The 143,134-nt window shown below is 40.8% G+C and overlaps 9 protein-coding genes across 11 annotated transcripts; 6 read left to right on the top strand and 3 right to left on the bottom strand.

Annotated features, from left to right (window-relative positions):
• The first annotated feature begins 276 nt into the window (after nt 1–276).
• Nucleotides 277–12,806, top strand: prkacbb (protein kinase, cAMP-dependent, catalytic, beta b). The gene is made up of 10 exons (XM_073491298.1): nt 277–655; nt 4,962–5,023; nt 5,100–5,228; nt 6,087–6,185; nt 6,280–6,362; nt 6,452–6,578; nt 6,677–6,772; nt 8,159–8,281; nt 8,437–8,601; nt 11,296–12,806. The coding sequence occupies exons 1-10, from the start codon at nt 610–612 to the stop codon at nt 11,419–11,421; spliced, it is 1,056 nt and encodes a 351-aa protein (XP_073347399.1). The 5' UTR covers nt 277–609; the 3' UTR covers nt 11,422–12,806.
• An 886-nt stretch (nt 12,807–13,692) lies between these two features.
• Nucleotides 13,693–16,384, top strand: exosc4 (exosome component 4). Its single transcript, XM_073491522.1, has 3 exons — nt 13,693–13,925; nt 15,554–15,760; nt 15,849–16,384. The coding sequence occupies exons 1-3, from the start codon at nt 13,755–13,757 to the stop codon at nt 16,206–16,208; spliced, it is 738 nt and encodes a 245-aa protein (XP_073347623.1). The 5' UTR covers nt 13,693–13,754; the 3' UTR covers nt 16,209–16,384.
• A 428-nt stretch (nt 16,385–16,812) lies between these two features.
• On the top strand, nt 16,813–21,593 carry gpaa1 (glycosylphosphatidylinositol anchor attachment 1). Of its 2 annotated transcripts, XR_012180610.1 has the most exons (14): nt 16,813–16,888; nt 17,263–17,373; nt 17,520–17,699; nt 17,847–17,958; nt 18,100–18,247; nt 18,335–18,436; nt 18,551–18,747; nt 18,869–19,065; nt 19,192–19,345; nt 19,434–19,505; nt 19,607–19,803; nt 20,431–20,601; nt 20,687–20,994; nt 21,391–21,593. XR_012180610.1 is itself a non-coding variant. In XM_073491218.1 (13 exons), exons 2-13 carry the CDS (start codon nt 17,300–17,302, stop codon nt 20,928–20,930), a joined length of 1,848 nt encoding a protein of 615 aa, XP_073347319.1. In that variant the 5' UTR covers nt 16,813–16,888; nt 17,263–17,299; the 3' UTR covers nt 20,931–21,593. The 2 variants fall into 2 exon arrangements, 1 of the variants encoding a protein (XP_073347319.1); XM_073491218.1 differs by having other exon boundaries at nt 20,687–21,593.
• A 370-nt stretch (nt 21,594–21,963) lies between these two features.
• On the bottom strand, nt 21,964–30,534 carry sharpin (SHANK-associated RH domain interacting protein). Of its 2 annotated transcripts, none has more exons than XM_073491204.1 (9): nt 30,066–30,534; nt 26,337–26,511; nt 25,081–25,173; nt 24,849–24,990; nt 24,670–24,760; nt 24,303–24,588; nt 23,445–23,548; nt 22,871–22,969; nt 21,964–22,771 (listed from the first exon to the last, which is right to left on the bottom strand). In XM_073491204.1, exons 1-9 carry the CDS (start codon nt 30,327–30,329, stop codon nt 22,718–22,720), a joined length of 1,308 nt encoding a protein of 435 aa, XP_073347305.1. In that variant the 5' UTR covers nt 30,330–30,534; the 3' UTR covers nt 21,964–22,717. The 2 variants fall into 2 exon arrangements, with proteins under 2 accessions (XP_073347305.1, XP_073347304.1); XM_073491203.1 differs by having other exon boundaries at nt 22,871–22,972.
• A 1,242-nt stretch (nt 30,535–31,776) lies between these two features.
• Nucleotides 31,777–36,575, top strand: LOC141016689 (alanine aminotransferase 1-like). The gene is made up of 11 exons (XM_073491202.1): nt 31,777–31,915; nt 32,025–32,114; nt 32,232–32,340; nt 33,400–33,533; nt 33,621–33,864; nt 33,958–34,037; nt 34,149–34,285; nt 35,365–35,539; nt 35,629–35,784; nt 35,878–35,990; nt 36,416–36,575. The coding sequence occupies exons 1-11, from the start codon at nt 31,811–31,813 to the stop codon at nt 36,504–36,506; spliced, it is 1,434 nt and encodes a 477-aa protein (XP_073347303.1). The 5' UTR covers nt 31,777–31,810; the 3' UTR covers nt 36,507–36,575.
• Nucleotides 36,471–46,345, bottom strand: dhx30 (DEAH (Asp-Glu-Ala-His) box helicase 30). Its single transcript, XM_073491201.1, is given in 20 exon segments — nt 36,471–37,880; nt 39,059–39,198; nt 39,286–39,389; nt 40,548–40,705; nt 40,800–40,959; nt 41,060–41,253; nt 41,355–41,436; nt 41,539–41,745; nt 41,835–42,010; nt 42,106–42,210; nt 42,299–42,377; nt 42,473–42,853; nt 43,968–44,293; nt 44,296–44,434; nt 44,779–44,931; nt 45,015–45,164; nt 45,254–45,517; nt 45,631–45,741; nt 45,840–45,976; nt 46,174–46,345. Coding segments are annotated over 20 exon segments (3,498 nt in total). The 3' UTR covers nt 36,471–37,620.
• A 927-nt stretch (nt 46,346–47,272) lies between these two features.
• LOC141016509 (chymotrypsin-like elastase family member 3B) lies at nt 47,273–49,432 on the top strand. Its single transcript, XM_073490898.1, has 7 exons — nt 47,273–47,337; nt 47,468–47,639; nt 47,866–47,991; nt 48,181–48,317; nt 48,895–49,037; nt 49,121–49,273; nt 49,358–49,432. Exons 1-7 carry the CDS (start codon nt 47,298–47,300, stop codon nt 49,373–49,375), a joined length of 789 nt encoding a protein of 262 aa, XP_073346999.1. The 5' UTR covers nt 47,273–47,297; the 3' UTR covers nt 49,376–49,432.
• wrnip1 (WRN helicase interacting protein 1) lies at nt 49,433–57,684 on the bottom strand. Its single transcript, XM_073490897.1, has 7 exons — nt 57,038–57,684; nt 55,657–55,851; nt 54,436–54,674; nt 52,794–53,014; nt 51,227–51,382; nt 50,302–50,381; nt 49,433–50,187 (listed from the first exon to the last, which is right to left on the bottom strand). Exons 1-7 carry the CDS (start codon nt 57,677–57,679, stop codon nt 49,906–49,908), a joined length of 1,815 nt encoding a protein of 604 aa, XP_073346998.1. The 5' UTR covers nt 57,680–57,684; the 3' UTR covers nt 49,433–49,905.
• Nucleotides 57,685–57,895: 211 nt separating this feature from the next.
• mylk4a (myosin light chain kinase family, member 4a) lies at nt 57,896–79,585 on the top strand. The gene is made up of 16 exons (XM_073490896.1): nt 57,896–58,021; nt 59,324–59,558; nt 72,412–72,549; nt 73,573–73,669; nt 73,926–74,358; nt 74,558–74,919; nt 75,928–76,033; nt 76,494–76,587; nt 76,940–77,049; nt 77,805–77,946; nt 78,039–78,109; nt 78,189–78,317; nt 78,400–78,552; nt 78,663–78,741; nt 78,992–79,046; nt 79,337–79,585. The coding sequence occupies exons 2-15, from the start codon at nt 59,433–59,435 to the stop codon at nt 79,043–79,045; spliced, it is 2,094 nt and encodes a 697-aa protein (XP_073346997.1). The 5' UTR covers nt 57,896–58,021; nt 59,324–59,432; the 3' UTR covers nt 79,046; nt 79,337–79,585.
• The last annotated feature ends 63,549 nt before the right edge of the window (nt 79,586–143,134 follow it).

Consider the following 143,134-nt stretch of genomic DNA (forward strand, 5'->3'; position numbering starts at 1 on the left):
TGTTTGATCATGAAGGCATCACGACTGTCAGTCTCAGAGCCAAATAAACACACCTGAAAGCTCAGTTCTGCCTTTTAACAGCCACAAAGTTCAAGTTGAAACAAAGACGACGTTATAATTAGCCTCTGATTAAAGTCATCAAACGAGCATTCAAATGTCATCCCATTATCTCTGAATGCACTCGTGATGCCTGAAAAAAACGCGGAAGCAGGTCAACTTTGGTATCTTCACTCAGACATCTCTGGCCAATCCGAGTCCTAACCATGCCGTGAATGCAGCTGAGTGTGGAGGGTTGGAGGGGGAAGCAGCAGCAGCAGCAGCAGCAGCCTGGTCCGAAACACAAGTGACCGCTAGCTTCATGTCAGCCGTACAGACATTACTCAACTAGCAGGAGCGGAAAACCTTTCACGGCGAAGACGGAGAGGGAGAGCGAGGGGTCCCGCTGGGAGGGATACTGGACTTTTATTTCTGTACGTTTGAACCCGACTAAACACTCATATTAGTTTGTGGTTCGCCTATTTTAAGGAGCTCGGGAGTATCCGCTGTAGGAAGGTTAGCTAGCCACCGCCATCTCTTCTCAGTCGGAGCAACCGCCGTGTTTTCCACGCCATGGGGAACGCTGCCACCGCCAAGAAGGGCAACGAGCTGGAGAGCGGTGAGTCCGGGCTGCTATTTGCCCTCAATTGTTTTGTTTTTTTAATGTTGTATTTAGGTGTTTCACTCTCACCAAGCCTCTTTAACGTGGATAGCTAGCTTGTTAGAAACTGTCCAGCTACAGTAAAAGCAGAGGAGGGCCGTCCCCCGTCCCCCGTCCCCGTCCGTCATCCCCCCGCACAGTTATCCCCACCAGCTACTGCAAACATTCGCCCTTTAGTTGAAGATACATGACCGTGCTGGTGGTTTTTTTTGTATTATTTTGCACGTACATTTACGGAAAAGGCCTTGCTAAGTTAGCTAGCAGCAACAAGACCCCGTGGATGTTGTGGTTTTCCTGGCTGAAAGGGGGTGGAGAAGGGAGGGGTGGGGGGGCACTGACAGGAGTGTTAACAGCCAATAAAAGCCCATTAGAGCAACATGAAAGCAGTGCTTATCGATAAATCCCCACATATCGATGGTTTCACACGTTTTGGGGCTGTTTGCATGCCAAGTGGAGCACAAGAAGGATCAGGCTTGATGACCAGCTAGCCTGCTAACTTTAGCTATGAGGAGGGGGGATTAGCCCATACAAGGCCCCTGTCATTTCATTGCCTCTTGATGGTGGTAGCTGTTCAGGCCTGCACACACACTCACAGTTAGCCTCGCCGTGCATTGCAGTCGCTTCCCATCTAAAAGCTTGAAAGATAATGGGTTAAAATCTCCATCCTCTCCTCTGTGGTGTCACCCCTAAAACAATCAGGATGCGTTTTTTGTTTTGTTTTGTTTTTTACAGTATGTTCAGCTGCAGGTTCAGTCAAGCACAGCTAGCTGCATCAGACACAAACTTGTGCAATGGTGATCTTGAATATGCAGCAATAAACCACAAACCCGTGAGTAATTGTTATAAATAGGCAATACATTTCAACTTGAAGGCAGTGTGGGACTGTTTCTGCCTTGGGCTTCACTGCCACATTTTTATTCTGGGCTGCATAAACAAAGCTTTCCCTCTGTACAGCACCGTGACCAAATATGGTGAAGAAATGACAAATGCCCTCTTTCCATTCATAAAACTGGGACCTTACTACTGTCTTCCCGGCACACACACACACACTCACACAAACACACTTGAATTGTGTCCCCATCTGTTTTATTTAGAGCCCCTTTTCTAATCTTGCCGTGGTAAAGGTCCATCACGGCTCACTTCTCACACTCAGCTCGTCATTGACTGGAGCAGCTTGTCATCAGACCTTCGTCAGAGGATAAGGGGTATTACAAGCTTTGAAAGGTTTGACGTAACTGGGCCTAGGCCGGTGTTACTTTGCGCTCATATACTTTGATGTGTCCAGCTTGTCATCATCGAGGATCCCTGTGTGATAAATCAGAAATGTTTCCCTATGCCTGGTTGTAAACATATAAAAGCTGTAGGTGGTTATTGATTCATGCAGAATTAATTGCGTTTGACGGCTTAAAATCAGCCCCACCTGCACTGAAATTCTCTCTGCATTCGTGCGTTTTTTTATAATCTTCAAAAACACGCATCTGTGTTCACTTAGTTTGTTTAAAGTAGCGTCACTTTGTGATTCACTGGATACGCTGCTCTGAGATTTATTGACCTGTTGGGAGAGACCAGGCAGGCACAGCGGGCAGCGCCAGCCACAGACACTGAGACAGACAGAGATGATCAGATCAGCAATAGTTCCCATACTGCCAAGTATTTCTTTTGAGTGTAACGATGATCCTTAGATCCTGCGGCATGGCTAACTGTTAAACCTGTCTAAGCTGACACTGTGCCCTGAGCTGCAGATTTGCCAGGTGTGTAGCTGCTCTGACAAGACGACCTGGTTACCTACTGTACAGTGCTGTATATAAACTTGCGTACCTGTGTTGACTGTATATAGCTGCCATTAGCTGGAACCACACCAAGGCGGTCACACTTGCACAGGGAGATTAAACAGCTGCCATCATGACACCTATTTTATTTCACTGTGCCCATGTATTGTGTTTCACTCTGTAGTGTAACAGGACAGGCCGACATAACCAAACCATGTTATGCTTGTCTGGATTTTGGCACTGCTGTCAGGATGGGTTGGCCAACTGTGACGGCTCTGGACCATTTGATTTGTCCCTCTAGGTGAAAAATGTTGTAGAGACGTTTGTGCGAACAAAAATACCTCCTATTATTTAACAGTTTAGAGTTTCTGTAATAGACTGGGGAATATTTAGTCATTGTGGATGTTATGTTGTTCTAGGGCATCCTGCAACTAACAGTTTGTTGGTCTTAAAGGGAAACTCCATCAATTTTACACATTAAAGTGTTTTACAGGTCTTGAGGAGTACCACTGCATAAGTAAAAAAAAGTAGTATAAAGCCTTGTAATCTGATAAATTGCCTTGAGTGAAGCCACTCACTGCTAAGTTGCATTTTGGGTAATGTAGGCGACATTTTTGGAAAAGCAGTCTGTAACACCATCATTAATAAATGGTGAATAGACTGTCAATTACATTTTAGTTAATAGTAAATTAGCTGTTATAAACCATTTATTAAGCAGTTATTTATTGTGAAGCGCAACTGATGTTTATTAACCTTTACAAATGCTTAATAAATGGTATATAAGCAGTTCATTGTCTGTTAACAGTAAAGTAACTATTAACCAAAGTTTAATTAACTATAGATTTACTGACATTTTTAGACCACAAAATGAATTTAGAAAATGTCAGATTAATCAATAACGAAAATTACTGTTAACTGCAGTCCTCCATAAAAGAAAGCAAAGCAGCAAATCTTCAAAACTGAGAAGCTGAAACTGCAATATTTTGCTTTTTTGTTTGAGAAATTACTCTCTTATAGGGATGGGAGATCTGACAATTTTAAATGGTCATCGATCTTGAAGGCATCCACAGTCTTTAGGCATCATCTTACTTCTGTTTCCAAACGTCACATAACTTAATTGACTAACAGATCCACTCCATCAGCGTAGCGAGTGGACACATTACTTCACGTGGCTCTTCTTTGGGCAATATATTCTAGCTAGTGATATGGCGGATGTGGATCTCAAATCTGGCTTAAGGCATTTCAAAATTCAGATTTTTATAGACCAAACAAATAATTGAAAAAATAAATGTAAAGGTTAATCAATAGCCTCATGAAGCTAACTGTTAGTTGCAGTTGTGCAAACTATAAAATGTTTTGCTTAAAAAAATACCTGCTTACAATCAATCGGTTTCAAAATAGTTGAAGATTTTTAATTATTGTTTCAGCTGTATTTTTGTAGCAGTCATCGTAATTTTAACGCTATTATAGGGTGAGAAGTTGTCAGACTAAGATGCAGGAAAAAAAACACTCATTGCAAGTGTCAAAGGAGTCTAAATCTTAATAGCATACAGAATGTTTTGTTCTTCACTGTTATCTTGTCTATCTGACCTAATATGCACGACTGAACTTCTGCTATTTGGTATACCTGTTCTTCGAACACCTCAGTAGACACTCAGTCTGTGTTTAAATTCCTCAGGTGAATGTCAACTCTGTTTTCATTCCTGTTGCTTTTTCACACTACATATGCTTCATGTCTGTTGATGCGTTATATTTGTGGTTGTGTACATGAACTCTATATTTCTCTCTGTCTTCTCTTCCGTATCATCACCATCCATGTGGGTGATTGTTCCTGCAAAACCTTGGTGATCAATAGAGACTTTTGGTATGATCATTTCTCCAAAAGACGACCAGAATGGCATAACGGCATTGGTCTCATTGTGACGACTTGCTAGATGTGCTTGCTTTTCTTTTGTGTGTGCTTTGATAATAAGTCTGTGTTTTTGTTATCCACATTCTCTCAATCTGGATTTCCCATACATTGGTTTGTCTTTGCTTACCATTTTTATGATTTGTTTGATAGCCTTTCCCTAAACTATATTAAGTGATGCACAAGATGCTCAGAGAAACCTCTCCTCTAATAAGTGTTGTGTTCCCCCTCCTGTTTGAGTAATCCTACTAAATAACAGAAATAAATATACTGAGTGTCTTGGCATGCATCACTAGTCCGCCTGTCTTGGATGTTGTTCTCTCGTGTTTGTGTGCTTTGTTCTTTTGAACAAAGTATGTGATATTTTTAGTATCCCATTTAATTTATATCCAGATGAGAGTTGACTTTGCCCGTATTCTTCTCCGTTGATTTACAGTTTAATTTCCCCACATTTCTTCCTTCCCCCTCCTGGTATGATAGCACTTGGTCTTTTTGCCAGTTTAATCTAAAACCATAATGTGTTTTTATGCCAATAATCGAGACAGGAGCTGAATGCTAACTAGGTCTGTCTTTGCTCTTTTTTTAGTGAAAGAGTTTCTAGCCAAAGCCAAAGAAGATTTCTTACGGAAATGGGAATGCCCACCACAGGTAGGAATGAGTAAAAAGTTGATATTTTTGGTCGTTGCGTCCACAGAATAAGGCTAACAGGTTGTTATTTTCACAGAGCACAACGTGCCTAGATGACTTTGAGAGATTAAAGACCCTGGGTACCGGCTCATTTGGAAGAGTCATGCTGGTGAAACACAAAGGAACAGAGCAATACTTTGCCATGAAAATACTGGACAAGCAGAAGGTCAGTGGAAGCATGCATCAAGCCTCATGGAACATTTTCAAATAAAGAATAGTGTTGTACCCAAAAGTCATAGTTGAGTAAAAGTAAAGACATTGTGCCAAAATATTACTAGGTAAGTAAGATTGGTATCTAAAGTAATTTTCTGGTAATACATGGTAAAGTAGTGGAAAGTGTTCTGCCTCCAAAATATAGTGAAGTAAGTATAAAGTAGCAAAAAATGGAATTACCCAATTAAAGTACAAGTACCTCAAAATTGTACTTGAGGAGATCTACTGGATTACATTTTGCAGGTCTGCTGGAGTCTGCAGGTGCTTAAAACTAATTTAATTATCTTAGATTTGAATTTATTTGGTCCTAATTGCCATGAACATTTTATCTAGATTAATTGATCAACCTTTTCATGTCTGTATGTTAAAATGAGCCAAGCTCTTCTGCCTGAAAGTCCACATTTCTGATGTTACAAATCTTTAAACCTGCCCCTGAACCCAAACTTTTTACTGATATCTTTTTACTTTACATACTTGCTCTTACTTGTGGGCAAAATGTAGATTAACCTAACTCACTGTAATAACCATAGTCCTACATAAAATCTACCCCTGGAAGGTACCACATTTATACCTGCCTGCAATGGTAGAATAATATAAATAATAAAAGATGATTTTTCTTAAAAGCACTTTTAAATTTAAGTTTAGTTTTAGGCCTGAATAATACTGTAAGTACCTTTTTGTTTTTGTTACTAGGGGACACAAGTAAAATAAATAAATAACTGAAAGCTGCCTTTCCTGTGCGTGCTATCTCTGTTGCATGAGAAAGTAAGATTTCCCCGACAAGGTCACCTTATCTCTGTTTATCTGTTAGGTGGTGAAACTCAAGCAAATAGAACACACGCTAAACGAGAAGAGGATATTACAGGCTGTGAGCTTCCCCTTCCTCGTCAAACTTGAGTATGCGTTTAAGGTAAAGTGTGCTTTTAAAAAAAAAAAAAAAAATTCACTGTTTGAAATTCCTGTATTTTTTGAGCTTGGTGTAAGTGTTGCTTTACTTTTTATAGGACAATTCCAATTTGTACATGGTGATGGAGTACGTTCCAGGTGGAGAGATGTTCTCACACCTAAGACGAATCGGAAGGTTCAGGTGAGTTTTATACTGTCATCAGGTTATTTCTGCTGTGTGTTTATAATGCTTTAGTTTCACCACATTTCTTTGCTCCTCCTCCTCCACAGTGAACCACATGCACGGTTTTACGCCGCCCAGATAGTGCTGACATTCGAGTACCTCCATTCACTAGATCTCATATACAGAGATCTGAAGCCTGAGAACCTTCTCATTGACCACCACGGCTACATTCAGGTGAGCCACAACCAGCAAATGAATATGTAATGCTGCTCTGTTTCTGTTTGTCAAAGTCACTGCTTTGCTCATGTAAGGTGTATGCTTCTGACCTCTAGGTGACAGACTTTGGATTTGCCAAGCGGGTAAAAGGCAGGACCTGGACGTTGTGTGGGACACCAGAGTATCTGGCGCCAGAAATCATTCTCAGCAAAGTATGGAAGTAGTATGAAATTTTTATTTACATGTTTCGGTGTGTAAATAATTCATACGTAGCATATGTTTTGGAATTGGTTTCAGAAGATTGCCTCAGCTGGCAGCCGCAACATGGCTGCAATGGCATAATGTCGTCAGTATAACAACCTCAGCCTATGAGTGAGAAAACGAGAACTGTAGTGAACATAACTTTGACATTCAGAGTTGCTAAGGATTACGTTGCAGCCATTGCAACCCTGCCAGCTAAGGCGATCTACTGGACAGATCCCAAAACTTCATACTTATAAACATACAGAACAGAATCCACTCTACAGAAGGAAGAGATACAATTTATTTTGACTGTCAGTGTCCTCAGTAGACCCTAAATATAAGGCAGCAAAAAGACACACTGCAATCTCACTTTTTTATCAGCTATAAAACTCACTGTACATTATGGCAACAGCTCTCTGAAAATATATGAAATCATTGGTCAAAATGGATGAATCAGGTTAAGGAACTTACAAATAACATAACAACAGACCAACTTATTATAAATCCTTACAGGTTTGTGTTTTTTCATACTGTACATCGCAGTGAAATTAACTAAGAAAAAAGTGTTTTTGCTGAAACAAAAAATAGATTAATTTCTCAATAACAGCGTCTGGACCAGTTGGTCCAGTGATACATCAGAAGCAGGAGGAAGTCTTTTTAAGGGTCCAGTGTGTAGGATTTAAAGGGATCATAACCGTGCATTCACGTGCTCCTCGGATGGTCCCATTTCCCCTGTTGGGATGTCGTTCTTCCAACTTTGGTGTGTTCGTGAGCTCAGTCGTAATGAGGAAACAACGTGAAGGCTAAAATGATTATGTGTTGTATTTTGATGCTGAATAGTTAAGGTTTGAAGCTTTATGTTACAAAGTTATTTTGTTCCAGACTTAATGCTTCACCAGTACATTCTCTAAAATCATTAAAATATTGCTTTACCTGGCTTGTTATCAGGGTTAATGATAATAAATAACATTTCTAAATAATCTATGTGACTCTACTCTGGACAGCAACTAACAGTAACAACCTAAGACCATTACATGTGAGCAAAAATATACCTACCATCAACCAAACATGTACTTTCGTTCATCATGTTTCTGCATATATGACGTCAAAGTTGGCAGGTTGTGTACCAACATGTTCACTGAGTTTCTGAGTTGAATTTTCTTGGTTGGAACATAATTTTTCAGATTATTGTCACACCACATGAATGCATTATAATATTCTGGGGTGTTCATTTGGTTGTGATCTACAATATCACTGCCAGATGCTACTAAATCCCACACACTTTTTTTTAAATTATAAATAAGGCCTGTCAGAGTCCACCCAATTATAGCAGTGTCTGTCTTGAATCTTTTCAGGGCTATAACAAAGCTGTGGACTGGTGGGCCCTCGGTGTACTCATCTATGAAATGGCAGCTGGCTACCCTCCATTTTTTGCAGATCAACCCATTCAGATCTATGAGAAGATCGTGTCTGGAAAGGTAAGCAGGGGTTTGTTTGTGGATTTTTCTTCATTTAAGTCCTTTAACTCAGGATGTGCTTCCACTCTGTAGATAGAAAATAAGTCAGGTTTATGTGTTTCATGTACTAAAACCCATATTTCAACCAGTAAAAATGTATTTCTTCTTCTCTATAGGTGCGATTCCCCTCCCATTTCAGCTCCGACTTGAAGGATCTGTTGAGAAACCTGCTGCAGGTGGATCTGACAAAACGTTATGGCAACCTGAAGAACGGAGTCAATGACATCAAGGGCCACAAATGGTTTGCCACAACAGACTGGATCGCAATCTACGAGAGAAAGGCAAGACACCATTGCACATTTTGTAGTGACACCACTAACACTGTTACCCCTATAAAAACCAAGTTAATTAGATATTGATTTGTTGATATTGATTTATTTTTTGCTAGTTGTAAAATTCCCAGTTAGGATACTCCAACAGTATTATTTTATACTATTTTGTTTTGGGAAAGTTATCTGAGGACGGCTCATCAATTCTGTTTTATGGTCCTGTGTCATTATTCTTTTTTTCCACTTGGAAATCACCCAGCTCCACTGCTGGCTGTGAGCTAACAGTGCAACATGCCATTTTGCAGGATGACAATGATAATGGAGTTCTTCGATTAATCAAAGTAGATATTTAGCTCAGGCTTGAATCTCATCGATCTGTTGATGCTGTTTAACCTTTTCATTACACAGTCATACTGTGGTCTTTTACAACTCACTCACTTTCTTATCAGATGCTGCTGTGGTTTGTTACAGGATGTAATTTGTTTTATTGCAGCATAATTTTCATTTACAATTTATGTTCTTTCCCCGTTCTTTAGAGAAGTTAAGTGTTGCAAAATAACCTCCACATGACACAATACAGTGGGATTTGTGATGCAGTAACAGTATAAAGTAAAACTATTTGAAAAGATTTGAAGCAGAAAACCAGGTACCCTGTCTTGGTTTTCTTGTCTATTTACAGCTTCTGTTAGCTGAAAAAGGTTGATACTGCTCCTTGAATATAATTTTTAAAAACTACTACATTACAATATAATGACAAAGAACATTGGTGCACCAATCAGCTTGCCCTGCATAAACTTTAACTGGTCTGGGGCCGTTGGTTTTGTCAGTCCCTGGTCAAACTGCAGTAGGCTTTTTTTTAATACCCATTTTCTTGTCTTTACAGTTATAGTCATTATTGATAGTTGATTAGTCTATAAGGTGTTGGATGATAATGTAAAATATAGGACCCACCAGCAGTCCAAAAGTTGAAGGTATTGAATGTACTATTAGAGATATATTTGAGACTTGGCTCTACAGTTTTCTTAATGAAAGAAAGATGAGAAGAGATTAAACCTTCACATCTGCACTGATTAAGTGATCATATTGATTTCATTGTATTTAGTCAACTGCAAATTTGGCAAGAAATAATAATCATAATGGCCCTTTCCACATTAAATTACATGTTCAGGGTTATTGATGGCACATTTTGAGTTACTCCCGGATTTGAAAACAATTTAATTTCCTGAACCTTTCAGAGGGCTTCAGCGGTGTTTAGGTGGCTCAGTCTGCACACAAACACATCCCTGCGTGATTTCGAATCCCAGCTGAAGCCAAATCTTTCTGTATCTTTCCACCTTCACTGTCCTTTCTCAGACAGCCAAACACACTACGTGTTTAGTAAATACGCAGCTGCGGGAAGTGGACTGACAACTTTGAAGAAATAGTGCAGCGAAGACTTGCGTTTCTGTAATGTCAAGCTTCAGCCTCAAAGAATTCTCATTCAGTGAGGCTCATTAGCTGTTTTGTATCAGTCATAGATTTTTAATTAGTTAAACATCGAGCAAGCACATAGAGCTACAACAATTAAGTAGTTAGTTGTCAGCTATTAAATTAATTGGCTACTATTTTGACGATCAATTAATTGGTTTGAGTAATTGTTAAGAAAACAAAGTCAGAATTCTCTTTTTCCAGCTTCTGAAATGTGATTATTTTCTGGTTTCTCTATGACAGTAAATTTAATATCTTTGGGTTGTTGACAAAACAAGATGTTTGAGGACGTCATCTTGGTCTTTGAGACAACTAAACAATAAGAAAATAATCAGCAGATTAATCGACAATGAAAATAAGTGTTAGTTGCAGCTGCACAATCACAACATGTTGACAAGAAATAGGAGTAAGTGAATGAAGAAATATGTAATTTGGAATTATCTGCAAAGAGTGCATCTTTACAGTGTGGTTAATCAATTTGAGATGGTTAACCTCAAACATTACAAGTTTGAAAAAACCACAGTTTTCAGGCATGTGAAAAACAAAATGGGCTGTGCTTGAGATGAACTAGTTTGCACAGAATTTCGTCAGACTATGCCTAAAGGCACAGGTGTTTATAGCCGTTCCAAAATGACAGCGCTTTAAGGTGTGATGAAAGGCCTGCTGTCAAACAAAGGAGGGAGACGCGATAATTGTTAAAATGGCCATTTAAGTCGCACACTTTCGAGCAGGTCCTCCTCAAAGAAATTCATGGTGTTGCTCATGTTCATATACGTGAAAAAAGGAGATGAATGTTGTAAGAGTGAAGAAAGAAGCTTCAGAGAGAGGTTCAAATCCTGCATACTATGTTACCTGGCAAATGGCCGCCTGAAGTGAGCCTTATTGTTGGTTTTTACAAAAATTGTTGGACCCAGCTCCCCATTCCTGCTGTCATAAAGGTGTAGAGGAAGATGGTTTCACTGACCACCTGACAATCACTCACTTTTAAGCATATAGACCCCCTTAAGCTGTCAGAATTCAGTGTATTTTAGCATCAATCGTTCTGTCCAGTTTCTAGACACCTTTTGACAGTTTAAGATACGTTGCTGTCTGAAAGATATTTCAAGTCAAACTCTCTCTGTCCTTCCTCAGAGAAATAATTGCCTTCCCTTTCTCTGTCATGGTTGTTCTTGTGATTGGCAGTGCAGACATAAACCTAAATCCCATCTGTTAAAATATGTATTGCTCCTGTTCTTGCAGGTGGAAGCCCCGTTCATACCAAAGTGCAGAGGCCCGGGGGACACCAGCAACTTTGATGACTACGAGGAGGAGGAGATCCGCGTTTCTTTAACGGAAAAGTGTGCGAAGGAGTTTGCAGAGTTTTAGGATGCGAGAACATGGATATATCAGGGAAATAAGGGGATCTTTGCACTCTTCTAAAGACTTGGGATGGAGCAGAGACCATCGTTTTTCAGATCTACTACATAGTCCCTTCATTCCATCAGGCTGAATGAGGTCGCCATGATCCTTGGGTGCCGATAACCTCTCACTGTCACGTACACCTGCGTATTAAAGCAGACACACCACTTCTTTCTTTTTCTTTTTTTTGTACCTACCCACCATTTTTTTTACTTTGAAGCAGTTAGTCTTGAATGTTGTTATCCCCTTTTTAAAATGTAATATTTTTTCAATTTATGAGGAAAAACTGAGACAATGGCCAATATAAGTCCACACATTGTAACTGACTCGTCTGTGGCAGTTTGACACACAGGTATGTGGGTCGTAGAGTATTCCCTGTAGTTGTCAGCGGTGTATTTTTAATGGCCTGTTACAAGTCCACATCACATTGGCAATTGTAAAATTCTGGCCAGCTTCCAGAGGTAGCGTTCGTCCTATGTGCATATCTGTCAGTTTTATAAGACATTTGAACACGTTGAGTGTTGAAAGCATGACCAAATAGAAGACTTTGGGTGACACAGGAAGAGAGGTCCTTTCCAATCTTTGCTTTTTGCCTAGAGAGCCAAGCCCTCAGAACCCCGCAGAAGCATCCAGTCACTGGTATTCTGACCCTGGCACAGCAAGCCATAGCAGAAGATGACAAACCTTGTTACATTAGTAAAATGCAAATCGAGTCATTTGTGTTGATCCTTTGGGATCTGTTAGTTACATGTAAAATTTGTCATCTGGTATTTTACTATTTTTTTGTCGCTGTGTCTAACATTCTAGTCATATTGTCCCTAGATTTCAGGTCTGCTTATAAAGACCCTTTCGTATGAGTCTGTGGAACAATGTGACTTCAGTAAAAGGAAAAGAATGAGGTTAAATCCTTTTTAGGATTCTTATTGAGTGTGATGTGTTGGAAGTTGAAAAGGTGGTTGTGAATAGTGTTGCGACTTTCTGCCTCAACATTGTTAGAGAAACCTTGCAGAAAAAAGTACAGAATTTGTAATGTATTAAATCAAAGATGTTTTAAAATCTTATGAAACAGGAAAGCAAAACTGCGTATTTACCATATTCTCCCCAGAACTGATTTCTGTATTTCATTCTTATCAGAGAATGTAGATTTGCAACTTATAGGTATGCATATTTGAAAGCTTGATTTCAAGGTACAGTTTTCCTCACAATACACTGGCTAAAATAAAGACTGCTCCTTTGTATCACATGTAACCCTGTTATTGTTAAACTCATTACATCATACGTATATACATTGTTTCATATATGTTTTTATTTATACACATTAGAGATGCTAATAAATTTTATTTTTAAAAGTGTTTAAGTTGTGTAATTCTCTGTGCATTGTGAGACCGACTGTTGTGCAATTCTGTTTACTCAAAAAGACACAAAAATACAGGTTTTTGTGTCTTTGTTGCAGGGTAGTGGAGCCTAATGTGTGCCTCAGGATTTGCATTTTGCAAATGAGAGCAAATGCACACATAGTTTATCACAGTGCATAGTTCTTTAGTTTAGTGCCAACAAATAAAGAGGAACACTCCTGTAGTGTAAAGAGTTATCGTTATTATTATTGGTGTTTTTTGCCCCATTTGGAAATATCCAGGAGATTTTCAACATGAAATGCTCATAAAATAACTTTTTAATTAATATTTTTAACAAAGCAAGCTACAGCAGTTACCAAAAAGTAGTTTAATGCAGTATTTTTTTCACATAGTTGCACATTTTATTTATTGCAGAAAAGGAACAAAACATGTACACGCATACAGGTAGCACGAAACTCGAAATAATAAAATTTAGAGTGCCAAAAAAATCTAAATGTGAAAAGAGTGAAGAATAGGTTAAAAAATTCCAAACTAGAAGACCAAATTATATTTAAATTATATTCAAAGGGTTATATGAGTCCAAAACCATATACATTTTTTGTTGTTGATTTTGAAATATAGTTAGGAATTCATTTGATCTAATAAGAAAGGATAGGTTATACACTTTCTGCCAGTTTTATTTTACTCTTTTAAGAAACAAGTTTTCTCTTCTATAAATATCTTTATTATACTGAATGATAACTATAGCGCAATACAAAACGACCGCTTAATTCAGGTACACTAATTATAAAACGCTCTTCCCATGTGTAGCTATTTATCCCAGCTTGTTAATTCTGGGCCGTGCGGCTTGCCGTAGTCCTTCCAGCTAGTGGGTGTATGGGTAATGTAGTACAGCGACGGACACGTGGGGCGTTGCGTCGCTGTTCATTCGAAGTTTGCGGAAACATGGCGGGTCTGGAGCTGCTGTCTGACCAGGGATACCGTCTAGATGGAAGAAAAGCCACCGAGCTGCGGAAGGTCCAGGCCCGAATGGGAGTGTTCGCTCAGGCCGACGGTTCTGCGTATCTAGAGCAGGGAAACACGAAGGCTCTGGCTGTGGTGTACGGTCCTCATGAAGTAAGGAGCATCATGGACTGAGGGCTGTGGGTTAGCCAACAGCAACAACCTAAAACTGCTGTTAACTGCAGAGGAAATGCCATTAATGTAACTGTAAATGATTGTAAGCGTATTCATGTTGTCTTGGACAGTCCAGTATGTGTTGTACACAGAAACAACGCTTCCATGATGCTGCAGCAGAGAACAACATTGTCCAGCATACTGTTTTTAAGTGTTCTGGTCAGTAATACTTAAATAACTGAATTAAAGCTAAGCCTTTTATAACAACTGTGATCATAAAAAGATCATTTTATGTCACATATATAATGATGATATAATAGCATGCACATACAGCCTTTCAAAGAGCAATTTACTTTTGATTTTTAAGAATATTCAGACATCAGTATGCAGGAAATGATGGAATGTAAACAAAAAAGATTGAATTATCTTAAATAAATAAAACAAAAACAATAGATACATTTGACTCTCAGGCTCTGTTAACAGAAATTGCAGTTAATTATATATTAAACATATGGCACAGAGGTATAGTCCTTCATTTCTCAACAGACAATTCAGTTTTCGCCACTTTTCCTTGGGTCCCATCTCAGGTCATGTCCATATATCTATCATTATTGTAAAAGGTCTCATTAAGGTTTCAAAATTCTTCAGAAATACTAAAATACCAGATCAATCAAGTATTTATTTACAATAAAACTGTCAAACAATGCCCATTACAAGTAGAGGTGCACTGATTACTGGTCTGGCCGATTATCAGGGCTGATGATTTTTATGTCTGATTGACGATTAAATAAGTATATTTAAAAAATGCAGTACGTTTGGCTCTGATGCAGCATCCTTTCTCTGTTAGTGGTCATCACTCTGTGGTCTCCGTGTCCACAACACTGTCTGATGTCACACTTGATAGCTGATCAATTTGCAAAGTAAATAATAATAAATGTGAAACTGAAAGTGTGAAAAGTGAACTGAAAGTAGCAGAAAATGGAAATACTGAAGCAAAGTACCTCAAAATTGTACACAAGTACAGTACTTGAGTAAATTGTAGACCATCACTAGTTAATGTCAACTTGAGCCTGAGATTATTATATTTCTTGTAAATGTATATCCAATTCCTGGATTACTAATAATTGGTATCTCTGTCAGTCCTGAAAGAAAAACATGTGCCTAGTTATAAGTCACCATAGACCAAATTAGTGCCTAAATTAGTTTGAGGGCTTGTTTGTCAACCTAACAGCTAAATACACAATCATTAAATCCAGGCTGGATGGTATGGTTAAAGTTAATATCACAATACAAACAAACAAAATCTTTTTTTAAACGACTTAATTAAACCATATTTTTATTCCTGAGATTGTAGTGGTGTATTGTTCTGGACTGCGTTATCTTAAAATAATAACTTGCTCATATTTGTAAATGGGTTGGGCCTCACCTCTCAATATAATGCAGTTACCTACACTGCATACTACAACCTCAATAATAAAGCTATTTTCAGTCAAAACTGAACATCGTTATTGTTGGATTGCACTGGATTTATAGGCATACTTGATAAAGTGGCCACTGAGTGTAATAAAATCTTAATCGATACATTGAATAGAGAAAGCCTTGAGACATGACATGCTTGTCACTCCTAGATGCGAGGTTCGCGCAGCCGGACTCGTCACGATCGAGCTGTCATCAACTGTCAGTACAGCATGGCCACCTTCAGCACAGCAGAGAGGAAGAGGAGGCCGCATGGTGACCGCAAGTCTACCGAGATGAGCCTCCACCTGAAGCAGACGTTTGAAGCTGCTGTGATGACCCAGCTGTACCCACGCTCTCAAATAGACATCTACGTCAAGGTAAATGTGGGACAATGAGAGGTGGATTTGATGTAACATGAAGATTTTTATTGAGCTGAAACGCATGAAATCTCGTCTTCCCCAACAGATTCTGCAGTCAGACGGAGGGAACTACAGCGTGTGTGTGAACGCTGCCACTCTGGCTGTGATTGACGCCGGCATCCCCATGCGGGACTACGTGTGTGCCTGCACGGTCGGGTTTGTGGACGAGACGCCCCTCGCTGACCTTTGCTACGCAGAGGAAAGCGGAGGAGTGAGCTCTCTGGCCTTAGCGCTGCTGCCCCGGGGTGGACAGATCGCCCTGCTGCAGATGGACGCCAGACTACATCAGGACCACCTGGAGGCTCTGATCGAAGCCGCCATGACAGCTTGTAAAGGTGTGAGCAAGGTGCTGGATGAGGTGGTGCGACAACATCTCCAAGAAGTTTCTGTGCTCACCGGAGAGTGAAGAAGACAGGAGGAGAGGTGAACATCTGGACTGTGGTTTTGGTTCCAACCAGAAAGTGTTATTGGACTTTATGGAGAGGAATGATGGAGTGAATACTTTTTTTATGAATTCATGGCAATTATACTTTTGTACAGTATATGTGTAGAGATTCGAACAATAAATACGTAAACCCTGAATCATTTGTGCTCTGCTTGTTCATTTGCGAGTGGTTGTATTATTTAATGCAAACAAAAGGGTAGTGTCTTCAAAAACAAGCAACAACTACCAAATGCATCACAAGAAAATATATTTTATATGCTGTTAAATGTTTGTGTACATCAGCATTGTCTGTAAACAGCAATAAAAGGAGGATATAGGGGCTATGTAACCTTACAAATACATTTTGAAACAGTTCTTCTCTGTAACAGAAATTGTGTAGGTAAAATAAATAAATAATAAAGTAACCAATTTATTTTTCCGGTTGTGAGAAGGTATTTTCTTCCTCACTTTTGTTTCTGTTAGATCACATTGTTTCTTTTTTATATTGATTTGTTTTATTTTGTTTTATTGCGTGACCGGAAATCGGTCCGCCGCATTAACGTTCCCACAGGAACAAGGAAATTGAGAAACATTTAGCAACGGCTGCTGTGATCAAGCCCCACCTCTGCAGGTGGATGTGACCCGCTGCACCCTGAAAAAAGGTATGTCTTTTTACATATTATGTGAAATATGAAGCATTTAACCACGTCACCGTTAATAATATTCACATTCATTGAGAACAATGGTTTAAAAACATTTTACCGTCCCGCGAAGCTAGCCGGCTAGATAGCTAGCAGCAAGCTAACCGAAGCTGTCAATACCATGACAATGGGTGACAGAGACCGATTTTTCAGCTCGGACTACAAGGAAACCGCTATAATAACCTGCATGTGGATATTGCAACCGTCGTAGAAAGATAGATAAAACTCATGATATCCTGTTTCGCGATTGTCTACCTCAGTAATAATCGATCTATAATAACGTATTTAAAGAATATAGTCGATAGGTACAGTGACAGTGTCTGTGCTGCCTTCAGGGTCCACTGTATCCGGGCTTTACTACATTGCAACAACATGGGACTGCTGTCTGACCCGAACAGAAGACGGGCATTGATCAGCCTGCTAACCCGCCTCAATGCTCCAATCTGGTGAGTTTGAGTCATTTAAGATAAATGAGCGAAGTGAAATCTGAAATGCACAAATTTAAAGCCAGTTTTGTGCTTAATTATTATATCAAATATGCCCTTTTAACTTGTATGATTTCTGTCATCTTTACTCCATCCCTCCATCTTAGTGTGGTGTGCTACATGGCGGGTGTGGCCTGGTTCATGGGGTTAGCATTTGAGCCGTTCACTCTGCGGACGTACATGTCAGAGAATGCCATGGGCTCTACCATGGTGGAGGAGCGCTTTCCATCGGGGGAGAGGGCGCTGGCCACGGGCAGAGAGTTTTCAGCTCATAAGAAGAAAGCTGGGTAAGGGTCAAGACACAACATCAATGACATATCAACTCATAATGCAGATTTGATGTGATGACTGGTTTTCAAGAAATTGGAGTGTCTGATCTGAGTCTTCTCAATTTTCTCCCAGTCCGCCAGTCTAATCTAATTATTTCTCTGCAGTGGGATGCCAGTGGATTGGCTGGTGAAGACCATGCAGGCTCGAGGGTTGGAGGTGTTTACCCAGAGGTTCTCTCGCACGCTGCCCTTCCCTGATGAAAACAAAGAGAGATATGTAAGTGTATGATTGAATACATATAAAATGCTTGTATTAGGTGCCCTTTCTCTCACTTTTCTACTCCAAACTGTTTTTAATAGTGTTTCTATGCATATTCCATGACTCTTTTTCATCCTACTCCATCCTCTCTCCTCTCAGATGGTGAGAGGCACGAATGTATATGGGATCCTTAGGGCCCCCAGAGCTCCACGCACTGAAGCCCTGGTGCTGAGTGCCCCTTGCACCCCGGGCGACAACAACAACCAGGCAGTGGGGCTGCTACTCGGCTTGGCACAGTACTTCAGGAGTGAGTACAGAACCCACGTCTCTCTCTGCTATTTAAGTGACATTGCAGGGGCATTTCTTGTTTAATGACAACTGTGTTCCTCAATAGATCAGATTTACTGGGCCAAAGACATCATCTTTCTCATCAATGAGCATGATCTGATTGGTATGCAGGCCTGGCTGGAGGGCTACCACCACACCAACACTACAGGTAATCACCAGCAGAAATACATTTCTTGGTAGTCGACACCGTTAATGTAGAACTCATTAAAAAGACAAAGACTGTGTTCCTCAGTCGATTTTTCTACTCTAACGGTGCATACAGGTATGGACTGGTCCCCACTTCAAGGTCGCGGTGGTTCAATCCAGGCAGCTCTGTCCCTGGAGCTCAGCAGTGATGTCATCACCAGTATGGACCTGGTCCTGGAAGGTCTAAACGGCCAGCTCCCCAACCTGGATTTAGCAAACCTCTTCTACGCTTTCTGTCAGAAGATCGGAGTCCTCTGCACCATCCAGGGCAAGGTGAGGCTCGTGATGAGACGTAGTAGAAACACATTTTCTCCTCCACTATGTGTTCAGTGAGCAGGCTGTCATGACGTGGGGAAGTTTTTAATCCCGCTGTTCTCTCCGGATGTTCCGACAGCTGCAGAGGAATGACTGGGACAGTGTGTCGGGCTACAGCCACTCAGTTCAGACCATGATGCTGATGGTGATGAAGCAGGCCAGCGGGCGCCCTTGGGGGGATCATGGCCTTTTCCTGCGGTATCACATCGAGGCCGCCACCATCAAGGGCATCAACAGTTTCCGTCAATACAAGACTGACGCCTCCACCGTCGGCAGGTCAGAGCTAGAAGAGTATACTGAATTTAGTTTTTTCATGTGCTGTTGTTTGTAACCATCCTCTTCATAAGGTGACACTCTTCTGATTTTGTGATTTCTTCATTTTTCATCATAAATATCTTCTAGGCTCCTGGAGGGAATGTATCGTAAACTGAATAACCTCTTAGAGCGCCTGCACCAGTCCTACTTCTTCTACCTCATGCCTTCCCTCTCTCACTTCGTGTCCATTGGTTACTACATGCCAGCCTTCGGCCTCCTTGCCATCATCCTGCTGCTCCGTGTATCCTTTCGCAATTATTTCACTTTTAGTTTGATGAAATCTTAAAAATACGATAAATATTACTCAATTGCCCTTGACTATGATACAGGCCTTAGACCTGTGGGTTCAACTTGCGGCTCCTCCGCCAAGAACAGAAGATGGAGTGGTTGACACTGAGCAGGTTAGACGCACGCATATTTTAACAAACAGGACAGAAATCAGACAATTTACTTGTCTAGAGTTTATTAAATCACCACTTTAATCAAATCTGCCTCCTCTCAGATGTCCAGTCCAGGAGTACTGTCAGTGTTGACTCCACTGGTGATCAGCCATCTGACCGGAGTAGCTCTCTACTACTTGCCGATCCACTTTCAGGAGATGGCTGTGGAACACTTCCCGGTGTCTGAGACCGAGGCTGTGGTCCTGACAGCCATTGCTGTTTACACAGCCGGCCTGGCTTTGCCTCATAACACAAACAGGTAGCTACACCACACTGATTTTTGACATTCTGTATCTATTTTTTTTTACCTTTTTAATGTTTGTTAGTCTTAAAGACAGTCAGAATCAAATTAGAGTCAGCTCAGAAAGCCGAATCACTCACCATGTGCTGCTGAGTAGAATCCTCTAATTTGTTTCACATGTCGTCCACATTGCTGATGGATTTTTCTCAGCAATCATATCACCCATATTTATGAAGTGCTTTTGAGGAGATTTCAAAATATGGCGATATATATTGTGTATCATGATATAGCCTTAAAATATTGCAGTATTATTTTTAGGCCATATCGCCCAGCACTAGCAGCAATTACATTAACATTGAGCTTACAAAAAATACCTGCTTTTGTGAACATGTGACAACAGATTAAAAGCAGGAATGCACTCACACATTTAAGTATGATTTTTTTGCCTCGAGTATCACCAGCTTACATAAAGCCTAATATTCTGATTATAATCGATTTAAAAGCCCAAACAGAATAAAAATGACAACCACAGGCCTTAAAATTATTTCTGAATATCATGTCACCAGCTCAGAACCTAAATGACCCTGGGAAACTTGTTCAGCTGTGATGCAGGAGAGTGAGCTGTTTGTCGTGTGCTTGTTAAAGGCTCCTGTCAGGCGAGGGGACGGAGCAGGGCTGGAGGGTGCTGAAGCTGGTCGCTGTGCTGTACCTGGCCGTGCTGCTGGGCTGCACCGCCCTCATTAACTTCTCCCTGGGCTTCATCCTGGCTCTCACCCTGGTGCCTGTGGCTGCCTTCGTCACACCCCACGTACCAAAGTAAAATGCACTCTGTGGCCACTGTTACTCTCTCTGTACCACCATCTGTTAGGTAAACCTCACTCTCCTCTTCTTCTTCCTTTAGGGTTCTATCGGCCTTCATCCTGATCATCCTCAGCCCAGCCTGCACACTCCTCTTTTCAGTCTTTTTCTTCCAAGAGCTGCAGGAAGTGCCCATCAGCTTCCTGGACGGTTGGCTGCTCTACCTGTCAGTGATCTCACAGGGCATTCTGGACCACTTACTGTACGGCTCTCTGGTTTACCCGCTCATAGCCCTGCTGGTGTATCCTTGCTGGCTGCTTTTCTGGAACATCCTCTTCTGGATGTAAAGGCCAGTCGCACAGGACTACTGAAGGCTTTCATGGGGAGAAAATCTCTCTGAGGTGTTCTCAGGTTTGTCTTCACTGTGGGGAATGTGAATGACAGTTAAATCCACTGGAGAGATTGGAAAAGAAGATGATTATCTGTTGTTGAATTGGAAATAATGCAGTGATTGCCTTTTTTTGGACATTTTGCTGGTATTTCAAGATCAACTCCAAGTATTTCATTCTTAAAACGTTCAAGAAAAAAGGGTTTGCTTGATAAACTAAGCAGAATGGAATGTTTTGTACTGTAAATCTCACAAATTATAAGTTGAAAATGGGGAGATCTTTTTTCACGGTTGAGTTGCTTTCTGTAAAATAATTTCATTGAAGGTTTTTTAAGGATTTTGTGTTGCGATTGCCTTTGTTTGTGGTACATAAAGAAAACGACTGCACTGCTTTTTAGCTCTTTTGTTCTGTCTGGCAGGATGGTGATGGGTGAAACGGATGCTGAAATGGAAGAAACATCCCGTTCGATTCGTAGTCCGTCTCCTTATAACATGTCTGTACATCTGCATCTGTTGAAGAAGCCATCACTACGTCCGATATTTTTATACTTGTTTTGATAACATTCTTTGAAACATGTTTATTTCATATTTATAAATGCCAAATTAAAAGACTGAAAAATTTAATTATCATGTTGTGTGTTCAATACCGTGGAACGTACGTAGATGAGAAGGATGAGACGCCCATGTTAATGTCTCACGAGTCTCCGATCTGACACGAACATCTTTCAAACTCCATGTTGAAATGAAAAACAAGCTCTTCTGCTAAAAATTTAAATCCTAAAGCAAACTCAAAGATGCTTTCATTTTCTTAGACTTTGGAAAATTCCCTCCAGAGACACTGTTGAGATTACACTAGTGTATCCCAGGCCGAGAAGTACTCAGATAAACTGAGCTTCATCTGTAAAATCAGTGTCCTTTGAGAAGTACACTTAAAATTGGGTGTATAAATACAATTATTCTATCAAGGACAATAAATCAATAGACAAACTGGATTTGTTTAGTTCCATTATGTTTATTCAGCTAATGCAAGTTTTTACAGTATTATGTACTGAAAACAAATCATTCCATTGCTGTCACAGCTCAGAATTGAGTAAAATTAGATCAACCGCTAAAATGTACATCAATTACTCAATGCAGCTTGTTAAAAATAATACACTCGATACGATGTTATAAAAAATAAAAGCACTTGACAACCCTGTAAACACACCCTCTCTTCACAGCCATGGCTTCCAACATTATTTATGGCACCAGCAGGTGACGCACTAACAAACAGAACAGGGTATTGCACAAGGCTTCACCTCTCCTCTCACTTCACAGTCGGCAGAAACTGAATGCCCCCTCGTCTTCGGCTGCAATCAAATGCAAAAGAACGCGCGTGACGTCTCTCTCACCTAAAATAAATATTAGGCTGTCTGTTGTCTGCACCACACATACCCTGTAAAATAAATAAAGAGATCAGGCCAAGCTCAAATGTATGTCATGGTCATGTCCAATGGTTAAAGCTGGCGCGCTCTGTCTGCAGTTCATCGTCAGAGCCTCGGCCAGTGCCACTCTGCGTCATGCTACAGTGCTTCAAACGTCTTCAGCAGCCGGCCAGCTGTCAGAGGACTCTCAGTGCACTTGACAGTCTTTATGTGAGTATTTTTGTCAACATGTACATGGCACATTTAGCATCCTCGCTCCATGTGTGTGTGTATGTGTGGGTAAGTGGATGAGACATGGCGACCACACAGCGGTGATGTGCAGTCAGCTGCTGCTGCTTAAACCAGACTCTCCTCGATCCTCTCTCCTTCCTCTCTCCTGTGAGAGAGAATAAAAGACAGAAAAGGAGACCGTCACTGAGGGAAAATTTTAGAGCAGTACAAAAGTATTGATTGTCAGATGTTTATGCACCTGTACCTGCTGGATGTGTGTGTCAGGTCTGGCTGTAGCGCAGATTTCGCAGCCCGGGCGGGACGGCTTGTTGATGAAAGTGCATGAGGGGCAAGCCCACTCTGTCTGCTGAGAGGATGTGAGTTCACACAGATTTAAAGAGGAATCATTTCTACCAAACCACGTCTATATGTATTAGCCTTGCCTCTCTACACGATCAAGTAGCAGCTTGTCCAGTGTTAAGGTAGAAAAGTATTTACAAAATCCGAACAAAACCATTGTTGGGAGCTTCTAAAAAATACTCACAGGGTTTTACTCTAGGATCACTTCTCTTTACATTTCTTATAAATGAATAGGGTGAAAAACTTGGAAATAGCACTATTACACTGGACTAGACTGTGTGACTATTGTAACTAGCACTAGATCAAGACTATTTTGTCCTTGAGGATCACCATGTCAATACTGAGATTGGGAAATCTAAAATACTATGCACCATACAAATGCACCGATGAGTACAAGGTGGAGCAAAAGTTAAAAATCAAACTATAACTTACTCTCATCATGTCTACTGCCTCACCGTCAGTATAGACTGCAAACATACCTGTGTTTTATTGGCTTTGTTGGTCTGATCATTCAGCTGCAGATGCTCGATGTCAAGGACATCTTTGATGTCACCTGGTCTGTCGCTTCCTCCACCGGTGCTGCCTGAAGTTGACAAAAGCAAGTTTATAGAGCTGTGTGCTTTCTCTAATTTGAATAAAGCATTCAGAATGAGATTCAAAAAATAGTTGGACATATTTTGTCTGGTGTTTCTGTAGTACTTCAGCACACTGGCTTTGAAATCAAACAATCACTGCAAGGTTGACCACGTTGACCAAGTGACCAGGCTTACATCCAAATCAGATTTACAACATAAGAAGAAAAGACAGAATGAAATTAACTTTTAGAGATTTTCAAACACTACAAGAAGAGCAAAAATACTGACAACTTATGTGATTTTCTAAGATTTTCACATCTTTGTGTGGATGATGAAATTAATGAATAACTGACCAAACCTGTACTGTAGTACACTGTATGGCTAGAGTCTCGAAAGTCCACAGACGCCACTGGATACTTAATATTTACTCTGAAGATGTTCAGCTGGGCTTTAAGGAGTGTTTGCCTTCAGTCTGGTCTTTAGGAAGTCGAACACATGAGCTAAAGGATTGAGGTCAAGTGACTAACTGGGTCAGTGCAGAAAACTGCAGTTTGACTCAAAGATTCCTGCTCCGCCTGCATGTTTTGGTCCACTGCTTCACTGTCATGGAGACTAGGAATAAAAATGTGTCCTGTCCACCCAATGTGAACATGAACACCCTTGAACATTCTTAAGGCTGGATGACAGCACTTTAACCTCATATTTAGAATTTTAAATCCTAAAAATGTTCTGTGACAGGGCGGAAACATTTGTTGAACTCACCCTGGTTGTTGTGGGGTAGCCTCGAGGGCAGGGTGCTGTAACCCCTCCAGTCTTGGGATGTGGGTCCGTTGCCTGGCGGGAGAGGTGGGGCGAGGAGGGCGCTCTCCAGGTCCTGCTGGAACAGCTGGCGGGTGATACGGGCTTGTCGGGCGGAGATCAGGTACAGGTATGCTGTATCGCCGTCCTTCTGCACCCCGTAGGAGGCCAGCGACCTCGGCTCGGTGCACAAGCACTGACCGATCACCCAGCGCTGCACACGAGGATGGAAGCCATACTCGAGAAACACCTGAAGAAGAGGGTAGGAGTGAGCGAATGAAAATCTGTTACACTCATTTAATAATTATTGGTTGATTGGTAGATTTCTGACCTGTTGCTTGAGTGCAGCCACAGTCATGTAAGGAAAGACTTTCACTGTGACACAACAGGATGACGAAACATCCTCCACTACCACGGATAAACTGCAACACAGACATGGAAATATGAGCTGCAACAACCTAGAAGAAGCATCAGTCATAACGACCTTGAACAAATCTACTCATCTCTCACCCGATTTCTCCGTCTGCGTAGTTCTTTTCAGACAGTTGAATCGTCAGCGCTGCTCTCTGCCGAGCCAGAGCGGATGCGTGTTGTGAAGCGGCTTGCGTGTCACCGGCTTCAATCGCCCTGGTGAGCTCCAAACAAAGCTCCTCTATAAAAAAAATCAAAAGTGACAGTTTTAGAGCATGTTATGAGCAGAGAGAAAAGAGGAAAATACATGAAGGTAAGCAGATAAACCCACCGGTGAGTGGCAGGGAGGCTGAGCTCCACTGCTCCACAGCTGCTCCTGTGTGGTTGTGTCTGCCATCTGATTCACATGTGTTAATATTTGCAACTGTCAGAGGAGAAACGAGAGACTTTGTTACAGAAGTGCTGAAAACACGTGGCTGTCAACACAACACTATATCAACTGATATCAGTATTTATTCTAGCTGTACTTGGCTGATAAAGGAAACTTACATATCAGCAAAACCTTTTTCATGTCTCTTTTGTATTAAGGTCACAGAAACACACGTATGTCCTTACGTGTATTTAATTTACACCCACCACACTTTAAATGTCCAGTGTGCAGGATTTAGGGACAGAAATTAATATTATATTCATTATTGTATAATAATCTAAAAGAAAGGACAGCGGTTTTTCCATTACAATATAAATAGCCCTTTATATCTACAGAGGGAGCGGTTCCTCTTCCACGGAGTCCGTCGTGTTTCTACAGTAACCCAGCATGGACAAACCAAACACTGGCTCTAGAGAGGACCTCTCGTGTTTTTCATGTTTTTAGCAGCTAGCGCAGGGAGAGCGAGAAGAGGGTTGTTCAGTTGGCTGCAATCTGCAAACTCATCACTAGATGCCACTAAACCCTACACACTGGACTTTAAAAGTAATTGATTAATTGTTTGAGTTGCATTTGTACCTGAACAAAACAAACCACCACCACTTTTAGGTGGCCAAACAGCCACCAACATCCTTCCTGTTTACTTTGCTTGCAGGCCAAATCTGTTTTTAAACTTTTCACAGATTTCTTTATTTGTCCCTTTTATTCACCCGAGGCCACAGATGACATGCTGTGTTTCTTGACTATAGTTTTTCTTGCTAAATCCAGTTTGTCTATTGATGCCAATCTTTCTTTTGGCATATTCCAATCCTAGGACAGCCACTAATCTATTTAACAAGCACAATACACATAAACACTCTTACATGGGAAGAACATATAATGTAAATAAAGAATGTAGTTAAAGTGTAGTTAAATTTGTCTGTTTTTCTCAAAAATTATATTCAGCATAGTTATAAGTGTTGTGCTGTTTATTAAAAACTGATATAATTTATACATATATATTCTTAAGTTTAAATGAAATGTATGTTTGACTGTGATAAATTGTTATTCATTTAGGTATTATTAAAATATCAACAAATGTCTGATCCATCTGAACAGAAATCACAGTTCATTGTAAACAAAGCATGGTGAGGAATAAAGAGAGCAGTCGTCAAACTGACCTCTGTGTGCCTCTCTAAGCGATGACATCACCACCGTGGCCCACTCCTCCGCTTCACGGTCGCAGCGGAAGTTGAAGCGGATGCAGTCGTGGGGCGGAGCAGCGAGACGCATCTCGTGGCAGCGAGGGGACTTGACCTCATACTGCACTGAGCGCAGGTCAAACTCTGCAATGAACTGAGGGTGAAAAACAAAAAAAACATGGTGTCAATTAGCAAACTATTTATCAATTATCAAAATAGATGCAGAATAGTTTTCTGATGACTATTAGAGCATTTTGCGTTTTCTTTTGGAAAGAAGAAAAATTACGTTGAATTCCTCGACAAATGAAGGCAGCTTTGGGCATTTGTAAATACATATATGGTAGAACATTACTGATGACCTTTTCTTAATTGTTTATATCCACCTTTACATTTGACAAAAAATTCAATACAAAATAAAGTGCAAACTGCACCTCAAGAGTATTATAGTATTAAAAAAAGGAAATAATCCTCTTAAATATGTCAGAAGGCTAGTGGAGTTCTGAGTTTTGCAGCGCACAGACATTTTACACATAATCTGCCCTCTAACATTCACTGTGGGTATAGAGGGAGTCATTAGGGCACTGATGTTTGTTGTGGGTAGACAAAAGCAGCAAGGAGGGATTTGCCTGCTGCCAGAGAGTGTGTGCACACACACTCTGATATGAGTGTGTACGAAAAGTTTGCCAGCTCCAACAGACAAGCTAAAAGAAGCTGGGATCAAAGGAGCGCCATGCAAATCAAGAAGCATCTCAAGTGTCAGGGGGGGAAATGTGTCTGACTCGAGATTCTACAGATGAAAAGCCGACCGCGAGCCCGTCATATTTAAGGAACACGGCACATAGTGAACTTGACAAACAAAGGACGGATTTGTGAGTCAAGTTGGGATGAAGTGAGACAGGATGAGTTCGACGTGAGGTCAACTTCAGGCTTGATCAAGCATGTGCGTCGACAGTCAGGAGTCATTGACAGTAATCACCCATAATACTGAAAGAACTTGAGCTTGTACTGAAATGAGTCCCACAGCGTCTCAGCAGTTCAGCCCTGTAGTTACCTTCATATATCATCTAAAAGATCTAATTATCTAATAATCTGTGAAGAATACTTTCTCTTCAATAGGAAACTAGGTTGCAACTAACAAAAGTTTTCATTATTGAATAATCTGCTGATTATTTTTACGATTGATCAATTAATCGCTTAGTCTGTAAAATGTCAGAAATTGTGAAAAATGCTCATCACAACTTCCCGGAGCCCAAAGTGACGTTTTAAAATGTCTTCTTTTGTCCAACCAACAGTCCAAAACGATATTTTTATTCAACCAACTGCCTAAAACTGCCTAATATTAAGTTTACAATTAGTTATGACAAGGAAAACCAATGAATATTTGCAATTTTAGTATTAAGAAAAGACAGAAGCAGATTATTAAAATATGTGCAGATTGATTTTCTGTCAAACAACTCATCACTTTAGCTCCACACTACAACTGAGCATAAATGCATCCTCTAAAGATGCTGTTCAACAAGCACAGTGTGAGTTCAGAGAGAGACAAATTATAAAGAAACAGCAATAAGGCTGTAAGGCCAAGACCGTGATACAGTGACACCTATTTGCAAAGAGGTCAGACAGAAAAAGGTTTGCTGGTTGGTGAAAAATGATGATGACTGAACTGAATATCTTTGAGATATGGACAAAACAAAACATTTGAGGACAAAACAGATCGATTCTTCACCATTTTACAGACGAAACAACTAATCGATTAGTCGAGAAAATAATCGTACAATGAAAATAATCCCTAATTGTATCTCTGTGTGACCCCTCTATCATGTCATATCAAGGAGGAAAGCCTATACAGGAATGCAGCGCAGTTACGATCTTTTAGGAGCCAATGTTGAATTATTTACTGAAAATTACATGATGACAATTGTGACCGTCAACTGATCATTTAGGTTAAGCTATTTAAAAAGGGACACTCCACATATTTTACAGATGAGGATCAATTTACGTGTTACCAGTTTTGTCACGTTACTGGGATTTCTAACTACGATACAATACCTTAAAAAATATTGATATTTGAAACCATGTTCGGTAAAAAATAAATAAATATAAAGTCTGTGTAAAGTGGGTTCAGAACAACAGCATTTAAGTGAATTTACTTCTGGAGGAGGTCGGGCTATGTGGACACTGCAGTGTGCAGTGATGCCGTGTGAGACAACTGGCTGTCGGAGAAGAGAGCGGAAAAAAGCAGCTGGCACTGGAGTATCGATACTGCAGAATATGACCGTTGAAACCGTTTCAAAAACATTCAGAATCGATACGTAGTGACATTTTTGACAACGCTCCATATTATGACATTGTCTTGAATTGGGCCTGACACTTTAACATTTTGGAGTGTGGAGTTTGAAAGAGGAGAAAGATTAGCTGGCAGGGAGGGTCTAATCATTGACAGACTTCTTTATTAAAAATTTTTTTCCAGGGGGGCCCCCCCCCCGACTTCATGGAAGTGCAATGTTACATCATTGTTGGAGTGTCCCTTTAACAAGTAACACACTGGTTGTCCTGTTGGGCGGTAAAGCAGTTTCTCCTGCTCAGGTTGGATACAGACAATTTACCGTAAATCCTGCATTGATTGTTATTGGTGTAGGCTGAAGCGGTGGCAAAGCATGTAGGTAAATACACTTTTGATCTATTTTGAAAGTGGGTCTGTGGGGCGCGAAACTTCCTGTTCATGCTCACTAATGTTCCACATTGGTATTTATAACGGTTTTACTGTCTACGATAACAAATACACTTGTCACTAAACAAATACACTTTTTATCTCAAATAAAGTCTCTTTTTGTCACCCCAGATGTAAATAAAGAAGCCACAGCTAAAAAGGATACTCACAAAAATCAATTTTCAAGGTTTAACATCTCAGGATTGTCTCACTGCTATGTGGTGAGAAGAATCGTTAAGAGTTTCGGGGACAAAAATAAGTCTCAGCCCATGCTTGAGTAATCAAATGTTAAGTTTGAATGGATGAATAAGATGTTCAACAAGACACAAGGTGTCAACTGTGATGACACATGTATTATAAGTCTTGTCAGGTCACATATGACAAATACAAGGTTGAAAGCTGGTAGTGTCCTGGGTTCACAATTAAAGGGAAAGAGTTGGAGTTAGTTGGAAGAGTCTCGCTGCAGTGGTTCATCAGTACGTTCAGTTGAAGGATTTCCCCCGATGATGTTATGATTCTATTAAAACTAAAGGTGTGATGGTTATGGGAAGTATGAAAATGAAAGTGCAACTGAGAAAACATATTCTATTATTACAATTTGATGCTTTTCAAGTGGCATAAGCTATAATGTATTATCACTGACTTGTAGTTATTGTCAGGTGAGTGAGAAGCAAATGATGAAGGAAAGCTAAAATGCTGCTGATCTACGGTCTGTTTGGTGGATATATGTAAAAGCAGATCCTCATAACACTTCTAGGAGAGCCTCGGGCCATGTTGCAGTACACCCACATGCATTTAATGAAATCTGATGTGATTTTACCCACAAATCTGAATCTGTGGAGCTGCATGTATTGGGCTCCATAAAATGGCGTGTACGGGCCTATTCTGGTATAAAATATAAATGTGATTTAAAAAAGGGGGGGTTCATGACAAACATCTTTAAAACGGGTAACGACAACACGACGTCTAAACACTCAGGTGTACGTGTGAAAGCTCACCACACTGCGGTTTCCGCTCGTATCTCGTAGCGCCAGTCGGAACTCTCCGGCCCGGCTCGGGTCCATGCTGAGCTGGAGGCGCAGAGCCTCGCTGCCCGCTCCGGGGAGGCACAGGGGCCGGATCCCGGAATGGCACACCGACACCCGGACTGACATTAAAACAGTACTGCAGCAAGCCGTCGGCGCAGGCCCGCCGCACGCAGCCTGTTGAGACGAGGCAGGGACCGGGGCTGGAGGAGCCCAGCCGCCCGAGCTGAGAGCCATGTCGCGGACACCAGAGGCGGGGAGAAGGTGTCGGAAGCCCCGCGGCAGGTGTTGCTGCTGCCCGCTGCTCCTGTTTGCTTTATAAGGTCCGACGGTGTTCAGAGAGACCGCGTTTCTTCACGGACAGGCTGTGGTTGTCTCCTCGCCTCGCAATTTCTTCCATATCGACTCGACCCGAGCAGGCACGGAGCGAAAGAAAAACAAAACAGGAAGTACTGGGGTACGTCTCTTATTTATGTCCGCGTAGAAACTTGAGCGTGAGGCATCCGACCTCACATATAAGTCACACTAAAGCAGCACTCAAAATTATATTAAACACAATATTAATATAAACGTTTATTTTTTTCTCTTTTTATTTCGCTTTATAACAGCAGAGCAACCGAAAAAACCCGGCTGTGGATTAAAACTGTTTGCTGTCCATCACATTAAAACTAAAAAACAATAAAACAGGAAATGACAAGAGCAACAAAATAACATAAAAACAAGCAATCATAAGTAACTAAGCTACAAAATTTAACATAAACTTCTGGGGCAAATTAACATTATGTTAGAAGTAATACTTGATTAAAAAGATATGTACATATATAGAATACAGAACAATTATAATTCCTCTTAATAAGTTAATAAAATAATATAGTAATGCCCCACCACTAATGCTCTTTAACTATAAAAACTACCCTAAAACAGATATAATGCTATTTCTACAGAGCACTTTCTACTTATGAATCGTCAACATATGCACCTTTATATTTTATTGGCAAGAAAAACAGCAAAGTAATCAAATTAAGCACCAACTGTTTCTGCAGTCTCACAAATTGAAGACAAGATGTAATAAATCAGCACAAAAGTGAAAAAGTCAATAACAAATACAAATAAATACATGAAACAAACACTTCCTACGGATGTAAGGGCATAATGACATTATTTAACAAGAAAATTATGTTCACAGAGATGAGTTACAGGATTTCAAGAGTTAAAATGAGAATTTTGTTAAATTATGTTACTTTTATGTTAACCTTTTTTTAATGTGTAACATACAGTACTTGCTAAAGATATTTTTGACAGCACATCAACTACATAGAAGTGGATCTTAAGACTAACTGGATGCCAGTGACCGTCCTTTTCCTTGTGCCAGTTAAAACATCATATGAGCTGTAAATGATTTTTAGCCTTTATGAGGACACCTGAGTGCAAATGCAGCACATCTCTTAAACCTTAAGTCTTGGATCAAGATTTAGATCATTGCACAGTGTAGTAAATATGTTATTGAAATGTTTGTGTTCTAGGTAATAAATAAAAGGACATCCTGCCAACAGCAGCCTGTCATTGAACTTCTTTCTGTTAAATATTACTCACAACACATCTTCTGTGTGTATGTTTAACAAGCAAAAATCATTTTATTTGTAAGACACAGCTTGTCACGTCTCTGGTCAGCTCAGCACCAGCCGCCACTCTGAACGTAGTGAAGAGAAATTAAGAAGATGTCTGTCCTGCAGGCGATCAATCCAAATGTGAGGAACATGAAGCCTTTGGAGTATTCAATCCTGGCCAGACAAGCAAGTCGGATCAACGAAGAGCTCAGACAGGTCAAGAAAATAATAATAATAATAATAATAATAATAATAATTGTCATATCTGCACTATGGTTTGTGTTGTGATATCTGTAACCTCTGCTTTAAATCCACCTGTCTGTAGGGAGTCAAAAAGCCATACCAAGAAGTGTTAGACGTGTACTCGGGCGACCCGCACAAGGGAGGTGTGAAGCCTCTGTCATATGTTCGACAGGTGATCTGTGACCCTCAGGGATAACTCAAGCTGTATTAAAACTGAATGTACAAGTTAATGCATCTTCTTTTGATGACAAATCTGTCTGACAGGACTGTGTGTATTCATATTTTGCAGGTACTCGCAGCCTGTCTTTACCCTCAGCTTGTGAACAGCAGCAAACTGCCGGTGGACGTCAAACAGACGGCTCAGAGGCTTCTTGGTGGATGTGATGGAGGGAGTGTAGGTAAGGGCTGTGCATGCGGTATTACCATGGACACGATGAAGAGTCAGCTTGCTCAAATTACAAAAGAATTTCTACTTTTCAACTGGTTTCTACTGAACTTACTATACAGAGCCGTGCTAAGCGCTCTGTAAGGCTTTAAAGCTCACTGTAACGAAAAAGTAAGCAAAAAATAAAAAAAATGTCAGATTTTTACATGATGATGTCGCTAAATGGAAAATTCAGGTAATTCTTCAATTTTTTTTCATTTTTTATTTTTAATTTATTATACTATTTTAATCCCACAAGGGGAATTCTTTTTAAACATGACCATTTATCTCTTTCCCACATTTCAATGTAATACATTTAAGAGTTGCCACATTTTTTACGGTCCCAAGACCTTAAGTTTCATGGCAATCCATCCAGCTGTCGAGATATTTTCGTCCAGATTAAAGTGGTTAATCACTGCCATCCCTAAAGCCAGAAAAAAAAAAAAAAAATCAACGGCTCTTTCCAAAAACAGTGTACTTGTTACTCTGGACAATCCACAAACCTAGCTCTTAGTAGTTTTCATTAACATAAGAAAAACTGTGCTTATTTGGATTATCCAGACTAACCAAGACACTCTCTGCCTTTAATTTAATTTTGTGAGTGTAATATTTCAATTTTTGAGCACTACAAGTGAAATACCATTCATATCCAAGGTGGTGGCAAGAAAATCTTTGGGACAGATATCTCAAAGCCTGGATTAAGGCAACATTGTGTAACTTTATTACCTTAAAATAACACTATGTAACTTCAGTACTATTTACTGCATAATATAAGTTTGAATAATGAATAAAAAATAAGTTAAAATATAGTATAGAAGTATACAGTAATACTATTTATGTGCTGTGTTAACAATTCACAGGAATTTGTACAATAGAAATAGAAAAGCATACGATGCTTGAGGATGTAATAAAGAGATTAAATAAAAAAACAACAATAATAATATTATCAGCCTGTTCTATGGCGTCATCTCAGCTTTTCTCATCAGTCTGTGTGCTCTGTGAGAATTATTCTGAATCTGTGTTGTTTCTTCAGGTTCTTATACTGCTACAATGGGTATACCAGAAATCGTCCACAAAGTCTCTGAATTCATAACAAGACGAGATGCTGGAGTTCCATCTTACCCTGAAAACATCTGCATCAGCCCCGGGTCACAGTGGTCACTCTCGGTAACATCAACATCACTCACACACACACTGTAGATGTATAATCCATCCTCATCTTTAAGTTAACCTGATCTCTTCCTGTGCCTACAGAACATCCTCCACATCTTGTTGAACGCAGAGAGTTCACCCAGAAATGGTGTGCTGTCTCCAGTGCCGTGTCACAACACTACCCCCATGTCCGTGACTGGGCTGGGAGCAGTTGTCATACCCTACTACCTCAGCGAGGAGCAGGGCTGGGAGCTGCAGGTAGGGGAGCTGCATCGAGCGCTGGAATCTGCAAAGGGAGTGTGTAAGCCTGTAGCTCTGTACATCATCAACCCTGGAAATCCCACCGGTAGTAAAATCTCACCAGAATGGAGCTCATCCAAGTTTATTTTTGCAGTAAAGAGTATCACATGGATGTTTTCATGTAATGTTTGCCTTATAGGTCATGTTCAAAGCAGGAAATCAATGCAAGAGGTGATCCGGTTCGTCTCAGAGAAGAAGCTCTTCCTCCTGGCTGATGAGGTGGATGTCTCAAAGCATTGTTGTCATCTTGACACCATGAATTTAATAGACAAATGTAAAAAAAAAAAAAAGAAATGTTTTGATTTATTTTGTGTGTTTTCTCCTCCACAGGTCTATCAGGAGTATGTTTTTGGGGAAAAGAGTGAGTTTGTGTCTTATAAGAGGGTTCTGTCTGAGATGGGCCCGCCTTTTTCAGACACAGTTGAGCTGGCGTCCTTCCACTCAGTCTCCAAAGGCTTACCAGGAGAGTGAGTTTTAAGAACTGATGAGTATCTAACGATAAGCAATTAACCATTGTTTTCATTATCGATTGAGCTGCTGTCTTTTTTCACGATGTGTCAAAAACATTTTCCAAGATCTCAAACTGAGCTCTTCAAATTGCTTCTATTCCCAAACAACAGTCCAAAACCCAGCGGCTCTTAATGTCACATAATGTCATAACTTTATTGTGACATTTTGTCCTGAATTCTTGAGTTATGACCAAAAATGTGTCTTGTGAAATCACAGTGACCTTGACATCTGACCTTTTGCCACCATCAGTTCATGTGGACATTTGTACCAAATTTGAGAAAATTCCCTCAAGGCATTTTTGAAATATCGCATTCAAGAAAACAGGGTGTCATGAGGTCACAGTGTCCTTGACATTTGTCCTTTCGCCCAACTCTGGAGTAAAAAAAAAAAAAGATTGAGACATCGCGTTCACAGGAATGGGACGGACGGACATATGGATGTACATTCGGACGGAGAAGAGGCATAGTGAACAAATCCTTCAATTTAAGAAGCCGGAAATCAGCAAATCAAAAGCATCAAAATAGTAGGCAAACAATTTTCAACTTATCGATTAATCAGTGCAGCTCTCATCTAAAGTGCATCGTGCAGAAGTTGCAGACTTAAGAAATAATTTAGAGAACTAAAAACAGACTTAAGATGTACTGTAAAGTTCATTATTGACCTTGGAAACAGTAGCTGACATTCTCACCACAAGGTTTAAGGGACAAGGAGTCCTTAAAGTGCTCAGAAAAATTGAAATTTTAACATCTCAAGTTCCACGACAGCTGGGCAAACTGAAGAAGATCTTCTGATACAATTGAAAGCTCCAGAACAGCTTCTTAAGTGGCAAGATCAATTGTCGACTGTCATTTCCAGGGTCAACAATGAACTCTCAAATCTCAACTTTTAAGCCAACAAGTCCCAGAAAAGGCTCAGAAAAACTGAAATTTGAACATCTACAATTTGAAATGACAACCCAGAAAACTGTGGAAGATCATGTGAAGATTTGACCGAAAGCTTGAGAACAGCTAATGATTGGACTCCTCTCTCCCACTAGGTGTGGTCTGCGCTGTGGATACGTGGAGCTGGTAAATATGGACCCCACTGTTATGAAGTACATCTTCACACGGTTCTCGATAGACACCTGTACACCCGTGTTGGGTCAGATTGCCCTGGATCTCATGGTGGACCCTCCACAACCAGGAGATCCCTCATACCCACTTTATCATATGGTGAGACCACAGAGATACACAGCGTGGTTTTCTTAGAGACCTACTGGAGACATTTTTTTTGCTCTTGCCTTTAACTCCGTCTTCTGCAGGAGAAGCAAAACATCAGCAACACGCTGATTGATAACGCAAAGAGAGCTGTTGAGGTTGTAAACAGTTTGCCGGGTTTGTGCTGCCAACCACTGGAAGGAGGAACATTTGCTTTCCCCAGAGTGTACCTTCCACCTTCATTCATTCAGAAAGCCAAGGTTCAAGTATATATAACCAGAAATATAATTATAAAAAATAATGCATCACTCATTAAAATATTTTCAACCTGGTCATGTTTTTGTTTATTTTAGGAAGTGGGACTGGAACCAGATACGTTCTACTGTTCTAGACTACTCGAGGAGGCTGGTTTGCTCATCAGTCCCGGTTTTGAGTACGGACAAAAGGAGGGCACCTACCACATCAGGTATAACACATCACGCTACAACACATCACGCTACTTTAGTCCGTTCACCCTGCTGCCGTCTGGCAAGCGATACAGAAGTATCCGCTGCCGTACCACTAGACTACAGAGCAGCTTCTTTTCCCCAGGCTCCACCATTATGACTTATTAATTTATATAATCTGCTTTGTGAGATACAGGACTTTAATGAACACATCATTGATTTTATTCTACAACCCTGTGTTATAGAATGATAAAAATATTAACTTTGTACCTATAAATCACGCATCATTAGTCTAACCACCAGTTACACCAGGCTTTATGACACACAAAGAATGTTTTCTATTTAATAGCTAGAGCTGTGCTTTTCATGAAACTTTACATGTAACTCAACATTGTAAATGGATGTGTGGAAAAATTATGAATTAAACCCTCCTTTCTTTCGACAGGTTTTGCATCATGACCTCTGCGGAAACACTGGAAGAAGTACTGAGACGCCTGACCTGCTTTCACACACAGTTTATGAAGGATTTTTCTTAAACTAAAGGCACTGAAGCAAAAAAAAAAAGGTGTTTTGTTCTGTCACTTCCATCTACTCACCATGATCAAATCATTCTCGTTACATGTGAATTCATTGCAATAAATAGAACATCTTACAGTTTGCAATTTGTTTTTTTTATAATGACCTTTGGCCAATGATCCTTTGTCTTTACTCATTTGAGTAAAATTCAACTTCTGCTTTTCATAAAGCAAATAAACATAGATAATAAACCACAGTCCAAAATCCAAACAAATGGATTTCCTCTCACCACATGGGAGTTCATCATTAACCTAAAAAATAACAGGAACAGACAACAGTCTAGTGGGCGTTTTTGCTCTTCACGAGTCATGATTGATTAAGCAAGTTCACTCCAGACTCAAGTACTCAAAAATTATCGGAAAAACAAACAAAAAAAAAGGTGCAATGTGTAAGGATTGGCTACCTTCTGAATTCATACCCCATACAAATAGGGGGCAGCATAAAACCAGAGTGTGTTTTAAGACGGGTTAGCAAGGGAATTAAGCTCATCTTGGTTAAATACAATTGTAGCATTTTCATACTTTTAATGCATTTCCATGCCTCTGTAAAGAACTTTGAGGTGCCTTGTGTCTGAATGGTCCAACATAAATAAACTTGCCTTCCTTAGTCAGTAGAGAGAGGAACCTGAATTCAGAAGGTGTACATTCATTTCTTTTGTTAAATAAGGAAAATATGTGACAGAATATTTCCTTTCTTGACGTTTTGTGAGAAATCGCTGAGAGCCTGTGAAACTTAGCAAAATAGCCTCTTACAAACATCTGCCAAGGGGAGCTACAGGGGAGGCCTGTGCTGTCAGCTTCCTGCTGGGTTGCCTGCTTACTTCAGTAGATGTCTCTGCTGCACAATACACAGATGTCTTTCACATGACTTCAAAACTGTATTTCTGCATTCAGTTGATTATTTTAGTAATTTTTTTTAATGTTTTAAGCTGATATTCTTATATACATATCATAACTTATCGAACCTTTCAAAAAGCAAACAAAATCTAACTATACACATGAGATACCATCTTTTTTGGTTCCTCTGTACCAGCCAAGAGATCCAACATACACATGTAGAAAGTGCTCCGTGTCATCAGTCCACCTCACTGTCGCTGTTTTGGTTCTGAACAAAAGGGTTCGAGTCTGTATTGTTGAGCAGCTCCACAAGTAATGAGATGAGCTTTCCGTCTTGAGCAGAGTTTGTGACTGCGTTGCTGGGATTGTTAAGGTTGCGGTATAGCATGGTCTGGATGGAAGTACGTAGCTCCCACAGCAGCTCCCAGGTCTCAGCTGACAACTCACAGCGCACAAGTGAGTGTCCAGGAAGTGACACCTCCACTCTGTTTCCTTTCACTGCGACATAAGAGAAAGGACAAAGAGTCATTTATGAAGAGGAGGATTTACCGTGTCGGAAATCTAAGAGGGTGATAATATCTAAGTGCTTAGGAGGAACACCTCTATGGTATTTTGTACACTTTATCGTTAAGCCAAATGTTTTTAATGCAAAGTCCAGAGAGAAATTTAGTTTTGTGCTATTAAGATGGAAAATAAGCCTCTGAACAATTCATAAAGGGAGTGCAAAAGTATTAGCCAGCATTTTACACCAACAAAACAGTAATAGCTGAATGTCCAGTCAGCACAGACGGCTGGGTAGCCTCGCTCCAGTCCTCTAAATTGCTGCCAACACCTGAAATACTAAGCCATGTTTCCACCACAGGAATTTTCCCCAGGGACTAGGGACCTTTGGAGGAACTCTGTGGATTTCCACCACAGGGACACAAGAGTCTAAATTTAATTCAGGGGGAATTATTTTATCTCCCAAATAGTCCCTACTCAGAGGGTAGTACTTTCCAATAGTACAGGAACTTTGGGGATGGGGCTTGCAGCAATTGAAAATTCTAATAGATCAAGTACCCTTCTGAAAATGTTTTGTTCATTGTATTTTGACGACATGGAGTCACACAGGAAAGCATACTACAGAAAGACCAACCACGAATTTAAACTAGTTCCGCACAAAATGACGTGTAAAAACAGAAGTGACTTTTTCATACGTCAGCTGACTAATTTGCCCAATCTTCACGGGTCTCTAGACAGTCGCAGACAACAACTGGCTGAAGGGAGCTTACAAGTTCCTTGAAAAGTAGTTCCTGGGGCTAAAAGTTTTTAAATTCAGGTTAAGAATGGATGGTCATCTTCGTGCCAGAGCCCAAAAAATGGTGAAACCAAAAAGATGCTGTGAGAGTGAGCGAGTAAAACAACAACAGTAAAGTTGCAGCCGAACAGCTAAGCGCCATATAGCCGAGAGGAGCTGCAAATTCAGGTGATTTTTCCTCTGTAGGTTCATCACTATCACATCACAGAAAGCCCCTTTCACTTATTGATAAAAGCTGCTTTAAGGTCAAATAACAACTCCTCCCACACACATAACGGCTAACATGAACACAATGTCAGATCTAAGCACTTACAAACACCAGCGCCTATGTTATCTTTAACTCCTTTTTGTTTTAAACGGAGAGCAGTACATGTCCTACCCGTCTCATTGATGTCACAGTCTGTGAGCAGCAGCAGGGCGAGTGGATGGACTGCAGAAGAGTCTCTAATGAAAACATTCCCGCTGGACTTGACAGCGCTGAAGAACGTCAACCAGCGACTCGGGAGATCTTCTTTTCCTCTACAACACAAATGGAAGACAATAAGTTTGCACATGTACTATGATAGTAAATACCAGCTGTGAATGAATTTTGGAGCACGTTCAAACCTGTTCACTGAGGAGCGGTGAAGCAGTACCGGCCCACTGAACGTGCGGAAGCACACACTGTTGGGGCGAAAGCGCCCTGTTTTGGTCACAACACCTTTCTTCACCTGAAAAAGAAAAATATAAGTGTGTTGTTTGTTTCATCCATGTTATGCTTAAACGCTTACTGAAAGGTTTGACTCAAACAGGTGCAAGTTGGGATAACACTTTAGATCGGAGAACACGTTTTAACCATTAACTTATTTTAGTATCATACTGACTTTTAAGTCACTTACTTCACTTACTGAGTTTTCTCTCAATAACCTCCAAATTAATACTTATTGATAGTAAATAGGACAGTTGTTGCATATGAATTAAAATCTTAATATGCTTTGCTCAGTGTGTGCATTATAAGGTAGTGATCCCTTTTAGAACACATAAATATGATATATTCTTATGGAACAACACAGAAAATTACAAGAGTTAACAATGTTCAAATCTCTAAATTAAGTCTAACTCAAAATATGTTCCACATTCGAGGTCTTGCTCAAAAATAATTCACTAGTAGAACCTGTCTGTGTTGATAAGTGTCAAACTACTCGTGAATTAGTTGTGAACAAGACCTTCTAGCTCCAATCTCTTTAAGGTCCCCCCCTCCTGAATACCCACTCTCCTCTGATTCAGGTCGCACACACGTGAACCAGCACCGCTAACAACAACAACAGAGCAGCTGTGCTAAATCAATTATTACATGCCAAACTAGCTGCTAGGCATAAATTATGCAAATGTGTGACTCAGTGATTCAGTGAGATATCAAAAAGTCACAGAATTAGATGCAGGACTACTGATGAGGCTTTTCCGGAGTAGTGTTTTCTGTGGGACAGAGGAGCTTCTGTTGGTGCTGATCTTGACATTTTAAAATGTAAAGATCTTTTACATGCACAAGTGCCTACATAAACACTAAAGGAAAGGAAAAAAAATGAAAAAGCACAATAGGTCTCGTTTAATAAACGCTTTATGACTAATACAGAGCCAATATGCTATTAATATGGGTACTAATAAGCAATGACTTAATGGTTATTATGCGTTACCTAATATAAAGTGTTACCCAAATAGGTTTTAGAAAGACAATCGTAACAAAAATTTGATCTACCGTTTTTATAACAAAATCACATCGGTCACTTAAAAACAACAACAAATCTCACAATTCTGGCATCAACTTTTGATGGAGAACAGCAAGAAATAGTCATGTCAGTATTATAATAGACTCTGTTGTTGCCATGTACCTGAATGAGGTTGGGATAGAGTCCAGCCAGCAGTACAGCTTTTAACAGCTCATCCTGGTCGCTGTACTCGTTGTAGAGAGAAGAGTGACGCTGGCAGTCATTGGAATTAGACACCAGCTCTGCTTCCTGCAGGTTTGTGCTGAACTGAGAGATCAGACCTTCAGCAAAAAAGTGAAAAAGGGTAAGAAGAAGAAGTGATTTAAAACGTACTGAGACAATGTCTACATGAGTGTGTGTGTGTCTCAAACTAACCATTGATGAATCGAAGGCTGAACCTCGACAGGGTGTGCGTGTCCAGATATTCATCTCTCTCCTCTCTGTCCCCCTGCTGCTGAGCTTCCCTCCAGCCCAACACAGCTCTAATAAACACCAAATAGTCACTGCAAGAGGAGCCGCTCAGAGCCTCTTTCACCTGGAAAAAGAGAACACAGGTATGACTATTAGTACACGATTACACTTCCTGTTATTAGAAAACGACATGGATGAAAAAGGTGTGTGATGTAAAATCTTGCCTTAATGACTTTTGCTCTGTTCTGCAGGCTGTTATAAAAAGGGTCTCTGGTCAGACATGCAGCTACAGACAGCATGGGCAGAACACATCTGAACATGGCACTCAGGACCAGCACTTTGCCCAGACGGGGGTCACATGACATGCAGGCGACACGCTCTCCTAACGGCGTCAGGCTTTCTGTCTTGTCCAGAACTCCTACAGAAGCAAACATTTCTATCTTAATCCAGCACTGAGCATGTATAACTTAGATGCATGTGGTGGCTCAAATCACACATTAGTAGTTCTGAGTCACTCACCAATGTCTTGAAGATTTTGGACAGCATCTCTCACAGCTTCCAGCTCTGGACTGTCCAATACTTTGGATAGGAAATCCACAGCCTCCACACACACGCAAATTGACAAAGGTCATCATTCAATATGTCCGAAATATACAAAATAACAGGTTTAAAAATTGACAAAAGCCATTTTCTCTTTAAATACCTTGCAGTTTGGGCTGTGGATTTTGGCCTGCACTACTAAACTCTCCAGCGGGGTGCGCATAATCTCTGGGACGGGGAAGGGAGTCATGGATTCCAGCTGTCTCCGTGGAAACAGGTGATAGGACTGTCCCGGCTGACATCGCCCTGCTCTCCCTTTTCTTTGAGTGACATTAGAGCGGGATATCCAAACTGTGTCCAGACAGGAGACCTGGAAGATTTATTCCAACGTGATTCCATCAGAAAACACAACAAATCCCAGGCTTAGTTTTTGAAGATCTGAAACAGTTTGACACTAACCTTAGTCAGAGGGTCATAATTATTTTCTTTGTGAGTTCCTGTATCCACCACGTGGACGATGTCATCTATGGTGATTGAGGTCTCAGCAATGTTAGTGGTGAGGACAATCTTCCTCTGGCCCACTTGGGGGCGCTGGAACACTACCTGCTGGTCTGCTACTGATAAACTGGAGTGCACTAAAAGAAAAAATAAATCATAAACGCATTCGATCCAGCAAGATAAATCACATCTCCAATCCAGTCTGCGTGTAAATCTGTGTGTGCTCTCTTACATGGTACAATCATCTGTGAGCCTGAGGAGAAGTGGGACCTCGACTCCAGTTTCTCCTGAACAGTCCTGATGTCCTGCCATCCAGGTAGGAAACACAACACTGCACCTGAAGCATGACGGGAAAGAATTTTTAACAAATACCATTCAGGCCTATTATTAAAAAAAGCAAAGATGAGAGGTAGTCTGCTAGTTACCTGGATCTCCATGTCTGTCAATGTGTTCAATTACATCAGCTACTAAATCTAGATCTGGTGCAACCTCCTGTCTTCTTCCCTTAAACAGGATAAAATAAAAATTAATGAGAAGGAGAACAAAAGAAAAGAAACGTTTGCACAAAAATTAACAAATCTGGCAGACTTGAGTCTCACCTGCTGAGTCTCCACTATCTCTTGGACTGGAATTCGCCGTCCCATCTCTGTCAGCACATCCTCTAGGAATCTGTCCCTCACTGGGTGCATGAACCCGGGCACTTTCACGACTGGGCAGCCTCCAAAGTATTGAGCCAGCCTCTGCTTGTCCCCAGTAGCGCTCATTAGCACCACTCGCAGGTTAGGGTTCTCCTTTAAGCTGGAGCGCAGCAGAGCCAGCAGCAGGTCCGTGTTAATGTCTCTCTCGTGGACCTCGTCCACCACCACGTGGCTGATTCCCTTCAGGGATGGGTTGGACTGCAGCTTCCTCAGCAGGACGCCGACTGTGAGGAAGAGCATGGCTCCTCCGCTGTGCTCCGGGGGTCGGCTCTCAAGTCTCACCTATGAACAGAAAAGAATTGATGTACTGCTTGCACAAAAATGCTAAAATATTCATTGATTTATCTGAGAAGTTGTATTCAGGTGAAAAGTAACTTAATTTACACAAGTCCTGTACTTGAGTAGAATTTTGAGGTACCAGTGCTTTACTTTAATAATTCAATTTCCTGCTAGTTTCTACTAAACTCCCCTACAATACAGAGGCAAATATTATAATTTTTACTCCACTAAATTTATTTAACAACTTAAGTTAGCCAGATTCAGATTAATAATACAAAATATAGTCAACAAATGCATATTGATGCATATTACATACAGTACATTATTCTGAAAAACCATTCTGCTTGTGTACTTTCACTTTTGTTACTTTAAATAAATTTCTTGATGCTGATACTGCACAACTTTTACTTGTAAGAAAGTATTTTTACACTATGGTATTGCTACTTTTACTTAATTACAAGATCTGAGTACTTCTTACACCTTTGGTTGTATTTAAAGTATTTCCCTTGTAATCCTTCAGAGTCCTGTCTCCTTACAATTTTTTATTTTTATTAAATAATTTGGTTAATTTTTTTTTCTTTTAATAAAAAAAAGTAAGAAAATTTGAGTGCCTCTCTTATCACTACAATACCAATGATAAAGAAGAAAATCTGATTACTCACAGAATACTAAATACATGTAGATTTGAAACTTTGTCAGTATGATTACTTTAGTGAAAATGATCAATTTTATGTTGATGTAATTAAAAATACAACAAAAAAGATGAAATTTGTATTACAAATTGTCTCTGTTCAAAAGTAAAAGAAACAGTTAAAATATGTACTGGTAGGTTGAATAAAACAGCACACAGTACAACTAATTAAAAAGGTATTCGTAAAAAATGTTGGTTTGTTTTAATTTTATCAATAAAAACTCCTCACATTTTACATAAACTAAGTTACTCAAAAGTAGAAAAGATACTATTCATTTTCTCATGAAAAGCTTCAGCCACCTCTACTTCTGTGCCACCACAGAAGAAACACAGAGTGCCCCTTCTAGAGGCTATATCTCACCATTGCAATAAAAACAGTTATTGATACAGTAAAAAACAAATAGTATTACATAAACCTGTATCTACCTGATATCCCACAGAGCGTTTTAGAGCTGGACCCATCTCGTGAGCAACGCGATGGGCCACGGACACGGCGCTGATCCGACGGGGCTGGGTCACCAGGATGTTGCACTTGGCCCCTTCGCCACTTCTCACACTCTCTTCCAGCAGGAATCGAGGGATCCGTGTTGTTTTGCCACAGCCAGTCTCACCGTCGATTACAACCACCCTGGAGGACTGCACCGCAGACACCACGCGCTCACGGTGGGCGTCGACTGGGAGCTCCGCACTCAGCCTGGGGTTTGCTCTCTCCCATTCCTCCTGCAGGTAAGTGTTGAGCTGCTGGGCCTCCGTTCTGACAGAGGCTGGTATGGCCTACCAGTTATGGCGTCCGTCATCAAGTCCTCCTCCTCTTCCTCCTCCTGCTTAACTGTCCCCTGTTCTCTCGCCTCCTCCTCCTCCCAAAGGTTTTGTACTTCTGTTGCCACTGGGTACTGTTAGAAAGATGGAGGCATTAGTACAGACATGTCATTAATACATCACATGGCCAAAAAGTTTACGTACACTCAAAAATGACAACTTTATTTGAATAATGAACATTTTAAGCAAAACCCACAGGGAGTTATATGTTGGTACAACAGCCTCCACACTTCTCAGAAGAATTTCTACATGATTTTGGAAATCACACTTTTGTTTATGTATGCTGTAGCACTGAGATTGCTCTAAAGTCATATGCCAAAAACAGTCCCAGACCAAAAGTACCAAATGTACACATACATATACACATAAAAACAAAACGCTCTAAATTTCCTCTTTTTCACGTGAGATGAAGACCGACCTGTGCAAGGTACTCTCTCATCTGTTCCTCCAGGCACTGTGGGACTTCCAGGGGAACGGGACGCCTCTCTCGCGCTCCAGCCTCCCTCACCTCCTCTGGGTGGTACCTGGCGTGAGTCAGTGGGTTGTTGTTTTTATCCAGCAGCTCCAGCTCCTGGACAAGGCAAGAGAATACACATGTTAACACAGCTCTAACACTTAGATGAAGATTTAGTGGTTTTCCAAAATTATCCTCACCTTCAGTTTCATGCAGGCGAGCGCTGCAGCCATCTTCTCCGCTGTCACTCGGTTTCTCGCTGTGGCGGAGAATGTCATCTTCTCTGGCCAGCGCATGGTCAGCTCACACTTCTTTAGCTTTCCTCCTGTTGTTCTGAACTGCAGTAGCTCCTGTAAAGATAGAGAGGGACAAGTTTAGAATACGTGACGAATTAAAGAGCGCACACCTTTTTATTGTAGAGAGGTTGAGAGCAACCAACCCTTATTCTGTTGGATGATGTGGCCACGGTGATGACCCTGGTGAGGAGGGATTTAGGTTGTGGAAACAGGGAAAGAGCTTCATGGATCTTGGAGTTATCTTCCTCAGGGGGCAGCCATTGTTTTTGTGCATCTGATTTGGCTCGAAACACATTTCCTATGTGCAAATCATCCTCAGTGTCATAAAGAGCTGAATGGTGCACCCCTCTGCCTCTGCCAGCTCTGCTCCGAGGGAGCTGGTTATCTGGACCGATGACACCCATTTCCTGTGCACAAAAAGAGAGATGAGGAGAGAAAATGAGCAGAAATCACTACACATTGGTAGGACAAAAATATAGTACTATATATAGAAATATAGAAATAAGTCACTGCAGCTTACTCTGAGCTTGAGGCAAGCAGCAGCCGCAGCATATCGCTCTGCATCGTGCTTCTTGGAGGCAAAACCCTCCTCTTGAATCTTGCAGGGCCACAGTACTGTGACAGTGGCTCTCTACAGAAAGAAAACAATACACATACACAACTTAATTCAGCTCTACATAGACATGACCTCTTAATGACAAGGTGTCACATTATGACTTTTGTTCTGACCTTGACACCCGCCTGTTCCGTCCAGTTGTACTGGATGAGCTGGGACAGGTCGCTGACTCCCAGTGAACGGGAGAGGGTGTTATTCAAGAGGTTTTTAGGGTCTGGAAACTCCTTCAGGAGGTCTGGGTTCGCATTAGCTAAACAGAAAAACAAAATGTCGGATACAGAGTAAGGTAAACCGTGTTTTATTTCCACTCTAACCTTATGTAAACTGTAAAAGAAAGACAGGGACGGAGATGTGTGTTGTTGGGTTACGTGATGGATGTCCTTGAGCTTTCTCACTGAGAGAGCTGTCACCGGTTAGCTAATCTGGCTAACGGCCGTTTCCACTCACCTCGTTTATCCTGTAAGTGTGATGAACCGAAGTCCTGGAGGTTTCGGGCTTTTGTCCTGTACCACCGCATCTCTCTGCCCCAGTTCGGCGCTGTTTTGCCCCCTGTATGAAGACATTTGACTGTATTGCACAGCGCTCTGAGACGCACGAGTGAAACACCGGGTAGCGCCATCTTTAAACTACAATTTCTTCTTCTGCGCAAGTGCGCTGACGTAACACCGCGTGCTCACAGCGACGCCCTTCGGCAAAGAGTGTGAATTGTCATTATTGTTATTTTATTTTAATCTAACTTCTAAGGGTGGATTAAAATATGATTGAGATGAATACCTTATAATTACATAAATTAATATTTAATCTAAAATATGTCCCAAACATTTAAAAACAAAATCCCTTCATTGGACAGTTTAAATAGTTTTTGTAGGGTGCAAGACTTTTCCCTTAATTAAGACAACAATATGGAATATTTGTCCCTCTCCTTAATTATAAATATAAAGCTTTAATAAGCTGTATCAATATATTTAGTTTAGTTTAGTGAAGTTTAGTGCATTAGTGTCTAAACCAATTTTTGTTTCCTTAATATCCCGTTTTTTCAATTACTTGTAAAGCACTTTGAATTGCATTTTGATTTGTTTGAAAAGTGCTAAATATATAAAGTTTGATTGATTAATTGAGTGATTGATTGATAAAAAAACACAAGGATCCGGCAAAACCCAAACCTCTTCAAACATCATCATTTCTAAAGCTGTTTTTTCTATTTTAAGGGGTATTGACTTCACTTAATTGACATCAAGATTCAAAATATTTGTCAAATCCCTCAACTATCAGTTTGTAGTTTTATTGACTCATTAATTCATATATTTATCAAGTTCTCAAAGGCAAAGACCAAGCCCTACATTTATAAAGCTCTTACTGAAAAAGTTGTTGCTCATGTGTTGATTTGGAATATCTTGATGATCATCATGGGTTTTTGTTTTTACCCTAATTTTATCCCACTTCTTATTGGCATGCAGCAGGTTTGTCCACCTGGAAAATGTGAGGAAAACTCCCACGCTGTCTGGTATCAACTGGACTACTGCCCATAAATAGCTCTGCATAATGTGCCAGCTCCTCTGGATGAATAAGAGATGGAGCTGATACTTGTCCTCCTCCTGGTTGTTACAACTGGTGAGTTCCCATTAAATGCACTTGTTTATAGCTAGGAATAAATACATGAAGTCAATATGAATGAATCTGATATCCCACCAGGGAGAAAGTCACGTATATTCACTTGGTTCTGTCTCTCACTGTGTTTAAGTGTCTGGGTGTGGTGTACCCAGCTACCAGCCCAACACCGGCCGTGTGGTGAACGGTGAAGAAGCCCGTCCTTACAGCTGGCCGTGGCAGATTTCTCTGGAGTCATTCTTCCCCACTTGTGGAGGAACATTGATTGCTCCAAACTGGGTCTTGACTGCTGCACACTGCATCACGTGAGGGAAAATGTATTGGTTGCATTTACATCTTAGAGAAACAGATGTTTTAAAACTAAAATAAATGGCACGTGGGGTTCCTTAATGTATTTGTTTTTTCTTGCAACGGTTACCTTAAATGTCAGGTCAGAGAAAGAGTGATCCAGAGTGCAGGTTCCCACACCACTGCCTCAAACCTTCCTTAAGTAAACAAGACATTGACTTTTTTTTTCTCCCCCCAATCCAGATTCCACACGTACAGGGTGGTTCTTGCTGAGCATGACATGAACAAAGAGGAAGGACCTGAACAATTTATTATGGTCTCAAAAATGTTCATTCATCCCAAATGGAACGACAACTGTGTGTCTTGTGGGTAGGTTACCGTCGCTTCTTAACATAACCACTCCAGATCAGTGGTGTGTTATTGATAAGCACAGTAATTATGTCCTCAAAAACGGTCACTATACCCCGATAGAACAGCAACTGATTAAATAGAAGGTGTGTGAGTGTAAATAAATACATCTTCTGTAATTAATACATTTGTTTTCATCCTGTTATGTAGGAATGACATTGCCCTGCTCAAGCTGGAGAAAAGTGCCGTTATCAATGACAAAGTCCAGCTGGCTTGCCTGCCACAGCATGGTGCTACTCTCGCACACAACCAGCCGTGCTACGTCACGGGCTGGGGTCGTCTCTACTGTAAGACCTGTCGCCAAGTCCACTACCACTCATATGGGGTCTCTAAGGTTACATAAAATTACAAAGATTTACTGATTATTTCCCCTTGATTTAATTAATCAGACTTGAAATGCAAATGCAAAACAAAATAATGTTTTTTTCTATTTAAGCTTTTCTTTTCCACACTTAAGGTAACACGTTTTTTTCACGTTTTTTTTCCCATTTAAGCTTTTGTATTTTAAATGTCACTTTTTTTCCATTTTCAAATTATCATTTTACATTTTAAATTAGCTTTTTCTTATTAAGTTTAAATATGGCCTGATTTTCCTGATAGTGTAACAAAATGATAAACTTTTAATTTTCAACTCTATTTGGATATTTTTAACTGAATTCATGAACACAGCCACATATATAGCTAAACAATCAGGAGGCTAGTGGTTACTTTAAATCATTAACCCATACTTGTACAGTTCCCTTGCAACTTTTGCTAGTGGTACAGCGTCACCCAACCATTCCCACCACTGAGTGCACAGCCGTGTAAATAAAAATATTTAAATGCATCCAGTATTTTTCAGTTATTATGTTATTTTCTCTATAGCTGGTGGTCCTCAGGCAACTACGCTACAGCAGGCCCTACTTCCTGTGGTGGATCACAGTGTCTGTAGTCAAAGTGACTGGTGGGGCAGCTCAGCAAAGACAACTATGGTCTGTGCAGGTGGAGAGAGCAAGTCAGCATGCCATGTGAGGAACAACGACGCAGCTCCATTCTTTGCTTGAAGCAAATACCATTTTATATTGCTCTAATATCTGCCATTATCTTCCAGGGCGACTCCGGAGGCCCTCTGAACTGTAAGGGCAGAGATGGTAAGTGGTACGTACAGGGAGTGACTAGTTTTGTGGATGGACGAGGCTGTAACACCCCTCAGAAGCCAACGGTCTTTACCCGTGTGGCCACTTTCATCCCCTGGATCAGTGAGGTGAGGAGAGCCACATGAACTGCCATAATCCCTTTACAGGAAAAGTGTAATGTACAAACATAATTCTGTGTCATTTCCCTTCAGACGATGGCCCAAAACTGAAGAAGTTTCAACAACTCAAGAAGTGACTGAACAATAAACTGTATAATGACACATTCATTTCATATTTGTCTTGTATTTTATCAAAATATATACAGATTATAACATAAACAAACATTTTAATCAGTTTATACAACGTTTTAAAATGTAACAAGGACGGGACAAAGATAAACGTAAGTGTTGAACATGGTAAACATTAAAGTATTGATTATGGAAATACAAAGGCACACTGTGTATTTTTACTGTATGTTGTTATTCATTTGAAAGGAATAATGACTTTAATATGAACATATCTAAAGGTAAATTAATCATATATGGTTTGTGTATCCTCAAAAATAGCAGACGAAAGTAAAATTGTAGATACATTTGAAAATAACATGATGGTTAACTGACTGACTATGTTTAAGTTTGAATTTGGATCAGTAGCTGCATTTTATCCCAGGAACTCATCATTTACCATGATTGTTTTCATTCAACCGGTTTTGGTTTTTAATCAATTTCAGCGAGCTGTGTCAGTACATTACAGCAGATCATCATGGGTCTGAAGGTGTCCAGGTGAAGAAGTCAATTCCCTGCAGCTCCTCTGGTAAGTATTGCTGCTCAACAGGGCCGTTGAAGGCTGGGTTGTACTTGTAGCCCTTAGCGTAGCCGAGTTGTTTCATCAGCTGGGTGGGGGCGTTGCGAAGGTGCAGAGGAACAGAAGGCAGGGGGCCTTTGTGGTTCCTCAAACTGGCCTTCACATTAGCATAGGCCATGTAGATGTCCGCAGACTTGGGTGCTCGTGCCAGATAGACCGCACACTGAGCCAGGATCACCTGTCAGGCAGCGGGTTAAAGAAAGGAGGGCAACAGAGGTGAGGATCCAGCTTTTGTAAGACTGACTAAAAGTTAGGTTGTCCAAACCATCACTGATTGGTCGGGTAAGCCTACCTCACACTCAGGCATGCCGATGAAGTGACAGGCTTGAAAGGTGGACACGGCCTGAGGGAGAGCAGAGGGATCTGCCATACCTGAGAGACACATGAGACAAGAGATGGAGGCCGGTCTAACTCAAGAGTAAGCCCACCATGACTTTACCCATTTAGGTTGTTGCTGTCTTTGGAGCAAGAAGTACAGCCACACCTCTATCCTGATTGATGGTTGCTATGGTAGCAACCATCTATTTTGCTCTAAAAGAGGCAGTAATGTACAAAGTGAACATCATGCTGTATTGAAGAAGATTTGAAACTAGCGACTGTGACCATAAACACGTCAGGACACTTTTTTACTGAGGTAATAAATCAAGTGAGAAGCAGGCTCGTTTCTTCCTCAGTTTACGTTCAATCTGACTTCTTTTGGCAGCCAGTGGAGTTGCCCCCTGCTGGCCATTAGAAAGAATGCAGGTTCAAGGCACTTTAGCATTGGCTTTACTTTTCAGACCTGGAAACTCTGTCCATATTTGATTTAATTCAGTAAAATAAACGTTTTCTTGCTCAAAATCTTCTCTTTGTCATTTCCATGTATCCATTTCAGCTAAATTAATATTTTCATTTTCTTTAATAAAATAGCACAGGCTGTTCTTGGTCCCAACATTTGTTCCCATGTAATGTAATGTCCCTGTAACAAAACTATTTTACATTTGATGAATCTACATGAAACTACTGTCTAACAATAACATATAATCAAAATGAATTGATGAAACAACAGAAAGAATCAAAGAGCTAAATGTTAAAACAGTAAATTAATTAAATGCAATTTATGAGAGTTAAGAAACCAATCACAAAATACTTGGGCATTAAAATAAGCTTCAAAAGCCAGCGGTCACCTTTAGTCTTGAGCTGGGATTTAGTAGTAATTTAGTAATCATTTCACTCACCCACATCCTCGCTGGCAAAGCGGACCATTCTGCGTGCTACATAGAGAGGATCCTCGCCGCCCTCCAGCATGCGGCCGAGCCAGTACAGAGACGCATTCTCATCCGAGCCTCTCATTGACTTATGCAACGCTGAGATACAGTTGTAATGCTCCTCACCTTTGAGTAACACATACAGATCAACACATGAAGAAAAGAACACGGCATCTTCAGGGGACATTTCATCAACCATTTTCACACACACAAAAAAAATGATCAGTAACCATAATGAATGGATGAATACTGTCTCTATTAGGGTCATTAGTCAAGCTGAGGGACAGTTTCATCACACTGTCAAGCAGGGAACAGTAAATCTCCATCTTTTGTGACAGCTGATGTGTTATGTAACAGGACAGAGTGGAGGACTAATGAAGTCTAGGATGAAAGAGTGAGTTATCCATGGATACTTAGGGAGCAGCGGGGAGCAGAAAGTGTCAATAATCTCACTAGCTGAAACTACATTATGTAGATACTGTAACTAGGGAAAGAGTAAACAAATGTTTGTATACATTAGTTAGCTATAGCATTAAGACAATATCAAATTGTAGTACTTTTTTAGTTTTATGGGTGTACAGCACACCAATCTTTAGCAGAGTCATCGTTATTTTGTAAGGACACTGGGGCTCTACTCAAATGTGTGTAATGTAATACCCCCAGTGTTACACACACACACACACAAAAACAAACACATGGCACTCCTAAGCAACAGTGAGCACGGCTATAAACACCCCCAGGTTATATGCATTCATTGTCAAGTTTTTTCCCCCTCTTATCATTCAATGCATTTCATACTGTATGAGAGCCTCGTGACATAGTGTGATAGTGATCACTGTTTCTGGGAAGTAATATGATATGGCTGCTGAGTTATTCAGATCTCATTTAAAGAGAAGATATTGATGGCAGGTGCTCTACTGAGTCTACTGAGAGGATCTAACGATGTGGATTTGTGTTAATGTGCAGGACTACTGTGGTGAACTGTCTGCAATTGCCCTTTAATAACCCTAAAACATGCTTCTTTCTTTTGTTGAAACCATCTTTGTTCCAGGCATACTGTTGCATGGAGCACATTGAACATTGAACATTTTCGAAAATTACAGACTCAAATGCTCACTGCAAGTCATTGTAAAAATGTATTTTGAGAACATCACAGGCTTCCCTGATATGAATTTTATCCTGTTGATACACCAGAAAGTGAAAATTCAAAGTCTCGACCACTAGGATATCCTTGACAGGCAATTTTATATGACGGCAAGAGCATATTCAAAAACATGGCATGGTAGAAATGTTATGTACAGTGATGTAGTCACTAAAGATAAACTAGCTTAAAAGGTGCTATATGTAAGATACCTGCCAAATTAATTCGCCAAACAACTGCAAACACGGCCACTAATTGCTGCTAACTGTAGCTGCTGTTAGCTAGTAAGCTCACTTAACCGTGCAGCTAGCGAGAGATCCCATTAGCTGACTCTGCACCACTGGGCTTCGCAGTAAAAATAACAGCATTTGAAGAAATAAGTACATCTGTGCTTACCAGCTTTATCATAGAGGATGTGGGACCTCTGAAGACCTTCCTTGATGTGCTCCTCCTTCACCAGAATTTCCTGAGATCCATCTTGTCCCAACTGGTTGGGCCGGGCCAAGCTCACCTGAGCCTGAACAGCCAGCTGCAGACTGTTGAGGCCTGTTCTTGCGTCACCGTCACACAGGTAGGCAACAGTGTCCAGAGCTTTTTGTTCAATGAAAATCTTTGGCCTAGGGAAAACATTAACATGTATCACATATACTGTATCAGTGTCAAAACTAATGAATATAGTGTTTTTTTTTTAAGAAGGTAATACATAAAAAATATTGATAGCATGTAATTCATCACAAATGTTAATGTTCAGTGTTTGAACTTCTTTAATATTCTGTCAAAAAGGTCAGAGCAGCACAAGAGAAATTTAAGGATGCAAACTCAGATAATTAGGATTACTAGAAATCCAAAATATCTGACATCCTTGCCAGTCTTCTTTATCAACCTCTTCTCAGCTGTCCTTGCTGACAAGCCCTCTGTAGGGTGCCACTGTTTTTGGCTCCTCAGAAAACCCGAGCAGCTCAAATGGTGACAAAATGACGGCTATTTCAAGTACGTACTAAAAGCATCTTCAATATCCCTGGTGCCAGGCTAAGACTGCAACAATATTTAATCTGCTCTGATACCTGCCAAACCTTACCTTTTTCTACAAGTACAGCAAAAAAACAAACAAACAAACAAACACAATATTAGTCTTAGGAAAGGAGAAGGAGACAACTGTGTTTCCCAGTTTCAAAAATATGTATACTTGTAAATAATATTAACTTAGTTGCAAATTTATTAGGTAGTTATAGTTAAAACTAATGCAGTCAAATCCTACAATCATGGACATTATACTGTTCAATTTTCGTTGCTGTTTGAGAAAGGTGATGATTCAACCTTATGGTCATCTGGGAGGCTGTAGTTAGTGCTGTTGAAGTATTCATTATTTCTCCTCCAAACTTTATATTATCACCTGAGTCTCTTATATCACTCTGGTACAATAATCACGTAAAGCAAAATTATTCAACTTCTTACTATAAGTTTCTATAGAAAATGCAGTTCTTGTCCTTAGTCTGGATAATGTAGGAATGATGACTCATTCTCTCGGAAAGTTGATTGCTTAGAAGGCAAGTTGCTCACACTCTTTAATCCGTTCCTCTGAAACGAACCTGCTCCCGAGTAAGTTAGCTCTGTGGCATAGTTACCATAGTGATTCAGCCCAGATAAAAGTGAGCCAGCTTCATTGTGTTTTAAACCCCAAGTTAGCCGGCTTACCCTTTAATCTCGCTACGTGTTTCAGTGCATCCCAAACAAACATCTGACAAATATTTGATTATATCTCTGTAGTTCATCATCACATACCGTCCGCAGCCAGCAGTTAACAGCTGTCTCGCTGTCTACAACTCATATGCCAACTCTTTCTGTCAACATATCAGACCAGGCCAGAGCTGAGGGGGATTGCTGTGGCTCCGAGAACTACTACCTCCCATCCTGTATATTATCTAACCCACTTTAAGCCAGGAACAGAAGAAGAGACCAGGCCTCCCACTCAAACCAGAGGATTTTGAGATACAGGGTGACACATGGTCATGATGAGTGACCACTTGGGAGCACTTACTCGTGTTCATCTGACTGGTCTTGATCTTTGGAATTCGCTGCATCTCGTTCCAGGACTCTGATCCCTAGTGTGGCCACAGCCCTGTCCAGGATTGAAGCCATTGCCTCCACCGAGAGTTTCTCCAGAACCAGCACCCTGCATCTGCTCAGCAGGGCAGCATTCACCTGGAAGGACGGATTTTCTGTGGTTGCTCCGATCAAAGTTACCGTCCCGCACTCCACGTGAGGAAGGAAGGTGTCCTACAGATATACACACATATTGGCAGTAGGAAAAGGAGAGAGCAAAGTGAACATGGGAAGAAAAGAAGTGAAGATAATGACCATCTCTGAGAGGACAAGATATCAAGAGTAAGTATTTGTTTGACTACTGTAATGCTCCATTGGTTTATGTGCCTACTATGATCGTAAGAGAAAGTAACTGATTACTCAGCTATGTCTTCTCACGCTTTGATTATTAACAGCTCATTAAGCCTGACTGAGCTTCATTGCAAGCTGCCATAGGGATTTAGAGTCATGTAGCAAAAGTCTACACAAAGTCTATAAGTTTCCTTCCTCAATTCAAATTCAAGTTACACTACTCATGATTACTGTTCGAAATGTAAACAAAAACAGTTGCTTATCTGCACAAATGTATTCAGTGTGAAAAGCAAATTAATGTCTATTTCTTCTTCTACTGAGTCCCAAACAATAAGAACCAAACAAAAGAGCTGGTAGGTTTTGAGAAGGGATAAACTCAGTGTTTATTTCGAGTGAGCAAAGTCTCGTAAAAGGCTGTTGGACCGACTGGGATACAAGCTTATTCTTGTAGTGAAATAGTAACTGTGGTTTGGCAAGGGGAACAGCGTAATAAAATGGGATAATATAAAAAGCCCAGCACGTTATCTCTAAACTTGTTTTCTTTTTTTAACTTTGGACAGAACCAGGCTAGCTGTTTTCCCTTACTTACAGTCTTTATGCTAAGCTACGCTAATGATCGCCGGTCTGTAGCTTCACATATAACTGACAGTCATGAGTGTCGTGTGTATTGTCTTCTCTAAATCACAGCAGAAAAGCAAATGAGCATATTTCCCAGAATGGCAAGTGTGACCAATTCCAAGGAAAAATACAAACACTAAAACCAGTTTTGTCAGTCGGCCTCAGTAATTATATTAAACCCTGGCTGGATATTGGAGTTAGAGCTTGCAAACACTGATCACAGCATCTTTCTGGCTTAATACTCCACCTGTTGGGATTTGTTGAAGCGATGAATTTCATCAACGAACATGATGGTTTTCCTCTTGCACAGTCGGAGCTCATTCCGCGCCTGCTTGATCACCTCTCTGACGTCATTGACGGACGCGCTGGTGGCAGACAGAGTGACAAAACGAGCTGTTCCCTTCTTTTTACTGCCGCTGGCAATTATGTGAGCTAGAGTGGTCTGAAAGACAACATGGAAAACATTCTCTACTTAACAATGTTGGTTTATGTTAACAATCATTACCACCTACAGTATATGGCATCTTTAATCTCCAGTTTTTGATCTATTCATTTAATTTTCTGTCATACAATGCATCTTTGTTTGAGAGCATCGTAAATCTAATCTTCATTGTAAATCCTGATAACAAGCTCCAAATATAAACCTGAACGCTGCAAGACAACTGATAGAGGCAGTTAAAGTGGACAAGTGTTCCTAAAGCATGTTGACAAAGTCTAAGTATGGCGAGCTGCTGTCTGACAATCCACCCTCATGGCATGCCATACCTAGGAAATGATTAACATGTGGTATTCAGGTCGGACAAACAAATGTTGCAGCACCAACCTGGCAGCCGGAGAAGTGATGACTTACTGTTTCAACATGCTGTAAAAGCTTCAACTCAAGCTTGAGTGTTTATCAAGTGCAAAGGAGCAATAATAATGTATGCAAAGTGAAGCTGCAGTAGCTTAAGTTTTTGTTAAAGAATAAAGAAAAACAAAAAATAAAAAGGGAACAGTAAGGTACGTTAATTAATGTGGGATATTGTTTATGGAAAGATTGCTTTTCAGTTTTTTAAACTTTTTTGATTTGTCTACTCTATTAATTAATACATAACTAAATAATTATAAGTTTCAGTCCTAAATGTCACAGACCAGTTGGTCAGTTAATCAAAAAATAACACATTGATCAATTGATAGTGAAAATACTCTTAGTTGCAGCTATATAGCTAAGTCCCCTCCACTCCGCGGTGGAAAGTTTCTCTCTGGTACTTTAAGTACTGAGGTTTGACTTCTCAAAGAATAAGGAGACATCTTGTGCGAGGCAGTTAAACTTTTAAAATGGAAAACTGCATATTCAAAAGAATAAAACACTGAGCAATAAATTTTAGATTACCTTATAATTTATTATTATTTGTTTTAGATTTAATGTGTACTATACTGAGAGCAAACAAGCCAATAAAGCTGCTTCTGATATAAGACTCTAGATTTTTTAATGATGGAGAAGGAATAAATGGGAAGGGCAACTGTTTTTTTTCCCCTTAAGCTTGAGGGAAAGCTGCATAACATCATGAATCACATATGAAACAGAACACAGGTTAAACCAGGGACAAGAGGATGCTGCATTATTATTGATGACGTCACCGGCCCACCTTCCCGCATCCCGGCGGTCCCCACAGGATCAGGGATGGTATTTCCTGGGAGTCCAGAAGTGACCGCAGGAGTGTGTGCTGACCCACAACTTTACTTTGACCGAAGTACTCCTCCAGTGTGTTTGGTCTCAGTATGTCCGCCAGAGGCTTGTTTATGTTCAGCAGTGTCCGTGCAGATAATAAATCATTAGACGACTTCAAAGTCTGTCGGTCTGAGTCAGAGGGCTGGCTCTCTGAGCCTGCTGGTCCCGGTTCTGCCTCGCTCGGCACATTGCGTTTTAATCCCTTACTGGCAGCAGTTTGTTTACCTGAACTTGACCCACTCCACTCGCTTTGAGCTGAAAGTTTACTCTTGTTGGGCTGGAAAAACGAAAGTACCGAAGGTGACGGTGTAACAGCCATGGAGGAGGAGGAGCTGGCCACGGGGTTGTTGACAGTGGCAGTTGGTGTTACAGCCTCCCCACTAATGCGAGATTTCTTCAAAGGAGGTTCGCTTACGTCTGCTGTCGACGGACTGCTGTCGGTAACGCTCTTCAGCAGACACACGTCGAGGTGTCCGTTGATTGTGGCGGCCTTAAAGTCTTTGAAACAAACCGGACATTGCACCGAGTCCGGTGCCGTGGATGTCATCTCGTTCGCCATGTTGATTCCCGCGAAACGGTTTGACCTTTAATCACGTGACCAAACATTGCTTTAAGGTGAACCGTTAGCAAAATTGTTTTTTGCCTTAAAGTTTCGCCAAGGTACCTCTTTCCTGTTTTACTAGCTGGTTATTACGTTTAGTCGAAGATTATATAAATTAATTAAAGCTTTTTAGTGGACTTCCTGTCATGTCACCGTCTGTGTGCGTTCAGGTGCTGATGGGACGGTCCGACATCAGGACATTTGTGGTCCAGCTCTGGTTTTCAGGGCAAACACAAGGCTACATACGGATGGATACTCTGAAATATGATTTGGTTTGTTTTTGGGCAAACTGTTGGGATGGTAAGTTTGGCTTAATTTACAAATGAAGTGTGACTCTAAAAGTATTATCCAAACTTGAACGGGAGTCAAAGGGAATGTGTTTGCCTTATAGTACGTGAATGCATCAAGTCTGTAAACAGTTACTCTGCAGTATGGAGGAAACGACGAGACTACATTAAAATTCGATAATAGATTTTTTTTTTATTGTACATATGTGCATAAAGTATATGTATGCATACAGTACATCTCCCATATTTGCACTGTGCAACTATCTTGTGCAATTCCTGTTTGCTTCCTGTGCAATCTAATGTCTCTGGGCCATTATATTTATTCTTATGTACTTTTTTTAGTAGCCTATACTGTAATTGTCCCTCTTGGTCAATTGTATAGTAAGTGTAAAGTCTTTATTTTATTTTTATTTTTTTTTTATCAACAATAGTATTTTATTTTGTCTCTCCATTATTTTTTTGTATATTTCTATTCTGTCTGGCGTTTGTCCTGTTTCAATTTCTTTATTTATCTATCAATCAAACACTGCTGTAAGCCACTGTAACAAATGAATTTCCCCAGGGAGGCATTAATAAAGTCTTATTTTATCTTATCTGATCTTATCTCATTACCATGGATGGATTCTGATGGGCAAAGTTGGTAACTGTCCCAGCCAGGGCCCCAAAACTTTAGGAGCCCCCAAGGCTTGTGGTTTACTTTGTGTTGGCTGATTCTTGCCAACATTAATCTATTTTTAATTCTGTATTGCAATAGGCCTATTGATTGAAATGGTAAGATCCTTATTGTGGGTGCTCCTTTATTACCTACTTAAGTCCTCTCCTGAGTATGGCCCTGCGGCAAAATCTAGTTTTGAGACATTAATTTTGCCAGTTTTGTGTTTATATGTTGCAAATTCCTACATTAACATTTTAAATAAATTTTCCACACAAAAAAATCTGGAAGAAGGTAAAATTATGGCATAAAATACTGTACATATTGCACTGACATTAAGAGGAAATAGGGTGATAGACAAGAAGGTTAAGTTCGTCCTAGGTAATTGACCAAAACAGGATTTACATGACTTCAAAAATGAATAATTAAATATAAAATTACCAAAGCATACAGCCCCTTGCTTTATTTTAACGCCAAGGGTCTATGACTAAATGTCTGTTAGCGTCACTTAATGACCATGCCAGACCCTCAATGTTCTCCATAATACAGAGGCTACAAACATACAATATTATAGCACTTTGAAGTGTTTTTAAACACAAAACTGAACTAAATTTATACTGCCATTTGTTACTTTACTACAGCCTTTCTCTGTCTTTCTCTCAGATAAAAGACCCAGTCAACAGAAACACACCAGAGAGGTCAACAAGGCCAGGAAGACGGAGATAGCACTCAGAAGGAAAGGGCTGGCAGCCAAGTGTCCCCCTCAGGGAGAATGGCCAAGCTGAAGTCAGTGCATCAGTGTGCCAACAGCCGAAACATGACCAAGCTGGCCTTATTCCCCTACTTGGAGAATGTGAGAACCATGCGTTGCTTCTGGGAGATGAAGTTTGAACCAGAGGTATCTATGTGTGCAGCTCATGAAATCTATATTTTGTTTTTTTAAATCAGTCTTTTGAGTCTGCGGGAGCACCAGCAGAGGGTGGTAAAAGTCACATTTTTAAATAACAGGAATGCCGTAACAATTACCTTTCAGAAGAAACTACACTGCTGCTGCTTTCTTTAGTAAAAAAACGATAATTTGAGACAGCTTTGACAGGTTTTTTTTTTTGCAATTGTGTAACAAGATTTTACCTTGACTATCAAAAACAAACAACATGATATTAACCTGATCGTCCACTCAGAACATCACATTAGTGTCAAAGGTTAAATGCAATTTATAGCTTTTTATTTATGGTATCCAGCCAAGTGGTAGTGCCAAAAATAGTGTAAAGCATGTAGTCTGGGATTCAATTATGTTGCAGTTGTAACTTAAGTAGCCTACTATAAAGCAAACTGAGACATTGTGAGTAATCAAAGTCCGGTTTTGCTTTTTTTTTTCTCTACGGCAGCCAAGACATTCATTTGAGCAGTGAGACCACAGCTCCCATCCAGAAGTGAGCTCATTATTGTATTTGGCAGAGCTGCTGGTGAAGCCAGGAGAGGCCCGGGGAGATTTCCAGACATGCTGTACATAGCTGTGATTGGCCACTGTCAGCCAGATGACGCGTTCTTGGCTTTGTGGCCATGTTTCTTTCACACCCAAAGTGCCATTGTTGCACATTTATGGATTATATGGTTTAGTTAGAAAGTCCATAGAGACACCATCCCTCATTTATGAAATAATCTATGCATTAATCCTTAATTTGGGTTGGAATTTATTGACGTGGTTCTATTTGTATTGACACAACATGCTATAATTTAGGGTTCAAACTGTATAAGTTAATACAAAATCGCCTCTGTTGAGTACATTGAGTGTAAGCACCCATGTGATAGTCAGTGTGACATTTGGAGCAGTAATCCAATAGCACAGGCTATTTATTTAGACCACATCCAAGAGTCCGTGTTGACAGGAGGACTAAATCCCCTGTCAAAATTCTCTCATTTTTCATTGCCAGTACTTAGTTGAAGAGTAATTATGCTTTCCCTTGACTGTTTGTTATAATTTATTCAGAAGAAAGAGAATAAAAGTGCTACTCTCTGGTGACGATGGACAGATTAGATAAAGAGAGAGAGAGCTCGTATCACAGACACCCTTTGCTGGCACCTGTCACTCTTTTGTCATGAGGACAAACTGCCCGTCCTTTGGCTCTAAGTGCTGATGGGAGTAGGGGGGGTTTACTGAATTAACAGAGCCTGTGGAGGATAGTGTAGCATTAATGTTTAGGGCGGTCCGTACCCCGGGAAGGAACTGTCATCTCCTCTGACTCACCACTTGAGACTCTTCTTCCTAAGCTCCGAGAGGTCCTTTGTAGTTAAAGATAGGAAAAGAGAAGCTATAGGAGACGCATGAAGAGTAGAGTTAAAGCCATGGAGAAGTTTGTCACAGGCTGGGACATTTGGCTAGTAAACAGCATGTGTCTGGTTGCCTCCTACCTCTGGCACAGGCTGTGTGATTTACTCTGCTACAGGAGGAGGCACCGAGCATCTACTGCACCTGCCATTCAGGTATATACAAGGCTGTTTCACTTTATAATACTTAAACATCAGCTGAGGAACACTGATGCATATTTGTTTTCTAAAAGAAACATAACTAGAAGACTAACTTTGTCACAATGGTAGTTGGCGATTTCGTAAGGCTATTACTTTCTAATACATTGTATGGATCAAGAATTCCCCAAAACTATCTTTCATATTGAAGTTATGTTGTTTGTCTTTGTGCCAGAGAAGCCAAAGATAATTTTAATTCGAATTTTTCAAGTCAGTTGAAAGGGCTGTCTTTAGGAGGCCACCTCTACCAACGTTTTAAGCGGAAAACATCTTTGGGTCATGTTAACATATAATTGTTTTAAATATGCAAGTTACCCACATTAAGTTGATCATGAATAACTTATTAATGGGATTGTTGATGAATGTTCGTCCATCCAACTAACCCAGGTGAGAAAGGCGGTTCAGGAGCAGTGATGCCTTTACGTTGAAGTATTTAATGAAGCTTGATCGAGGAGATCATAACTCAACAGTACGTGTATTGTGTTGCCAGTTCTGAAGGACTTCCAGATCTGTGACTATTTAACCCGTGATGGAATACTCTATGGAAGCATGCTTATCTAAGTCATGTTGTAATTGATGGAAGAATATGGAGTTTGCTCTATCGTGGAGCCAGTGCGTCTCTCAAACGAGATAAAGTAAAGGTTAGAAGCAAGAATCACAGAATCGTGAGTTGAGATAATGGTGAATATCCTCACACGAATGATTTGAAAAAGCTGTCTAGCTTGCTGACATACAGGTTTATACTGATTTCCTGATTTGTTTTAAATCGCACCAATGCTGAAGACATGACTTGCACATTGTCTCCCCCCAAAGGAGATATTTATTTTTTTTTTGTGCAAGTAAAACTTATGATTTATGATTGCTCATTTAAGAGCTTTTGATTGATTGTTTTTCACGGAAAAAAAGGAATGTGACGCAATTAAAATATTTGTTTTCTAACTAAATGTAAGGTTAGAGTGACTCCAGTATGTTTAAGTGCAATTTTTGTTTTTCATTTAAAAGTTTTAAGAATATTAATGATTGTCTGGAAAATATTGTGACTTATGTTTGACAGGATCATTTTTGGATTTAATTTTTTAGCTCAGTTTGCTCATTTTCTGAGACAATGATGAATGGTTGTGTGATTGCTTAGTGGTGGCCTCTAAAACGCTGATCAGTAACCAATATCATAGATCCTGTTGACATTTTTAGACTGTCTTCAGAGGTGATGGCAGCAGCAGCTGGTGCACCTCCATCATTTAATAACCTCCCATACTTGATAATCTCACTATCCTCACAGGAATTTTCAATTAGGCTGGACAAATAGTCATTACACAAAGCGTTTAGTGACACATTGTTTTATTTCTCCCTTTCTTTATTGTACTGCACATCATTTACACTGTTTTCACCTCTTGGTTTATGCTCAGAGAAGCAAAATCAGTGAGTTGCAGTAATGGACACTGGAGACAGCAATGCTCTTGCTCCCACTTTATTTGTTCTGTTTCTTCTTATTTATGTTATTCTTAGTTTTCACAGTAAGCCTTAAATACTGATCCAAGAAAAGACCCAGAATTCTGTGGGTAACGCATGAGTTGCCAGCAGGGAGCAGAGGCATGGTGCTGTTGTGTTGTATGGCATCAGATTTCATGTAGGGTCGACTCTCAGCCACTTCTTATGAGAGGGACATGATGAAAGTGGGCTTCCTCTTTAATTATAGTGTTATGATTACTTTAACCTCGACAAACAAGCATGCACCACAGATGCTCTGTCTTGTGTGTTTATTTGTAGCCTCTATTAGTCCATTCTTTACTTTTACATTTTATATCATACTTAAACATATAATGAGTGGATATTTTTATTTAATGCTTATATGACTTTGTACATATTTTATTCTACTCCTTGTCCGCTTGTACATCCACTTATATTTCTGTTTTGCACTAACTCTAAAGTTTTGTTGTCTGCAAAGCATTTATTTGTGCACCATCTGGGCAATTAAGTGCTTACTGCTGCACTCGCTTTTCCTATGTTATTCTCCGGCTAAATGCCACGTTTAATTGAATTAGTCTACTCAACATATGGTGGGTAATCCTTTCAGCGGCAATGTCATGAATGAAAGGCGAGATGGGTAATTATGATGCATATATGCTTTGCAATGTTATGGATAGCAGCAGGAAGGATAAAACATGAGAGGGGCTTGTTGGTGTTTATGAGCACAGAGGTACAGTGAGCTCTAGTGGTGGAGCCTGATGGGCACACTGCACTGTCTCAAGGTGGTGAAGCACTGCTTGGAAATCCTGCTCTTGCTGCCATCTAGTGATTCAAAATTTCCACTTTGCCCTGATGGTGACGTGGGAAAAGCAACCGACCTGAAGCCTTTACAGGTCAGCGCAGGAGAGCTTCTCTGCTGAATAATACTTAGTATTCGATTACACTTTAATATTTGATGCTCACTGTTATTTCTGTTTGCCTGATATTTACTGCAGAATATATCTGTTTACAGTTAACCACTAGATATGGCTCAGTCTCACTTTCCCTCTTTCACATCATAGAACACTTATTTATACTGATACATTTATATTAATGATGAACTTTATTTGTAAAGCACTTTTACCAATTTACAGAGCAAGATAAAATAGTACACATAATACAAAAACAAAAACAACACAAACATCAAGATAAAAACAACACAACATCGATAAAAACACACACATATATATACATATGCAGTGCACATCTTTATAAATAAACACACATGCTGTCGTTATCCTTAATGCCATGACAGTTTCCCTCAGAGACAACCCGAAGCGCCCGCCCTCTCGTGTTTCCATTCCTCTCTTGGCATTTTGGAGATACACACTGACATTTACTGTAGTAGATCCACCAGTATGTGACTAAGCTTTCTTTGCATTCTGACACTAACCTTTAATACCCTTTATGACATCCTGAATGTAAAGCGCTCCTTACATTTCCATACTGATAATAATAGTGCATCTTGGAATACCTTCCTTAAGTAGAGGCACTGTACTTGACTCAGAGTTTTTCTCAAATACAAGTGAGATTATTTGTACTGGATAGAAATAAAAGTACTACTGTACTTTGAAATTATTGGGAGAGGCACTCTCTTACTGTTTTTCAAAGCATTTTAAAGCAACACTATGCGGAAATTGGCACAGAGTGCAGCACCACTGTCGTGAATACAGATCTCAGGTCTGTAAAAATTTGTCAGACGTAATGTAGGCGCGGACTACAAACAAAACTCATGACATAACAATGTCATTGTTGAAGTAAACATGTATGTAACGCTGTGATCCTACCCTCTCACTGAAGTTACATAAAAGAAACAAGTGATGGGGGGCAATATCCAGATCGCAGAATCTGCAATTTTTTGATGAAGCATAATAACGAAGTATTGTAGTGCTCTGGAGACCCCCGGCCTGAAAATCTTGTTCTCCTCATGTAAGAAAACATATATTTTTTGGTACAGTCCCCAACAAATGCCACTTCATCATGATTTTAATATAGTATTTTCAATCATGAATCATATCGCAATTGTCAAAATAATCACAATATGATATTTATTAAAATAGCATGCATTTATGAAGATAATCCTGATTGCAGGCCTAACTGCTCTGTTGTACATGTGTTTCTTAATTTGGCTCAAGTCTAGCTCTCTAGCTCGAGAGCAGATGCATATCTTTGTTTGCAAACATTGTAGTGTCCGTCTCCCGCTCTTCCTCTGGTGAGGAAGACTTATCTCTAACAGATGCTTTTTACCTTTTGATTTTGTAGCTAATGAGTTGGGTGTTTGAAGCTCAAAAGATTTTGGAGTGGAGTTTCACTTCAGATCTGACATTTGAGCTCCAGTTGAGTTGTTCATCCTTTGCACGGATTCCACCTGCTGTTCAAAGTAGAAACTCAGTCAGAGACTAATTGGACCAGACACAGCCAGTTTCACATAATGAAGCCCGATTCCAAAAGGCATCAGTGCATATCCTCTGCAGTCTCTTTTGGATGTGACATGTACATATATAACATTTTAAAAAGCAAACACTGTGCATATATATACAAGGACTCAATTAATTTAATCAGCATAATGTAGCTTTTAATGACCTTATATAAACCAAAGGTCTCTCAAAGTGTGGGAGCAAAATGTGTTTACATGCCAAGAGCAAACATGAGATGATGGGGAAAGAACAGAAGAGATGTCTTAGACATTAGTACAAGGAGTTAAGTTTCACGGCTGCCACACACATTTAAGCCCACAAGTTTCCGAGAGAAAGTGTAGCCAGAGCTGGCAGGCTCTGTGTGTGTGTGTGTGTGTGTGTGTGTTTGTGTGGAGACTAGGAGAGGTGACTGGACAGTAGCCACAGCACACAGCCTCAGTGCCTCCCAGGACATTGTGTTCTCCGTTAGGGAGGCGTCGCTCCATTTTTATCAGTTCACCTTGTCCCGTCGCCAGACAAATAGCCTAATAAAGGAAGGCCATGTAAGTCACATTATTCAATCGTATAACCTCCCACAAGTACTGATTGTTCAGGAAAATAAGATATCATCTAAACTTAAACCATGTATGCATTTAAGTGCATTTTATGACTCACAGGAGGTGATATAAAGCAATACCACCTGGCTCAACAGTTGTTTGCATGCAAAAAATGTGCCAAAGGATTCCATGTATTTGGCCATAACCTTGTCTTGGTATTGAATGTTGTCGTAATAATGCAAGTTAAAATCAGGTGCAGCGCAAATGTCCAATATTATCTTGTGCCTGCACCTCAAATGTTGCCCCTTTTTTCTGTCTGTCATTGTAGAATGAATATCTTGTGATGAGTGTTTTTTCCCCACTACATTTTGACATTACATAGACAAAGCAATTCATCAAGATTAATAAATAATTGGCAGTTAATCTAAAAATAATTATTTGTCCCAGATTAACTGCTAACTGCTACCAACAATTAGCTCAGTTAGCCGTGCAGCTAGTGGTCTGGACCGGGAGCTCTGAGTGGTGTTATGAGAAAGGACGGGCTGGCGGTAGTGGTTAGCATGCTTACTTCAGTAGATACCACTGCAACACAATACAGAGGCTTTTGTGACATGGTGTCCAATCTCTTATTTCTTCACATTTTTTGACAACTTTAGTTGATTTTTGAATGTTTTTAAACTTTGATTCTTACATCTAGCACCTTTAGCATGTGGAATATAAATCAGACAGTTCTATGTACATAGCATGGTGACCTTAAAAGTTTGAAGTTTTACTATTTAAAGGGGCTAAGCCCTCGGCTGAATATCAATTTACCTTTAAAATGTTCCACTCTTAATGTCTGTAAGTCAGACGGTGTTCAAACTACAAGGTCAGCCAGGACACACACATTCACACAAACATGAAATTATTTGTTTATTATTTACTTTCTGGACATTCATGCAGTTGAAAATGCCTCCAGACATCCTGATAATTTTGCTGTCACATTAACTAAACAACATTTTAATCGTGCACCAGTAGACAGGGCAGTGATTTTCCCAGCTGCCAGCGCGCATACTTGCGCTTGGCAACGAAGGCGAGAGAAGACGTGGAGCAGCGATCATGATGCTGTTACTTTCTTTGGCGTTAGTTTCACTGTAAAGTGATATACACTCGATATTTGCTTTGTGTCATAAGCCTGAGAGGCCAAGGGTCTGTTTATATCTCCTTCAGGGTTTGATAACCCCCCTACCTTGTGCCCCCCTACCTTTAACCGACACACGATACAATGAGATAGTGCCGTCGTAGTCGTGTGTGCTAACCTTTAATGTGCAGCAAAAAAACTGTTATAAACAGCAATACTTTCTTGATGTTTTCCTAACATACTTCACATTCTATTTGCCGCGTGTGTGGACACAAATCTCTGTTCCATGCACACGGCTGCATAAGAAAGTTGACTGTCTGCGCCCCTCAAATTGACACAACATGCTGCAGATGACCTATGCTGTCTGTCATCTGTTGGCATCCAAGGACAGGTGTGAGCGTCCCTGTCTCTCCCCGACTGATTGATGGTTGGTTTCGCTCCCATCTGTTTCGACCCCGTCAGAGTCACTTGTTCTTTCCGCTGTGGTTATCTTGCGCAAGCGAGGGAGAGATGTAATGTGCAAGCTCATGCGGTGACTTGTCGTGATCTGACAGGTGAAATCCTTCCCTTCCCTCACCTTTCCCCGCTCAGCTCCACTTTATCTGCCAGGTTCACATCCCTTCTTGGCTGCTGCACCCGTGAGCCCGGATTTTGGCTTGAGTCATCCGAGTGAGGCGAGTTTGGCTGGGGTCACCGTGGCTCAGTTTGCAGCCTGTGTTGTCAAAAGTGTTTCATGGTGGCTTGAGCAAAGCTGGATTCCTCCTAAGCTCCGTCATCCATGAATGAATGGGGACAAATTGAGTTTTCAAAGTTTGTGAAGACAGCATTGTCAGGAAATAGCTTGTAGTTCAGTGTTTGGTTAATTTGATATCTTTTAATACCTTGTGAGTTGACACATGACACATGAATAAATCATGCATAGTTTGATATACAGGGAACATAAATTCTGGTCATATTACAAGAACTAAGTTGAAATTGATCCCTTACTCTCTTAAGGGAGGTTATCAGTGGATGTTTAGTCAGTGACTAGGCATCATATAAATCATCCGTGTCAACCTTCTCTCCTTTCAGCAGAAGGGCTAAACATCTTCCTGTAGGTCCCTTTTGGCTAGGAACCACAGGCTTACTCTTTCCCGTGACACTAGGTGCAAGTAACTTACAGATATCCAAGAGATCAAGAGGGAATTTGCATTGCAACATGGTTCTCATTCGCAACTGTACACAGACAAACACACGTACAGCAGTAGTCCTTTGACTTTGAAAAACAAAATAAACCCACCTGTGAGCTGCTTCTCCTTTTTTGGACTCCTGTGCAGTCCACCCAAGAATGTGGACCAGACGTGTCCATCTGTTACAACGAGTTAATGGCATTGTCATTTGAATAGGAAAAACTGCACAAATGAATGAGCACTGACACACTTACACACTGGAGAGGTTCTGTGTACAGTGACCATTTTGACACCTAGCAGGCGAGTGACGGTGTTGGGCTTAACACTTAAAGGCTCTCAAATGTCTCATAGCTCCAAAGCGTGCCAAGCCCCCTCCCCAAACACTTGACCCCTGCTGACGTGGGCCGTCCATTTACATTTAGGGACACCGGCTCACTCCATTCTTAATACTATTTCTAGTGTGGAGAGCAGCAGGCACGGGGGGTAATGTGTGAGAAGAAACAAGCTCAGTTCCAGTTGTAGAGGTTTAAAAACATCACCTACATTGCTGGTGATTGGAGATTTTCAATCCTGAATCACTTCTTTTCCATTGTTCCACTTTTTGTATCTTCATTAGTTTGCACACCAACGGGGAGCACTGAAGGGTAGAGCTGGCTACGATTTTTGAAAAAGTCTTTTTGTCTGTTTCTCAGACGTTTTCTGTCCGATTTTTGTCTCAAGTTGGTGTCCTAACGTGATTTTTATATCACTGGAAGCCATGAGTTCCTCGGTAAAGAACACAGTAGGAGATACGAATGGCGCAAACTTTGACCTCATCCAAAATCGGATAGAGACTCTCAGCAGCAAGATGGACAAACTCATCAACATTCAAGAAAAGGTCCTCTACAGGCTAGACGGGATGTCTCATGACATTGACGACATCGAAAAGGATATGGAGAATCTGAAGGTTGACAAGGAGGAGATCCATCTTCCACCCAGGATGATGAACCAGACCCAGGTCGTGGGGCGGGAGGTGAGGGAGATATGCCGGGAGATGAGCACCATAATGTCGGTGGTGAACCAGCGGTCTGAGCAGCAGGCTCAGAAGCTCGAGGGGATGGAGAAACTGGTCCTCAGCATGCAGCAAGTCATCAGCTTCATTGGGGAGACGGTGAAGAGTTCCAGGGTCATCGAGCTGATGTTCAAAGGCCACGCGGCTCGGAAGGGCTCCAAACACAAAGACAATAGAGGCAAGCAAGCCGTTAAGAGGAAATCATCTGCAGACACAATAAGCAAGAAGCTCGACAAGGTGAGACGAAGATGCTGAAACTCAAAAATATCTTTACCTCAGTTTTTGGAAGTATAATCCAAATTTGGTTATTGTTAATATTGATTTGGTTTTAGTAATAATACACCAATTATTGCCCTGGCCATTTATTGGATCAGATATTCAGCATTTTTCTGATTACATTTTTTGTTTGATTGCTTATAAATCAAATTCATTTAAAAATACACTACTATCCGCCCTGAAAAAAACATACCGGTCGATCCCAAGGGTTTAGTATTTTGCCAGTCCAGATTCCAGGTATCACAGTCTATCCATCAGTCTGGACATCTAATCATGTTCTTCCCAGTGTTGCAAAATGCTGACTCTGATTTCTGAGATCTTACAAAGATCTTGTTGGTCTTGGCAGAACATGTGAAAATGATCATAGCAACAAAGATGACCACTCCAGCAGTTCCCTTGCCTACGAATGTGGCTTGGCTAGTGTTTTAAATTCCCCCATATAATGTGCTGGGGTAATAAGTGGTGTCTGGGATTTACGCCTGCCAACTGCTGATTGAAGGTAAAGTAATTAAGAACGCTAATTATATAGTGATATGTAAGTTACTGCATAATCAATATATCACTTGCAGCTTATATAAAACCCAAATTTTAACTCACATATACACATGTTGGATCTCTATTAATGCTAAGTGCAACATGGCCTCCTTGGCATGAGGCCCACACTGGGACCCCCCCGGCGGGGCACGAGAGGGCCTGTGTGAGGCCAGGGGTGAAATGCAAGTGGCCTGGTTTAGAAATGCTGTTTTTGGATCGGGGGGCTGTCGTGTTTGTGGTCTAAAAGGGGTTTAACCCCTTCAGCTCATCAGGAGTCAGGTGTCGACAAATTGTGATGAGTCAGTCTTCCTCCCCTTCTTTCCTCAGCAGTTTGTTTCTCTCAGTGACTCACTCAAGACACATCACTACTCTGTATCTGTTACGTTAGTCTCAATTGTCCAATTCAAGTTTGGGCCAGTTAGGACAGGTTTGTTTCCAGTAGTTACCCCTCTGCTGTATAATGGGTAACAGTGGATGCTGCCTACAGTCTCTGCCATGTGATTCTTTGTAAATTACTTAACTTCCTGCAGCGCAAAATAGCTCTTCATAAAACTTTACTGGTGGTCCTGCTGATAATGCTGTCACAGTACGTTTGATTTAGAGGTTCCAGTAAACGTCTGTATATAACACGGCATGCTGAGTTTCAGGAATTGCTGGTACGAGTTCAGAAGAGTAAAAATATATATATGTAAATATAATCTCAGAGGGGTTTCTGTAGCTCCACTGTGCTTTGCACCCTGTATGTCAGGATGCAAAATATACATTAATTACTTACCTAAAAACGAAACAGAAAACTTCCCCCCTCCTGTTTCCAAGTGGTAATATTGTTGGCGCGCTGTCGTAAAGACGACCAGGTTGTTTTGCTTTTCCTCATAGTGGCGACTACCAACAACAGAGGAAAAGAAAACATGTTTGTCAGGCTGTCAGCCTGGACTCACCAGTCAGTCTTCAAGGACCGATGGTGTAATTATTCTATAGCAATTACATTGTGCAATCAACATTTACTTCATAATTATACATTAAAGCTAGAAACTTGTCTATTGTCAGTTTAAAATGTCTTAAGTTTCAACTTTGGTTCGGCTGCAACAAACACAGTATGTATAATTTCTGCCACTAGGGGTCTCTCAGTCAAAACAAACAAGAGATATAAGTAGCGTGGAATCATAGGATTACTGTTAATCAACCATTATTGCTAATGAAAACCTACCTGCCATGACACAGGTAGAAATGTTTTACAGTTGTGTTCAGTCAAACTTCTCTCTCTGACGTATCGTCTGACGTTTTTCCCTGAGGTAGTCGTAACAATATTAAATAAAACACACTGTTGCCTTGACATTTTACACATTATCTCTTTAAAAAGCCTACTTTTTAATTCCCGTGACACTGAAGTCACCTTAAAATTTAACCTGATGGTTTTTGTCTTCATTATACAATCACTTGACAGATCATGACCCTGTATAAAGGTCACTAAGTGGTGCTTGGCATCGAAGGCATGCGTTGCACTTTCAGACACCCTAAAGCACTTTATCACCACACTCCAATCACTTGCGTAACCCCCGAGGTTAGACCCATATCTCTTTTCCTACAAGCTCACCTGAGTGGTTGTGATGTAATGTGACAAGGTTATCACATACTTCATATCACATCACAGTTCGGTATCGTACTTCAGATAAATTAACTTATTGAATTCAAGCCAATTCAAAGTTGGTCATGATTTTGTGGCTTTATTATATCTGAATGATTAATGACTGAATACCAATCTGATGGATTGCGTGTGACTCACATTTCAGGGGGTTTCTGCGGTCGTCAGAGCACCTGTCAGGTGGCACCCCCGTCTTCCTCCACCTCCAGAGGCGTGAAATATCTTACATGTAATCCCTGTTACTTAGGCCTCTCCACACTTTCCCCCAATCTCCCAATCAGAGTTTCAAACTGCTGTCACTGGGGAAACACTGCACTCGAAATATCCCCCTCGCTGTTTACCACACGACAGCATCCAGAGAACAAATGTGAGACACCCCTGGGTTCAAGACAGGTTTTTCCATGCTAACCCGATCAGAGAGTGTTTAGTGAGTTTCCTCAGCAGAGAAATTTGAACAACAGCCATATGGTCACTTGTAATATTTTCCGCTCAGGGTCGGCATTGCATTCCATGGCCGAGTACGACAAGTGATAAGCTATAAATTCACTGCCCTGCTGCTGTCTATCCATCTGCCATGAATAATCAAAGGCATGCCATTAGAAACGTCAGTCTGTGCATGGAGACTTGCAATATATGTGCTAATGTGTAAGCTGAAAACAGAGGAAGTGTGGCCTGTTTTTTGCCTTTTTTAAAAGTATTTTAACTGTCATTTCATTGATGTGATTGATTTGTCATGCTGTGTGTTTTACATGTGACGCTAACTTGATCAAATCAACCTGTCGCTGTCATTTCATTCATGTATTAATTCCATTTTCCGTTCCATTTTTCATCCGTCATGTTGTGTGTTTTACATGAACCTGAACGTGAACCTCCTGTCTCTCTTTGTGACATTCCTTCTTAACATGTGATATTTGATCCATTCCATGTGCAGTCATATAACCCTACTAAGCACTGCCATCTTGTCTTTCTACTAGAAACCTACCTCTAATAAAGCCAGTAAAGGGAATCAGGGGATAATTCCTGCATGTGAGCCCAGTTCTCCTCAGCCTTCTCACAAGATAAAGCTCCATGGACCAAAGCATTTCCTCGCCTCTCGCAAATGTGGAAACTTTGTACGTTTTTTGTGCTTACAGTCTGTATATATACAGGTACTTGTCCTTTTTATTTATAATTCGTAAGTATACTGTATGTGCTTTTGCATTACTGGCGTCTTGCTCCTCATGTTGCCTCCATATAATACGTTTGCAATGAGAATCAATTACAAGAACTGTTTATACAACATGGCCCCTAAGCTAAAAATATTATTGTGCTAATTTTTCTGATGAGAAATGTTTAACAGTAAGAGATTTTTACATAGCCACAACAGAACTATGCCAATTTGCAAAGAAAACAACACAATTTTAACTATTGGACAGTAAATACTACGAAGGTAACCTCACTGAAATGCTATGTGTATTGTGACTGTGTCTTATACTTATTGGAATAGGATATTTTCACTAGAAATTAGCCAAATACACTTAATTAATACTTAATTTTAAGTTTTTGTTGAGTGGTGAAGAAGAAAAACCTACCAAAACTCCACATGTCACAATATTCCTTTAAAGGAGACATATTATGCTTTAGCTCCTGTCTCTTTAAGCCCCCCCTCCACACACCCCACACCCCCAATTACCCAGACTGCTCTGATTGGTCAGCTCACACATGCCTGAGCCAGCAACGCTCACCGTGTCTCCAGTCGACTCTGTCGTGTTCTTAACTTGCAGTTATTTTCACTTCTATTGTGAATATAGGCAAAAATTTTGCCAATTAGTGACATGGTGTTGTAGTATGATGTCACAAAGTCACAGAATTGATGGCGGGACTACTGACGAGGTGTTTCAGGAGCAGTGTTTTCTGTGGGAGAGAGGAGTCTCCTGTTGGTGCGGACTATGAGCTTTTTGGACTTTCAAGACCTTTGAGATGCACAAGAACCTACAGTATATAACACACTGAAAGAAAGGGGGAAAAAGCATAATAGGTCTCCTTTAATATAACATTTTAACTGTAATAATTTATTTGATATGAATATGAACATGTAATTATGATATATTGTCCAGATTTCTCTTTGCATTGTATTTTTCATTTTCATTTCACAGTTGAAGGACCACAAAGCTAAAGATGGGACAGATAAGCCCTGTGTGAGCCCTAAGGTTCTGAAAACTCAGAAGAAGATGAAGCCGCCAGACACCACAGGTGCCGAGATCAATATAGTGTTAATTCAACAAAAATGTGTCAGTGCTTGGACTCTGGTGTCCACTTAAAATAATTTGTGCAGCAGAAATGTGTAGCCTACATAAAATTGATGAATGAATGAATGAATCTGCCCACAAAGCTTCCATTACTCTATTACATGAACAGCCAAATCCTGTGCATTGTAATGTGTTGGGAAGCCACGGTGAATATTTCGTTGTTAAGGTGTGACAGACTAAATCCAAATTCTCTTTTGTAGAAAATGTCTCTGTGAAGAAACAGGCGTTGCTTCTGGAAGAGGTGCAGAAACTCAACAAGGAGAATGCAGAGAAATCAGCTCAGCAGCTCACCCCTGGACATCTGGATCTTGAGGCTGGAGTGCCCCCTAAAGACCAACTGCCCGATGCCTCTGATTGCAACTTGGTCGACTACCTGCGCGAGGATTCCCAAAAAGATGAGGTTGTTGAGGTGACTAGTGAGGAGAAAGTTGTGGAAAAGGTGCAGCAAGTGGAGACAGCGGTTACAGAGAAAGAACCCAAGCTTGATGTGGGGGATGTAGTGAAAGAAAAAGTAGAAGAAAAGCTCCCAGTCGCAGAGGAAAAGAAGGAAGAGGTTATTTCTTCTGAAGAAGTAGCCAAAGCATCAGAGTTACCTGTTGCACAAGAAGATGAAAAAGAACCAACCACTACAAGGTAGTGAATGTTTAAGGTGCTGGAATATTTAGTCAATAAATCGATGTGTTATAGGACATTTTCTTGGATAAATCAGTTTTTTCTTTTGCAAAGATCAATCAATTTGTGCCTTTACAGTTTGTACAAAAACAATCACAAGCTGTATTGAAACAAACAAACAAAAAAACAGATAATAAACAACACAACTATTTTATTCCAGCAGTGATGACCACAAAGATGCCTCCCCATCTCCAGAGGCCGAGCAGGACCAGACGTCAGAGGTCAGCAGCACAAGTACAAAGTCCTTTCTGAGCGAGGAACACTTTGTAGTGGAGAAACACACAAGGCGCCAGGTGGTGGAGGTGTTGGAGGTAACGGAGGAGGAGGAGGAGGCGGAAAAGAAGAAAGTCAGCGAGGAGGACGATCAGAGGCTTGAGTCTGAGGGCTGGGCTGTCTTTAGGGCGGACGGAGTTGAATTCCAGTTAAACCTCAAACAAAGAGTGGCGGCAGGGAGGAAGGACAACGATGCAGAACAGGATGCGGAAAAGGAGGATGATGACGATGCAGAGCGCTACTTTATTGGTGAGTCAGGAACCCGCGATACTACACCTTGTGGTAGGAAGTTGAAATCCTGAATAATTTAATGTTATTTACCCAGTTTTAACCCAGTTGTTTTTTCAAATGTTTCAAATGTAATCTAGGCGGATTATAGTTACTTCTTTTTTTTATATCTGATTAGGTAACCCTGATTACATCTAATCCACTCCTACCCAACCCTACTATTAGTTTATGGCAGATATATTTGTATTGGTGTATATGCCAGCTGATAAGTAGGAGGCACAAATAATAAATAATAATAATCTTTCTCAGAAATAGTGTTACCATGTTATAGTGTGCTCATCAGAGAGCACTGACAAGTTGTGTCTTGGTCATTAATTTTGATCGAGGTCTTTTTTAATTTTATAAATATATCACGACAGTTAAGTCAAGTTCCTGCCCATCCCCCACAATGCAACATGTCCTTAAAGTACTGGGCCATTAATAAACTTGAATACAGCCAGAAAGCCATACAAAAATATACCTATATAAATACAGTCATATACAGTAGATATGTTCAGAAATTGTTGTACACATAGATAAAGAATTGAATAGAAATAATAATAATAATGACAAGTAAAAGTAAAAAACACACACATGGGGTCACATAGTTACTCTGTCTGGGTTACAATTCTTAAAAAAGGGTTACAACAACAAACAACAATCACTTTCAGCCAATATATCGTTGATCTGAGAATCCTAACAATAGTACCGTACAATAGTGTGAAATAAGATAAAGCCCTCGAGGCGGTCTGGCACTCAGACCATAATATGTGTTGTGCTAAAGCTTTGTTACTCCTCTGTAATATTTAGACAACAACTGTGCCTGTAGTGGATGTTTGTCATCGCGCGCTAATGCACGATGTGATAACTTGATTATAGCAGCCGTTTAAAAAAATAACCTCACTGTAGCTGCTGCTCCTGTGTTCTCACATTCCTCATAACTTATTAAAACGGATTATATCTTTTCTCTGGTTCCCCTCCCTCCTTTAGACACCTCTCCTCCTCCAGCGGCTCCTTTTAACCACCGCATCGTTTCTGCCAAGCCCAACCAGATCATCAACTTCTACACCATCAACTGGCAGGAGGTCCTGGGCGGGTGAGCACCAAATCTCTATGTTATAAAAAAAAGACAGTTATCGATGACTAGCTGATCTATCACAGATGAAAGGCATGAATTCTCATGAGGCCTAATTGCGTAACGCCCCCTCCCTCTCTTCCTCCTCCTCCTCCTCCTCCTCACCCCTGGTTCATAACTTCAGAGTCACGGCAGTTATTTTTACTTCAGGACTGGGTGGTATGTGAAACTGTATCCCTGGTGCCAGCTGGTAGCTAATCACTAAGTGTTAATCCAAGTCTTCAAAGAGGAGACACAGCCCAGCTCAGATTTAATGAAATAAAAGATTAAGCACACACACAGTCCTACAATAAAACGTCTCAGTTTGAAGGATGATCAGTTTCTGATTTGTCATGGAAACACAAATCTCCTGTCCTGTTTCGTAATGATTTAACGTAAATGTCGAGAAACCTTTTTTTTCCCCCCTCTCCCTCTCTTCAAGGGGTCGTTTTGGCCAGGTGCACAAATGTGTCGAAAACTCTTCAGGTCTAACTTTGGCGGCGAAGGTCATCAAATCCAGGAGTCTAAAGGAAAAGGTAAGCGAGCACCTCATGTTGAGTGTCGCGATACCGAATTAGTCCTATTTTGATGCTACAGTGAGAGCCACACCGCATGATATAAAAAGCAGGGGCTCACATACGAGTTTCAGTACATACTAGTACATGACAAGGCCGCTTGGAACAGAAGCAGAGGGAATACTTCTCACCTAGGTGAGAAATATTTGACCTAGAAGAGAAGATGCATTGTCTCATAGCAGGGAACAGCTGACACCTCTCATCGTGTCCGTGTGTGTGTCTGTGTGTGTGTGTGTGCGACCGCTTGTCTCTGTGTGTGTTTGTCTGCCTCTGCATCTGTCTGTCTGTGTGTCTGCGCCTGTGTCTTTGGTAGGAGGTGGTGAAGAATGAGATCCAGGTCATGAATAATCTGGACCATGCCAGCCTGATCCAGCTCTATGCAGCTTATGAGTCAAGGAATGACATCATCCTTGTACTTGAATAGTATGCTCCTTCTTTTATATTTTCAGCACATATGTTTATTTATTTCCAGGTAGCTTATTAAACGTCTGATAGCAAGTGGTTAAAAGGTCCAGTGTGTGGATTTGAGGGACTTATAATCACTGGTCCTCTTTAACGTAGTCTGCCATGTTTGCCACCATGTTTCTATAGTAGCCCAGAACGGACAAACCAAACACTGGCTCTAGAGTGGGCCGAACGCAGGATATATGCGAGGCTAGGGCTTCACAATATCAGATTTTCAGTAGACGATTATTGTGGCAGAATGGAGTCATTATCATGATATTATCGCTATATATTTATAAATTTGAGCTAGCAATTAAATCTATCATTAACTTTGTTTACTGTGTGTTTTATCTCTTTCTTTTGGCAAAACATCATCCTCAAAATACGAGTGTGGAGGTGGAGAGAGTCTGTAGCCATAACTTTAAAAAAAGCCTACAAAAAAACGACACAATTACTATTGAAAAAGCAGCCACATGAGCTCATAAACAAAAGATGCACAAGGCCAAACATGGCCACATGTATTATTACCACAAAATCAATATTTTAGTTTGATATCACGGTTATCGTGAATATCGCAATATTGCAACACCTCTACACGAAGCACCCATAATTCACACACGAACGTGTTGTTAAAATCCTACACACTGGACCTTTAAAGTAGAGTTACTTCAATAATAAAAAAAAAAAAATAATAGTGTGGTTAATTGTGCAAATGCGTTTGTCTTTAACCTTAGTGTTGGTGGAGGGGAGCTGTTTGACAGGATCATTGATGAAAACTACACTTTAATGGAGCTGGACGCTGTGGTGTTCATCAGGCAGATCTGTGAGGGCCTGCAGCACATGCACAAAATGTACATCCTACACCTGGACTTAAAGGTAATAATTCAACTCATATACTGTATGTCGTAATACTTTTAGGCAGAATATACATTCTCAAAGTTGAATCACTGTTTTGTTATAATTTTCAGCCGGAGAACATTCTGTGTGTGAACAGAGTCACAAATAAGATCAAAATCATCGACTTTGGTCTGGCTAGGATGTAAGTACCAGCATTTGCTTCTCTTTTATTTAATTCTGTCATCATTCAAAATGTAACTTCAGTGATATTCTCCACATAGATATAAACCACGGGAGAAACTGCGAGTGAATTTTGGCACTCCGGAGTTTCTCGCTCCTGAAGTCATCAACTACGACTTCGTGTCGTTCAACACTGACATGTGGAGCCTCGGCGTCATCACCTACATGCTGTAAGTAAACATGAAAACACACGCACAAACACATCCATACACTGACGATAATGACCATCTCTCGTCTGTCTCTTCCTGACAGTCTGAGCGGTCTCTGTCCCTTCCTCGGTGACGATGACAACGAGACTCTGAATAACATCTTGGCCTGCAAGTGGAGCTTTGACGAACCCGAGTTTATAGACACGTCCGACGAAGCCAAAGACTTCATCTCCAGAATGCTCATCACCAATAAAGGGTATTTATCTTTTTTACCATGTTTTTACCGTCTTTCTGTGTACAGAGGTTAACTTGTGGTGGCTTTTAAAATATAAATTACTTCCGCGTGTCTTTGTGTTTGTTCATCAGTTGGAGGATGGGGGCAGCTGAGGCCTTAAGACATCCTTGGCTATCTGACCCAGTCCTTCATCATCGCCTTAACATAAAGGTAGAATACATGCATACATCATACATAAACCGAGAAACTACACTGAGTTAGTGATCTTGAACTAACTAACTAATTTTGTGACACATTTTTCTTTTTTCCTTTTTTAATGTGGTAGAGAAGCCTCAGAAATTAACCAAGATAACAGATATAAAATCATGTTCACAGGACTCTGTAGCCTATATTATGTGTCACTGTCCATTACATTTGTTTAAATGAATAATTTATTGACATTTTTTGCTTTATTTCACAGAAAACTATGTGCAGATCACGGCGATCATCGTGTGTGCCAACGACTGATAGTTGAGGTTAGTTTGTTTTTTCTTGCATCATTTTATTTATTCATTTTAATTTGTTTTATTTATTTACTAATTTTTGTTATTTTTGTTGGTCTTTTTTTGTCTCTTTTGTAAAAAGAGACCAGAGTGTCAAACATTCAACCTTTTTTAAATATCCACCAGGTGGCAGCATGTCTCAAATTTTGTGCAGGGCAGCAGAGCAGCAACGAGAGATTCACTCCCTGCCTGTCACAGATATACACTAACTGTGGCCTTCTGAGAGTGAATAATACCATTTTACACTGTGTTTTTATTTTTAGGGCTACAGTGATGCGATGGCTCCAGCTGTGGCCACTTGGACCAACCCTCCTGTCCATGTAAATGACCTAATTTCGAGTCCACGCACCTGAAGCACGGGCTGAAATTCTGGCTACCCCACAAACCTTTTCCTGACATGTGATCCACTTTGTCGTGTTAATGTAAGAAGTATACAAAAATTCAAAACAACCCTGATTCCAAAAAAATTGGGATGCTGTGGTTCTTCTCACTTTGCGTGTATATTTACAAAAAACAAGAAAGTTTGTCAGTTTAAACATAAATATTTTGTCTTATATACAGGTTGAAAACAGATTTGAAAATCATTGCATTCTATTTTCATGTACGTTTCACACAGTGTCCAACTTTTTTGGGTTCACGGTTGTAATTGGGATTTGATAGTGGAAAATCCCATCATGCATTAGGCTGAACCTTCATGATGAAAATGTCTGTTTCTTGAAATTATGTACAATTAATAACTGTATTGTTCAAGAAAAATAACAAGAACATCTTATAACATTAATCAATCCAGTGAAATGCAATAAATGCTACAATACAGTTACACTGTAAAAAATTAAAAAGTTGACTTTATTATGTCAGATTTACCAAGTAAAGTAGACTGTTAAATTTAAGTTGTACAAAGAAAAAAGTTTTAACAGCTTAAAATGATCAGTCTGCTTGACTTGGTAATTTTGAGGTAAATGGTTTCCTCAATTCTTCCTTTGTCAGATTTTACAGTGTACTGTTGAAACTAGAGCTACAACCATTGGTCGATTAATCAATATGTCAATCAATTGAAAATTAGTCGCCAAATATTTTAATAATCGATTCATCTTTCTAGTCATTTTTTAAGCAAACATTTGCTGGAGCGTGGATCTTAAATGTAAGGATTTACTGCATTTATGATAGTAAATGAAGAATTTTCTTCTTGGTTTTGGACTGTTAATTGAAGAGCATTTTTCACAGTTTTTGGACTTTGTATAGACTAAATTCAATCCATTAATCTTGAAGAGAATTGGCAGATTGATTGACAATGAATATAATCATTAGTTACAGCCAAGCTGAAACTATCAGACAAATGGCAACTCACCTGTTTTGGTGGTTTGTAGCAGTGTTTTTTGGGATTGCATTAATCTGTAAGGTGTTTTACTCCTCTTGTTTTTGGCATTTCAAAAACGGTGCTAATGTCATAATCTTACCTAGCTTCATCAGGCGTGTATTATCTGATAAGATCTTGATTGTGTGTCGCACCTTTGCCTTGAAAGACGCATGTGCACATTGTACTATCTACTTCACTTTGAAATATCCAACCCGTGAGCCACCCTCATATATCTCTAACCAAAAACAAAGTGCTGTTATTGTTTGCTGCTGTTTTCATCCTCATTCTGTTGATAGATAAGAACTTTAGAAACATACCTCAACTGCTTCTAAACGAAGGCTACGGCATGACTTGTATTATGCAACTCTCCGCGCTCAGTAACAAATATCGTCCGACATCTTTCTGTGGGCTGTAAATAAACGCTGAGCTGTAGAGTAAAATTCAGTTTTTCTTATATCGTATGGGGTAGAAACTGCTGGATGTAGAGTATGTATGGACAGAAGGAAACGTGTGGTTGGTGTCATGAGCTGTAGTATGTGCACTTTATAATGTTATTTATTTAAACATAGATTATACATGAAGCTATCATAGTTCCAGTGAAGAAGCTTGTGTGGTCTGATCTTTTTCATCCTGCTTTTACTTTATAACAAACAGTTCACCAACAGTTTATGTCTTATCAGCTTAGTATATTACTTTAATTCTTTGTTGCATGTCTCTATGAGTTTGTGTTTTATTAAAGCAGACGTTAAGCATTAACTTGATACACAGAGAAATAACTTTTTTATTAAAACTTTTTTTTTTAAATTGTACTGTATGCTTGACTACTCTAGTACCACTCTAGCTGCATATTCATGCTACTGTAGAGGCTTTTTCCACAAAACAGTGTTGTCTTTGAAATGCCTTCTGTGAAGGTCCACTAACTGAAAGTAATACACGACCTACCTAATGTTGCCTACGTTGATAAAATGGTGTTAGAGCTACGTTTATGTGGTTTTAATTTAACCTTATGATGAATGTTACTTTAACTGTTGTTGAACACCGAGTGCTAGTAAAAGAAGTTGTCCTCACCGAGTGTTAACAATTTCAAATTGAGCATGTATTTGAGAAGTGTGTACACATCCATTAAACTGAAATTGTGTCTTAAATGAGAGTATGTTTCCTTTTATAGCTGTTGTTTGAAGTTCAGTTCAACAACACAGCGTACAACACTTTTTAAACCCAAAAGCATCCAGGTCTTTGTGAAAGGTGAGCGCCTTACCCACTGCAATTTCCCCTGCAATTAAAATTGTATCTTTATTTTATCAAACAATAATTTGCCTGTCAACCCCCTGTTGAAGACCCAGAATGTAAACGATATCTTGAAACATATAAATGAATAAGGTCTTTAATGAGACAGGTCTGACTGCGGACCCTCCGTGACCGTAATCAGACTCTACTGCCTTTTATAGTAGATTGGAATAAATGTTAAGTTTTCAATAACACCTCCTTGTCAATAGGCAGCATTTTCAGCAATTTCATAGATATATTGCTGAGGTGTTATACTCTGTTAGTCAATTTATGGCCTCTTAATGCAAACAGGCGTGTATATACAGTATGAGTCCGGTATCACAGGAGCACTAGAGCCTGTGGTATGAGGAACATGGGATCAATTGAGGGAATAGGCCCTGTATTTTAGGAGGAAAATAATCTTCATTGGTAACTCGTCTGTAGTGTTCGCAGAACCAATCACACTGAAATAAAGGAAACTATTTGCAATATTCCCTCGAAAACGCAAACATTTTTTACTTTGGTAAAATAGCCAGCCGCAATCTATAATAAAATTAAATTCTTATTTTAAACTATAAATAAAATATAAAAAACAATCACATTAAATTAATAATTTCATATATTTTATAAGTTGCGGTCACAAGAGACAAAAGAGAAAAAAAAAACAAGAGGACAAGGTAGCAAAGCTCTCTAAATAAGGTTCCTTTGGCTTTCTTATAAACATTTGTTCCCCTTCTAGCAGTAATGGCATTAGCATCGACACTGCCCTCAAGCTGGCTATAATGCTAGTGCTCAATGGTAGTAATGTTAGTTTGGCCATTGTGTTGGATATCATTCAAGACAGCTTATACATACATTATGGTAGGGTTATTAGGCTACAACTTGGGTTAGTTGTGGTTGTTACCAGGTGGCTAGCCAGCCTATGAATTATTAGGTGAGCTAGCTAATAGCCTGGTACCGCTAGAACCAGTTCATGCAAGACGCACCCACACGTCATCAATGATAAGTTACGAGCTAAACTCACACTGTAATGGCAAGAAGCATTGACGTAGTAGATGCTAGGTAGGCTATTCCTAGCACTGTGTGTGTGTGTGTGCTTTATAACTATAGCTAGCGTGCTCTGGGGCCTCATGCCACTGATGCTAAACCCCAAAAGTCTAAAACGAGGCACATTTTTACAGCATGATTCCTTGTCTTCATAAAGATTTGTTCTTGCTGTGACACTGTAGTGAACTATTTTTGGTGAGAATTTTACAATCTCAACCCAGGACTATTTAAACCTTAAACACGCAAACACGCTCTCGCTCAAGATGAAAGCACAGCTGATTCCAGGAGCCTAATAAAGAGACACTGAGGGAGCCAGTGTGAGCAATACAGTTTGTTCACCTGAGATAATAAACTGCGTGTGTGGGATGATGATGATGTCGGGGCAATGGGGATTTTGCTCAGATATTTCAGAGAAAAACAAGTGGGTATCGATGTTTTTTACAGAGGTCACGGGAAGGGTTGAGATACTGGAAAAGAATGAAGAAGAACAGCAGTGAGGAAACAACAATGCGAGCTTGTGAGGACACATTTCAAGCTACATTTCCACAAAGTATACCTTAACTTTCAGCCTGCTCTATCCTTCAAAAGACAGTAAGGTCTTATTTTACAGAACCCACAGGGTTAGTCAGGGATAAGTGCAGACTTTACGGGGGAGTACCATTGGAAACATGTATTTAATTGTACAGAAATACCAGTAAAGCAAACTGTACCACCAAAAAGCATAGAAACCCAGTAGTTGACCACTTTTACATCCAGTACTTTGAGACTGTCATGGCCATAAGATTGTGAGGGCCAGCAAAATAATTCACAGTTTTGAGTTATTTTCATTATATTTTGATTTATAGGCTACAGGCTGCATTGGACAGTGACAGGAGAGATGGATGAGAGAGACAAGCTGTCTTCCATTCGTATGAAAACCTGAAATCGACATGAGCTCAAGCTGCTGTTGTGCAATCTCTTCTTAGAAAGTGGACGAGAAGAGAGATGTGCAGCTAAAAATGGGTACCTGCCTTAAACCGACTGAAAAATAAAATGTAAAGAGTTATGTGGTGGATAAGTTGTATGTCCCATGATCGTAATGGAGTCTCTTTAAACACTAACAACAAAACAACTAAGGTTTTAAAGTGAAAGGTCCTGTCCTGGCACATACAAATGCTCAAATATTCACTTTTTCTTGCGGTTTTGACACAGTTAGTTTGTGGATGTAAAGAAATGAAGACATAATGTGTATATTGAATAGAGATTAGGGCACGCTATCCAGTAAAAAGATTTTCCTCTCGGCTATTGTACACGTGACGACATGACATGTTGGCTTTCTTTGAATGATTTGGCATATTTAAAGATATCAAAGCATACTAAAGAAGAAAATTTAACACAAAAGTGTTGTGGAAAATGTTATTATTTTAACTTTAAAGGTGCAATACGTAAGAATGTTAGTGTAAAGCAAACCTGCTAGTTACTAGTAACTAAATTTATCAAATAAATGTATTGGAGTATTTGCCTCCAAAATGTGGTGGAGTGGAGGTATAGAGTGGCAGAAAATGGAAATACTCATGTAATGTATATGTACCTCAAAATTGTACTTAAGTACAGCACTTGAGTAAATGCAGCTGGTTATATTCCATCACCAGTGATGAGCCACAGTTGACCACATCTGGCTAGCATGATGTGGCTAGCTAGCTTCATTATTTTTATGTTGGCTACTGTACATTTATAACCATCAACACTTTTGCTACTGAAGTTGGCTTTTTTTAAGATCGCCCTGGCGCGCATGCATAAAAAATAAACATAAATACAACATTTAAATATAACACCCTAATTGAGACTTTCAAATACGTTCCAGCCTGATTTCCTATCAAGGACTGACAGCTTTGTTTAGTCTACTATTTGTTTATTTTCACACATCATTTCATCAGACACAAAAGGTTTAATGTCAGGAACGGTTCAGGGAGAGTTCATACATTCCTCCATTACAAACACCGGCACAGTCTGAGTCAGTTAATAGCCAATTTCTCTGAACATGCAAGTCGTTTGGCAAAACAGGTGATACTGATTTCTTCCAAGTATTTCCCCCACCCTCTCTCCTTCTTACTTTTTTAGCATAGCTTTTCAGGAGCCTGGGGGTTGGAAGCCAAACGCAAGCTTCTCGCTCTATCCCTGGTCCACGGCCCAGGTTGGAATGGTGAGAAATTCAATTTAAGAGGAGAAAAAAGCCCTCTAGAACTGCCCCTCAACCACCCCGCCTCACCCCTAAGTCCCCTCCATCCTCATCTCCAGGGGCGATCTCGAGGAGCCAAACCAAAACCAGATGGACTTATTGAGCCTAAAGATAACAAATAGTGCCTGAGTTCCTGTCAGTTAGAGACCACCGGAGCTAAGAAGCTGAGGCTGAGAGAAAAAGCTTACTGACATGTCGACTTCTTTGTCCTGCTGTAAAAAATATTATTAATATCGACAAGTATTATAATACAGTAAATGTGACAGAGAATTTGGAGCTGAGGTTTGGTTGTTTGTTCTGGAGTGAGGCTGGTAAATGTTGGTGTTGGTGTTAAGAGGGGGGTTGCATTCAAAGACCAGGTGCCATCTTTGCTTCGGGAAGGTAGGCTGTCAGCAGTGACCCGAATCTCTGGGTGGCATGCTCTCCAGTTTGTTAGTCGATACACCTACCGCCCACACACATGCACTTAGTAAGAAATGACAGAGGGAGAAAAAAGAGGAGGGTGACCCCAGAACTCTTCGCAGCCTCCCTGCAGATCGACTAAGAAAGTGTCCTTTGTAACAGGAGTTTCCTGTACGTAATTAAAAAATATTGGGCCCTGCTCAGAAGGGAGGGGATGGGCCCGGGGGTTGCAGGAGGCTATGTGAAGGCTAAGATTCCCTGTTCCACTCCTCGTTTCATGTAAGGGCCCCGGAGCTGGCCCTGACGTTTGTCCAAACATGAGACGCTCTCTTTCTCCAAGGAGGTCCGAAGAGAGGACCAGCCAGTTCTCAGGGCCCGGGGGGCAGGTGGTTCTGATTTGCGAGGGGGGGAACAGACCACGTTTATGTTCAGTTAATGGCAGTACACGTGTCGTCACGTCCAGTGGTGGGAACATGCTGGGTGAGTGATCTGTTTTTAACACCGCTGAGGTTTGCCACCAATAAGAACACAACGTCCAATTGTCCCTTTATGGGCTTCACCCAAAGCAGCCATCTTGAACCCAGATATCACTGATAATATAATATGGATCGTATTTAAAACATTTGAACTTTTGAAAGAAAAAAGGTTCTCTTTTTACGAATGAAAAGTGACATTCATAAGCAATAAAACTCCCCCCCCCTTCTCAACTGCACCAGTTCAGTACGTAGAGGGAATTTATACTGTAGTTATTATTCAACTACTGGGTACCTACTCTATTACTATTACAGGGGGAAATAGTATGAATCTGGACACTTCAGGGAAGATGTAGTGATGATTTCTGCATTCCTGTACAAGCACACATGCACCCATGTGTTCATGCATTCACGCATTCACAAACTTGCAACCTCCACGGCAAATTTCAGCCTCATAGATAGGTTGCTTTAGTTTAGACCCAGCATTGTGGACCAATGGACTGTCGGACCAGGCAGAGGGAAATAGAGCTGCTGATCATGTCCAGAAGCATCATAAATTGATTTTTAAAAAGAAATGGTACATTATGATCTGAGAAATAAGGTGCTTCTTGCTCTTGTAAGAGATCATGTGTGTGTGAGTTGGTGAGACTTTTATGTGTCTGTAAAGACTTATTTAAAATATAGTTGAATGCAGTTATTTTGCACGAGATATGAGTAGACAACTAAAGGTGTGTACTGGTCCGTGTGGCTGGGTGACATGTGCAAAAATGTTATTCAAAACATTTACAAAAGCACGCACACGGAAACACGCTGGACACAAGGTGCTGGATAGGATCACGGGTGAAAAATAGAAATATAGACTCTGCACATTAACTTCATCAACTTCATTGATTTTTGTAAATTTATGCTTATTATGAATTTGGTTCAAACATGTTGTGATAGGGGAAACGCTGGTATCACAGTGTCATGATTGGGTGTGAAAGGCTCAGTCGTTAGCAAGCAAGGATGGGGCGATGTTCACCACTTTGTGCAACACAAATGTGTAAAGGATTTTACTACATGGGCTCAGGAACAGTGTAAAACTGTTGTCAGTCAACACAGTTCAGAATTTTTTATATTCTGTTCTTATTTAAATTTTGTACAGCGTCACAACTTTTGGGGCTGCGATTACTGCATGTTTCCCCTTCCACCCCAAGTGTCCCAACCAGAATATCACTCTTATGAGGGATTCTCTGTATTTGAATAATTTTCTATAATTCCTAAAATTTCTGATGAGTCTCAGGAGCTTGAAGTAGATCAGCAATGATGTGATCTGTGTTCCAAATTTTTATCCTGCGACCCATTTTTTCAGTAACAGGCCAACCTGACTTTTGAAATGAAAACAGCCGTCTCCCACCCACACGCGGATTGATTTCCAGATGAGGGGGAAACACAGCAGCTTGCTGTGTCCAGTGTTTTCTGTCGGTGGTTTCAACACTGATCAAATGGCCACGCTGAAGCCTTTAATGATCTTGGAGGTTCCCCGCTGTCGGGTCATCTGCTTGGCTCCATATCACCTCCAGGTTGGGCCCTACTGCTTGTCAGGCGGTCCCACAATGGGGCCCTTTCTATCAGCTTTGTATTTACTCGTCCCTCTGGCTCACCCCTCGGCCTGCACGGGGTCTCTGTTCAGTCTGCCAGTCCTGCTGAGAGGGCTCTGTGGCCGAGAGAGCCGCAATCCATCAGACCTCTGTGTGTGTACATGCTCTGCTCTTTTATGCTTTAGCTCTCGCTGAGGAGTCTTCGCTGAAGGAACTAAATGGAGCCAAGCGTCTTGTTCAAACAGACCGAAGGAGCATGTTCTCTGTCTGAGGTTAGTGTGTTAATACAAGCTTGTGTGCAGGCGTGGGCGGATGAACATGCTGCCTGTGTGCATGTTTTATCACTTCAGACCTCAGACAAATGAACTCCTCCTTGACCCTGTACCCGTGCGAACATCCCCACAACATACCCCTGTCATGTTTTACTGTGTCCTCTTTATTTACTCCCACAAACTCACCCACTTGCATTACTTTCATATCTTACAGCAAAGACATACATATCCATATTGTACATCTCTCGGTCATGTTCTCCCATCCCACCCACAGCGTCTGTCCTCCCTCACAGCGAACAGTGATCGATGAGCTGGTCTCTCTGCAGCAGGGACCGTACTGAGGGGAAAAGACCCTTAGCCCGCTCTCCGTTTGACTCCCAAAAGCAGCTCCAGTGGCCAACAAAAACACCGCACAAGGCACCCAAATGGCAAGGCGTACGGTTGCTGCTATTGTAGTGTGAAATGTTTCCCACGATTTGAGACAGGAGAGGAGGATTCGATGGATGACCCTGAAATGGAGACACAAGGTTCAGAGCGAGGAGATGTGCAGAAGCACGGCGATAGAGAAATGTGTACAGCTTTTGCAACGCTGCATATTTAGAGAAACACGATACAACCGCAGCAGCCAGATAACCTCATTTGTATTATTGTTCAGCAACATCAACATCCAGTGGGGTTTTGATCACCGGGGGGTCGGTAAACCTGGAGGGGAATCACTGATATCTGACCATATTTAAGCTTAAAATGCATTGCTGTTTTTTTCTTGGTTTGGCTTTTTTCTTTTTTTTTCTATTTGAGCTTGCCTTCGTTTTAGTCCAGTCTGCTTTTAGACAGGGGAAACAGGAAAAGAGTCACAGTGCTGCGGTTCATTCTTCAGGCCATATTCACTTGACCACACAAAGAGCCCATTTTGAGGGAGACATTTTATGTGTTGTGTGGCAGGCAGCAGCGCAGGCGAAAAAGATTTACTGTGTCTGTGTCTATTCAGGGGCGTTTTGGATGATGTTCATGCTCTTACTGGTAGAGGCCAGGGATTTATTGCAGTTGGGAAATATTATCAGGTGAATGTTTGAACAGTGATGTGTTATATTGTAACAGCCCAATCCACGAAAAGTTAACATACAATCATCTCTGTGATTCTGAATAGTGGTCCAAATCCTGTTAAACACAGGTTTAAGGTCTGTCTAATACATAGTTACACATCTTTGGTATGACATTCGACATTATAATAGTCAGTATTATAGCAACATAGTTGAGAGATTAAGGCCACATATTAAAGAATTGTGTTAACACTAACCCTAGCAAAGATATTTTAAAGGCAACATGGAAGAAGGAAAAAAAAAATCATTTTGCTTACTTTACTTACTCCTCTTTGAAAATATATGAGATTTTTATTCTTTAATATTCTTTTTTCACCTGTTTTACATATGTTCTGACTCAGAAATCTGACTTTTTCGTCAGATTTCTTCCTTTTTTTCTCACATTTCTGACTTTTTTTTTCTGAGAATCCTGACTCTAATCTCACATTTCTGAGAATAAAATAACAATTCTGAGGTTAAAACCAGAATCACACTTTCTTTGAAAACGTCAGAATTCTGAGAAAAACTCGGAAGTCAATTTTTTTTGCAGCGGCCCTAATCCTTTTTCGTAGTATGAGGCAAAGAAGACAATTATGAAAAAAAATATTAATAAAAATATTTCGAAGTGTAGACTTTTTTGGACCACAGCTTTATTATATTAATCATTCATGTGATTCTGAAAGGGTTGCGTTTCATACGGGACATTGATTCACTTCCTTGACATCAAGTATTGCTCATACATCTTTCAAAACATGGCATAGCTTAGATTTTATATCTTTCCTTTTAAAAGTTATATTTATTAATGGTTTATGTGTGCGTGTTGTGTGTGTGTGTGTGTGTGTGGGCATGGAGGTTGGTGGAGGAGGAGGAAGTTGTACCACTGAGGTAGCACTCGGAGTGACTAACAATGGCCCACACATATCCTGTGGCTGTCAAAATCTTGAAGACCCTTACACAAACACTGGGCTCTTGACTCCAGTGTTCCAGGTTTTGTTTCGGATTGGGCGAGTTTTTGTAGAGACTTGAAAGCTGTTTTTCATTTTTTGTTCTGCTAAGAGACACATGGATTGTTTTAGAAAAAACTTGTTTTTTGTTTTGTGTTTCCTTGTCTTGAACTGAAAGATTGTTTGTTGCCTCAGTTGGAAAGCTTTTTTGGACACAAGTGAGGATTGCTCGCTTGGGAATTCAGGAATCTGAGCAGAATAAAGTCCAGAAATCCATTTTTAATGCAGATCCAGTTAGAAAGCTCTTTACTACAAGTACACAAACAAGACTTTTTTTGTTTTTACATATTTGCTCAACCAGGGACCTTTCCGAGCCTCACCCCTTCTCTTAATGTGCTGTCTCAGCAGACCCCCCCTCCCTCCTGTCTGAAAAAGGAGAGGCCATCACAACCTGCAGACCTCACATCAGCACACATCAGCATGGGGAAAACACTCTTGCTGATTGCCTCAGAGCAGGAACCCACTTTCCAAAAACTCAGCAGAAAATTAGTGCAGAGTGGCTCCATGTTGAGGCTAATGCACAAACACCTGTATCCCCCCTCCTTCTCTTCCCCTCCCAGCCTCTCTTTCTCCTCGTCTGGATGTCTGCCCCCAGAAAGTAGCCCATGAACACCTCATATTCAACGCGTCCAAAGCCGAAAACAAATATCCCCTTTACTCCCTCATCATTCCACAATGGCAGCCTTCTCGAATACAATGTCCTGCCAGTGAGCATTTTGAGAAACTTCTCAATAGCTGCATGCACTGCTTGGCCGGTGCTATTTGCCTTGATGGGTCGCTGACAGACTGACCTAAGCAGAACTCCAGTTACTGCCCAAAATTTTTATTTTACACTCACAAGAGCTTGCTGTCATTGAGTTCAACAATGTAAAGGGGACCACCCATGCAAAAATAGATGTCATGGTGGAGGTTTTTGTGGTAGGCTCTATAGCTCTGTGCAAACCAGTACATTACTGCTGACTGGGAGAAGGAGACCAGTGCAGGTTGTTAACCAGCAGAGGGCGACCGAAGCTCTGGAAAGAATCCCGGGACATTATTAGGCCAGCATGACCTCCCTCCCATTTTCTCAGAGTGTCAAAAATAACATCTCCCATTACATTCATGGCTATGGAGGAAATTTAAGTAGGATGGTATGAAAGCCTCCTGCACACCAGAGCTGAGACTAAATGTAACAGTTCAGTCTGCAAGAAGAAACTGAGGTGCAACATCTTCTCAGTAAAATCTCCTTTTCGTTTTTTTTTTTTTTGTGAAGGAGCCTTCTAAAAGGTCACCTGGCCACACAATGCAGCAGCATCTATATATTTTCAATGTCAAGGCCTGGCCATATGTAATCATACCTTCACCCTCCACACCATAAAAAAAATCCCCACCACTAAGCCATCGTCAGCACCACTCCCCCACCCACTCCAGCACCTCTCTCCCTGCTGTTCCCATGGTGAGCGCCGTCACCGGGCAATCTGAGGCGGCCGCCAGGGCCTTGGTGGTCTGGAGTGTCTCCGAGGTGGCACGGCCGCAGGGCTGCAGAGAGTAAACAGGACACTGGGGGATGGAGGGATGGAGGAAGAGGGATAGAGGGATGAGAATGTGGAGTCAGCAGCCTCTCCGCCCTGCCTGGGGAAGAGGAAAGCTCTGTAAAGCCCAAAGATTCAGAGCTCACACAGACAGTGGACCGCCCTGAGACTCAGCTTAGGGGATAAGGCTTTGGCCAGACAGAGGGGGTAGTCAAATATCTGCTGAATTAATTTTCCTGAGAGCAAAAACTTGACTTTTTCACCAGAAGCCAATTAACTAGATTTGATTGTTTCATCAGAGAGAACTATTTTTGGTTGTTTAAATTGTGATAATTCAGCAACCAAATTAGTTTGTTAATAATTTACACCACAAACTTTCTGTACGCTGCAGTGGTGGAATGTAATGGAGTACATTTACTCATGATTGTAACCTAAATTTGAGGTACTTGTACTTGTGCTACTATACTTTTGACTCCACTACATATTTTTTTGACAGCTATGACTACTAGCTACTTCGCAGATGAATACAAAACATAAGATGATCTTACAAACTATAATACATTTTTAAAACTTTAAATAAAAATTAAAGTTGACCCAATTTTGATCAATATGCTGCCACTGCAATAATGAGTTAACTTTGGGTTAAACTAGTATTCATGGTTTGAAAATCATCGTGGACATGTTGTTGTTTTGACCCAGTTTTTGTCTTATTTTTTATTTTACTATTTGGTCATTTACATAAACTGAAATATAGTTGTGAACTGTTATTATGCCCTTTAGTTCCTGTTAAACTTACATGTCGCTATTTGTTACTGATTTTTAATGTGTATCTTTTGCAGTTTTGAGTGTCATATCCACATTGGTGTGTACAACTACACATTTGTGGCAGTTTTAAGGTCAAACTTTAGCTTGTTGTGTATAAAACTGGGTAAATGCATAATTGCACAGGATGCACCAGTAATTGTAATACACACTTTGTAGCAGTAGTAATATACTATAGAAAAGTATGAAAATATAAAAATAATTGCTCAGAGACTTTGATAAGACTGACTTTGTGTAAATACCCCAGCAGTAATATTATAGATATAAATAACATGGGTCAAAACAACTTCCTGGTGCCGGGTTAAGTTAACCCTGCATTGCATTGGTGCTTTATACAAGACAAGATACAATTAGCTGTGCAAAGCAAATTTAGTATTACAACAACAATACCACAATATCTATAGAAATTAGAGAAACAAAAAGCGAGCACTCAAATTCGTCTTTACCTTTGGTTACTGTGTGTTTTTTTTCTCATTTTGGCAAATAAATTGCCGTCAAAATGAGATTGTAGGGAGGTGGAGAGTCTGTAACCATAAAAAAGTGTACAAAAAGAACAATCACTCAATGACTAGTGAAAAGGCAATTTAATAACCTCATAAATAAAGATGCATAAGACTGAACATCTTTACGTGATATTGTGACATATGATATCAACTCACAGGGGCCAATTTTCTGCATTGAGTGCTTCATCTTTTGATACTTTGAAGACATTTTGCCAATAATACTTATGTACGTTTACTTTAGTATTTTCACTGCAGATTTGACCTGTAATGTATTTTTACAGAATCTGAATATTTTCTCTGTCACTGAGTAATTGAAGGTGCTATAAGCTGCAATTTAATGTTTATACATAAAAGGGTGGCCAATCAAATAATTGGTAGTGGAAAAAAAGACATCAACATGTCTGCCAAATCCAGTTTAAAGATAATTCACAAAGAAGTGTGGAACTCATCAGTGCCCAATTCCTAAGGGGCCTTGAAACGAGTAGCCAATATCCACATGTTATACACACCGCCTGTTTCCAATAATATTACCCTTGCGGGTGATGACAGGTTGAAAAGTGATTTACCTGAGCGGGCTTTTATTACAAATCTTTCTTGCACCATTCCCTCTGCTACTTAAGGAATCAGACTCGCTTCATTGTTGAACTGAAACCCAGTGCTAAATACCATAGATGGCGTCCAACTGTTTCTGACTTTCGTGATGGAGATAGATGAGGTGCAGAGGATTCGCAACTGGCACTGTCATCGGAAAATGATTTAGTTTGTTTGTAGGAAAGTTGAAAGTTGAAGTTTAATTCTTGCAACCCTTCAATAAAAGTTCTGCAGACACAACGAGAAATGTGCAAAACAAAGAAAATTAAGAGTAAAAGTCAAAAAGACAACAAAAATCAACAGTTGGCATTGTAGCTGGGCATGACAGCAAACTGTGTCTTCTCAATTGAATTGTCCTTTGAGAAGCCATTTTTTTTTTTCCAGCAGTGGCTTTTTCATTATTTTCTTTGAGAATCCACATCCAAAGCAGTGTACTTAGTCCGTGTTTTCATAGATTCAGAACCAGTCATCTGGGTTTTGTCTCTCTATTTAATGTGCCAAGGGGGAAGGCAGAGATTGAGGCTGTTCTACCAGGAAATATAGGTATCTAATAGATCTACTCCCCACTCGTATTTTGACAGCAATGGCAGGTCTGGTGAACTAATGGCATACTTCTCTTTCTGCCCGGGGGGAGAAATACACCGCCACAGGGGAAGCCACAATCCTAATAGGCAGCTGGAAAAAGAGAGGCAGACATAAACTACTGCACTGGCTGCTCTCTGAAGAAGAAGAGGACGACTCTCTCCACATAACAAATAACCTACGCTGAATTAGGACAGACTTTTATATGATTCATTTTATGTGAGAGGTTAAAACGGGGCAAAATATCCACAGATAATCTGAATTCGATCGTATTTCACCGGGACATGTGCTTCCCCTTTCCTGGATTACTGAGGCATGTAATAAAACACACACTGTTTGACTTGCTTCCTCTGAACCCTAGAGCCCCTAGAAATGGTGTTTAAGGTGATGGGAATGCTTATGAATTTCATATTCGAAGAATGGAGGATTACAGGACTTCTTTCACTGTAACTGCATCACTGATAAAGTTAAGAATTAATATTCGCATGAAGTCGCATCAGTATCTTATTTAAATGCAGCTGTGGTTTCAAGAAAAAGGGATGGAAAGTGGCGAGTAATGATTGTTTTCATTACCAATTAATCTGCCGATTACCGTCATGGTTAATCGATTAATCGTTTAGTTCAAGAAATTGTAAAACAAACCAACTCCTCACATTATCTCAGAGCCAAAAAGTGACGTCTTCAAACTGCTTCCTTTGTCCAACCAACAGTCCAAAACCAAAATACTCTTCATAAATGCTAAAAAAGCAGCAAACTTTACATTTAAGAAGCTCGAAATGTTTGACATTTTTGGTTGAGAAATGACTGAGACGATTAATCGATTATCAAAATAGTTGGCAACTAATTTTCTTTTGAACTAGTTCCAGTCGATTAGTTGCCTGAAAGAATATAAGCCGCTCTGTTTTAGGACAATATCAATCAGGATGTCTGACAGAAATATGTAAGAATTAGCCACATGTCGAATTCATACTCAAAACAATAAGGTGGCAGCATATTACTAGAGTAACTGCTAACTGCCACTTACTGAAGCTGCCATAGGTTAGTTAGCGCAGTTAGCTGTGCAGCTAGTAGATGAGACTGGGAGCTCAGGGCACTGGGGGAGTGTTGGTGTTTATATCGCTAGCACAGGAGCTTTGGACCGAGACAAGGTGGGGTTAGCTGGTTAACATGCTAACTGCACCACAGTACATGTACGTCATAACGTCAAAAATGTTTTTTTTTTACATTCTTTTGAGAAATTATTTAAATTTAGATTGTTGTCAACTAAAATTCTTACACATTGCAGCTTTAAGTGATGGCTGCAGAGCTGGAAAACCTCTCCGCCATGCTTATAGACTGCAGTGGTTTTTCAAAATAAAATATGGGGTCATAAGATCTCCAGGGATTCTGTATCTGTAAATTAAACCCTTTCACTTTTTTTATAATTACAAGAAACAGTCCGTGGAGGGGACTTTATTAAACCCCCTGGGAGCAAGCATCATTAAAAACAGGATTCAGACAATTAATTTGATGAAACAAAGCCTTGGCGTCAAGCCAGAAGGGTGAAAGCATTAGAGGGGTCACTGCTGGGTGACTCAAGAAATACAATCAAATCAATAACAGACATAAATGGACAAAACTGCAACCTTTTCTACAGGTGATATTTTTTCAAAATACAGCAATGTCACTTTTGAGATCTTGATGGTAATAATTATTCAACATTTAAATGCTGGTTTATGATCATGTGGAATTCAGGTGTCTTTCATGCTGAGGTATTTTATGATAATTAATGTTCTCTGCAGTGTTTAGGGAGGCACGGCAGAGACAAAAAAAGAAAGAAAAAACAGCTGTGTTTCATAAGAGAAAGACCAGAATTTAAGGCATGCTTGATTTGAGAGCCCATGAATTACTTTTCTCTGGTGTGTGTGTGTGTGTGTGTGTGTGTGTGTGTGTGTGTGTGTGTGTGTGGCCTTCATGCCGGCCTCTCGTGTGCTGGAGCGCAGAGCATGAAATGGCTCTAAATTGGCTGTGTTTGCCCTCAGAGGAGTGCTCTTTTGAGATCATATCCTAATCCCTCAGAGAGGCCGTCCACAGGGTCGCTGCTTATTCAATTAGTCCGAAGCCGTGGCTCTAAACATGGTAGGGCAAGAAAGAGTGTGAGAAAGTGTAGAGATGGAGGATGATGGTGGTCTCTGTGTGCGTATGTTGGAGGTTAACGTTCTGGATCCTTGAAATATTCTATCTTTTATCATGCTGGACTGAAGAGGCAGGAATCTTCTGAGACAAACAGATGAAAGACTGAAAATATTTTGTGACAGAAGTGTAGTTGAGGTCTCCTGCCAGAGGGTGGCGCCTGTATGACATCTCATAAGTAGGTGTTAATAACTTTGGGAGTTTGATAAAAGGGACACGAGAGGCTGCGGCCCATTCCAGAGGGGTCATCGCTAAGCCCGAAGCCCAAACCGCTCACCCTGAGGCAGCTGGTCAGGTACCTGGAGCCCCCGCGCTGTCACCAGCTTTGCACTTCAGTTCCCTGCAAAGTCATCAAGTTCTTCCTCTTCTGTGGAAAAAATGGCAACACATTTATTTTATTTGTAAGGAAAATCTGCAAAAGGTAGCAGCAGCTAAATATTACACATCTGTGGTAGAATTACCACAGAATATTAGAAATATTAATGGTAGAATATTTAATGAATCAAGTAAGATAAAATGAAATATAAGAGGATCAAATAACACATAAAAACAAAATCACAGACAATACCAGTAGTCTAAATGTGTTAATAATACTCTACTATCAATATGTGCATGAACATGTAAAAGTAATACCAGCCAAAGCTGAACTTACGAGCACTGTTGTTTCTAAAGCCTTTGTGTGCAGTGACATCTCTATGTACACGTGTCTATCCACATTAAATGTCATTTTGTATATAGACTAATGCAACTTGGGAAATCTAGAGAAAATACATATTTTATTGCAATTGTTACCATGTACTTGTGATTCTGTCCGAATGATTCAAATACGCACACTGTGTAGGGAGCTACTTCTAACTAATTACTCAGTGGACCCAGAGCTGCTCTGAAACATACCAGAGCACGGCTGTTTAAAGGTCCTATAGTTGATTTCTGACTCTCATTCCTAACTCTTCAAATAGTGAGGCTTTGGTATAGTGGGCCACCTGACCTAATACTTAACACTTTTTATTCTTCTTCTTATTATTAGGGGCTTTTCGTGCCTTTCACTGACAGGATGGCTGAAGAGTTGACAGGAAAGTGGGGAGAGGGAGAGGGGATGACATACAGCAAAGGGCCACAAGTCGGATTCGAATCCTGGGCTGCTGCGGTGAGAACACAGCCTCTCTACACGGGGCGCATGCGGTACCGACTGAGCACACTGAACACTAATAATTGAATTAATTACTAAATGTGAAAAAGCTGTGTTAAGCAATGTTTACATTTCGGAGTGAATTTATTGATCGCCTTCCAATTATACTATGTGCGTGCTTGCAGTTTTGAATTGTTGTGGAATACATGATTATGTTCAGCTCCATTTTTTGACTTCGAAACAAGCAGTTTAAAAGAATTTTTACAAATTGTCTCTCAACTGATCGCTCACCCCAGGAGGACTGATAAAAACGTATAAAGCCCACTTGCCAATTGAGGATGCAGTGGTTCCTGGATGGCGAGTTAGCTGATGAAATGAAGCCGATTCACAGCTGAAACAGTAGCCACGAACAAGTGAAACAGCTGGTAGAAACTGTTGAGAAAATGACCACCTGTGAGTCTTTATTCGTTGTGTGTCTTCAAACAACTGTAAAGACAAAACTTCTTGAAACTCGGGAGGATAATTAACCACAATTATCATTCTTGTATGGAGAAGAAAGGTCAATATTAGTTTACCTGTTAGCAAAATGGGACAAACTTAAAGGAAAGCGTCTCATTTTGGGTAAAATGTAAAAAAATCTCGACCATTAAATGTTCATAAAAACATCTCTCTTATTACTCAGGATCTGGATCTGATTTTCTCAGCACTGCCCCGTCTTTTGTCCGCAGGGAAAAAAGAGGAACATTTCTGTGTTACGGTGATCTGATAGACAGTGACACTTAGACTAAACAAGGTGGAGGTGATGACAGGAGCTGTGGAATCCAAGCGAGGAGAGCTCACCCTGCCAACACTGCTTGTCACTCTGGAGGCTTACTGACTGTGACATTAGGTGCCACGTGTACAGCTGCGTCCACCTCAAACCCTGCGCTGACCACCATCGTGCTTGTAACAATCTCCCTTTGCATCACTTCATGCAGACCTTCAACCTGTGTATACTTTAACACAGCTGAATTTTTGCACTTAAAGTAACAATAATCAATATTTTTGTTGTCCTGTTTGTTATCCCTGTTTGACAATTTCCTGTCAGCTGTACCAATTGTTTTAGTGTCTTTCTGCTAACTGTTTTTATTTTTCTGCCTGCAACTTTGCTGTTTTTTTTGTCTCATTGCTCTCGAAGTGTCAATTTTGGCCTCAGCAGGCAGCAGTCTCCAGCAAAAAAAAAAAGCTGTAAAAACCCATGAGTAAGTGAACATAATCGAGCATTTAGCTTCAAAAGAGCCAGAGATTTGTCTCATGAATTAGGAGAGACCAACAACAGAGCTAAAAGGGGGATGAATATCATATTTGCACTCATCTTCGAACAAATGGCAACGTTGAATATTGATGCTGTGTTCATAGTTTCTTTTGTTGCAGCTAAGAGGTCAACACATCAATTAATACTGGTTTAAATGTGACATTTTGTGTAATATGCTTGTTTTTAGTCTAGCGTAGCACATTGACAGTAAGTAGGGGGAAAAGGCTCCGTCAAGAATGCTGTCTTCTTTACATGGGAGCGTTCAGTTCATGCATTCCAGCTATATCTTTCCTATAGACTCAAGGGAGCTACTTTGTCCCACCAGGTTCTTCTTATCTTGACTAAATATGGAAGATAAACTCAGTTAGTCATGCCTCATGTCTTGTTTTTTTTTTTGGGTGGTAAAGCAGCTACAGGCGACCCTTTCTCAAAGAAATTACTTACACAACTAAAGTGCAACAGCAAAACAGACGAACTGGCAGAGAGAGGGGGAAAGACACAGACTAGAATTCACAGGAGGCTAATCGGGGACAGGTGAAACTAATCAGGACAATCACAAGGGAGGGAAAACAAGAGCGAGACAGGAAGTAACACAGCAGGACACATGAGGATGAACTTTACAAAATAAAATGGGGCAATATGTAAACCAAAAAAACAGACATGACAGGAAACATTGTCAATGAAATTAAATCTGATGAAACAACATGCAGAAGGCGTAGCTCCTTGTTGTTTTTACTGTAATTGTTAAAATAGTGTCAATCATATCCTGGTGTGTGCTGGAATACTGATTTTTTTGGTGCAGGAGAGAAGCACTGCTGTGCACGGAGTATCTTCAGTGTTTTGGATTTTGTCAATGAATGTATCTGCCACGTCTCAAATACTGAACGTCTCTGTAAAAATATTCACTGGCACTGCATTAACTGTATTACTTTCGTGTTTTTTAACAAAACATTACTGGCTACTCAAAAACTTGGAGGTAGAGTTCAGCCACAACAGAACAGCTCGGGCCTCGACTTGACTCTGGAAGAACGAGACGTAGATTATGTAGCAGAGGTGGCTGGACAAGCTTCTCTGGATGTTTTGATAGTTTTCCTCTGCTATTTAACATGTTACATTTGTAATCTAACATTTCACAGCGTTTTAACTCTGCTCACACTAACCCTTTTATTCTCAAATGATGCATTTTGGCGGACTATCACTTTAAAAAGTCAGCACTCCTCAATTCTGTTATTTGTCTGACATATATAGCAAGTGTCTGTTTCCAGAGAAGTTCTATTTTTAATCACTCATGCCTCTTAAAAAGCAAGCAGAGGATAACTCAAATCTTTATGTTGCATTAACCCAACCTGAGGCTGGGGCTCAGTACTTTCTTTGGCAAATGATTGCAGCGCTAGGCACATTTTTTTACCTCGCCGAATAAAAGACGAAACCTCATTCAGATGAGGTACAAATGAGTGTGGTACAACAGAGCCAACCGAGAGTTCTCCGAGCTGTGGTGGGGGCCGACCTGCAGCCAACCAGTCTTTCAGCGAGCCAGCCTCTGTCAGACCAGGCAGTCCAGAGTGCATAGCTTACCGGAAACCAGGGCAGTTTGATTGAGTTCCTGTTATTGACTGCTTTTTTTGTGGAGAGCAGGTTTCTGCCAGGTTAATTTTTTCCTCTGCCAGCTGTCAGAACACAGACTGTACAGAGCAGCACACCCAAGCACTCAAGGCCCCACCAACGCTTTCAACTCCAAATAGTCATTTGTCATCCAATGGAAAGCATGCAATATTTGATAAGCAAAAGTCTGAATGTTCCCCTTTCTCCATACAGTACTATTGTGTTAAAGAATATTTGTCTGCATGTCCTGCTGTGGCTTCTGTGTACTCTGGAGCAGGAAACCCACAGCATCCCCCAGACAGTAAATCAGCCTGGGGATTGGGATGCTCCTGTTCAGAGGAGGGCTAACTATGTGGGATGGAAGTGGAGGTTAGGCGGTGAGAGGTAATGCATTGTTTGGCCCCTGTCCCAGTCCATAGTGAGGCCGGTGCTGGCTGGAAAGCCTGAAAGATGTGTTTGTTGTACAATAAGTTGTAGCACTGCTGCCATCTGGGTAAAGACCTTCGGTCAGCGCTGCACAGACGTGTGTGTGGTTCCCCTTGCCAGAAATAATAATAATAAAACAAAGAGGCCCATTCATTCCTCCTCCCCCAAGATGAATTTACCGCAGTAATGATATTAGAGGTTCAGAGAGGATTAGCAAAGTAGCAGACTTTTTTTCTTTTAATGTCACTGCTGAGGGCATCCAACATCCTTAAATCCATTTGAGAAGGGACCCAGTGGATAGAAATTAAACATGCATCATATCTTTAACAGCTGCTCAAGCCGAGCCGCCTGTATAGAAAGTCAGCCTTCCTGTGGTGTGACTTTTGTGTCACCCTTGAAATGAAAGCAGTGTCTTATCGTCTTAACAAATCTGTTCATACAAATGGAAAATGAGTCAGCCCATACTGAGGTTATGCGAGGTAGTCAGGTTGCTAAACGGTGCAGGTACTGTATATTTTAAAATAGTTAACTAAAGAAGCCCCTCTACACTTACATACTTACTTTTAATTTGATAGTGTGTTGTTTCTATTTGTCATCTGAAGGTGAGATAGTCCTCAGATTTCTGGTGTTCATATTTTATATGTCTAGACAAACACCTCCCTCGCAGAGTTCACCTCTTCCACTCTCTTCCTCCACCCATATCCACATCCTCTTCCGGCTACCGACTGCAGTGAGTGAGTGAAGCATGATATGGAGAATATTATAAACTGCCAAGCTCTCAGGTCGGTAAGAGGAGGATCGCAAAGTGTTTTTGTTTCCAGGGTTATACCAAATTAAGTGCAAACATTTTGCAAAAAAGTTCAACAAATGAACAAAAAGTTATTGTTACAGTTGTGCAACACCTACACAAAAATGCTTAAGATTAATTAGTGCATGATATGTACAGAAAGGGTGTCCTGCTATCATTCGGGGCTTGCTTCTTTTCCCATCTTCTGTAATCTCTTATTTATGATACATGTGTTCACAGGGTTTACTGTCCATATTCCAATATAAAAGTTCACCAATATTATAAATTTAAACTTTTGTAATCTGGTGTTGCTTGTTGTGGCCACCCGACTCGCCTCTTGATGGTAAATTTAATGGTCTCGGCTTCTGGTAAATATTGTAGTGGTTAAAGGCTGTCAAAGAGTATTACATAAACGCTGATATTGGTAAATATAAATATAAATACTGGTGATTATTCAACATACTTATCTAGACATATTCAGTGAGCCACATGTTGGTCAACGATAAATCGGTGCATCCTGACTCTAAAGTAGTCACAAATACCCCTTTCCATTGAAACATTATTTGTAAGGGGCAACAAATGGCATTGCATTCTATGCTAGTGCTTTATGTAGCAGTAATGAGTCATTGCTAAGAAAAACCATTGGGTTGCCAAGTTGTAGCAGCTGCAACTCCTCCATGACACTTTGTTTTGTGCCATTAATCATGAAGAACCCTCAACGGACAGTTCGATCACTTAGCCAGGAGAAAAATACATTCATTAACAATAACTTACCATCATCTCAAAATGCAGACTTGATTGGCTAATGTATGAATGCTTAATTAATGTCTTATTAACATTTACAGTTACGATATTTAATAAAAAAATAATTCTTAAAAAAGTTTTTATACAAATGATCTGCTAGAGAAGTAATATTCAGCGTTTCTTGTGTAAATGATGGAACAAGAATGATGTTGGACCAAACAACTCTAGCTAATTTGCCTTTAAATTAAATATATAAAGCACTCCCAGTTATCTTTCATGTTAAATCATTTAATGTTACACCGTTATCATAAAAGGACCCTCTACTGATTCCATATTGATTCGGAGGCACCACCAAACCACCTGTCAGCAAACACAGCAATCCATTAAGAGCTACCCAGTGGTGCTGATTGCTTTGCCCCTGACCCCAGCTGCTTGTTTACTCAGGGCATGGTTGCCAGTGGGGGAGAGAGAGGGGAATAATTTGAATTCCGTAGAGTGAAGCTGTGGTGAGGGGTGCAGGTCCTTTTCCACCACCCCTCCACCATACTCACACAAACACCCAGTCAGTGTGTGATGGTCTGAAGCCAGGCTCCTGACACGCTGCCGGCCCACTGCCTGCCTGCCTGGGTAGAGCGGGGATGTGTTGATACAGCTGGGGTAGGCAGAGGTGCCGAGAAGTCAAGTGACTTGACCGGGGTCAAAGCACCTCTCTCTCTCTCTCTCTCTCTCTCTCTCTCTCTCTCACACACACACACACACACACACACACACACATACACACATATGATCACATGTGCACAGACTCTCAATGCATACAGATGCACTATGTCTTAATCATCTTTCTTTGCAGGGACTGCCTTAAATTTCTCCCTTTTTAATGTCCGCGCTGCTTCAGCTTTGCTCAGGAATGTGTTTATGAAACACCCTCAGACTGCCTGTTCTTCCTTCCTCTGTGGATTATACCAACCTTTCAACATGGGCACACTTTTAAGTCTACCTCAGGTCTCACCTTTCTTGTTTCTGTAGTTGACTTAATCTTTGTGAGAGCCAAGAACAGCTCAGGAAGGCAAATAGACCACAAAGGAAGCCAATATCCTTCTCACTGCTGGGTCTTTTTAATGTTTTGCTTCAATCATCAGCCAGTAGGCGGTGCATTGTATAGTGACTCACAGCTTTATCATCAATAATGTGCATGTTTTTGACTGCTGGCACACAAGTATTGCTTCCCTCTACCTCTAATCTTTTCCAACAGATTTATTATGGCTTTGAATGAAGAGATTCATATGCTAAGCTGTCTTGCTCCTTCTTTTTCTTTCCAGTGGTGCTCTGGAAGACAGGATAATATTTCAGACAGCTCCCAGAGCACCCCAGCGCCAGCCTGGTCCTCTACCCTGCCCAGGTCTCCATCTCTATCTGTCTGAGGTTGTGTTAGACTGGCCGCTGTTCGCTGTTCTGACAGGGTAGGAGCATGTTTCCACCTCATGAGTCAGCCCACGGAGGCCCAGGTGTTTTTAATCCAAACTCGAACAGTCCCTGAAGAAGATTGATGAGCCTTGTTATATATGTCCAGACAAATAGTAACTGCACTCAGCCATGCCAGACGACATACACTCTCCCTCTCTCTTAATAGGGGTGGTTTTTAGGGGAATTATTGAGTGATTGAGTGGGGGAGTGAGTGAAGGGTTGTACGTAAACATGTATCTATAGGAGTGTGTGTGTGAGGGTGTGTGCCCCCTTGTATAGGTGTCAATGTGAGGCGAAAGAAGTTTCACTCCGAATCAGAGTTGTCCTTGAAGGTCGGATGACTTCATCAAAATTCCTAAAAAAACCCAACAGAAATAGTCTACAGCCGTGCTGGTCGCTCTCCACTGTAGACTAGTTGCTTAGCATCACATAGTTGATTTGAAGTGATTACCAAAACGACATATATCACCGTTCCCAAAACAAGGCAACCGTTGCAGCTTCGAAGCGAAAAGTAAGTTTGGTTGAGTGTTTGCAATTTAAGTTACGTAATGTACGTAACGTAACATAACTACGTTAGTGAGTTCAAATAACTTACTGATATACATACCTAATATAAACTACATGTTGTTGGATTTGAAATCTCTACATGATGCAATGGAGGCTAGCGTGTGAGTGGCTCAGGTTAGAGGAGAAAGGACAGAAAGTGGGTCAAACGGCTGCCATCTCAGGATCTAGCTGGTGTAGAGGGAAGATGGCATCGGCTGTGAAATAAGAGTCGATGGCACTTTTTTTTTTTTTTTTACCATTTAGACACCATTTAATCAATGGATACTGTGTTTTGGACTAAATGTGTCACTGAAATGGATCTAGTGGACATTTGGGAGTCAGGGAAGACAGTTTTTGTTGGAGTTTGATGCACTACTGAAATACCCAGACACTTTAATGGTGAGTTGACACTTAGTTAAGTTAGCTTTTCTGTTGATGGTACCTTGCTGATGTGATTTTAATCTTGAAATTGTCCAGGAACAAGAAATGTTTGCTATCCATTATAGTTAAGATGTTGTTGGATTGAACGACAGATCATTCCAATGGTTATACCACGAGAATGGCTAGAAAGATATAGTGGGAAAGAAGCTGCACACAAGGTTAAAAGGGTCACACTACCATGTCATGGAGCTCTATTGTCTCATAGTTTTTACTTTTTTTTTTTAGCTGGGCTGCTGTTTTTGATCACCTATCCCATCTGTGACACAGTGCGACTAACTTTGTATGAGAGGGAAGTGCTGGCACCAGGCGCTGGGCACTGTGGGGCCTCTGGTCTTATCAGCAGCCAGGTCATAAGGCAGACTGGCGGGGCATATAGGCAGGGACATGGTGGGACAGGAGGAGGCAGACAGAGTAGGGGAGGGAAGGGGGAGGGAGAGGGGATTGTGGGACTGCTCTGTACCCGCCGGTGTGGGTTTGTTCTCCCGGGGGACCCCTGCTGTGCTGGACAGGCTTGCAGAGGGCAGATAACCAAGGTGGAGGATGAATAGATGTGAGAATAACAACACAGAGCAGTCATATGTGCCCAACATGGTGAAAAAATGTGGTTAGCTCATTGTTTTTTGGACTAGTTTTGTTTTTGACGCTGACGCCTTGTTGAAAACATGTCAGTCAACTCTTACGTATTTGAAAGCTGACGGTATAATTCTTTCTAAACAAAAAAAAAGTAATAAAAAAAATCCATGAAGGTTTAGGACTCAGGCTGCAGGGACACATTTATATTTTGCAGCAAAAAAAGCACTTTGTGTGTACATTGCTTACTCCTGGGTGTTTGCGGCGTACATATTTTACTGGCACAACCTGGTTCTCCTCTGGTCTCACTCTTTATTTTCCAGCCTTTTCTCCGAGTGCCTGCAATTCCTCAGGTTGCTGCTGCAGCGGAGGACAGGCCCACAGGGAGCCACCGCTGTAATGCTAAACTGAGCCGTTTACCACTGTGTCTCTGGTGCCAGCAGGCCTGCCTTGCTTAAAAACATACTCTCCAAGATATCCTTTCCAGAGTTCGGCTCTCTGCGCTGCTTAAACGCACCAGCCACCTTATTCAATTAGAGCTTCGTTAGAGGCCATTCGAGCGGCAATTAGCTTGATTGTCTGAATGGTGATTTATGGAGGCGAGGGTAGGATTTTCCCTCTGCTTGCTCTCCTGCATGTCTGGTGGATATCTGCAGTTATTTGGTGGATGAATTACATTCAGAGCCATGACAAGCAGGTGTGGAAATAAAGTGACGTGGAGAGTGGAAAGGAAGGGAATGAGGGGAAGTTGATGGAAATTATATGGAAAAAGAGAGATAGACTGTAGAAAGAAGACAATGCTGTGAGCAAAAAAGCAAGCAAGAATGCAGGCAGAGATACGGACAGCCAGATATGGCACGTACGCGCTTCATCTGAGGGTGAGTTCAGTAGAAAAATGAGTAAGAGACCGACAGAGAGGGAAAAGCGGAAGGGAAAGTGTTAATAAGAGCTGATCCTGGATCACTTCGATGACCCGTTAGAGGAGCTCGTCTCTGAGGGATCGCAGCAGAGGGGCCAGAGCACCGCAGCTTCCTCTTCAGGATGTCAGTAAGGAAGGGCCACGCCATGTTTGTCTGGGCCGCTGCCTACTTCTTATCACAATCGCTCTCTCTTCCTTTTTTCCCCTTCTCGCTCTATATCATACTATTTCTCTGTGTTTTCTATCCGTCCAAAATCTTGAAACAATGTTATTTCTTTTTATAGGCAGAGAAGTTGTAATAGGGCTTATACCCATATGGTCACACACTTCTAGTTGGTCATGAGTCATGATTGAGAGGGATTATATCTGTATACTTTTAACTTTATGCTGTACTGTAACTAGTAGTAGCTGTTTTGAATAAACTGTACTTTCTGGAATAGTTTTAATGCAGCATACTTTTACTTTGGAGAAAAATCATTACTTTTTGAAATTATTCCATACATTCATGCACATTTCTTTAAGAGGCAGGTGGTCAGCTGGTCCCAGGTTGGCTGGGACAGCCACGCCTCCACATGACTGTCCGAAGCAGAATGGCAAGTGCTCACTGCTAATATTTACAGACGAATTAACAGCGCACAGCTGACTCTGAGCTGACAAGTAGCAGTGAGTGTGTCTGTAGTGTTGATGCTATTAAGTTTGATAATGTATACACACACTATATCATGCTTCAAAACAGCTTCTGCTTTCTACCCTAGTGTAAATATTCGTATAGGTGTGCATTTGACGAATCATGCTTATTGGTGTAGCACGATGAAGAGACAGAAATGTAGAGACCAAACACAGAAAAGACTTATTTCATGTGGACATGACTGACACAATGTTTTAACCACAGGTAGTTTAAAGTCAAGACGTGAACACACGTGTATTTAATAGACAACGATGAAACATCTAAACAAAATGTATTTTCAAAATAAACAATTAAATGAATATAATTACTTACAGCATTTCAGTAATTTAGCTCCCTTATAGCTACTTTTTAAATTTAAATAAACTTAAATAAATCTACAAGTGATTCAAGGCAATCATCAACCCTGAACCTTCCGGTAATAAGCATCAGATTATAAATCCATACATGCCATGGCCCTGTCATTGCGGTCTCTTTTTATTGTGTTTCCTGGGTGTCTTCGCTGTTTGCACTTTGTTTCCTTCCTCTGTCTCTGTGCTCTTTCTCAGCCTGACGTTCCTCCACACCTGCCCTGCGTCAGCCTCATTAGCCCAGCTCTGTTCCCCCTCCTCCACTCCTTTCGTGTCCTCCACCTCACCTGTGTTTTTCCGCCTCCCTCCACCTGCACCTTATCCCCTCATCAATTTAGTTTGTATGTAAGTCCAGTTTTCTGTTCTGGTGTCTTTGACGAGTTGTCTGACATTGTTTGCATGTTCCTGCTGTTCATTTGCAATCAAACTTCTGCCATTGATACGCCTGCCTGCCTTTTCCTGCCTTTTGGGTCCACGCAGCCAAACCTACTAAAGTTCTCATTGTGTGTAATTGGGTCACTGTAATTCTGTCCCACTCTGTGAGCAACATGTTGCTGACACACAACCTTGTGACAAATTGTGCACCACTGCGAAGGTCTGTGGCTCAGAATCAATACAGTCAAGTGGAACAGGTGTCAGTTTGGTACCATGTAGTGAATCACCCATTCAGTCTCTAGGATACTGGCTGTAAACTGTGTCATTTCAGGTCGACTAGGCTCAGCAGAGAGCAGCGAGCGTAGCGTCACCTTTCATTTACAGGAACACAGAAACACCTAAAAATGAAAGTGAGGGGGTTTTGCACTCACAGATATACTAAACTCGAACTGATGTGATTTAATTTCCACTGTATATTATGCGTCATCAGATAAAACACTACAGTGCTGGCAATTAACACTCATATGTGCCCAGACCGTGTCCAGCACACCTCCTCCATGCCTCCTCCTGGTCTCTTTATCAGTCGACAAACAAGTGAAAACGAGCGTCTGCCCCTCGTTCTATGGAATTCCAGCCATTCCCCCCCTCGTCCCATTTTCCTGCCTGTTAATGTAATCGGAGGGAAACAGAGTCAGCTTCCCAACGCCACAACCTCCAGATAAGACTCATTTATCACGTCGTTCCTCTGTGGCTCGCTCGGCTCGGGCCTGACCAGATTGAGGCCCAGACCCTGTCAAATCACAGAACCTGTCTCCAGAGGAATAGGGTGTACTGGTGTCTGGCTGAGGTCTGGCTTTTGGCTCATATGAAATGGAAGGAATGATAGTGAGACACATCTCAGTCAGGAGCTGAAAATGTGGAACTCAGTTCAGTGGCGAATGATGTTTGGGGGTCATTTTTTTTATTTACTTCAGTTAATCACACGCAGGAAATTAATGTAGAATGAGTATTTAGGTGGCAAGGTTGGCATGTGGCTCCTGTGAACATAGTTTAAGAAAATGTTGATCTAGCATTTAAAGCGTTGACACATTCAGCAGTAAAAAACCCTTTTTTAGACACAAAATGACTCATGTATATATGTTGTATATAGGGTTGTTCAGCATTCAGACATTAAGTAAGTGCTCCTCTGAAAGGACCAGTGTCTCACCTTTAATCTCATCAGAGGTGCACGTTGATTACCAGTGAGAGGATTTTCCTGTGAATTTGTCACATTTGTCAGGGGAAAACATGATGACGTTTGCTCCGAGATCAATCTGTCCTCTCCACTCGCTGATGTTGTGGCAGAGTGCCAGAAGTCTCCTGCTCGGCGGACACACGCATGTATACAATCACACACGGCACGGCAGGGTCAAAAACAGGAGGTTTAGGTCAGAGTCGTCTGTGCCTGCTTTTTACCACGCTTGATTGAATCAAACAAGGTTCAGTGTCGTTAAATGTTGTGGCAAGCCCTAATCCTCTCACCTCTTTGGTTCCAAGACAGGAGAGCTTTAGTCTGCGCGCTGTCTGTGAAGGCAGACTACATTAGTGCCGGTCTTGGCTGAAAAGACTGCTTGTATTTCAGGGTCTTTTTCCTCGATGCATGGAAATTCTTAAAACACTGGCATGACTTCAGGAAAACATTACCTGTGGCAATGTTTGTGGTGAAGAGGACACTGTGTGCCAGCCTTCAGTGGCCACTGGGCCTGCAGGGAAGCCTGACAGAGTTACCTACTTAGGCTTTCCATGAGCGCCCACACCAGGCGCACTACTCGGCCAGCGGGAGATCCAAATTGCCTGTGGCGGTTCTGCTGGAAATAGAACCTACAGGACTGCAGTCTTATGAAATGCCTGTCATGTCTACAAAGAGCAGAACTCGACCCCTGGATGGAATAATAACCACACACGTGACACTAAACATGTCAATCATCAGGGTCTGTGACTTCAGCATGATTTTCGGTACTGTGTGCCAGACAGGATACAGCCTCGACTACAGCCACAAGGTTCAGTTAAAGTCTGGTCATAAGTAAAGCTGAATAAAATTTAACAATGTTAAAAATCTATAAGGTAATTGTTGAAATGTGGACGCAAAAACATTGATCAGAATGATAATTGGGCCAAGCACCTGCAAACAAGCTAACAGTTCTGGCCCGTTATCCAAACCACTTTATTTTGAAGCAATTAATGCACAGCGATGTTCCCTTCATTGCTCAAGATTCTGTCTGATTTATTACAGGGTTAGTAGAAAAAGTACTGTTTGTACCAGACTGGAAATGGTTTACACACTAAGTGGACATTTCAACAGACTGACTCTCTTCAGTAAATCAAGCTGTCATTCCCAGACTCTTGCCGTTTTAACAGAGCTACTCACTCCCTGTCCTTGCTCACCTGGCAGTACTGCAGCTATATGATCTTCACTGTGGAGCAGCATCTTGCCAAATTTTCCGTGGGATCCTGGAAACACCTATTGTAGCGAAAACTATTACAGAAGCGGCTTTCAGTAATTTTTGCCAAGTGTTTAAATGTCTGTCTGTCTGTGAACAGATTTTGTCAACCTGATAGAGTTGCAACTGTGCACGATGGAGTCATGCAACTACAGGTGTGTAGTAGAGGTAAAAATTAAGGCAGAGTTTGAGAATTTGGGTCCGGCCCTACACATGAGTACTGAGTATTAATGTAGTAATGTTGTAATGATTACTGAGTAGACACTGGTGCCCATCACAAGATTGTCTCGAGTTCACGAATTCAATGAATTTAAAGAACGTATTGAGTTGAATGAGGTATGTTTTATTGCTTATGACTTTTTCATTTGTGAAGGAAAGACTGTCGTCGATGTTAAAGGCTAAAGACCCACCTAGTCCTAGACAGGAGAAGGGTGGAGAAGACTGTCTGATGACTTGAACAGTGATTTGGCCCTGCAGGCAAGGGAGTGTCCATACTAGATCACTGCTGACCACCTGACCCCCACCTTCCTCCACCTTCCACTGTCTGACTGTCCGACCCTGGCAGCAGGATATTCTCAGCAGGAGATTCGCTGTTCTATTCACAGATTTGTGTTGCTCTGTAATTACACTCCCACCACACACATCGCAAGCGGTATGGTTTAAGATGTACTGATGAGGGCTATCCACAAAAAAGTTCTTAAAAATTCAGTCACCAAAGCCTGTGGCAACACAAAAAAGCAAAAAGCAAAAAAAAAAAAAAAAGAAAGAAAGAAAGACAGTGTCAGTGTGACATGCTGCAGTAGCCCGATGAGGCCTGGCCTGTGGTATCCGGGTGGAGTATGGTGGCAAGTTGTGGATGGAAAGGCCTGTGTTTAATCTCCTAGACAGAGGGAATTAGAGCGAGAGAGAGTGGCGGAGAAGAGGGAGGGAGTAAGAAGTTAGAGCAGGAGAGGCCAGGGAGGTGAGGGAGCGCAGCTGACAGGAGCTTCCTCTGGGTCCGGTGCCTGTTTTCCAAAGGAAGTGCAGGAGGCCTAATCTGTGGCCCCTAGAGGAGGGGGACCTGGTGGCCCCCGCTTATTGTCCATTTTATCATCTCTAGCTTTTGATGGGCCTTTCTCCATACAGACAGGGACTTATCATGAAAAAGAGCCACAGGAGACAGCTGGGGCTGCTTACAAGGAAGCTTGCGTGTGTCATCACATTAGATTTCTGCAAACATCTGAAGGTATTTTTTTTTTTAAATGGATGAAAATACTCAAATCCAGGCTGTAAATATGCATCCATGTGCACTCTTCCTTGAGTACAAAATAATTGTATATGTGCTGTAGTTAATACGACGGATTCATGTCAAGATTAGTGATGTTATCCTCCGACCATACACTCTTTTACCATCTTGTGTGGCGTTCGAGAGGAAAAGTCAATCAGGGGAAGCTCTGTGGCTTGTGGGGTCAGGAAGTTGATGAAACCACTAGAGCCACAGTTTGTCAGGCTGTCACTTCATAATAAGAAGCTGAGGAAGTCACATACATCCACATGCACACACACACAATTATCCACCAGATTCACATTATCAAACGCACGATAAACTCAGACCTCAACCCGGAATCCTTCAACTCATTTCAACAGCCTCACTGTCTGTTTTCCTTTACTCTTTTGCCCTCCTGTGTGCAGTATGAGGGTTTTGCTTTTATAAGAGAGATATTAACTAGTCGGACTGTTTCTTTAGTCCACAACTAATACGTGCACAATGAGGCATTGCATCAGATTCCCTACATCCTTCCACTCCTCCTGCTACCCATGCTATTTTGGAGCTGTTAGACTCTCCTCCCCCCTTTGTTCCCACTGATTAGGGGGTCTGCTGCAGGGAGTGGGCCCTGCAACAGGGATGTCCGATGGCCGGGACCCTTCCTCTGAGGGTTGCCAAGACACTCAGGTGTTTGCATGGACACACACATATGCACATTTCCTCATGCTCCATGTATCCCCCACCTGCAACTATAGTCGTCTGGAGCTATTATTGTCATCATCATCGCCATCATGACCATTATGACTAATGTTAAACTAACCACCATCTGTTAGGTGCTGTCACCACTACAGCACTGACTTGGCTGGAAATCCGCTCCATTTGTTTTCAAGATCTTCCCAAAGAAATGATGGGTGATTTTTAAGGAATGAAAAGACAACTGTTCCTTCTATTACTCACACTGGAAGCAGAGGCTGTGTGGATGGATTTTAGTATACTGTCATACAACAGTGTGCTATATATTTGTTATCGCTGACTTACTTGACTTGACTTAAACTCTGTCTGTCATTGTGAAGCCTAGGGCAATTCCAGTGCAAAGCTTTTATATTTCTGTCGGCACTGTAGATGTCGCTGTAATGTTGGTTTTGAACTCAGCAGGGGGTTGGCCCGTCCCGCTTCACCAGGTTTTCATGGCAACTGTAACAGCCAGAGCAGTAAACATCCCGCCATACATCACCCTGTTTGGCTCTCCTATACTTGGCTTGTTGCTACTGCCCACACTAAGAACGAGGGCTGGACTATTGCTGTCACTACTCAATTGTTAGCCCGTAACACATGAAGACTTTCTGCTGTAGTTAAAGATGAATTACTGCATATTTTGTCTCACTAAAACAAGGATAATATAACTAAAACTTTGGCCTCATTTTCTTGCTTTGTGTTTCTAAGTGCAATACATAAGAATTTTAATTGAAAACATTCCAAAGTTAACTAATTTAATCAACATAATCAATAATAATTTAATCAATAACTGTTACGATGTCTTTGTACTGTGTTGCAGAGATGTCTACTTAAGTTAGCATGCTAACCAGCTAGCCAATCCCAGTCCAAAGCTGCTGTGCTAGCGGTGTAAAAATTAACACTCCCAGTCAGAAATGCTAGCTGCACGGTTAACTGAGCTAACTAGCAAATGGCTACAGTTAGCGTTAATCTGGTGATGTGTTGCCTATTTGTTTTGAGTATGAATTTCACAGGTACAGAAGAAAGAGAAGTGCAAATAAAGTTATTATTTAAAGGTGTTTATTGTAGGCACAGTAGGCTGAAGAAGAAAAAAATACACTTTAAACAAAGGAGCGCAAACTTACCTGCTTTATTGTCAGCTACAAATGTTAGCAACGTCCGGATAACTAGATTACTTACCTATAGTAGTCCATGAGAGTTATTTCTAAAAGCAAGGGGCATTATTTTATTGGGTTATAGGTTATACATACCTGTTAAAAACATCCACCCAACATGCTAGCATATCATCTATAGCGTCACTGTCCTACTCTTTAGCCTATATGGAGAAGTTTGCACGCCAGAAACTCCAGCCAGACAGCGATAGCCAAACTTATTGGTTGTTCCTCATTGTCAAATCCTGTTCTCTTGATAAAGTGAAGCACACTCAAAAATACAAACAATGAAGCCAAACGCATCCAAAGATAATCTTAGCACAAGTAATAATTTTGTTATATGTTTTATTGACAATAGCTTACTGTACTTTTAAATCTATGGCTAACAAGTTCTGCCTTGCAATACATGAATGAAGCTGCTCCTTAATCATCAGATGGTGGGAAAGTTGACCTTTTGGGACATATAGCTTAACCTTCAGTCTTTGAGCTAGCTAGCTATTGCATATTTCTAGGAATCTTATACAGGCTACTTGTTTAAAACAAATACCTTGAAAACATTCAAAATTAAGTTTCAACCAACTCAGAATGTTCTCATGCTAGCGTTAGCTTACACTAGCTTGCTACAGCTGATTAAAATCTGCTACAGCGACGTCATTTCAGTTGACAAAATCAACAGCTGTTGGCTCAGAAATTGAAGCCTGCTTTAGCTTACTTCTTTGTAAAATGTACGACCTAAACTTATGGATGATTTGTAGCGGTGAATACACAAATTTATCACTGCAAGCTACACTTTGTTTTCTATGGTAACCTACGAGCACCCTCAAGGGCCTGCACAATCTCCTCCACAAGCACTGTAACTGTCTCCCCCATTCTCCCACCCTCTATCTATGTCTCTCATGCACTCGCATTCCTGCAATCAATGTCAGACCTTTTCTCGCTCTCTGAAGCTATGCATCAGGCAGAATAGAGAGCTGACCTCAGCCCTTTTCAAAAGGAACCTCTAATCCAGGCGTCTTAACTCGATTACCGAGTGTCAGAGGGATCAGAGAGACCCTCTCACCTGTCATCTATCACAGCGACGAGACACGACTCACACAACAGCCATGGATTCCTGCCGGCCGCCAGAAGGAGACAGCAGACGAGAGAGAGACATTTAAGGGAGAGTTAAGTAGCTTTTCATACCTTTCTACATGGGTGAGCAAGGTCAAATATTCAACCTGTATCTACAGTCCTTTTTCCGACGTGTCTGTCTATTAATTTCTGTTGATTTTCAATCTGTGACAGTTAACACAACAGTGCACGTGGTTTTGAGTAGTTACCAAGAAAGGAGTGAATAAGGAATCAAAAGTGATTCTTGAATAACTCTGAATTGAGGACCAACTAGTTTTTTAAATCTCCAGTTACTTGAGAACAGACTTCAAAACACTATGTTCATGAATATTCAATAATCAGACCATAAATATCTGCGAATCTGCATATTGATGAACTTCTTAACAAGCTGGCCCTGATCTCAAAAGATGGATGACTTAAAACGTCCAGTTAATGTGTTTTTGTGTCCCCTATATGGTAGGTAGGTCTTTACGAGACCAGTCTTCAACCTTTCTTGTGTCTTTTCTCAAGGGAATGAGATGCTAATATATAGTTTGTTAACTTACTTTAACAGTTTATTGTGCCTCTGCTGGGTGGGACTACCCTGTTGAGACATTTCAGACATCGTCTCATTGTACCTTCATGGGTGGTTGTATTTCCTCACTGACCATCAGGAGAGACCGAGTGACCACCACTGGAGGCAGTGATGTCAATATTTCAACCTCAATAACTCTCTCTCTGTGTCTCTTCCTTTCACTCGCTCTCTCGCCTGGCATGTTGTGTGAAGGCAGGAAGGAGAGGGATTCACCGGTGGCTCATTAAAAGCCATTAGGGAGCAGCACACAGACAGGATGCGGGCAGTGAATAGAGGAAAGCAGGGCAGGGCTGAGGACACTGTTACTCTCTCAACCCACCACCCCCTCCACCGCCTCCTCACACACACTCACACGCTGTTATCTCCTCCACACAGCACTTCCTACGGCCCCACACATATTCCAACAAGCCTCTGCTCTGAGCTCTGCCAACTCATGTCTCACACCCCTCTGACCCGGGTCTGTGACGAACAGGCCCGGCGATAACACGTCCCTCACTGCCGCTGCTTTCACTATCTCTTGGTCTGACGCCTTATCTCTCGTTTGCTCCCTTTGTTTGTACATCTCTTTGCCCTTTCTCACCTCGGGCTCTCCGTCTCTTTTGATAGTTGCCATCCTTTTGGCACAATGCGTGCGTTGACGGACCGGAAAAGCCTCTACAAAAGCGGAGCGTGCTCTTGTACAGTACACAGCCTGGGGTGCTGTCTGGGGCCTGTGGGTCACAAAGGTATTATTAAAAAAAAGAAAAAGAGGTCTGTCAGATTGGGATCGTGGCCCTGTGGCGTCAAACAGAAGCTCCACCTGAATGTGACCTGAGGCCTGGGAGGGTAGAAACAGGCATTATCAGTAGCATTGAACGCAAGTGAGGAATAAATCAGGAGGGTCGTCCTCTGGAGAAATCTGTGAAACGTGATGCTTCTGTGATTTTCCACATAACTTGTTCAGATGGCTCTACGTGTTTTCCGCTTTCAAAAACATGCAGCAACAAATCAGACTGCTGTACAGCCTTTATTACTGACGACCTGATAACCTTCTTTATTCTTCTCACTACATGAACGTAGTGATGTGTTTAAAAAATGTCACAATTTTCCACAGGTGGATCTAAATTGATTAATAAGTTCAGAATCTAATGGGTTGTTTGTCTACGTCCTAACAAAAATATCACTGCCAAGCAAATCTGAGCAAAACACTGAGAATATAGTTTTTGTAGGAAAGCAAGAGACAAACTAAACCTTATGGTGGACCAAATTTGGCCCATGGGCCTCGCTTTGGGCTCTGAACGGGACTGAACGTGCTTTTGCAGCTCAAATGTGGCCATATTGCCAAGGCAAGAGGTTGGGTTTTGTCAAACCTTTACCTCAAGCATTCACAATTTCCCCCTTCCAAGGCTCTCCCCTCAAATTGTGCCTCAAACATTCTTGTTTTGATTAATATAAAACATGAGGGCACACCTCGTCTGCATTTGTAAGCTCATTCTACTCTGCCTACATGCATCAGTACATCAGGCTGCGTTCTCTACAACCACACACAATTACTAACTGCCTTCTGGCCTCTGAGCTTTTCCTCATTTGGGTCCTTACCCAGGAAAATGTCAGTATATCAGACAAACCTAACAAATCAAACTAATGTCAGTCAGTTTCAAAACATAAACAGCGATCTCCGGCAGAAACATGATGTTCTGCAGGTGCTACAGCGCAATCAAGAAATGTGTCTTTAATATGTTAGCCCGTGAGAACACATGGACTAATCACCATGTCACTTACATAATGAAACACCCTCTATTGTCTTCACTTTCCAGGACTCTTTCTTTGTCAACCGCATTATTGCACTGACTCATTGACATGCTGTAGAGCGCAACTTCCAGTCATTAGAAACTCTGAGGACTCTAAGTCACTTGACACCATTGACCCTGTTAATATTTGGAAACTCTTCTGTTACACTTCACTCCGACACTGAGTCAAGAGTCACACTGGCACTGTTTAGACAAAAAAGGCTGGCTGCGGTTAGTAGTGGAATGGCTGGGTTGTCCCTCGCCAAAGACAAATATAAATATAGCAGTGTCATTATCTGCAGCAGTTAACCAGGATCGTTTTTCTCTCCTGCGTGCACGTGCTGCTTCCAGGTGTTGCCATAGCAAGTAATCTTGTTTTCTCAACTGCGCTGCTCTCGCTGACAGAGGTTCCACATTGGAGTTTGCAGGGTTTAGGAAAATCTAATGGAGGGCAATCACTGTGTTTTGATGAGCCAAACTCTGTGAGACTCCATGGTAGTTTGGTGAATGTGAGAGCCTGTCTTGTGTTCATGGGTACAATATTGTCCAGTTGACAAATTTCAAATTTAAATACGATGTTTGTTTTAATTTAAACTTGCAATAGATAACATTTTTGCTTTCGCTTATCATTCTGAAGTAAATACTGATTGCACAGTGTAATATTACAATCTTCCCACGGCGACCATTTTCCTCTGTAGCAATGTTGTACTGCTTTTTCCAGGTTGTTGGTCATATAAACTAACAACTAACAACTATATAAATAGAAATTCTAACAAATAGTATCATTTCATAACTTTTCATATTGATCAGCAACACTGACCCATACCCATTCAAGGTAAGGCAACCACATGTTGGATAATATCCCATTACCTTTTGTTAGCCAACAGCTTACGTTAGCATTCAACCACTTCCTAGCTAACAACACTGTTGATAGTTACATGATACGATAGCAAAGGCATGGAATAAATTATTTCTAAAATATCAACACACATCTTGGACACATTCATGTAAGCCTGGACGGGAAACGCAGCAAATGTTATCGCATGGTAACGTTAGCTTGGAATTCATTGACATCAAAACACGACAAAACAGCAGCATTAATTTATCCCAGCATTTGAGCTTCCCACCTTGAGCGTGGCATCAAAGGAAAATGGCTGCTGTGTAATTAGGGTCAATGGCTGTAGAAAAATGACACAATCCTCGTATAGATTGGTCCACGAACGTCTTGTTTTTACTATGCTATTTTGTTTGGGCTGGATTTTCCCTGAAAAAATGAAGGTCGAAGGAGGCGAGTCTGCCACTGCGCAACCAAAACAGGAAGAGGAATTGTCCAAGGTAACAGTGGAAGAACTGGACTAACTGATGAAACTCTACGCTGCAAAAGACCCCCGCTGATGGAGGAGGGTGTGATCGAAACCGAGGGCATTCACTCAATGGAGAGTGTAGGTGTTGTGTCAAACTCTGTTCCCCTTTTAATGTGTTCCCCCACTGGCATTCTTTCTACTACTAATACAACCAAGTATTTTACTCTGCACTGAGATTGAGGTTACTATTGTTTTTGACTTTGGACAGTAGCCGTGTTGCTAACGCTGTCTTTGCAACTGCAGTAATACTGCGAGAAACACTGGGAGAGGGAAAGTTGAAACGCTGGACATATACATGTGAACTTTTAATTGAAATACGACCAGTAGTATCTGCATGATGGGGTAGATAAATGAAAAACACCACAGTGATTCACACAGAGAAATTCTTGCTCTATCGCCTGCTCCCAACAAGGTCAAGAGTACAGGCTTGGCTACACACCAGAGTCCAAGTACTGGTATAAAGATTCAGAGCTCAAAGATACCTCAAGAGTTCAGATTGCCATAAAAGACCTGTTCTCAGTCTTTTAGCCGGAGGACTCTCTAAACGCTCAGCTAACCTGCTACATTCAAAACAACTGCGGTAAAATGGAGACAGACAAAACAACTGTCACACACATTAGAACAAATGTGGCAGAAAATCACTGTGAGACAAACAAAACGGGAGGATATTATTAATTTCAGGTTATTTATTGCGAAAAATCTTGGTATAAATACACTAAATAGTTTGATCCTGCTCTGTAAACATGTGGATGTGAGCTGCAGCAGTTTACCAGATGCAATGAAAATCTTGTGAATGGGAATGACCACATCACAGCACGCAGAGACAATAAAGACACCATCCAGAGAGCATTTCTTGCCACGTTTACCACAATGGTCTCAACGTGTGATAAGTCTGTCTCCTGTCATTGTCTCATTTCCTGTTCTTAAATTTAGAAACCATGTTTTCCTTTTATCCACTACTTATATGGCAGCCGCTTTACAAATGACTGGAAGTGGATACTCATTCCAAAGCTATTTGTCAAAATTACTAAATCAATGCAACATGTTGCCTCGTTGGTCTGTTTTCAATGTTTAGCGGCCTGGGAAATGTTGTCACATGCTCAGACAACATTCCTAGCTACTACTGTATCAGCCCTCACTGGCACAAAAGCTCAAAGTCGTGCAAACTGTCCTTTATTGATGGGCAGTGAGGCTGCTTTGACTTAATATTTTGCCTCTTCATCTTCCGTGCCGATGATGGCCTGACTGCACAAAATCCCCCTTGAGGGGAATACTTCAATCTGTTTGTGGTTTGCAGCTGGATGCAGGTGATGGAGCTGTGCTTGTAGCCTGGGAGACAGCTGTGTGAGCGGGGCTGGAGTACATATGAGGCCAACAGGCTGTTTTTAAAACCCTGCTCGGAAAGAGAACAGTTTCTAAACTTAAAGAGTGGTAATGAACAGGAGATAATCAGTTATTGTTTGTGCAAGAAGATACGACCATGAGATAAAATGTCAAATCAAAATGAGCTTGAACAAGTAGCAATAAAACCGATATACTTGCGTTGTGAACTTTCTTTTAAACAAAATTGCTGATCAATCAATCAAATGAATAAAACCTCTACAATGTAAACACAATCGAATACACTTCTAAAAAGTTGAGACAACAAAATCGCCTCAAGGTCCTCATGAAGCAAAACAAACTGGAGATTGTCCGTAACGTGTTTCCTGAGATGCTTTGATTCGCTCTGTTAATTTGGAAGGAAATCCATTTGCTAATTGATTGGTGCATATTTTGAAACAAAGCTGCTGATTGGTTTACTCATGGCCTGATTGCTATTTATGTTTGAGTTTCAACAGCTTCCTGTTGGGCAATAAAGTCATGCAAAACAGGGGGTTCGCTCTCCAAACACTCGCTTGCGGAGATCTGATCGGGATCAAGAAAATTTTACTGCTGCCCTCTGGAGAGTCAATCACATTATTTATCCCAAGGAAGTGCAGTCACTCAACATTATAAACTTCATTCTGGTGTTTTCCAGAAAAGATGAATATTTTAAGTTCTCACAGGATGAAGCAGGCTGTAATCGACAGTTTTATACAATGAAACCTGCCAAATGTTTAATCAAAGAGTCTTAACAGTACGCCTATGCATTACTCAGCACATTCTGCAGGTCCATCCTCAGACCAGGTCCCAACATGCTCAGACAGACAGACAGGTGGCAGCAGAGAGCCATGAGGCCACAGCAGCTGATGCCCCAGGGTCCACTGCAACACAATTAAAATGTATGTGTCTTTTATTCCAATGCCAGCTCCATCTTTGTGTCACTTCTCGGGACGTCCAGATTTCAGAGGGGAGCAAAACCACTTCGACGACAGCGTCAGTGACACAAAGAAAAGAAACGCAGAAGGACAGCAGGATGAGGGGATGGGATGCAGGCCTGGGACAATACGGTAGAGCATGTTTTATATCATTCGTGCTGCGCAAAAGTCTCCTGTATGTTATGTGGAAAGGGAATACAAGCAGGGTATGAATTTGTGTGATATCGCACATGAAAAAAGTAAAAAAAAAACTGAGTAATATTCGAGCTGTGAGGAAAAAAAGGCAGAATTTTTGTTAATATCTCACTTGCTGAACAAAGTGCAAATAAATCATCCCCGTCATGATCCTTTCTCTGTGTCTAGCCCACAATGGGGACACGGCGAATGTTTTGTCAAGATCTATGTGTGGTGTCAGCCTTTTTGGCACAGGGGAGTGATTTAAGGGGGCATGGCGTGCTTGTCATGCCCCCGCGCCTGACTGTTCCAGTCTGCCCTCAGAGTGTGTGCAAACAAATAAAGCGCCGGGGCCTTTTTAATTAGCTCCAGGGCAGAGATTGACAGCTTGTAGCGGTAGAGATAGCACAGTAACCAGCTATTACTCTAAATATTTGGTAGGTTGCACAGTCGAGGCGGTAAGCGTGGGATCTCTGGAGGCACATTAGTGGGTGGAAAATTGAAAACAAGTCGCAATGCACTTGTTAGTAATGTGTGTAGTAGTAGTAGTAGTAGTAGTAAATGTGTATTATTAGCAATTGAGCAGAATCTGTACTACAAATTCTTTGTGTCATTTCCTTTTATCATCTGACAAGACTATAATTTATGATAAGGCAAGGAAGGATAGTTTCTTTTTTTAAGGTGTGATTTCTCTAATTTGTAATTTTTAAAATCTTTATTGTGTCACAGAGCATCGACAGCTCGCCCACACAAGGACACCTTAAAACAATGTTGATGTTGACCTTAAGGGTATAAAGGTCAGCCTAAATCACTAAGCTACAACTGGAGAGGGACAGAGCTCAACAGAAGCGTGTAATGTCCGGGGTGATTGGGCTGTACATCAAAATTTAGGATTGGAAAAATAAACTAAAAAAAAACATTTTCCCTGTTTTAAATTCATGATTTCAATCTAAAGCTAATTATTGGGAATTAAGGAGTAAAATAGATGAATAGCAAATGATGTGTGAAAACAAAATAATACATAAAAATCAAAAATTTATTTATACCGATATCGAGACAGGAATCACAGTCTGACACTTTGTCAAACAATTTCCAGCTTTTGATCTTAAACTCACTCCCAATAATTGTTGTTGTCATTGTGTCAGTGTACTGTAATCCCGGGGTAATGCATATCTTCATAGGTTCTTAGAGGTTTATTACGCTGACGGTTTTGGCACGGTATCAGAGGCGAGCCGGGGCAGATGAAGAATAGAAATTCCATGACATGTGCGAGATATCGAATTTCAGTTCTATGGAAATCCTGCAAACCGCTGCGTGAACAACACATTACTCTCTCCAATTATTGTTTGGAATCAGTGACAATATTTCTTATGCAAATGTTACACCGTGGAGCTGAAGTATTTGTTTAAAGAGAGCAGTTGCCATCATTCAGTTGTGTCACTGGACAAGTAGCAACATGTTTCCTCCTGATCTTTCCTCATGCTGGATAATTTGCATGTTTTATTGATAGTGTGGGTTTACTATCTTTTTTTTACTAGCGTTGATTTTTTTTTGATTAACCCTCTTTTAAAATATCAGATTTCAATAGTACCCTGATCATGACCCTGGATTTTTTTTCTTTTTTTGTTCAGGGTCATGAAAGTCATTATTTACTGTGCAACTGTGTGAGGGCATATCTGACGCTGATGGGCCTCGTGTTTATTTAATGCCGACTAAATGACGGGGTTCAGGCCTGCAGCTTCCTCTGCTCCTAAAATGTAATTATAGGGGGATTCCTTTCCTGCGCAGGCGTTTGACATCTCTGTTGAACTTTTCATGATACGCTGATTCATGATGCATTGTAAATACCTACATAGTTAAACACATTGTTTCTTGTTAAATTATCAGATATTTCTTTTCCTATTGTTTCTTAAATGTTATGCAGATATCTATAATCCTTCAAAATCCTAAGAAAATAAATGTGCAATGTAATTTAAAAATACTATCTCAATATCTCACAGTGTTGCTTTTTTGTAAAATGTAATTAATAATTGGAAACTCAAACAACTGAGACTTCCCATCATGCTCTGCATTTCTGACCCCACGGAAACCCTTGATAATTTTCGCCTGAAGTGTTACAGGATGTACTGTATGTGTAATGAGTCTGTGCTGGGGAATAACGAAAATCATTACAACCATGACGTAGCTCGGGGTTAGTTTACTGTACAAGAACAATTAAAACAAATTTCCGCCTCCCTGGACAATAATATACAGTTTAATGCTGGAAAGTTTTTTACTGTTTGAGCGCTCAATCAAAAACGTCTCCTACTGCGAACAAAAATATTAAAATGTCCTGTTTTATGCCATGATTTCTTTCTTTATTTGAAAAATGTTAAAGCTATTTTTACATAATGCCCTCTTGGCTTAATTTAGGAAACATGTAGTTTCAAGAAAACATTTATTTATTAATTTATTGAGGAGTCCTATTAATTGTTTTGTTCTGGTTTAAAATTGTAAACATTAATATTTTATGGATGATGGATTGGACGTATTTAGCAAGAACCCCTCTCTATAAAGGTCAGACCTGACTGTAAAATGTGTGTGTGGATATTTTCGAGACTTGCAGCTGATCCAGTGGAGTTCATCCTGTCAGGATTTTATTTGATCTTTGATTGATCCCCCCTGTGGATAAATAAAGTATCTATCTATCTAACTGATCCCTCTCACATCGCCGTTGTCACTTCTGCACAAATAAAGGATCAAGGTGAGCATGTTCAGCACGGCCTCGGAGATAAGGGTCCATTAGAGAAACTCACAATTTTATTTTGGTTTGTTAGTGTGTGGAAAAGAAATTATGACACGTTCCACTGTGTTGAACAACGATGCAAGCTATTTAGACAATAAAGTAACTTTCAAACAGTACAAAATAAGCAAAAAGTAAAACAATTATTATTTCATCAATCGGAAGAAATTGATCATAACAAAAAATAATGATCTGATTTGTTATGATGTTATTTGTAGATGTCAGTTGCTAATTTTAACATTACAAATTAAACAGAAAAGCAGAAAATTTTAACATTATTGGTTGAAAATAATAGATTTGTTATTAAAAGTAAATATTTTTCTCATAGAGTTCCTCTACAAGTACAAAATCTACCTTTTGAAGCTGCTCTATGTCTGACTGAAGTATTTTTTAGGGGGTTTGAGATATTTGGGATTTTCTGAGGAAAAGAGTGTTTTGTCCTGCGTTTGGAGTGGATGATGCATTTCTAGTGGATGAGACAAAGGCATTGAAAAGGCTAGGAAGAGAGTGTGTTACATGTCTCGAACCTATATTAGCAATCCGTCTGCGACATGAAAAAGAAAATGAATATTTGCAATCAATTCAAACAGCTTACTGAGCAAAATAAGAGAAGACATGTTACACCCAGAAACGTAGAACACTTTCAAACAGCTCACAGTTTCTGTAGTAAAACTTCTCTCAGCCGGTGCAAGTTGGTGATATTTCTGCTTTCAGTGAGTTTATTTAGTCTGCTGCTCATCCTCAAAGTTTCCTTACTTGTTCTGCAACGCATGGCTGAGAAAGTAAAACACACCACAGGAAAAAAAAAAAACTCTTCTTATTCAATTAATTCTTTCGTAGAGCTTTGCTTATTGTCAGCCGACTCACAAAGTCACGCACAGAATAAGTCAGCAACAATGAATATTTTACACAGCAGTCAATAAAAAAGTAATAATTATATTCAGTGATGATATATAGGATAGAGTAATATAAATACAACAGTATTATCCTACATGGGCACAGGAGGGATTTGAAAAAAAGGTTTGAATCAAGTTTAAGAATGTAATGTAATGGCTTAAATTAGTTTATTTATGAAAATTATTTAATGATTTTTATACAAAATGATGATTAAGATTTTGTGTCATCTTCTTGTGCTCTAGCATGTTTACATTGTTATGCAGTATATATTCTGACTGTGTCTGTTGATGAAAAAATGATTGTTAAATTATTTACAGTTGTGATGTGCAAGTGTTTTAATTCCAAAAATGTCACTTTTCAGTGGAAAATGGGAGGTAAATAAAGGTGTTGACACGGTCCTACCATGTGCTACTACGTGTGCGTGTTTGTTTCCATGCATGTCAAAGAAATAGAGAGTGAGAGGTCGGACCGGGAGTGTCGGCGTGGTTGAATTTACGAGTGTGTAATGAAGCATCTCTGACGCAGACAGACTAAACAGAGACTGTGTCAACCTCACACACACAAACACACACACACGTTTCTTCAGGTCTGTCCTGTTCCGGCCTCGACAGGACGTCATGCGAGGGTCCAAAGCAAAAAATAACACAAAAACAAAGGGATGAAAAATTAAGATAAATGAAGTCAAGTGAATTTTAGAGATGTAGTACTCAACACCCTTCAGGAAAGAATGAGGCAAAATTTCAACCAAAAAAAACCTTAAATGGGGGGAAAAAAGGAAAAACAAACCCTCAGGGAGAGCAACTGAGGTGGGATTCCTCTTCTAGGAGAATAAACCATAGACGGAAAAGGTTTTAAAAATCAAAATTTAAGTGTGGAAAATAAGAAATACAATTTACAAAACATGAACAATATCAAATTTGTTGCCAGTTAAAATGAATCCTTTGGATAACAGCATAAAAAGGAGTATACAACCAATAGTTGCTTCCTCAGACCTGTAGTCAATATGTGCCTACAGAACAAGTCTTGCAACGTCTTTACATGACAGAGCTGTGAGAATGTAACATGAAGAGCTGAGGAGTTACGCCTCATTATCATGAACAATAGTTCCGGTTCCTTTTTTGGTTTTAACCATTATTTCTCTTCTTGCCCCTCAGAAACGTTGCTCCTTTTTTTTCTGTTTCTTAAAGGTGAAGAAACAGTAACACCAGCCTCGAGTCAGGTGACTTTGGGAGCATGTACTGTGCTTGGTGATATGGGAGATTGGGCTTGGATGAGGTTCTTCACCCCCCTCCCCTTCTTCAGCTCTGTTTTGACTAACATGCCAGCTCTGTGACTACCAGTGAAGCGCTGACACCCCTGCAGTGGATTCTGAGCATACCAAGGAAGAGATGTCTTTGAAAGGACAGATGTTCCTGGGCTTAACCTGCCTCCAACCCAAACCGCTACCCTCCTTCCATTGTATATTTGTTCTCGCTCTATAAATAACTGGCCAGTAACTCACAGAAAAATGTAACTGATGTGCAGCTGACCTCCAGGCCTCTAATCTTTGAGAGTGAAAGAAACTCTGGAGAGAAGTCGGTGGATACAGTCATGGTAAATGGATTTGGGCTAGGGGACGCAGTGAACACACCCATTTTGTCCACATAAGGACTAGTCTAGATGTCTGGACTGGCTCAGCTGTCTTATGTAACAGCAGTGTGGAGTCCTGGCAGATGAGGCGTGATGGGCTCGAGCCAGTTCAGCCACATAATCCAAAAATATACTGGCCACATTCACAGGGGAGTATACACTTATTTGAAGTTCTTCTGAAAATTTCACAATTTGAAAAAGGGAGTGTGCTCTCCTGAGAACCTCGACGTAGGAGGTAGAAGACAAATTATCGCCAAATATCAGTCCTTCACATACCAGCGTCTTGCAAAATGTGAATGTATTCGAAATTCTCAAATGTGTTTTTTAAAGGGACAGTTCACCCCAGAAATCTAAAATTACATAATTTCACTCTTACCTGCAGCACCATTTATCCATCTAGACTGCTCTGGTGTGAGTTACCGAATTTTGGAGATATAAGCCGTAGAGATGTCTGCCATCTCTCAGATATAATGGAATTAGATAGCACTCAGCTTGTGGTGACAAAACAAAACAAAAAAAAAGTTTAAAAACTCAACAGCAATGTCTCTTTCTAGAAATTATGACCTAGTTAGTCAAGAAGGAAGGAAGGAAGTGTGCAGCTACTCATGGACGAGAGGCTCGCAAACTAAGCTAGCTAATGTTACAGCTCAGCCGGGGAGGAAACCATTCAGGGCTCCAGGGTGCGACTAATCTGGTCGCACATGCACCCAAAAATCAACTAGTGCAACTAAACATTTTCACTGGTCGCACCGGTGTGCCTGAAATGTAGCAGTTTATTTCTTGTTGCCTGATTTAAATGAATAAATTAAATAAAATGTACTGTTGGGTGCTGGTGCACCTAATTGAAAAAGTTAGGCGCACCAGTGTAACCTGTGGAAAAAGTTAGTCCAGAGCTCTGCCATTAATGTGTACATCCTGCGCTGACCCAAGCATGACTCTCTCGTCCTTTAGTAGATGCTTCTTTCGGTGCTGTGAGACTGGCGGATGTAGTTCGGTAGAAAGAAAATAGTTCCTACTTGAAACTGCAACATGGTCTATGGATTATTTTGACTAACCGGGTCATTGCTGTTGTGTTTTTAAAATGATCACCAAAAGCCGAGTGCCGTGTAGTTCCAGTATATTTAAGAGAAAGCAGATACAGCTGCTTTTCTACAGCTCATATCTCCAAAACTCGGCAACTCACACCGAAACAATCTAGATGGATACACAGCACTGCAGGTAAGAGAAAAAAATATGTATTTTTGATTTGGAAGGGTGAACTGAGCATCATCATTGATTATATCTAATTTTTAAAATGGCTTTTTCAACATTTGTGAGCCTGCAGAGTGTTTGCCCTCTTGCTGTGGCTGCAGGCATGAATGGGTGATTGTTCGAGGGCCCTTGTGACGACTCCCCTGGGGCCCATCAATTTAGCGAGGCTCCTGGAACATCAGGTCATGGCTAACCAGGCTCTGAAGCTGCAGCCCGGCCTCACCGCGCTGACTTTGCCACAGTACGAGCCTCAGGACCTCCAGGGCGCACAGCTGGGTCGCTTAAAAAAAGTCCGGCTGAATGGTTTTAGAAACACTGCAGCTCCTCTTACCCTGCACTCTCTCCCCACTCGCTCTCAACCTAGCACAGCACAGATATCAGATACTGTGTTTTTTACTTGATATGTTCATCTTTGCTTGCCAAAGCCCCTGGAAACCATATTAAAGTCTGCATTCCATATTTTTAACCAAAAGGCCTCCTCAGTTGAAGAATTTGTCCAAAATTTCCATTATCCCCTCTCTCCTTCTCTTTCCTGTCCTCTCTTTTTTCCTCCACAGCCCTCTATGTTTCCCAGTCTCTTCCCCACACGCTCGCACACATCTTAATTTTCTCTCTTTCCCCTCCAGCGCTGCTGTCGTGTTGTATCAGTTACAGCTGACCACCAGTCAGGTGGGTCTGCGGGACATTTTAGATCGCGGAGGGGCAGCCAGCTCGCTCAGCGCCTCCAGCCTGCTCCCAGACTCCAGTCCCAGGCCCCGCTGAGGCCTTGTCCCAGGCAGGGCAGAGAGACACCTGGCCAAACCGCAGAAACACTTCCAGCTGCAGACTGCCTGATGCTCACCACGGAGAGAATCCAGGCCAAAGGTGGAGGAGCTGAGGAACTACTGCACTACCATATACATTTCTCTGAATTTCATGTTTATTTTAATCGCAGAATGTAAGGCGAGACTTTAGGCTTTTTACATTATCAAAATATTTACACTGTGTCACAATAAAAGTCTCGCTCCTCCTCAAAATGGAGAACAAATCAGAGCAGCAGGACTGTTAAACTGCGCTCCTCAAAGTGAAAGTGGGAAAGTGAAAGGCAGAGAGAACAACAGCTCCCCTTTTCTCTCCGACCAGTTGACATGAAAGACCACATTATGTCTGAGATTAGAGGCAATTACACTGGGAGTGCGCTTTAAGACCTTTGTTTGCCAACATGACAGGAGGGAGCAGGGCTGTAATTTGATGAGGGGGCAGCGTGAGTGAGAAACTCTGCATGGCCAGCTCCCAGCGGAGAGAGGCAAAGAGAAGCCTTTGTCCGTAGCGCGGACACGGCAGTTGGCAGAAATGTGAGAAATCTAGACGAAGATTAATTCAACTGGGATTGATAAATTAGCAGAGGTGTCTTCATCCACATTGTCAGATTTATTGTGTGGCTACTGTTTATGGCTGAAAAGTGAGTTTGAAGAGACCTAATAGCCCCAAAGGAAACACTTTCATCTTTGCCTTTTGTTCCAGGTGACAGTTCAAAAGCTGTATATTGTTTTCAGCATTTATATTAATTCAAATGGCACAATTGTGTTTATTCATTCAAATGTCACAAATACTGTAAACATATGATTCAGCCTGAGCCTGCGGTCAAACAAAAAAGATCTTCAAGACGTGACATCTCCTCTATTCTGGCCGGGTGCATTGTTCGAACATGCTGCGAGTTTTCAGGACAGGAAACAAGCAGCTTGTTCCAGCCCGACCGGCAGAACGGAGCACGTCTTTATTTGAGGGAAGTCATTCCGTTGATATATAAAACACCAAAGCAAAGTTTCCTTCCCCCTCACTTTCCTGGTGCTATCCCCTTCAAAAGGACACGGTCCTTTATACTGGGCTCACATGCACACACGGGACCAGAAGAAAAACAAACAGAGGCCATTTAAATATCAACCTGCCTTCTGTTTGAACGGAGGAGCTACTGCACAGCCTGGCCCAGGCTTGTTCAGTGTGCTCAGCTCTCTGAACCATGGAAAATGGGGGACAATAGCAAAAGAAAGCATTGTTGTGGTCATTTCTGCAGGTATACTGTTAAATTAATTATACTTTTTAAATACATATATGCAGAAAACCACCATCAAAAACTTCCAAGTACAGAAAGTTGACATGAAATGCTTGGTCAGATTCTTATTAGATTATTTACTTATTCATTTATTTCAATATTTCCTGATTCTCTTCCAGGAAAGTTCTTACTTTGTGTCAAGCAGTGTTGTAAAAAGTACCCAAAAGACATACTTGAGTAAAAGTAAAGATAACGTGAAAATATTACACTGGTTAAAGTGAAAGTCAGCTATACAAATAGCACTTGATTAAAAGTGTCTGATAGTGAATGTACTTAAATATCATAATAAGTAATAAGTAATTTTCTGGCAATTAATGTACAAAAAGTAAAAGTAAAATTATACATATATTTGCATTGATTTATATACTGTTTACAATAAGTTTATACTATGGATCAACTAATTTATTGGCCAATTTTCAGCATTTTTCTGATTATTGGATTTAGTTGTTTTTCTTATGTGATTGCCGATAAAATAATCAATTTAAAAATGTGCTACTTTGACTCTGATGCAGCGTGCAAACTGCAAAGTAACTTGTAACTAAAGTTATGAAATGAATGTAGTGGAGTAAAAGTACAATATTTGTCTCCAAAATGTAGTGGAGTGGAAGTATAGTATACTACTTCAGCATATTTATTAAGTTACATCCCATCACTGGTGTTAAAACAGGATTGAACTGAAACACTTTTGCCAAGTTTGGTTCATTTTGTTAAAAATAAAAAGGGGTTTTGAAGAACATCTTTACACTCCTTGATGTAAGGGATAGAAAAAGTGTTGTTCAAGGTTCAACATTACTCTCACTGTCTGGCTTAAATTGACAGTTTTCTAAATGCAGTCTGGTGACGTCTCTAAACGAAGCTACATCAGTGAGACACAACTTATAACTACTAGAGCCAAAGGAGGACAAAACAACCACCAGAACAATCCACTCAAGACTCACTAACTTGCTTGTTCTGGAGCTCTCCTGTTTTGTCATTGAACAAAAGAAGCCAGAGTTATCCAATGTTAAATATTGTGAACATGTATGTTTAAAATGACAGTCTTTTAAATGTACTCTGGTGATCTCTGCACAGGCCGGACGTCAATTTCTCCATTTACAAGCATGTAGGTGCTATATGGCGAACACAATGAGAACAGATGCGATCAAAGCAAAACAAGTATAAAGACAGTCCAGTGCAAATAATATGTCATGTGATCATTATTGAATAAAGTGCAATGGATGATGGATGCCATCACGCATAAAAGTAATGTGTCTCGTTTTTATTATAAACAATACAATGTCTAACACAATAATTAAAAATAATGATAATGTCTCTAGCAATAAGAAAAAAATGATGGAAGCAGGAACAGTGCCATTAACATCCATTGTTAAAGTATCAGTGCCAAAATTCACTCATCATATTGGCACCAAACATTATTGGTATCAAAACATTTTAAACAATCCTCAGTCCTCCCTTTCACCCTTCCCTGTCTTGTTCCCCTTACCCGAATTTTCCCATAAGGGTGTGTGAAAGGAGGAAGAGGACCACCTATTAAAGTGAAATCTTAGGAGTGATGGATGGGAGCTTGTTGAGGGGGAGCGGAGCAGCACACACCCCAGGGAAGGGGGATGATGAACAGGGGGGGTGGCAGGGGAGAGCTCACTAAATCCCCACTCACACCTCTCACTGTTGGTGGAGGGGATGCAGACCTCCCATGCTGTCTGACTTAGAAATGTGATTGATTCAGTCCAAAGTACTTTAAACTTTTGCCTGTTTTTCCTCAAATCGTTTTACTTTCATCTCCATTGTTTGAGTTGAAAGATATGCAACTTCAAGAGGTAGTTAATATGTAAAAATGAGCTACTTTACTGCCGGCAGCTCCAGTCTACATCAGTAGCCATTTTAGTTATGTTTTTCTAAATACTTCTCAGATGAAAGCGAGCAATACTTCAAGAGATGTAGTGCCGAGCAGATTAGTCAACACTCACCTGACCCATTTAAAAGTCGTTCCAAACTTCTATCCCCGTATCTAATCATTCCAGTTGCAATGCAGTGTTTTTGCTAGATGTCAAGGTTTCTCATATTTCTCAAAAACTTGAAACATCCTCACATTGGCAGCTATTCAGTGCAGTCATGAAGAGCTTTCTATGGTTATGTTGACATAATAGCTGCTGGCTGTCCTGTATGCTGATGATGCTTTATCTGGGCTACAAATGTGCAGATGATTGCACTTCTTCAGTAAAACACTGATGGTTTAAAAAGAATCAGTGCAGGACAAACAGAGATATCATCGTCAATATTCCACATGTTCTCTGTTGAAACCTGGCGCCTCCATTACCCACAATGCAACCTGACTGTTGGCAATTTGATTGGAGATTCAGATGTGTTATGCTAAGAGCGGCTAATTCTAGCCTCAAAAGGGGAGATGAGGAGCAGGCAACAAATGTCTGGTAAGCTCACTTCTTCTCCACATCACCAGATCTTCACATCTTTTATTTTCAAACTTGTAGTCTTCAGACCCAACTGACACAAGTTACATTCATCAGATTTTGCAAAGCTTCATCTGAAACGCCACCAAAGGTTTTAAACAACTTTTTTTGTGTATGTTGTATATTAAAAAGGACCTTAATATGTAAAATCGATTACTTGGTTAGGTTCAGGAAAGCATTGCGGTTTGGGTTAAAATCATTACATTACTTCAATAACATCTGTTACAAATGTACCTACATTACGTAAGCAACTTATGTTACGTACGTGATGTAACTTCACTACATTGGTAAGTTAGAGGACTCACCGTTGATTTCTGCTTTCATGCTCAACCCCAACAGCGGTCTCCTGAATGAAAGTCCTGTGCTTATGTAACCTGACCTCCTCCCTAAAAACCATATACTTCTTCTCTTTACCTCCTCCTTTGCAGCTCTAATAATAACTACAGCCACTGGAGGCCACCACCTAACAAAAAAAAAATGTAAACATGGGTCGTAATAAGCAGCTTTTATTTTTGACTTTTATGGTAGTTTTTCTGTCAAGGACAGGTTCTCAAAATCACATCTGGAAATATATTGTTTTTTTACTAGACATGATGATATCCATTTACACACAATTAGCCAGTCAATTTTATTTTTTGGTACATTGTTAACTGGTCGTTGCAAAAAATATAAAAAGATGTCACTCTCAAAATGCAAATGAACTTTTGTGTACTGTAATCAATAAAAACGAATATAATCTGAGCTCAAAGGTATATATGTGGATGTAATGCTCATGGCTGCGTCTACCTGGCACTTAAACCAGTCCAAAAACATATAATACACTCACAAATGTCTGCACACAAACACATCAAGAGCCAAAACATCAGAGTAATAAATTGCAAGATGTTGAAGTCAACTTTCTATGAGTAACATTAAATCCTGTAGTCACATTTTAGGACAATAAATCCATGAAGAGGCAAATGGAGAGGCTGCAGCACTTGTGGTTTAACGCCTGGTGTGTGGAGGAATTACTGCTGTAGTAGTTTGCCTTTAACTGTCAGGAAATGACCCATAATCTGCAAGCGTTTGACTGCTGCAGCATTCCTGTGAAATGACACAAGTTGAGGTAGATTAGGGGTTGGGTAATTAGCTCATTAGTCAACATAAACACATGGCATGGCTCCCCCATTGCTACACACCCTGCCCCCCTTTTGCCGCCCACAGCTGGTGGCGAAAGTAGGTTCTCACATATACTCGCACACACACACACACACACACACACACACACACACACACACACACACATACCTGCACAAACACACACACACTGCACTCAGGCCACTTCATCATTAATCCAATTCTTTTCTTCTGGACTTTTTTTTTTCAGTTTTCTGTGCTTTTTTCGGGCCTCATCATCTCCTCTGTTCTGCTTTGCTCCAGACAAGCCACTCTTTCATATTGTAGCCCTGAGGGCTGAGGGCCAGCCACTTTTCACCAGCACCTCACAGCTTATCTGAGCACTTTATCAGCCTGAGGGAAAGAGATGTGGGTTAAAGCTCAGAAAACCAGCAGGCTGTCAGCAAACAAGTATTTGTAAGCTGGGGCTCAGAAACGTGTGCCTTCTGACAAAGAGAAAAGCTTCAGGGGTCATGTGTTTCAGTGTGTGTGCATGAAAAACACAGGACATCCTTTGTGCAGCGAGCCAAGCTGGTCCCCACACAGCCTCACTTGTTGCTCGGGGGACAGATGCTGAACACTGGAACCTGGACAGCCCTTCACACCTCCTAAATGCAGCAGGAGGCCTTAGCTTTCTCCTCCACTTAATTTTGGGACCCTCTGTTAACCCCCTGCCTCTCCCTCTTCTGCAGCACACCCCCGGTGATCAGCATAATGCTCTCTTTCATCAGCGCATCACAAACCATATGAAATATTTTGCAAACTTGATTGAGAAGGTGTTGAAAACGGAAACATTCCTGAGTTTCAATTCCGCCACTTTGATAAAAATCCTGTGGAGAGAATCCCGCCTTTGAGTTTCAACACATCGGAGTGCCGTTTTAGCACCTTGAATTTCGGTCACAGGCAACTTTTCATTTCAGAACAGGACTGGGTGTGTTTGCCTCAATGCCACTGGAAACAGAGGGTCTGTTTGATGGCGCTTATGATTGATATGAATGACCATTTGTGTGACACTGTACAGAGCTTGTTGCGAGCCAGGCCACTCGGGGAGCTGTGCACCTTGGTCATGTGACGCTTGGCGGGGCAGAGGTGGAACAAGCTGTTGAGAGAGAGAAAATACTGTACAAGAATTCAATCAGCTGTGGTTTGCTACTGAGTCAACTCAGTAAATTGGAGGTTGTGTTTAGGAGGAGCCACTTAATCGGCAGATAACACAGCTGATGGATCCATCCATCATCGCCTGAAGAGACAGTAGTCAAAGCGACGGATGGCACATCATTTTGTGGCTAATTTAAAGAGGGCAAACACACTTAACCCTCCCCATTCTTTAGCTTTGTTCTTTTAGTTCAGTGCAGAAGAGTTTGACTGATTTGTTTTTGGATAGACTTGACTGTGTGGGCGTATGTGTGTATACTTCACAGATTGCGCAACTCAAAAGTTTGCTTCAGGTGTGATGATTCCTTCGTTGGGTTCCAAAAATTTCAGTCATGCGTGGAGAGTTAACGTGCAGAGGCACACCTGAATTACCAACCAGATGGAAGAGGTGGAAAGACAAACACATAACTGTCATTATATTGATGTACATATCACTATACACGCCCTTTATGGTTTCATCAGTCACTACTTTTGTTAGTGCATGTTTGTGTTTTCTGTATATTCATTGATGAATGCTGTGAGGATGTTTTATTCATATTAACATTACTTAATCTATATGCGCCGTAGAGACAAGCTAATAAAACCAGTTGAAAGTGCAGACAATGATTTCACACCGCAACTACTGTGTGTCTGAAGACCATTAAACATTTTATTTTCAAAAGAAAAGTGGGAAGTCTGTATGATAGTTTTATTTCTTACACTTTTAAGCAGAAGAGAAAACTGTTCATGTAATGATTTTCATGACTATAAACTGAATAAACATCATGTCCTAAAGAGACAACACAATTTCATTACGTTTGACTTTGTTTATATTACAAGACCTTTCTAAGTAGCCATCTTTCCATCTTCAAACTGTGTTCTGGGGACCTAATTCCTCTGAACTTGTTTATTCAGTTATGGAATTACATTCATCAAATAAATATTTCTGAGCTTGTATTGTTACCTAGTTAATATTGTATATATTAACATTCTGAGTTTGAATTTCTTTCCCAAAACTACATAGCGCACCTTTTAATAGTAAGACTAAGAACAACAAACTGGCTGCGAGGGACGCTATCATTGTGACAGTGATTGGTGAGGGAGAAGTGCCACACCTTGCTCCTTGGCAGCGAGCCACGGCCTTATCAGGCTTGATGAATTACATTGACACCCAAGCTATCTTAATGACTCCGTCTATCTACCCATCTCCCCTCTCCTTCCTCTCCCTTCTCCCAGCCCTTGGCCTTGCTCCTGCATCCTCCCACAGTTCAAATATCCAGAGCTGATTTCTGTCCTTACGTGTGTGTGTGTGTGTGTGTGTGTGTGTGTGTGTGTTGTACTAGATGGGAGTAGGTTTATTGTTGAGCCGTCTCACAATTTGCAGTGAAGTGTGATTTAAGAGCATATAAAGTCATCTTATATTGACAGCCGGTGTCAGCAGCGGTGGATGATTCACAAAGGTTTTGTGATGTTGTCTGAGAAACACACGTGATAAAAATAAAAACACACCTGTCGGAACTCGAAGCACGAAGCATGACGGGAACGTACGCACAAAACATTGTTGTCTATTTTTAGAATATTAATTAAGCACCTTTTTTCCTCGATGACTAAACAGGGCAATCCTGCGGTTTGTTTCTGTGTCTGACGCGTCTTGAAATTAGTGTGTTGCCACCACAGAAAGTTAAAAAGACGCTGCAGAGTGACTAAGTATCTCACTGTCTGACCTGATCCAAGGTGGTGAGCAGTTGGCATCCTGGAGTCTCATTTCCTGGTTTTTAAGAGGGCATCCTTCCTTCTTTGACTCCTACTTCCTCTGCTCTATAACACCCATTGTGCAAAGCATTGCTTCACAGGTTCTTCTAGTGTATGTTAGAAGGTGCTTGGACTTTGGCTTTCATTTGCTCAGGACAAATGGCCTCTAACGGCAGCCGTTCTCACCACCTGTCCTCAGACGAGGCACTGCAAGGGTGAAATAGTCGGGCTGAGAGCTGTCATTGACCATGGCTTTAAAGGACAAATCTCAAATCTAGTCATCAGTCAGGGAAAACTTGTGTCCTTGTTGAGATGGTTTGTTGATGTTTACTTTTACTCTCCTCCAAATGAGGCAAAATGGATGATGACTTAGTGACAGAAGACCTAGACCTTTAGATGTTGTTGTTTTGGAGAAGGCAAATATTATTCCACTGACTGTCACAAGGGCAAACTTGTTATTCATGAACAAACAAGAACAATTTTGCATGTGGAAGTCATGTTACACATTTAATTCAATCCAATCGCTAGAATAAATGCTGGCAATGTGTGTGTCTGCAAACCATGGATATGTCAAAAACATAACATTTAATATGTTGGAACTTTACAACTTTTTTTGTTAGGTTTAGGTACAAAAACCACTTTGTTGGGGTTGGAAAAAAGATCATGTTCTGTCTTACTTTATCTACAAACAACACTGAAAAAAAATTGAAAATTGTCCTTGTCTCGTTGAAAACACTCAGTTTTCACCCAGTAAAAAAACTTGGGTTTTGTTGGCTCTAACACGCCTGGAAAATGTCTTGACGCATCATCAAAAATATCCAGTGGTTTAATGCTTATAAATGATGAAACGTCTTGAACACTGGTCTCTATAGCCGTTCCTAGCCGCCATGCTACTGTGTCCCCTGCTCGCAGTCTTGTAGACAACTGAGAGAGACAGAGAAGGTCTCATTTTTCATCATTGCACAAAGCGCTCACATATGGCCAATGGAATCAAATGATTTATTTGCAGTAATCTGCTGCAAATTGTTACAAGAAGCCCCTTTAAAATAGTTGTGGTTTGCTGTTATTATGCCTTTTCTCATATTTCATTGATTACAATGTGGGTTTTATATGAAAACAACTTGTCTACGACTATTTTTGACGACCTAAAGTCACTGTCTTTGCAAAGAAACAAATGTTTTAATATGTTGTAAATGTTTGTTTACATCAGTAATGTTGTAAACAATGCAGCAAAACAGCCAATATTTTGAGCAGGGATTCACTGAGAAAAAACGCAATATATTTTTCTTTAAACATTTATGTGATAATACTTCAGGTCATATTTAAAGTCCAAAACTGACCGATTGGACTTCGTATTAGGACTCAATATGAGCTTAACTTCACGTGGATATTTTTAAAGGTTACAGTTAAATTGCTTATCTAATAACAGCCTCCTCACTGTCATTAGCTGAAACCAAGACGAATGTTTGAGACGGCTAAGAGGGGGGCAGGCTGGGAACTTTATCCTTCACTGTTCTAATATTTCTACCCACAGTTGAACCTCAGGTCCCAGTCCACCATTGGCTGTCTCACATGAACACCAATTAGGCGTGATGCAGGACAGAAATAAAGGCCGATGCACTTTGCTACGAGGAGCATTTGTTTTTCCTTCCCTGTCAACGTCAGAGCGGGTAACCGGTGTGCGGTCCAAGTATTCTGGTCGTAATAGTAGCTCAGTGTTCCGGGAACTCCGGGATAAAAAGTGAAAAAACAAGGCGGTGAGGTTTTCTGGGTAATAACTCCATCTTTCTGTATTGCAGTGCAGGAGGGAGGAGGAGCGTTTCTCTCACTCACTCTCTCCTTCTCTCTCTCTCCTCTTTTTTTTCAGATTTTTTTTGTTCTGGCAGGTTCCATAGCCTCCTGTCCATGGAAAGCATACTCTGCACATTCTGCAGACAAGGGTCTTCAGGGAGGAAATAGAGAGGAAATTGTGCAGAAAGTGTAAAAAATCAGTCTCTCCTTCTCTGTTTCTCTGCCTCTCTGTGGCTCGCTTCGCACAAAGAACGACTTCTTGTTTTCAGTTCACTTCTAATTACTTATATTTATCCCCTCAAGGGACAAGTTAAGGCAAGAATTTTGAAAAAAAACATACATCCATACACAAATTATATACGTCAAATTGTTTAGAGGTGAATTTCTTCTACATTCATCTTTTTTTATATTATTCGGGTTGTCTTCAGGGCTCGCTGTCAAACGTCTGTCCGTCTTGACTTCTCTAACGAGATCATGTAAAATTAACACTCTGCTTGGGTGTTAATGCATGATCAGAATTTTAAATGTAACTCAATGCAAATTCAGCGAGACTAGATCTCTGACCTTCTGCTCACTGATGCTGAGTTTCTTTATAATCCCAGGCTTCAGCAAGAATGTTGAGGACAATTTTGATGAAGAGGAACAGGAAACTTTAGCAGCTTTGCGAGATTTCATCCTCTCCCCCATTAGACAAATCACGGCAGAGCTCATCTTGCACACCCAGTTTGTCACTTTTACACTCCTACATTTTGTTTCGATGAGGGCCGGGGGAGTGTGTAGGCATTATGTGGACGTGGTTTGTGTGTATTCCTGCATGTCAGTCAGCGTTTTTTTTTTTTGCAGCAGCAGAGTTGAGATTTAAGAGCTAAAATTGGCGAGGTGAGGTGAGCGAAAGAGTTGAGTTTAGGGGCTGAGGTTTCAGATGAGGGGTTTGTAAATCTTCTCAGGGGAGCTCATTTGTGCCAGGTGGTCACACTTTCGGAGTTGGTAACTAACCTCTACCACATGCTGTCACCTGCATGTGAAGTTACGATGCGGTTTCATTACGGCACCTCCCCCGGCGTCCAATGGGTGGTGCTGTCTTTAAGAAAAAGAGACAGCAGTTGCCCAGGTAACATCCAGAACTGGGTAACAAACTGAGGCAGTTTTTCCCCCAGAAATTATTTCATTATGAGCCAAAACCTTTTCCACATAAACCTTTTCCACCCCACGCTGTGTATTGAATTCTAATATGTGTGTATTTCCTTATCCAAACACAATTAATGCATTTATATTAAGAGAAAAACAGCTTTTATAATAAATTTTTAGAGTTAGAGACAGTGGAGGACCTGTGGCCCTGACTCCACGACGAAGGAAAACTAAAATACAAGAAATAAACCATGAATTTAAAGAGAGAACAACTTAATGCTAGAACAAAATATCTGTCTATGCAGCAAGATGATTTTATATGACAAGCAACACTGAAACAAGCTGGTACAGTCCTGAAATAGGTATGCTCTGAGAGGGAGAGAGAGAGAGAGAGAGACATAGACAGGTCAGAGAGACAGACAAGTCAGAGAGAGAAAGGTCAGAGAGACAGGTAGAGAGAAAGTCGGGTCAGAGAGACAGACAGGTCAGACAGAGACAGATGGGTCAGAGAGACAGGTATAGAGAGAGTCGGGTTAGAGAGAGACAGGTTCGAGAGAGACAAGGAGAGCGAGAGACACACAGCTTAGAGAGACACACAGGTCAGAAAGAGAGACAGTCAGAGAGAGAGACAGCCAGTTCAGAGAAACAGACAGGTCAGAGAAACAGATGGGTCAGAGAGAGACAGGTCAGAGACAGAAAGGTTAGAGAGAGAGACAGGAAGAGAGAGATGCAAGTCAGAGAGACAGACAAGTCAGAGAGACAGACAAGTCAGAGAGAGACAGGTCAGAGACAGAAAGGTTAGAGAGAGAGACAGGTAGAGCGATAGACAGACAGGTCAGAGAGAGAGAGACAGGTCAGAGAGAGAGAGATGGATCAGAGAGACAGGTAGAGAGAGAGATAGGTATGATGCTTTTACTTGTAACACGTCTTGGTGAAAGAGAAAGGTATGTGGTGTGAACTCTAAGGTAGCTTGTTTTACCAGTAAATGATTCAATTTTAAGATTTCCTGACCATGTAAGACATAGTAATCATAGATTTAAGAATATGCCATGAACTCAAGGATAGAAACTAGACAATGATTTGAAAAACAAGATAGTTCATCTCATATTTCCAAATCTAAGATTATTAGTTCTTGGCAAGCACAGAACTTTTTGCAAGCAAGTGTGAACGGTGTTGAAGCAGATGCATCTGCCAATCAGCCTCAGATGAATTTAGGTCACTTCCTTTTCATGCCATGCCAAAGTACAAATAGAAAAATCCTCTTGTAATCAAACACTGCTGATGGGATTTCAGAGGAGGATCTTCATGTTTTAAGTGTGCCACAGTGTCAGAACAAACTTGAAAAAATTGTCTTCGGTTGTCGCCCGGAAGATGACCTGAAAGTCAGTAGCATTGTCAGTTTGTGAGTCTACTATGAAGTTAAAAATGTTGTCACCCTGGATCAAGGGTTAATAAAGCAAAGACGGACGGGAAAAGACTTCAAAGAAACTTCTAAGTAGATTTAGCAGCGGGGTGCCTTGCCACAAAAGACCATGTTTGGGATTGAATGAAAAGAAGCATGTCACCGGAGGGAAATGTGGTCAGGCATGTTGAATGTATCAAAAGAATATCACTGATAAATAAAAGGAGGATGGAAAGGTTGTAAACTTCACAGCCTGAGCCGAGGGGGGAAGAGACCCCTGCAGTCTGTGATTATTTAACCACAATGCCTACTCCACTGTGTGTAGCTGGCTGCATCCTAATAACAAAATCACACAAACACACACTCATACACACACGGAGAACCTCGTGTTCGATTACTGAATCATATCTGACTCGAACAATGTGAGTTAAAGGTGCTGCTCAAGATTAGGCTGCCTTTGATCGTGATGATGCACGAAGTACACAATGCTGATGCACTGTGCTTTGAACAAAAGACAAAAGAAAAGTACCTACACAGAGACAAATATGTCAGTACACCAGAGGAAGACAAGAGGTTAAAGAAGAAGGAAGTCAGAAGTTTGTATCTAAAGGTTCGGTGTGTAGGATTTAGTGCAATCTGAAGGTGAGGTTGCAGATATCAACCAACTGAATACCCCTCATCTTGACTGTTCTGAGCTACTATAGAGACATGGCGGACTCCGTGGAAGAAGACCCGCTCCCTCTATATGTATAAAAGGCTCATTCTAAGGTTAAGTAAACACAATGGTTCATGTTTTCAGGTGATAATACAATGATGAAAACATCATTTTAAATACTATATTCCTTTTCTTCCCCTAAACTGCCCTAAATCCTATATGCTGGACCTTCAAGAGGGATTTATTTTGGATGAAAACACACTGTCAGTACATCACGGGTGTGCCTGGTACTACATATTTATTTGAAAACAAAAATTGTATGCAATGTTCTTACCAGAGTCATTGTGTGCATCCTGGAGGACTGACTAACGTGTGGAATGCATTTCCTTCCTTAAACATGTGTAAAGCCAGATTTTTTGAATACTTTCAAACCTGCATTGTTTATTTTTATATTTACATCAGCTGGTGCCTTGCTTTGTTTTGTGGACATCCTGACAATCACTGGAATATTGATACTGAGGATTCAAAAAGTCCAACATCTGGACTTTCAGACTGAGCCCTTGAGGACTTCCGTCATACATACAGTAGTAGATCCCAGAATACAAACAAAAAGGGAACTTGCTCATCAAAATATTGGTCTATATACTGTAGCATCACCAGTTGTGAGGGACTCCACTGAGTAGCTTAGTTTTCTATATGAAACTTTGTAGATTCAGCCTCATTTACTGTGTGATCAGAGGGGAAAACTTAACCAGACAATGTTGCTTTCAGGAACATTTTTCCCCTCTCACTTTAGACTTCTCTGGCCAGACAAAAATGTCTACGCCAAATGTCCTGTAACAGGCAGTCATGGATTAATCTGCGTGTTGTGCCTTGACTTCGTTGGGCCTGACAGCCCTGGTAATGGAGCGTATGAATGGTCCAGATTCCACTACAGGTAGAGAACCCGAGGCCAGGAACCTTTCAGAGACCCAGCTGATTACAAAAAAGGAGAACACTTCCACTGCTGGCTTGGTAAAATAAACAAATATGGCATTGAAACCCATCAGTTGTAATAGAGTTGTGGGGTAGACTTGGAGGGCACATTATTTTCTTTCTTCAAAGGCAAGAGTGGGAGAGAGAGTTTTCCGTGTCAAAAACAGGGCTATTCATCTCTTAGAAGGTGAGCAAATCTCAGGTCCGAATATTCAAGAAGAGGAGGAGGAGTCGAGAGCTGTGTTAGAATCTGAGAAGTGTTAATCAGGGAGAGGATGTGGGCCTTCTGGCCTGTACCTGATTACCACCAAATGGGTCAGCAGCAGCAGCAGCAGCAACAGCTGGGCCCTACAACAAAGTGGGGGTAGGAGGAGGTGGAGGGTGAGCAATGAAAGACACCACGGAGAGGGTTAAGGGACAAAAAGAGTGATTACACATAGGGACTTTCCATAATATTTCAGATACAGCCTCATACTTAACTTCTCGACACTGACCAGAGGAATTTAGTCTGTTTCTCCTGTATCTCCATGACATATGATGTGTTCAAGGAAAAAGGTCGATTGCTAATTGTGCTGATGGGAATAGTTGACTATTTAACCTCCTGTATCCCTCTTGTGCCATTATCTGTGGTTGCCCCTCGCAGGTGCCCCTAACAGAGTTTGTCAGTTCATTAATCCCAGCTGCAGAAGAAGAATGCTGTTTTTTCTCCCCCTGGATGATTGGTCCTGACAGTCAGAGCGAGCCAGTGACTGTTAAGAGACAATCAAGGGTTTTCTTTCCTCCCTCAGCCGAGCTCAGCACATCGCTCACCTCCGCCTGCCAAGTTTAAGTACATGACTCAACATTGTGACATCTCTGATGAATTATGGACCTCTCTCTCTGTCTCAATCTCATCTTTTGTCTCTCTTGCTCCTGTCAGTTTTACTCCCTCTGCTTTTTAGATATGTTTTTTACACAGTCCTGCTGCAGAGCCGTTTAAAGGCCAGTGATTTTAACAAGACAATAAAAAGGAAAGCAGGTTCTATTCGGTTTCTTATGTGTGTCCTTAGTGACCTGGTTTAGTAGCTGTAGTACAATGACCTATGTTGATGTTTTCCCTTATCTCTCATAGCTGTGATCACATCTAAATTCTACCAATGGACAATATTGGTTTTCTCTACGACCACAACCTGTTTGGTCACTTGGCCGCATCGCACCGAGCTGTAAACCCGAAACAACCCTGACATATTATCACCTCATAAAGCTGATTAGGTAAATGTGTTAGCAAAAAGAGACCATTAATGCGATGATGCAGGCTACCTGGTGAACATTTGTCCGATATTCCATCTACTTTTAGCTCTCTTTTGGTCTCCACAATGTCCAGAAGGAAAGAGCTGACTCCTTTGCTATCTGCTAACTTTTGTCTTCTGTTTGGTGCTGGGTATTTGGCATACAGTTGGTTAATCAGAGCTTTTTTTTAGTGGCCTGCTGTGGGTGGAAAAAGGTATAAGTACAGTAGCGATAGTGAGCAGCATTACCAGCAGTGATGTTGTGGGTTGCAAAACCAAAACATTGAGCTGAAAGATTCTAAAACAGTTCATAGAGTTGAGGGAAACAACAATGTAAATGTAAAAGTTGACTTCACCACAGTGACACTGTTACACTAATCATGCAACACTGAAAATTTGAATTTGAATTGTAAATTATCCTGCTCAGTGCTTATCATGGTTACAATTCGCTGATAAGCAAATCTAAGGGATCTTTATCAAAAGATTAAAACATCTGTTAACTTGTAGATGTAAATTTAAAGTGTAACATGTGAAACAACATTTCCTGTCTTGTTATTTATATTTAGATATC

The sequence above is a fragment of the Pagrus major genome, chromosome 21, assembly GCF_040436345.1.
Source record: "Pagrus major chromosome 21, Pma_NU_1.0".
In the NCBI taxonomy this organism is placed as follows: domain Eukaryota; kingdom Metazoa; phylum Chordata; class Actinopteri; order Spariformes; family Sparidae; genus Pagrus; species Pagrus major.

Bases quoted from the DNA above. Each gene is read 5' to 3' on its own strand.
- prkacbb (XM_073491298.1), top strand. From the start codon at position 610: ATGGGGAACGCTGCCACCGCCAAGAAGGGCAACGAGCTGGAGAGCG. The intron at 6,579-6,676 runs GTGAGCCACAAC...TCTGACCTCTAG, and splicing joins ACCACCACGGCTACATTCAG to GTGACAGACTTTGGATTTGC. The intron at 8,282-8,436 runs GTAAGCAGGGGT...TCTTCTCTATAG, and splicing joins AGAAGATCGTGTCTGGAAAG to GTGCGATTCCCCTCCCATTT.
- exosc4 (XM_073491522.1), top strand. From the start codon at position 13,755: ATGGCGGGTCTGGAGCTGCTGTCTGACCAGGGATACCGTCTAGATGGA. The intron at 13,926-15,553 runs GTAAGGAGCATC...TGTCACTCCTAG, and splicing joins TGGTGTACGGTCCTCATGAA to ATGCGAGGTTCGCGCAGCCG. The intron at 15,761-15,848 runs GTAAATGTGGGA...CTTCCCCAACAG, and splicing joins AAATAGACATCTACGTCAAG to ATTCTGCAGTCAGACGGAGG.
- gpaa1 (XM_073491218.1), top strand. From the start codon at position 17,300: ATGGGACTGCTGTCTGACCCGAACAGAAGACGGGCATTGATCAGCCTG. The intron at 17,959-18,099 runs GTAAGTGTATGA...CTCTCCTCTCAG, and splicing joins ATGAAAACAAAGAGAGATAT to ATGGTGAGAGGCACGAATGT. The intron at 20,602-20,686 runs GTAAAATGCACT...TTCTTCCTTTAG, and splicing joins GTCACACCCCACGTACCAAA to GGTTCTATCGGCCTTCATCC.
- sharpin (XM_073491203.1), bottom strand. From the start codon at position 30,329: ATGGCTCTCAGCTCGGGCGGCTGGGCTCCTCCAGCCCCGGTCCCTGCC. The intron at 26,512-30,065 runs GTGAGCTTTCAC...TTTCACCCTCAG, and splicing joins CGAGCGGAAACCGCAGTGTG to TTCATTGCAGAGTTTGACCT. The intron at 22,772-22,870 runs GTACAGGTGCAT...TCTCTCTCACAG, and splicing joins CTGACACACACATCCAGCAG to GAGAGAGGAAGGAGAGAGGA.
- LOC141016689 (XM_073491202.1), top strand. From the start codon at position 31,811: ATGTCTGTCCTGCAGGCGATCAATCCAAATGTGAGGAACATGAAGCCT. The intron at 33,865-33,957 runs GTAGTAAAATCT...TTTGCCTTATAG, and splicing joins CAACCCTGGAAATCCCACCG to GTCATGTTCAAAGCAGGAAA. The intron at 34,038-34,148 runs GTGGATGTCTCA...TCTCCTCCACAG, and splicing joins TCTTCCTCCTGGCTGATGAG to GTCTATCAGGAGTATGTTTT.
- LOC141016509 (XM_073490898.1), top strand. From the start codon at position 47,298: ATGGAGCTGATACTTGTCCTCCTCCTGGTTGTTACAACTG. The intron at 47,338-47,467 runs GTGAGTTCCCAT...ACTGTGTTTAAG, and splicing joins CCTCCTGGTTGTTACAACTG to TGTCTGGGTGTGGTGTACCC. The intron at 48,318-48,894 runs GTAAGACCTGTC...TTTTCTCTATAG, and splicing joins GGGCTGGGGTCGTCTCTACT to CTGGTGGTCCTCAGGCAACT.
- wrnip1 (XM_073490897.1), bottom strand. From the start codon at position 57,679: ATGGCGAACGAGATGACATCCACGGCACCGGACTCGGTGCAATGTCCG. The intron at 54,675-55,656 runs GTGGAGTATTAA...GTATATCTGTAG, and splicing joins GCTTCAACAAATCCCAACAG to GACACCTTCCTTCCTCACGT. The intron at 50,188-50,301 runs GTAGGCTTACCC...GCTGCCTGACAG, and splicing joins TCGGCATGCCTGAGTGTGAG to GTGATCCTGGCTCAGTGTGC.
- mylk4a (XM_073490896.1), top strand. From the start codon at position 59,433: ATGGCCAAGCTGAAGTCAGTGCATCAGTGTGCCAACAGCCGAAACATG. The intron at 77,947-78,038 runs GTAATAATTCAA...TATAATTTTCAG, and splicing joins TCCTACACCTGGACTTAAAG to CCGGAGAACATTCTGTGTGT. The intron at 78,318-78,399 runs GTAAGTAAACAT...TCTTCCTGACAG, and splicing joins GGCGTCATCACCTACATGCT to TCTGAGCGGTCTCTGTCCCT.